Source organism: Pleurodeles waltl, chromosome 9 (assembly GCF_031143425.1).
Source record: "Pleurodeles waltl isolate 20211129_DDA chromosome 9, aPleWal1.hap1.20221129, whole genome shotgun sequence".
NCBI classification, from domain to species: Eukaryota; Metazoa; Chordata; class Amphibia; order Caudata; family Salamandridae; genus Pleurodeles; species Pleurodeles waltl.
In genome coordinates, this window is record NC_090448.1 from 1,178,876,646 (window position 1) to 1,179,020,824 (window position 144,179).

General features: G+C 51.2%; 1 long non-coding RNA gene across 3 annotated transcripts; it reads left to right on the forward strand.

Moving 5' to 3' along the window:
* The first annotated feature begins 45,830 nt into the window (after nucleotides 1–45,830).
* LOC138258798 (uncharacterized) lies at nucleotides 45,831–104,309 on the forward strand. 3 transcript variants are annotated; one of them, XR_011198582.1, is made up of 3 exons: nucleotides 45,831–45,899; nucleotides 61,751–61,923; nucleotides 104,216–104,309. It is a non-coding gene; the product is annotated as an uncharacterized lncRNA (long non-coding RNA). The 3 variants fall into 3 exon arrangements; XR_011198580.1 differs by having other exon boundaries at nucleotides 45,838–45,899; nucleotides 61,739–61,923; XR_011198581.1 differs by having other exon boundaries at nucleotides 45,838–45,899; nucleotides 61,745–61,923.
* Nucleotides 104,310–144,179: the final 39,870 nt, after the last annotated feature.

A 144,179-nucleotide genomic window follows, 5' to 3' on the forward strand; every position in this document is an offset into this window, starting at 1 on the left:
TGTCCCCTCACGCTCTCTGCCTCTCTGTGCCCTCACTCTCTCTGCCTCTCTGCCTGTGCCCTCACTGTCTGCCCCTCTGTCCCCTGCCTCTCTCTGCCTCTCTTCCCCCTTACTCTCTCTGCCCCTCACTCTCTCTTTCCCTCTGTGCCCCTCTGTGCCCTCACTCTCTCTGCCCCTCTGTCCCCTGACTCTCTCTGCCTCTCTTCCCCCTCACTCTCTCTGCCCTCACTCTCTCTTTCCCTCTGTGCCCTCACTCTCTCTGCCTCTCTGTGCCCTCACTCTCTCTGCCTCTCTGCCTGTGCCCTCACTGTCTGCCCCTCTGTCCCCTGACTCTCTCTGCCTCTCTTCCCCCTTATTCTCTCTGCCCCTCACTCTCTCTTTCCCTCTCTGCCCCCACTCTCTCTTTCCCTCTGTGCCCTCACTCTCTCTGCCTCTGTCCCCTCACTCTCTCTGCACCTCTGTCCCCTCACTCTCTCTGCCTCTCTGTCACCTCGCTCTCTCTGCCCTCACTCTCTCTTTCCCTCTGTGCCCTCACTCTCTCTGCCTCTCTGTCCCCTCACTCTCTCTGCCCCTCTGTCCCCTGACTCTCTCTGCCTCTCTTCCCCCTCACTCTCTCTGCCCCTCACTCTCTCTTTCCCTCTCTGCCCCCTCGCTCTCTCTGCCCCCACTCTCTCTTTCCCTCTGTGCCCCTCTGTGCCCTCACTCTCTCTGCCTCTCTGTCCCCTCACTTTCTCTGCACCTCTGTACCCTCACTCTCTCTGCCTCTCTGCCCCCTCACTCTCTCTGCCCCTTTGCCCCCTCACTCTCTCTGCCCCCTGTCCCCTCACTCTCTCTGCCCCTCTGTCCCCTCACTCTCTCTGCCCCTCTGTCCACTCACTCTCTCTGCCTCTCTGTGCCCTCACTCTCTCTGCCTCTCTGTGCCGTCACTCTCTCTGCCCCTCTGTCCCCTCACTCTCTCTGCCTCTCTGTCCCCTCACTCTATCTGTCCCCTCACTCTCTCTGCCTCTCTGTCCCCTCACTCTCTCTGCCTCTCTGTCCCCTCACTCTATCTGTCCCCTCACTCTCTCTGTCCCCTCACTCTCTCTGCCTCTCTGTGCCCTCACTCTCTGTGCCCTCACTCCCTGCCCCTCTGCCCCCTCACTCTCTCTGCCTCTCTGTGCCCTCACTCTCTGCCCCCTCACTCTCTCTTTCCCTCTCTGCCCTCGCGCCCTCACGCCCCCTCCCTCTGCCAGCACGCCCCTTCTCTTGCTATCACGCACATCGCGGCTCCTTTATTGAATTAATGGGACCCGGCGCCGCCACAGTAATTAACATTTCAATAAATGAAGTCTTGGGGACGACCCACAATAGACCCCGGGGGCAGAGGGGCACAAACACGGCGCGAGGCAACTAATTCCCCCCGGATCCTTCGCGTTTATCGTTTAATTATAATCTCGAATTGTCCTCACTTTTCTGTATCCAATTAATCTGCCCTAACTGTAGAACTTGAGTACAATCCGTCCTCAGTGGCGGCAAACAATTCATATTTAATGCTGGGCCCAAAGGACCGTCTGGAATCAATTCAAGCTAATTACATACTTCATAGAAAGCGGCCAGTGCGTGACCTTGGCGTCCCCTCCAGTGACGTCATCACTTAACCCTGGAGCAGTCTGCTGTGAGCCCCTGGCACAACCAGGGCGCCGTGCACTCTTGGCACAATGTCTGCTGTGCACCCCTGGCACAACCAGGGCGCCGTGCACTCTTGGCACAATGTCTGCTGTGAGCCCCTGGCACAATCACTGCTGGACACCCCTAGCACAATGTCTGCTGTGCACCCATGGCACAATCACTGCTGTGCATCCCTGGCACAATGTCTGCTGTGCACCCCTAGCACAACCAGGGCGCCGGGCACTCATGGCACAACGTCTGCTGTGCACCCCTGGCACAATCAGGGTGCCGTGTGCTCCTGGCACAATCACTGCTGTGCATCCCTGGCACAATGTCTGATGTGCACCCTTGGCACAATGTCTGCTGTGCACCCCTGGCACAATCAGGGTGCTGTGCACTCCTTGCACAATGTCTGCTGTGCACCCCTGGCACAACCAGGGCGCCGTGCACTCCTGGCACAATGTCTACTGTGCACCCCTGGCACAACCAGGGCGCCGTGCACTCTTGGCACAATGTCTGCTGTGAGCCCCTGGCACAATCACTGCTGGGCACCCCTAGCACAATGTCTGCTGTGCACCCATGGCACAATCACTGCTGTGCATCCCTGGCACAATGTCTGCTGTGCACCCCTGGCACAACCAGGGCGCCGGGCACTCATGGCACAACGTCTGCTGTGCACCCCTGGCACAATCAGGGTGCCGTGTGCTCCTGGCACAATCACTGCTGTGCATCCCTGGCACAATGTCTGCTGTGCACCCTTGGCACAATGTCTGCTGTGCACACCTGGCACAATCAGGGTGCTGTGCACTCCTTGCACAATGTCTGCTGATCACCCCTGGCACAACCAGGGCGCCGTGCACTCCTGGCACAATGTCTACTGTGCACCCCTGGCACAATCAGGGTGCCGTGTGCTCCTGGTACAATTAGGGTACCGCGTGCTCCTGGCACAATGTCTACTGTGCACCCCTGGCACAATCAGGGTGCCGTGTGCTCCTGGTACAATCAGGGTGCCGCGTGCTCCTGGCACAATGTCTGCTGTGCACCCTTGGCACAATGTCTGCTGTGAACCCCTGGCACAATCACTGCTGTGCACCCCAGGCACAATCAGGGTACCGTGTTCCCCTGGCACAATCACTGCTATGCACCCCTGGCACAATGTCTACTTTGCATCCTTGGCACAATGTCTGCTGTGCACCACTGGCACAATCAGGTCGCCGTGCACTTCTGGCATGACTGCTGTGCACCCCTGGCACCATCAGGGTGCCGTGCACTCCTGGCACGTGACTGCTGTGCACCCCTGGCACACAATCAGGGCTCCAGGCACTTCTGGCACAATGTCTGCTGTGCATCCCTGGCACAATCAGGGCACCGTGAACTCCCAGCAAACGACTGCTGTGCACCCCTATCACAGTCAGGGCGTCAGGCACTCCTAGCACAATGCACAAAGGGCACCACTAGCACAGTGACTGCTGTGCACCCCTGGCACAATGACTGCTCTGAACTCCTGGCGCAATCATGGCACCGGGCACGCCTGGCACAGTGTCTGCTGTGCACCCTGGCACAATCAGGGCACCAGGCACTCCTAGCACAATGCGCACCATGCACACCTGGCACACTGTGTGCTGTGCACCCCTGGCACAATGACTGCTCTGAACTCCTGGCACAATCATGGCAACAGGCACGCCTGGCACAGTGTCTGCCGTGCACCCCTGGCACAATCAGGGCACTAGGCACTCCTAGCACAATGCTCACCATGCACACCTGACACAATGTCTGCTGTGCACCCCTGGCATAATGTATGCTGTGTTACACTGGCACAATGACTGCTCTGAACTCCTGGCACAATCATGCCACCGGGCACGCCTGGCACAGTGTCTGCTGTGAACCCGTGGCACAATCAGGGCACCAGGCACTCCTAGCACAATGCGCACCATGCACACCTGAGACAATGTCTGCTGTGCACCCCTGGCACAATGTCTGCTGTGTTACACTGCCACAATGAGTGCTGTGCACCCCTGGCACAATCACTGTTGTGCACCCCTGGAACACCATCTGCTGTGTTACACTGACATAATGTGTTCCATGTGTCCCTGGCACAACCTCTGTCACATACTGATGACACAATATCTGCTATGCACCTCTAGCACAATCTATGCATTGTACCCCTGGTACAATGACAGCTGTGCACCCAAGCACACCATTTGCTGTGTTGCACTGTCATAAATTATGCTGTGCACCCCTGGCATAATGACTGTTGTGCAGCCGTGGCACACCATCTACTGTGTTACACTGGCCTAATATGCTCATATGTCCCTGGCACAACTTCTGTTGCATAGTGATGGCACAATATCTGCTGTATGCCCCGCGCCCAATATTAACTTTTTTTGACTGGAATAATGTTTACCTTGTCCTCTTGGCACAATGTGTGATCATATCCAAAATGTCTATTGTGTGCCCCAGGCATGATGTGTGCCATGCACCCATGGCGCAATGTCTGCTGTGTACCCCTGACATGATGTGTGACGATGTACCCATGGCACAATGTCTGACGTGTACCCATGGCACAGTCTGTGATCATGTACCCCTGGCACAATGTCTCCTGTGAATGCCTTGGCTGACTCTCTATATAGTGTACAAAAATGATATACACTGTGCAGAGTCCGACAACCCCACCTTGGTATGCAGAGGTGGACCACCTAATGCTCTATTTTTGTGGTAGTGTGGGTGAGCAGTTAGGCTTATCTTGGAGATGTGCTAATTTGTTGTACTCACAGTATCAATAAATGTGGACATACACTCAGAAGAATAACCCAAGACCAATTTACAAAAATTCTTCAGTTTTATAACATTTTTGAGACCAAGATCATCAAAATCGGGTAAGTACTTTTTCAGTTATGATTTTTCAAAGGTCGTTGAAATGTCCTGTGAGCCAGGCAGAGAAGTTTGGGTGGTTCCCGGTTCTGGCAGGAGCAGCGGCTGACAATCTTGGAGCTGGTGCACAACGGAGAATGGGACCACTTAGAAACACACTGCACAGATGGACTTAAAGGTAAGTCTGGTGGGTTCCCTTGGAGTGTAGAGGTTGCAAGTGGTTAGGGACCCCTAGAGCTGGTTTGTAGATGCAGGGGCTAGGGAGGCCGGATGTAGTGTGGATTTGTCAGCCAAGAGTTGTGCCCCTTAGGGTCCTTGGAGCCAGGAGCAGGTCACTTGGAGGGTGACTTGCAGGCCACTCTGGGGGGTGGTTCTTGGGAGTGCTGAAGTCCATTGACCTGTGCTTGCTTCTGGGCTTTTGAGATTCCAGAGTGGACTTTCCTTGTGGGTGTACGGGCCGGGTGTCCAGTGCCCTGGCTATCTGTACGTCTCTGGCCCAGAAGGTTGCAGTGCCACCAAACTTGGCACACTGGTAGGTTTTCTCCTTCGGTCCGTCGAGTGGATTTTTGTCAGGCTTCTGTATTCAGTTTGTTGGTCAGCAGCCAGTCAGTGAATTGGACTTCACTGGTTTCTTGCCTGTGAGGTACAGAGAGTGACGCCTTCACTCAGAGGGAGGTTCTTGGCAGTTTTCAGAAGGCTGGAAGTCCTCCAGGGTTTCTTAGAGTCCTTCAGTGTTCAGGTGACCCCTCAGCTGCAACTGTCGAGTCCTGGGTGCAGCGGGCAGGGTTTGGCGCATTTTTCTTCTTGCAGAAGGGCTTCTGTTCTCGAGACTGGGGTCTTCTTTGTCGGTGATCTTCTTGTGTCCGTCCAATCTGATCTGTAGGTCCAGGGATGCCGACTAAATAGTGCACTTAGGGGGCATTAGGGACAGTACCTGGTAGTGGCCAACGGGCCACCAATGGCCACCTACCTAAGGGTGGACACACCCACTAAGTGACTGCTTCCTGTGGGAAGGGTCACATCCCTAGCCCTAATTGGCTATTTTCCTGCTATCCAAGATGGAGGAAAATGAAACGGAGTGGTCATCTCGCCGGCCACACCTGAGAAGTGGTGCAGGCTGGGGATGGCCACTCCTTCTAGCCTTGCTAGTTTTCCTGCTGTTTTCCAACTAAAGTTGGGGAAACAACCATTGGGCAGCCGTCTGCTGCTAGCTGCAGAGGTGGAGGTGAGGTTTCAAAGGCGGTAAAACCTTTGAAGCTGATCGCTGGTGCGGAGTGTCTGCCTGGGGGAGGAGGTGTAACACCTCCAGCCAGGAAAAGGTGGTTCCTGAGAGCAATAGGCTCTCACCCCAGGAGTCCAGGCTTGTGTCTGGTGGTAGCAAGCTGGTTAGAACCAGTCAGCAACCATGCCAAGGCTGTTAGGTTTTTCAGAGGTCACCTCTAATGTGCCCTCTGGGTACATTTCAGTATGAATCTCACACTGGCATCAGTGTGGTTTTACCATTCTGAGTTGTTACCAAACAACCCAGGGTTCTTAGCGGCCATCGAGTAGCTGGGTACAGTGTCCAGCACATGCAGCTGCTATGGCTTCCCTGTACACTTACTATGCCTTAAGGGTTTGCAAAGACACAATGGGGGCATATGTGCACATGCACACATTTGCCCTCACATGCATTACCGTGCACCCTGCCTTGGGCCTACAAGGCCTTCCAGAGGGGTGGCTTACCTATACTGCGTGCAGTGTTAGTGGACAGGGCACTCTGGGTGAGTGCCATGTCGAGTTTGCAACTTTTAGATTCACCTTGTCACGCACTTGCAATGGTACTCTGCATGAGGATGGTGGGAGGCCCCTCAGAGTGGCACGATTGGTGCTGCAGCTATGAGACGCCCTCTTCAGTACCCATGCCCTAGTTACCAGGGTTACCATTTACTGGGGACTTACAAGGGTGGGTGAAGTGCCCAAACATAGTACAGTTTTGGCGAAAGAGATCTGGCCCTGAGAACCTGTTTAGAAGGGGCCCATGGCACTTACAGTTTGAAACAACATCATTTTCCAGGTAAAAATTGGGGGGCTACCATGTCAAAAGAGGTCCTTTCTCACACCACTGGCACAAAGTCTGCTGTGTACTCCAGGCATGTGTGACCCCGTACCCATGGCACAATGTCTACTGTGTACCCCTGGCACGATGTGTGATCATGTACCACTGGCACAAAGTCTGCTGTGTACTCCAGGCATGTTGTGTGATCACATACCCCTCGCACAATGTCTGCTGTGTACCCCTGGCACGATGTGTGATCCCGTACCCCTGGCACAATGTCTGCTGTGTACCCGTGACACGGTGTGTGATCATGTACCATTGGCACAATGTCTGCTGTGCACCCTTAGCACAATGTCTGCTGTGTATCCCTGGCACAATGTTTGACCATGTACCTATATCACAATGTCTGCGTGTATCCCTGGTACGATGTGTAATCATTACCAATGGCACAAAATCTGTAATGTACCCATGGCATGATGTGTGATTATGTACTCATGGCACAATGTATGTGTGTACCCCTGGCATGATGTGTGATCATCTACCCAGGCACAATGTCTGCCCTGTACCTCCAGCACGATATCTGATCATGTTCCCATAGCACAACGTCTGCCTTGTACTCCAAGCACGATATGTGATCATGTACCCATGACACATTGTCTACCGTGTACTCCTGGCATGATATGTGGACATGTCCTCCTGGCACAATGTCAGCCGTGTACCCCTGACACGGTGTGTGATCATGTACCCATGGCAGAATGTGTGCCGTGTACCCCTGGCATGATGTGTGATCATGTACCTAAGGCACAATGTCTGCCGTGTACCCCTGGCATGATGTGTGATCATGTACTCATGGCACAATGTCTGCCATGTTCTCCTGGCACAATGTGTGATCATGTACCCATGGCAGTTTCTGCAGTGTACCCTTGGCACAGTGTGTGATCATGTGCCCCTGGCACAATGTCTCCAGTGAACCGCTGGCACAATATTTTCTGTGTACCCATAGCACAATGGCCCTCACTACAACCCTGGCGGTCAGTGATAAAGCGGCGGTAACACCGCCAAAAGGCCGGTGGTAAAAAAAATGGAATCATGACCACGGCGGAAACTGCCAACACAGACAGCCACTTTAACACACCGACCGCCAAGGCGGTAGCAACAAACACCGCGGCGGTAACCGCCAACAGCCAGGCGGAAGAAAATGTACTGCCCACAGCATTACAACACGCCTATCTGCCTGCTTTTCTGGGGCGGTACCAATGCCATCAAAAGCAAGGCAGAAACAGAACACTGAAGAGAAACAACTCACCTCTCGACACTCAAGGAAGAACCACAACGCCATGGAGCCCGAACTGCACATATTTCCAATACTGATCTACCTCCTCCTACACCAGGAACACGAACGGCGGCGAAGACGACCACGGTGAGTACCACACCTAGCACACAAGTGAGGGGGAGAAAAAAGAGAGTGACACACACACACGCAACACCCCCACCACCATACACACAAACAGATGCAACAATATTACATATCCACCCCGTAACCCTCAGGAATAATGCAAGGACAAATGGAACTGATTAAAGTGAGTGTAATATTCAAAATTTAGATAAATACGTCCTTAAAGCACAAACCAGTATGTATAATATAAACAAATGGAGGGACAATGCCCACTCCAAAATGTTTGTGGCCCATAGGCCCATAACACATAGGCCAAGGCCACACTTGACTCCTGCCTCAATACGGAGAGAACACTGCGGGGGAATCAGTGCGAAAACACACAGGCACCTCAACCGGAAGATGGTACAAAGCCACTGCTCCTGGAGGAGGCTACATGCCCTGTGCGATGTCCTAGGGAGTGCAAAGCCACAGTCTCTCTAGTGAGTGGTTTGCCCACTGCTTGGCCCTGGGGAGTGCAAAGCCACTGTCTCTCTAGTGGGTGGTGGGTGTGAGATGCGTGGATGGTGTATGGGTGATGGTGTCTTGTGGCTCTAATTCAGTGGGTGCTCCTGGCTTGTCTGTCTCTCACTTGCCAAAATCTTTGGGTCGTAAAGGGTTGTGGGTAGTGTGTGTGTGTGTGTTTTATATTGGTGTGGGTGTGTGGGTGTGGTGTGTGCATGTGTGTCAGGTGTGTGTAGTTTGAATTGTCCAATGTGGTGTAGTTTTGTATGTGTGTATTTTGAGCGCAGCAGTGTGTACCGCCAATAGTTTACCGTGGTTGAATGACCGCCGCAGTGATTCGTGGGTCATGATGCTGTGGGCGTATTTCTGTTTGCATAACGGTGTGGGTTTTGGTACCGCCAGTTTATCACTGAACTTTGGTGTGGCGGACTTGTGTGTGTGTCTGTATAGTGGAGGATTTCTATGTGTGGGTCATAATACGGGTAGCGGTATACCGCTGCGGTCGCGGTATGTTGGCGGCAGTTAGCATGGCGGTAAGCGGCACTTCCGCCAATGATGTAATGAGGGCCAATGTCTGCTGTGTACCCCTGGCACGATGTGTGCTGATGTACCCACTACACAATGTCTGCTCTGTAACCCTGGCACACTGTGTGATCACATACCCCTGGCACATTGTCTACCTTGTACCTCTGGCATGATGTGTGATGATGTACCCATGGCACAATGTCTGCTGTGTACCCCGGGCACAATGTGTGATCATGTACCCATGGCGCAGTGTGTGATCATGTGGCCCTGGCACAATGTCTCCAGTGAACCGCTGACACAATATCTTCTGTATACCCCTGGCACAATGTCTGCTGTGTACCCCTGCCACGATGTGTGATCACATACCCCTGGAACAATGTCTACCGTGTACTCCTGGCACGATGTGTGGCCATGTACCCCTGGCACGATGTCTACCGTGTACTCCTGGCATGATGTGTGGCCATGTACCCATGGCACAATGACTGCTGTGTACCCCTGGCACGATGTGTGATCATATACCCAAGGCACAATGTCTGCCAGTTACCCCTGGCATGAAGTGTGATTGTGTACGCATGGCACAATGTCTGCCGGTTACCCCTGGCATGATGTGTGATCACATACCCATGGCACAATGACTGTTGTGTACCTCAGGCACGTTGTGTGATCACTTACCCATGGCACAATGTCTGCCATACACCTCTGGTACGATGTGTGGCAATCTAGCACTGGCACAATGTCTGCAATGTACTCCTGGCACAATATGTGATTATGTACCCATGGCACAATGTCTGCCAGTCACCCCTAGCATGGTGTCATCATGTACCCATGGCACAATGTCTGCTGTGTACTCCTGGCATGATGTGTGATTATATACTCATGGCACAATGTCTACCGTGTACCCCTGGCACAATATGTGGTCATGCACACTTGGCACAATGTCTGCTGTGTACCCCTGGCACGGTGTGTGATCATGTACCCATGTCACAATTTATGTTGTGTACCCATGGCACGATGTGTGATCATGTACCCAATGCACAATACCTGCTGTGTACCCCTGGCACAATGTGTGATCATGTACCCAATGCACAATGTCAGCCGTGTACCCCTGGCATGATGTGTGATCATGTACCCATGGCACAATGTACTACCAGAAGGTGGTGCACTGCAATAGTACAGAGAACCATATAACAAAAAGGCCAAGGCCAGTATAACGATGTAGAGAACAAAGATTATTACGAGTTTATTCAGTCATAAAACAATCCAAGAAAGTAAATCATTGATTGCCAAACAAATAGGCAAAGCAAATAAAAAAGAAAGAAAAAATTATATAATATACAATCAAGGAAGCCAAGAAAACAAAAAATCCTTATGTCCTTGTGGTCGTAGCGAGTTCATAGATAAGTAATGAGTTCATGATGAATGGCCAACGCGTTTCGCCCAGCATGGGGCTTCTTCAGGGCTGAAAACACAACCAAAAGAAACATGTGTATTCCATGATATGGTGCAACATGAATACGTATGATAAACCAATAAAAACTACCAGTGAAACTGTAATTGTATGAGGAGTGTATCAATAGATGATGGAGATTAGCCAACCCGTGCATGATAAGAAAGAAATACAAATAATAATTCTAATAATGTGTGTGTGACAAGTTAGTAATTCATGTCAAAAAGAAAGAAAAAAGTTATCACAAGAGTGAAACAGCCAGCAGTGAAAAGAACGAATATCAAGTAGCGCAACAAGAAATGAGGCGGTATCATACCCAAAACAGTGTCCAATCAGTAGTAATAACGCAATATGTATTGGTATATGAATCACCTGAGGGAAAGATTCCAATGGTAAAAAAGTGGTAAGTATAGTATGTAACAGATATGGAAGTAGAGACCCTCATGATAATGAGGGAGAAGGAAAAGAAGGGGAGAGGCTTACCGCAACAATGAATAACTGAGCGAACCACTTAGCAAAAAATAAAGGGACCAACAAGTAGCAAGTCCAAAATAATAAATAGATGTTTGGCTCACAAAATAATATCTGAAAAATAAAAAGACCAAAGGGTCTGAATTAGAAACTGAAGTAAGTAAAATACAATAAACGCAAGCAAAACATGGAATAAAAGTGAAAAAGGCGAAAAGCGAGCCATAAAAAATGCAGAGGACTTACCAGCGGTAGCAAAGTGAGTTGAAAACCGGCAGAAGTGCGCAGGAATATAAGTCAAAAATGCCGGCAGTAAAAGAAAGTGTATTCAGCGCAGCGCGCTGATCTGAAATGCCAGCAAGTGCAGTCGCGGTCAAAAACCGCGAAAAGGATCCAAATACCGAAGGTGTATTCAGCGCAGCGCGCTGATCTGAAATGCCAGCAGGTGCGGTCGCGGTCAAAGACCGCAAAAAGGATCCAAAACGAAGGTAAAGCCGGTCCCGAGGCACAGGATATGTGCCCGGGAACCGGAAGTAAAAACAGTGAATCCCCCTATGGGAGGGAAAGTAGAGATGAAGATACAAGACAGACAAAAGCGGCCGCCATATTGGGAGGAAGGTAGTCAAAACGGGGAACAGAGAGAAAATCTGTAAATAGAAAATACAACATATACCAATACAATTGTGAGCAATCAATAAAAAATAAAGAAATAATTAGTATATCACACAGGAAAAGTAAATATAAAAGGAAAGGAAAAATTAATAAATACGAAAAGAATGTATTAATGGAAATACTGAAATGAAAGAGAGTGAAGGAGAGAGAGAATTTATAACCATAGGAAAAACCCCAATAGAGAAAGATGTGTCATATAATAACTCAAGTACAAATAAATATTCATAGAAAAGGGGACCAATGAGACATATAATATAAAATATATAATATACACAGAGTAAGTGCGATTTAACCAAATGTCCACATTAATGTAATATAATATACAGAAAAAAAAAACACAAAGTAACAAGTAACAGAAAATAATGACCATATGTATAATAGTTAAAACATGACGGAAACAAGAAATATATGCCAATATATAGCCATAAAAATAATGATAATAAGATGCACAAGAATCACAGATTACAGAAAATAATGAAATTCATGATCAGTATTGTGACCTAGGTCTACCGCTTGTAAGCGGCAGATCCAGGCCGCCTCTTTCTGGCACAGAATCAATTCTCTGTCGCCTCCTCTCAGATTAGCAGGAACATGTTCAATACCGGGAAACCACATTGTAGAATCATTAGAATGAGCTAGTAACATGTGTGTAGCAAAAGGATATGTAGAATTATGATTTTTTATGGCTCGCAAGTGTTCCTGTATTCTTAGTTTCAAGGGGCGTATAGTGCTCCCCACATACACTTTATTACATGAACAACCCAAAATATAAACAACATATTTTGTATTACAATTAATAAATTGCTGAATAGTGAAATTTCTTGAGTTGTGGTAACAGAAAACCCTAATTTTATCACAGCCAAAAATACAAACATTGCAACCATGACAAATGTAAAACCCTTTTGGTTTTGGTGGAAGCCAGGTGGCAGAGTGAGTGGGAGCAATATAACTAGGGCACAGATGATCTCTAAGGGTTAACCCTCTGCGATAAGTAATCTTAGGTTTGCAAGATATTATACCCTTCAATCCCGGAACCTCAGTTAGGAAGTGCCAATGGCGTCTAAGGATTTTGAAAATACCCGGGCTGTGGGTCGTATATCGAGTCACAAATGCTAAAAAGTTTTTGCTAGTCTGTCTAGTGCTCTGCGTGTTGATAGCCAATGTGTTTTTCCTGGGAGTTTTTGTAATACGACGAATTGCCTGTGTTAAATTATGGGCATCATAGCCCCTAGTGATGAAACGATCATGCGTATGCTGAATATGTGTCAAAAAGGTGTCATTAGGGCTGCAATTTCATCTAACACGTACCATTTCCCCAAAAGGAATATTTTGAATCACCGAAATTGGGTGAGCACTGGTGGCACGAAGTAGACTATTACATGCCGTAGATTTTCTAAAAAGTGCACTCTGTATGCTGTTGTTTTGTATAAAGAAAGTAATGTCCAGAAAATCAATAGTATTCTTGTGATATTGTAAACTAAGTTGTACATTATAGGGATTGTTGTTGAGAAAGGCATGATATTCATTGAGCTGATCAATAGTCCCTTTCCAAATGATGATAATATCCTCAATGTATAGCCCCCAGAAGACGATCAAGTCAATCCATGGTGATGCTGTTTTACACCAGGCATGTGTTTTTTCGTACCATCCCAAAAATAAGCAGGCATACGATGGGGCAAATTTCGAACCCATCGCCGTTCCTTGGGTTTGTGAGTACCATTTATTGTCATGCATAAAATAATTCCTAGATAGAATAATGTCAATCATCTCAAGAAGCATGTGATTGTGTGCGAGACAGTCGGCAGTCCTAGTGTTGAGAAAAGTGGTGACTGCTTGAATCCCAAAGGGTTTACGTATACATGTGTAAAGACTGTTAACATCCATAGTAACGAACAAGAGGTCTTCGGACCAAGTAAAGTCATCAAATTTGTTCAAAATATCTTTACTGTCCTGTATATAGGAAGGCAGATTAATGACAAATTTCTGTAAAAATAAATCTACTTATGCCGCTATTTTTTCTGTGGGCGGGTCAATTCCAGAAATGATAGGTCTTCCGGGGGGAAAAGTACCACCCTTGTGTACCTTAGTGAGTATATAAATGCACGGAAATTTGGGGCTCGAGACACGTAGATATTTAAATTCATTATTAGAGAGTAGCCCTAGTTCATACCAACCCCAAAGTTTGTTGTTGATGAAATCAGTTACATCACCAATGGGATTATATGTGAGGTGTTTATAACACCAGGTGTCAGCCAGTTGTCTATCAATTTCATTCATATAGTCCCTGTGGTTCATGACCACCACGTTTCCTCCCTTATCAGCCTCCCGTATAACAATGGATTGGTCATTCTTAAGATTCCGAAGTGCTGCCCTTTCACTGGCTGATAAATTGTTCACCTGATGCCAGTTGTGGATACGAGTGTTTAAAGTATGGTGTAAGTCCAAATGTATATTGTGTATCCCTGGCATGATGTGTAATAACGTACCCATGGCACAATGTCTGCCGTGTACCCCTGGCATAATGTGTGATTGTGTACCCATGGCACAATGACTGCTATGTACCCCTAGCACGATATGTGATCACATACCCATGGCATAATGTCTGCTGTGTACCCCTGGCAGGATGTGTGATGATATACCCATTGCACAATGTCTGCTGTGTACCCCGGCACACTGTGTGATCATGTGTCTCTGTCACAATGTCTCCAGTGAACCGCTGACACAATATCTTCTATGTACCCCAGGCACAATGTTTACCGTGTACCCCTGGCATGATGTGTGATCACGTACCCATGGCACAATGTCTGCCGTGTTACCCCGGCATGATGTCTGACCATGAACCCATGGCACAATGTCTACAGTGTACCCCTGGCATGATGTGTGAGCACGTACCCATGGCACAATGACTGCTATGAACCCCTGGCATAATGTGTGATCATGTACTCATTGCACAATGTCTGCTGTGTACCCCTGGCACAGTGTATGATCATGTGTCCCTGGCACAATGTCTCCAGTGAACCGTTGACACAATATCTTCTGTGTACCCCAGGCACAATGTGTGATCAAGTACCCCTGCACAGTGTGTGATCATGTGTCCCTGGCACAATGTCTCCAGTGAACTGCTGACACAATATCCTCTGTGTACCCCTGGCACAATGTCTACTGTGCACCCCTGGCATGATGTGTGATCACGCACCCATGGCACAATGTCTGCTGTGTTCCCCCGGCATGATGTGTGACCATGTACCCATGGCACAATGTCGGCTGTGTACTCCTGGCACGATGTGTAATTATGTACCCATGGCACAATGTCTGCCGGTTACCCCTGGCATGATGTGTGATCATTTATCCATGGCACAATGTCTGCCATACACCCCTGACACAATGTGTGGTAATCTAGCACTGGCACAATGTCTGCAATGTACCCCTGGCACAATATGTGATTATGTACCCATGGCACAATGTCTGACAGTTACCCCTGGCATAGTGTCTGCATATACCCATGGCACAATGTCTTCTGTGTACCCCTGGCATGATGTGTGATTATATACGCATGGCACAACGACTGCTGTGTACCCCTGGCACGATGTGTGATCATGTACCCAATGCACAATGTCTGCCGTGTACAACCTACATGATGTATTGATGGCACAACGACTGCTGTGTACCCCAGGCACAATGTGTAATCATATACCAATGGCACAGTATCTGCTGTGTACTCTGGGCAGAATGTCTGCAGTGTCCCCCTGACATGTTGTGTGATCATCTACCTCTGGCACAATGCCTGCTGTGTACCCCTGGCATAGTGTGTGATTGCTGGAAGTGACCCTCTCTGCAGGGTTATCCCCAAACGTTTTGCCTTCCTCCTCCTATTTTTGAGACTCTCTTTGTGTTGGCTTTAGGACTCTGGGCACTTTACCATTGCTAATCAGTGCTAAAATGCCTGTGCTGTCTCCCCTAAAACGTGGTATAATTGGCTTACACCTATTTGGCTTATTTAAGTCACCTGTAAGACCAATGTAAAGTGGTATCCCACATACCCAGGGCCTGTAAATTAAATGCTACTAGTGGGCCTGCAGCGCAGATTGCACCACCCACAGAAGTAGCTTTCAAACTTGTCTCAGGCCTCCACTGCAGCGCTTGCGCACACAGTTCACTGCCACATTGGCTTGGCAAGTGAAACTACTTGCCAAGGCTTGAAATCCCTTTTACTACACCTAAGTCATCCCTAGGGTAGGCCCTAGAGAGCCATATGGGCAGGGTGCTGTGTTTGTAAAAGGCAGGACATATATTTTTGTAGGTGTTACATGTCCAAGTAATGAGAAACAGCATAGTTTGTTTTTCTCTACAGTGAGTGCTGCTCCTCTCATAGGTTTGCATTGGGAATTCCCTTATATATGCCCAAATGGTAATTTCTGATCTATAAGGAGTAGTGTTGGCATGTTTGGAATGGTAGTGAGAAATCATGCTTACTACTTTAGGTGGATTTTACATTAATATTTCAGAAATGTCAGTTTTAGAAAGTGGACATTTCTCTGGGCTTATAACTCTGGTGCTTTGCAGCCCGACTCCAATCCACATCTGGGGCAGAGTGACAGTTCCACTTTGTGCATACTCCCCAGACAGCCATCTTGGAGGGTTACGTGTGAGAGGGTTACATCTGCATACCGATGGTCTTCCTGGGCTGAGAGAGGGAAGCGGGCACACTTTACATTTGTGTAGGCTGTGTCCTGCGCTTACACAAGGGCTTGTTTTCCCCTACTGATGTCTGAAGTCAGGACAGGAGGAAAGGGGAATTCTTGGAATTGGTCAGATCTAGCTGGAACCTTCTCCCACCTTCTAGAAGCTGAGCATTTTGAGTATAAGTAGAGGGGCTCTCACCCCCTAATTTTAGAGCACTTCTGGAACTGGGACTGACTGCCTGCCAGAGGGACTGCTGGACTACACAAAGGATTCATCTGGACTGCTCTTCTTTTGTTGCCCTGCTGCCCGGTGTCTGCTGGGCGGCCCAAAGCGCTCATCTGGATTGTTTTCTGTATGTTGTCCTGCTACAGCCTGTCCCCTGAGTCTGGACTCCTAAGTCTCTGTGGGGCTGCGAGGAGGAACAGCCACTTGAACCTTTTGTTGTGTGCTGGCCTGCCTGCCCCTTTTTCTGCCCCCTTGAGTGTCTCTCCAGGAGCCTATCGCTGTTTTGCCTGCTCCTTGACATTGTCTGTAATTGGTGTGTGAAGAGCTTCATGTTTTACTTCTATAGCACGTGGTGAAAGCTAACTTCAGCCCCTGCCAGCCATGCCCAAAACAGCGTGTGGTGAGCGCTCATTACCCTGGAATAGGTGAGGGGTGCCTTGTTACTTGGGAGCGCTCTCCTTCCCTGTCAATGTGTGCAGGGACCTCACCGGTGCCAACAAGGAGAATCCCGCACAACACTAACTACCATGAGTTCTGCCCAGGACCTGCAAGCATCATCTTTCCACACTGCCCCAGGAGGAGGCTCATGTCGGGCACCCACCATGCAGAAAGGCACCTCACCAGGCCGTCAAGCATCCCTCTGGGTCGGACCCCCACCACCTGAAGGAATACCTGTACAGTAATCAGGATTGATGACACTCTTAGGTTAATGGCATATGATGTTGGTGTTGTTTTGGTCTAAGATACATGTACAGGATTCGCATAGCATGTGCCGTGCTGATGAACTATGTCATGATAGAATTTAGGCCCAGTATCTAAGATTTACAATATTCTTGATTCATGATCTATAACTACAAGATAAGACGTATATTTTTAAAATTGTGTGGAGTCTTCTTTGTAGTGTGTTTATTGTGTCACTTTGAGGGTCATTCTGACCCTGGCGGCCGGTGGTCTTGAACATCCTGCATCCTGACGGCCTCGCAGGAGTCGGCGGAGGAATGGATACTGGTAAGTTGAAGCTTCAATACTGCTTCCCCCCCACCTGCATGCCAAATCATACCCCAAACCTCACCCCCATCCTCGAACCCCACCCTCACCCCCATCCTCGAACCCCACCCTCACCCCCACCCCCACCACCATCCTCACCCCCACCACCATCCTCACCCCCACCCCCAGCACACCTATTCCCCGCCAATGTCTCACCATCACAACCCACACATCCCAAAACCTAGGCCTGCATGCGTCCACTAAGCATGGACACCCATCACCAAAGCATGCCCAATGCATATACACATCCCCCCCACAAGCCACCCTCACCAAAGCCCCCACACACGAATGCCAGCACTTGGGGACACGAGAACCCACAGATACACCCATATGCCACACATTGAAACTATAACCATACCTCTATACCCCTGCAGGACCCGACCGTCAACACACCGCGGCGGAGGGGCCAGAATTCTCCACACCCCCCACCCAAGAGGCCGTCAGCGATGACAGCAGCTCTGTCGACCTGGACACCGATGACCAGCCCGGACCATCGGGGACCTCTGGACAGTCGGTTCCCCTCACACAGTCCCAGGCCACTACAGACCCAAACCCCTCTGGGAACACCAGCACAGCTCCCACCCAGCGGGCCCATGCCTCTGTCTCCAGGGCGCGTCAATCTGCGGTGTGTCTACCACTACAGGGCACCCAGGATAATCCACCACCCCAACAACAACAGGGACCTGGGGGCAGTGGTAGTGGGCACACCGGCCAGGGGGCAGAGGCCCAGGGAAACAGGGGAACTCGGAGGGCAGCTGTGCGACAGGGGGGGGAGGAGAGGCCCAGGGAACCCACTCTCCACGAGGTCCTCACCACCATCATGGGAGCATACAACCGCTCCCAGGAGACGATGGCGACGGTACTGGCCCGGTTCCAGGAGATCCAGGTTCTGCAGGAGGAACACTATCGGGGGTACAGGGAGGACATCAGAGCCATCAACACCACCCTGGTTACCATGGTAGGGCTGCTGCAGGACCTCGTCAACAACAGGGCGGACACTCAACAACACCCAAGGGCCCCTGCCACTAGCCTGGACCAAGAACAGCCAACCACCTCCGCCGGCGCTAGTGGACAGGAGGCACCCGCACAGCAGCAGCCCACCAGACCCCCACCTCCTGCAGGAGAAGAACCACCCCGCAAGAGGGCCCTGAGATCTCGCAAGAAGACAGAGTAGGATGTCAAGACCCCCGCCAGCAATGGATACCACCTGATGTCATCCCACTGTCCCACATTGTCACCCTGTCCATCCTTGAACTGCCCATGCTCCATCTCTCCACAGGCCTCTGGACAATGCACCTGTGTGACTGTTACTCTGGACTCTGCCATGGACATTCCTTCACCATAGCCCCCACCCACTTGAAACCACCCATCCCATTTTGAGCACTTAAATAAACACCTATTTTGCACCAAAATATCTGGAGTCTGGCTGTGATTTCAATATATTGTAATTGACATGACAGTGCAAATATGTCCTTGTACATGGTGAAGTCAACAAACAGCTGCCACAAAGCTGTAGTCCATGGGGAAACGAAGCACAGGACTCGTAGTGGGGACCCCAGATCTGAAATAGGGAGGGAAAAGCCAAAACTCAGTCGTCATACACTGGGGCAAATAGACAGGCAGCAGAGATGCAGGAGAGTAGTTAACATTTACTAAATTATCTTTGAAATGTTACCTGTGTCCTATTGGAAGTACTGTTCAATGATTCTGTCCCTGTTGTCTGTTTCAGCCCCGTCGTCTTCCTCCTCGTCACTCTCCTCAGGTTCCACCGCTGCCACAACACCACCGTCTCGACCATCCTCCTGCAGGAAAGGCACCTGCGGCGCAAAGCCAGGTTGTGAAGCATGCAGCAGGTCACGATGATGTGACACACCTTCTTAGGTGAGTACATTAGGGATCCACCTGTCATATGCAGGCACCTAAACCTGGCCTTTAGGAGGCCAAAGGTGCGTTCGATCACCCTCCTAGTACGCCCATGGGCCTCATTGTACCGTTCCTCTGCCCTGGTCCGGGGATTCCTTACTGGGGTCAGTAGCCACGACAGGTTGGGGTACCCAGAGTCCCCCACTAGCCATACACGGTGTCTCTGTAGCTGTTCCATCACGTAAGGGATGCTGCTATTCCTGAGGATGTAGGCGTCATGCACTGACCCTGGGAATTTGGCATTTACATGCGAGATGTACTGGTCAGCCAAACACACCACCTGGATGTTCATTGAATGGTAATTTTTTCTGTTCCTGTACACCTGCTCCCTGTCTCTTGGGGGAACCAAAGCCACATGGGTCCCATCAATGGCACCAATTACGTTGGGAATATGTCCAAGGGCGTAGAAATCACCCTTCACTGTAGCCAATTCGCCCACCTCAGGGAAAATGATGTAGCTCCTCACGGATTTCATCAGGGCAGACAACACTCTGGATAACACCTTCGAAAACATGGGCTGAGACATCCCAGAAGCAATTCCCACGGTTGTCTGAAATGACCCACTTGCCAAGAAATGGAGTACTGACATGACCTGCACCAGAGGGGGAATCCCTGTGGGTTGGCGGATGGGGGACATCAGGTCGGGCTCCAGCTGGGCACACAGTTCATGGATAGTGGCACGGTTAAGACGGTAGGTCAGGATAATGTGGCGTTCTTCCATTGTCGACAGGTCCACCAGCGGTCGGTACACGGGAGGATTCATCCGTCTCCTCGCCCAACCCAGCGGACGGTGCCTAGGAAGGACAACATGGAGCACACAGTCAAGCAACCCACAGGTACGTACTCACAGCTAGCACAGTATACGATTCTCTATGCAGTGAATGGCGTGTCTGAGTGGCTATGCAAGGCCTAGGCCTGTGTGACGCAGTTGAAATTGAGCCATGTGGGCCCTGGAAATGGCGGCTGCCTGACCTGTGAAGTGTGACAATGGGATGTGAGGTCAATGCGCTGGCGTGGCACACCGCGGCGGGCGGCGGGCGAAGACCGCGGCGCAAAGCCGCATTGGTTAACATTGAAGCCTATGGGTTTCAGGAGCCAATGGCGAAGGGCGCCGGCGGTGGCGGGACGCACCGCCGCGGTACGCACCGCCGCGGACGTCACCGCCATTTTCTATCTACTTATCCACTTGCGACTTGAACTTTCACAGGAGAGGACCTATACTGCAAGTGTTGCTGTGACCTCGGTCTGGAAGGGACAATGGCTGCTGCGCCTGGGGAAAGGGCCCCTGCCTTCACTGGAGAGGAGTTGGAGAAACTTGTGGATGGGGTCCTCCCCCAGTATGCGCTACTCTACGGTCCTCCAGACCAACAAGTGAGTTTAATTCAATATGGATTTGGGGCCACTGGCTGGCTTGGGGGCCTGGCGGGGGGCCTGGCGGGGATGGGGGGCATGTTGGGCCTGGCAGGGGGCCTGGCGGGGATGGGGGGCATGTTGGGCCTGGCGGGGGGCCTGGCGGGGATGGGGGGCGTTGGGCCACTGGAAAGGAAAATGCTGAGAAACTTGAACGTGGTATTTCTCCCTCCCTGTACGTGTCACATAGGTCCGCGCCCATGAGAAGATCGGGATTTGGCGTGCCATCGCCAAAGAAGTCCGGACCCTGGGGGTCCACCATCGACGGGGCACCCACTGCCGCAAGAGGTGGGAGGACATCCGCCGCGGGACCAAGAAGACCGCCGAGTCTCTGCTGGGGATGGCCTCCCAACGTAGGCGGGGTGCCTGCCGTCAACTGAGCCCCCTGATGTTCCGGATCCTGGCGGTGGCCTACCCTGAATTGGATGGGCGCGTGAGGGCAGCACAGCAGACACAAGGGGGTGAGTACAAGCATTATCTACTCTGTTGTCGCGCAGTGGAGGTGTCTGGGTGGGGGAGGAGGGCTGGGGGTCCCCCTAGGCCAGGGCGATATCTGTAGGCTGGGCACCCCCGTAAGCCCCTGTGTCCCCAGCCACCACCCTCAGTAGTTTGTCAGTACAGCCATCCCTGGGCCGTGTCATCCATGGGTGCAGTTGTCAACTCTAGGCGTGTAGGGCATGTTCCACGGAATGCGTAGCGGACCCCAAGTGCGCAACTTAGTGCAGGGGGCATCTGTGTCTGTCATGTCCGCTAACTGTACCGGAGATCCATGTACTCAATATCCCTTTATTTCTCTCTCCCCCCCCCTTTTTGTTTGTCTTTCTGTGCTTGTGTGCATCAGCATCATCAGGCGGAGGAGAAGTGGCATCGGGGCAGGAGGGAGCTGCATCTCACATGGCCCAGGAGGGCCATGCCACAGAGTCAGACTGGACCAGTGAGACGGAGGGCGAGGGGAGCTCCACGACGGGGACGACTGGACCCTGCAGCGACACGGACACGTCCTCGGAAGGGGGCTCCCTTGCGGGGGTGGCACCATCCGTGCCCCCCGCCATTACAGGTACAGCCGCCACCCAGCGCACCATCTCCGCCCTCCCAGCAGCCCCTCAGCGTTCGCCCCGTGCCCGCTCTGCCAGGAAGCCGGGCATCTCCTTCGCCCCAGGCACCTCAGGCCCTGCCCCTGTTACCCCCGCTGCCCTCAGTGAGGAGGTCATTGACCTCCTCCGAACGCTCATTGTTGGGCAGACTACCCTTTTGAATGCCATCCAGGGGGTGGAGAGGGAGGTTCATCGCAGCAATGCGTACCTGGAGGGCATTCATTCGGGTCAGGCTGCCCATCAGCGATCGTTCCAGGCTCTGGCCTCAGCACTGACGGCAGCCATTGTCCCTGTCTCCTGCCTGCTTCTACTAACTCCCTCCTCCCAGTCTCCTGTTCCTCTGCCTGTCCCACCCACACCATCAGACCAGCCTGCACACACCTCAACACCCAAGAGAAGCTCATCCAAACATAAGCACCACAGATCACGCAGACATTCACACACGCAACATTCCGATGCAGACATGCCAACAGTCACTACCACCTCTGTGACCCCCACCTCCTCGTCTCCCTCCTCCCTCCCTGTGACGTCTACACTCACACCTCCATTCACCTCACCATCAGCCAGTGTTTCCATCAACAGTACACCCTCCACTCCAGTCCGCACACGTGCAGTCACCACCCCCACTGCCATTTACACGTCCCCTGTGTCCTCTCCCACTGTGTCTGTCACCCCCTCTTCCACACCACACAAACGCAGCCACCCACCCACCCAACAGCCATCCACCTCACGACAGCCTATCCCTCCTGCACCTGCACCCAAAGACAGCAAACGTGACTCACCTACAACCACATCCTCTCCCTCCACTCCCATTCCCACTGTACCTACCACTCTCCATTGTCCCAAGAAGCTCTTCCTCGCCACTACTAACTTCTTTCCTGACCCTGAGCCCCCCCCTCCTTCTCGTCGGGGTAAGAAGAGCACCTCAGCCACCACCAGCCCTGCAGCCCCCTTGACAAGGGTGCAGGGGTATTGGAGCCCGCCAGCCCGCATGTCTGGATCTTCGCCCAGCAGCAAGGGGACAGCCAGCCCACCCCCTGGGAAGAGGAGCAGAAGGCGGAAGGGTCGCCGCAGGAGCCCGCCTTCTACATCCCCCCCGGACACCACCCAGAGACAGTCACCAGCCACAGTTCCAAAGGGAGGAAAGGGCCACAGGCCCACGACTAAGGAGGGCAAGGGCAGCAAGTCGGAGAGGTCAGGCAGCAGGCCTGCTGCCCAGGAGGAGCCCACAACCCCCATAGCCGCTGCCCCGGGAGGAACCGGCACAGCTGCCCCGGGAGAGCCCACCACCCCCATAGCCGCTGCCCAGGGAGGACCCAGCCCAGCTGGCCAGGAGGGCCCCACCACCCACAGCCCAGGTGGGCAGTGAAGGAGCACCATCCCCGCTGCCCAGGAGGGCACCACCAGGCAATTAGCAGTTGGCCATAGACCGGCCGCCGTCTCAAGAACCGCTGAACTGGGCCCTTCAAGGCAAGGAGCGCTGAACTGGGCCCCGCCGTCTCAAGAACCGCTGAACTGGGCCCTTCAGGGCAAGGAGCGCTGAACTGGGCCCCGCCGTCTCAAGAACCGCTGAACTGGGCCCTTCAGGGCAAGGACCGCTGAACTGGGCCCCGCCGTCTCAAGAACCGCTGAACTGGGCCCTTCAGGGCAAGGACCGCTGAACTGGGCCCCGCCGTCTCAAGAACCGCTGAACTGGGCCCCGCCGTCTCAAGAACCGCTGAACTGGGCCCTTCAGGGCAAGGACCGCTGAACTGGGCCCCGCCGTCTCAAGAACCGCTGAACTGGGCCCCGCCGTCTCAAGAACCGCTGAACTGGGCCCTTCAGGGCAAGGACTGCTGAACTGGGCCCCGCAGTCTCAAGCACCGCTCCGCTGGGCCCCGCCGTCTCAAGAACCGCTCCGCTGGGCCCCGCCGTCTCACGCACCGCTCCGCTGGGCCACGCCATCTGAAGAACCGCTGAACTGGGCCCTGCCGTCTCAAGAACCGCTGAACTGGGCCCTTCAGGGCAAGGACCGCTGAACTGGGCCCCGCAGTCTCAAGCACCGCTCCGCTGGGCCCCGCCGTCTCAAGTACCGCTCCGCTGGGCCCCGCCGTCTCACGCACCGCTCCGCTGGGCCCCGCCGTCTCAAGAACCGCTGAACTGGGCCCTTCAGGGCAAGGACCGCTGAACTGGGCCCCGCAGTCTCAAGCACCGCTCCGCTGGGCCCCGCCGTCTCAAGAACCGCTCCGCTGGGCCCCGCCGTCTCACGCACCGCTCCGCTGGGCCCCGCCGTCTCAAGAACCGCTGAACTGGGCCCCGCCATCTCAGGAACCGCTGAACTGGGCCCTTCAAGGCAAGAACCGCTGGCCCTTTGGCAGACGTGGCAGGGCAGGATCTATCTCGGGCAGGGCTGCAGGATGTCCTCTGGCCAACTTGCCTCCTCCAGTGGCAGTGGGGTCTGTTATGGACTGTATGGACTGTGGCTTTGCTCTCCCCAGGATGGCCCAGTGGGCAGGCCACCCACTGTATGGACTGTATGGACTGTGGCTTTGCTCTCCCCAGGATGGCCCAGTGGGCAGGCCACCCACTGTATGGACTGTATGGACTGTGGCTTTGCTCTCCCCAGGATGGCCCAGTGGGCAGGCCACCCACTGTATGGACTGTATGGACTGTGGCTTTGCTCTCCCCAGGATGGCCCAGTGGGCAGGCCACCCACTGTATGGACTGTATGGACTGTGGCTTTGCTCTCCCCAGGATGGCCCAGTGGGCAGGCCACCCACTGTATGGACTGTTTGGACTGTGGCTTTGCTCTCCCCAGGATGGCCCAGTGGGCAGGCCACCCACTGTATGGACTGTTTGGACTGTGGCTTTGCTCTCCCCAGGATGGCCCAGTGGGCAGGCCACCCACTGTATGGACTGTTTGGACTGTGGCTTTGCTCTCCCCAGGATGGCCCAGTGGGCAGGCCACCCACTGTATGGACTGTATGGACTGTGGCTTTGCTCTCCCCAGGATGGGCCAGTGGTCATGGAGTCCCCTCGTGGATCTGGCGTCGTGTACTCAAGTGGCTGAGGTGCCCCCCCTTCCCTTCCCCCTGAGGTGCCTGTCCTATTTTCTTTCTGATGCCCCTGCAGTGTTCTCTCCGTGGAGTTCTTGTCGTGGGACTGGGCCTTGCCCCTTTGCACAGGACCCCTGTGATCCACGGACAGTGGTTGGACTACATTTAGTAGCTGTATATATTTTGGACATAGTTTATTTATTTATTGGGATTACTGGCGTACATATTTCAATATATCTGCCCGTTTATGATCTCTTCTTTTGGTCTTTGCATTATTTCGGAGGGGGGTGGTTTGTGGGTTGTGACAGTGATCTGTGGGAATGCATTGATGTGTGTGTTGTAGTGGGTGTGGGTGGGTGGGTGTGTGCCGGTAATCTTTTCCCTCCCCTGTGTCGTAGGTGCAGTACTCACCGATGTCTTCCGCGCCGCCGGGCGTGCTCCTGGTATATGAGCAGGAATAGGAGTGCGGGGATGACCTGCAACTCTGGTTCCATACTGCCGGAATCTCGCGTGGAGTGCGTAGAGGTGAGCGTTTTCCCGTTCGTAGTCTGTTTCCGCCGTGTTCTTATCGGCGGTGCTCCCGCCCCGGAAAAGGTGGCAGATTGGTGGGTCGTAATAGGGTTGGCGGTACATTGTCTGCCGCCTGGCTGTTGGCGGGAACCGCCGCGCTGTTTGTTTGTACCGCCGTGGCGGGCGGAGTGTTAAGTTGGCGGGCTGTGTTGGCGGTTCCCGCCAGGGTCAGAATTGCATATTTTAGACCGCCGGCCTGTTGGCGGCTTGGCCGCCGCTTTATCACCGACCGCCAGGGTCAGAATGAGGGCCTACATGTGTGTTGTGCAAACACTTTACACATGACCTCTGAGGATAAGCCTGACAAGCTACAGGGGATGAGCACGGGTTATCTTTAGTGTGAAACTTACTCGCTCTGACTAGAGTGGTGGTTTCTGGCTGGCTTAGGTGCATACTATAGCCAACCAGGAACCCCATTTCTAACAGTGATCATGTACCCATGGCAAAATGTCTGCCGTGCACCCCCGGCACAATGTGTGATCATATACCTATGGCACAATGTCTGCTGTGTACGAATGGCATAATGTCTGCCATGTATCCCTGGCACGATGTATGAGCATATACCCATGGCACTATGGGGGTCATTCTGACCCCGGTGGGCGGCGGGAGCCGACCGCCTGGCGGGAACCGCCGAATGACCGCACCGCGGTCAAAAGACCGCGGCGGCCATTCTGGCTTTCCCGCTGGGCCGGCGGGCGACCGCCAGAAGGCCGCCCGCCGGCCCAGCGGGAAACCCCCTGCAACAATGAAGCCGGCTCCGAATGGAGCCGGCGGAGTTGTAGGGGTGCGACGGGTGCAGTGGCACCCATCGCGATTTTCAGTGTCTACTAAGCAGACACTGAAAATCTTTATGGGGCCCTGTTAGGGGGCCCCTGCACTGCCCATGCCAGTGGCATGGGCAGTGCAGGGGCCCCCAGGGGCCCCACGACAGCCGTTCCCGCCATCCTGTTCCTGGCGGTAAAAAACGCCAGGAACAGGATGGCGGGAAGGGGGTCGGAATCGCCATGGAGGATTCCCTGGGCCAGGGGTAAACCGGCGGGAAACCGCCGGTTCCCCTTTTCTGACCGCGGCTTTACCGCCGCGGTCAGAATGGCCCAGGAAGCACCGCCAGCCTGTTGGCGGTGCTTCCGCGGTCCCCGGCCCGCCAGGGTCGGAATAACCCCCTATGTCTGCTGTACACCAACGGCACAACGTCTGCTGTGTACCCCTGGCACGATGAGTGATCATGTTCTCCTGGCACAATGTCTACTGTTTACCCCTGGCACAATTTCTGTCATGTACCCCTGGCACGATGTGCGATCATCTACACATGGCACAATGTTTGACATGTACCCTCAGCACAATGTGTATCATATACCCATGGCACAATGTCTGCTGTGTACTAATGGCACACTGTCTGATGTGTATCCCTGGCACGATGTCTGCTGTGTATCCCAGGCATGATGTGTGTTCATGTACCCATGGCACAATGTCTGCAGTGTACCCATGGCACAATGTCTGCTGTACACCAACGGCACAACTTCTGCTGTGAACCCATGGCACGATGAGTGATCATGTTCTCCTGGCACAATGTCTACAGTTTACTCCTGGCACAATTTCTGTCATGTACCCATGGCACGATGTACGTTCATCTACTCATGGCACAATGTTTGACATGTACCCTTGGCACAATGTGTAATCATATACCCTTGGCACAATGTCTGCTGTGTACCAATGGCACACTGTCTGATGTGTATCCCTGGCACGATGTCTGCTGTGTACCCCAGGCATGATGTGTGTTCATGTACCCATGGCACAATGTCTGCTGTGTACCCCAGGCATGATGTGTGTTCATGTACCTATGGCACAATGTCTACTGTGTACCCCTGGCATAATGTGTGATCAAGAACCCATGCACAATGACTGCTGTGTACCCCTGGCATAATGTGTGATCAAGAACCCATGCACAATGACTGCTGTGTACCCCTGGCATGATGTTTCATCGTGCACTCATGTCACAATGTCTGCAGTGTACCCCAGGCATGATGTTTGAACATGTACCCAAGGCACAATGTTTGCTGTGTGTCCATGGCATGCCTGTTGTGTACCCCTGGCATGATGTTTTATCTTGTACCCATGGCACAATGTCTGCCATGTACCCCATGCATGGTGTGTGATCATGCACCCATGGCACAATGTCTGCTGTGTACACCTGGCATGATGTGTGATCATGCACCCATGGCACAATGTCTGCTGTGTACACCTGTCATGATGTGTGATCATGTACCATGGCCCAATGTACGTAGTGCACCCATGGCACAGTTTCTGCAGCGTACCCCTAGCATGTTTTGTGATCATGTACCTATGGTAAAATGCAAGCTGTGTATCCCTGGCACAATGTGTGATCACTTACTCATGGTACAATGTGTAATCACAATGTCTGCCATGTACTCCTGGCATGATGTTTGATCATATACCCATGGTACAATATCTGCTGTGTACCCCAGGCACGATGTGTGATCATGTGTCCATTGCCCGATGTGTGGTCATTTACCCATGGCGCAATGTGTGCTCTGTACCGCTGGCAGAATGTGTGATCATGTACCTATTGCACAATGTCTGCTGTGAACCCCTGGAACAATGTGTGATCATGTACCCATGGCACAATGTCTACTGCGTACCCCTGGCACAATATGTGATCATGTCTCCATGGCACAATGCCAGTTGTGTACCACCGGTACAATGTGTGATCATGTACCTATGGCACAATGGCTGCCATGTACCCCTTGCATGATGTTTCATGATGTACCCCTGGAACAATGTCTGCTGTGTACCCATGGCACAACGTGTGATCATGTACCCATGGCACAATGTCTGTTCTGTACTCCTGGCATGGTGAGTGATCATGTACCCCTGGCACAATGTCTACCATGTTATCCTAACATGATGCATGATCATGTACCCATGGCACAATGTCTGCCGTGTAACCCAGGCCCGATGTGTGATCATGTACCCCTGGCATGATGTGTGCCTTCTACCCAAGGAACAATAGCCCTCATTATGACATTGGCGGTAAATGCTGCTTACCGCAATGGTGACGGCTGCCAACATACTGCCGCCGTGGTAGATAACCACCAAGCATATTATGACACATACATACCAATCCGTCACTATACAGCCACACACACAAGTCCGCCAGCCCAAAGGTGGGTGATCAACTGGCAGTATCAAAACCCACACCGTAACGTCAACAGAATTACGCCCAAAACATTATGACCCATGAATCCCCGCAGCGGACATTCAGTGGCACTAAACCATTGGCGGTACATACCGCCGTGCTCAAAATACACACACACATACAAAACAACACCACATTGGGCAATTAAAACTAACATACCTGATACACATACACACACCACACCCACACCATTATAAAACGCACACCCACATTACCCGCAACCCTTTATGACTACAAACAATTGCCACAAGAGAGACAGCAAGACCACAGGCAAGACCACAGCCACACACCACCATCACCAATACACCATCTACGCACCTTACATCACACACCCCAACACATCACCCCACACACTCTCACCCACACCACTCACACTACACCCATGGCACCACAACAATACCCCAGGTTCTCAGAGGAGGAGCTAAGGGTCATGGCGGAGGAAATCATCCGGGTAGAGCCACAGCTATTCGGATCACAGGTGCAGCAGACATCCATACCTAGGAAGATGGAGCTATGGCGGAGAATCGTGGACAGGGTCAATGCCGTGGGACAGCACCCCAGAACAAGGGATGACATCAGGAAGAGGTGGAACAACCTACGGGGGAAGGTGCGTTCCGTGGTATCAAGACACCAAATAGCTGTACAGAGGACTGGCGGTGGACTCCCACCTCCTCCCCCACAACTAACAACATGGGAGGAGCAAGTCTTGGCAATCATACATCCTGAGGGCCTGGCAGGAGTTGGAGGAGGACTGGACTCTGGTTAGTCAACTCTTTACTCCTTTCACCCCTCACTACCTGCATGCCATCACAAACCCCCACCCTCACTCCCATCACATCACCACCTCCCACATATCTTACAATCACAACCCTCCTATCCCAATACCAAGCACTGCATGCAACACCAATGCATGGACACCCCTCACAGACCTGCATGGACACCTATCACCACTACATGCACACTGGAGAGAATCACCTAGCCCACCAAATAGCAAATCACACAAAGGCGAATCTGCAAGGGCAACAACAACTATAGAGGGCAGCACACCCATGCACAATGTCACACGCAGAAACAATAACACTGCATTTACATCCCCACAGGTCCCGCAGCCAATGTCACTGGAGAAGAGGTGCCAGCAACAACCAGTCCCCTCCCAGAAAAGGCCCACAGTGATGACAGCAGCTCTGGACGCCTGGATCTAGATGACCAACCTGGCCCATCAGGGATCTCCAGACAGTCGGTTAACCAGGCACAGTCACAGACCACCACAGAGCCTCCCCCTCAGGAAACAGCAGCACAGCACCCACCCAGCGTACCCAAACCTCTGTTCACTGGACACGTCAATCAGCAGTGTGTCCACCACCGCAGGGACCCCAGGCCACCCCTCAAACACAGGATGATCAGGGACCTCGGGTCAGTGGCAGTGGCACACGGTTCAGGGGACAGAGGCACAGGACAACAGGGAAGCTGGGAGGACTGCTGTGCGACAGGGGGAGGGCAGGCCCAGGGAACCGACTCTCCAGGAGGTACTCACCCCGAACCTAGGAGCATACCAACATTCCCAGGAGACGATGGGCCAGATACTGGATAAGTTGCAGGAGAACATGCAGCTGCAGGAGGGGCAGTACCTGGGGATCAGGGAGGACTTGAAGGACATCAACACCACCCTGGTCGCCATTGCAGGGGTGCTGGCAGACATTGCCAACACTATGAGGGAGGCAGTGGCACACTTCCGGGCCCTACCACTAGCCAAACCAAAGAACAGCCCTCCACCTTTGTTGCCGCTAGTGGACAGGAGGCCCCGCCACAGGACCAACAGGCCAACGGCACCCCACCCCCTGCAGAAGGAGAAGCACCCTGCAAACGTTCCCTGCAATCCAGGCAGAAGCCAGAAACTATTTCCAAGACCCCCGCCAGGAAATAAGACTCTCCTGAATGTCACCCTTGTGTCCCACTCTGTCACTCTGTCCACCTTGAACTGCCATTGCTCCCCTTCCTATGACCCCTTGGACAATGCACTTGTGATACAAATAGAGTGGACTCTACCTTGGACTTTCCTCCATCATCACCCTAGCCCATTGCACATCTCCCTCCACTTCTTAGCACTTAAATAAACACCCATTGAAAAAATACAAGTATGGAGTATGTCAAATGATTTCAAAATGTATTCGTTCAACATGGTTTAAACATTGCAATGCAACTGTACAGTAATGTATTCATAGGAATTACCTGTAGTTGGCTGCAGTCAACACACCAGGAGTGATAGTGGGGCACAAATATCTGCAAATAGAGATGCCAAAGGGTACAGTGAGTGGCCATAGAAGTGGGAAAATGAGCCTGCCAGTGGCAATGTCAAACACAAAACTGTCAATTAAATGTTAAGTTACACTGTCTTACCTGTTTGTCACTGGAAGTATTGATGAATTATTGCTGTTCTGTTATTCTCATCCTCTGCCTCCTCATCTTTACTGTCCACAGGGTCCACTGCTGCCACACGCCCATCTCCAGCCTCCTCCTCCTGCAGAAAAGGTACCTGGCAACGCAAGGCAAGGTTATGCAACATACAGCATGCCACGAGGATCTGCAGACCTTCTTGGGTGAGTAGCACAGGGATCCACCTGTTAGATGGAGGCAACGAAACCTGGCCTTCAGGAGGCCGAATGTCCTCTCTATAATTCTTCTTGTTCGCCCATGTGCCTCATTGTAACGTTCCTCTGCCCTTGTTCTGGGATTCCTCACAGGGGCCAGTAGCCAGGAGAGGTTGGGGTAACCAGAGTCACCTGCAAATATCGAGGGACAACTGTTAGACACACACTAACCCGTAGGGCCCACACCATACCCGTACACCAACATATACTGGGTGGGAACCAGGCCTCACCTATTAGCCACATCCTGTGCCTCTGGAGTTGAGCCATCACATATGGGATGCTGCTATTCCTCAGGATAAAGGCATCACACACAGACCCAGGATACTTTGCATTGACATGGGAGATGTACTGGTCTGCCAGGCACACTATCTGCACATTCATCGAGTGAAAGCTCTTTTGATTTCTGAACACCTGTTCATTTTGCCGGGGGGGGAAGACGGGGGAATGCAATATGTGTACCATCAATTGCCTCAATAATGTTGGGGATATGTCCCATTGAATAGAAATCAGCTTTAACTGTGGCCAAATCCTCCACCTGGGGGAACACGATGTAGCTGCGCCTGTGTGTGATCAGGGCAGGCAACACTCTGGTCAGCACTATTGAGAACATTGGTTGAGACATTCCTGCTTCCAAGCCCACGGTCACTTGGGAGGAGCCAGTTACCAGCAAATGGAGCACTGATAGCACTTGCACAAGAGGGGGGATCCCGATGGGGTGACGGATAGCAGAGATTAAGTCAGGCTCCAATTGGGCACACAGCTGGTGATTGTGGCCCTGTTCAGTCTATAGGTGAGGATAATGTGCCTGTCCTCCATTGTTGCCAAGTCCACCAGGGGTCTGTACACGGGGGATGTCTCCATCTCCTATTCATCCGCAGCAGTTGCAATCTATGGGGCAAAATGGTGAGCAGCTGGTCAGTATCTCATATTTCCAAACACTACACATCATTGCATGTTGTGATTGTAACAGTATATTGTTGGAGAGGTCCAAATGGTGCATATGCGTACTGTGACGCAGTTAGGAGCCATGGCCTGCACCCCCCCCTGAAATGGTGTCCACCTGTCCTGTATGGAGGGACATGTGGAAATTAGGTCATTCCGTGACATTGTGCACCGTTGTGGGAGGCGGTGAAGAACCGCCGTGCAACCCCCCATTGGTTATCATTGGGCCCTATGGGGTACAGTGTTCAACGGTGATGTACGCCAGTGGTGACGGTACGCACCGCCGCAGACGTGAGTGCCATTTTCTATCTGTTTACTCACTTTCTACCTGACCTTCAACAGGAGAGGACCTACACTGCATATGCTGCTGTGACCTGTGTCTGGAACCAACCATGGCTTGTGTCAGTGGAAAAAGGGCCCCTGCCTTCACCTCGGCAGAGTTGGAGAGACTAGTGGATGGGGTCCTACCCCAGTACCGACTGCTGTATAGGCCTCCAGACCAACAGGTGAGTACACTGTGAGCACAATGCATGGGGCATGACTGCATGGAGTGGTGTGTGTGAATGCCTCGTGCAGGGGGGGTTGGATGGATGTCCCCTGGTCAGCGTGCATCATGTATGCTGGACCATGTCTGTGCTAATGGGGATGGGAAGGGGCATGGTGGGCCATGAGTGTAACAGGCTGGACGGTTGGACTAATACCTTTACCTGTGTCCAGCTCCCTGCAGGTCAGCACCCATCAGAAAAAGAGTATATGGCGTGCTATCGCCAAGGACGTGCACACCCTTGGGGTCTACGGCAGGCAGATCACCAACTGTCGGAAACAGTGGGAGGACCTGAGACGCTGGGCACGGAAGACGGTGGAGGCCCAGCTGGGGATAGCCTCCCAACGAGGAAGGGGTGCCTGTCGAACCCTGAACCCCCTGAGGGCCCGCATACTGGCAATGGCCTATCCAGAGCTGGATGGGCGCTTGGGGGCATCACAGCAGCCACAAAGGGGTGAGTACAGTGCCCCAATATACAACTTGCGCCTGGTGGGGTGGTATCCAGGTGGGGGATGTGGGCCTGTGGGTGCCCCTAGGCCAGGCCTGACATTGCAGGGTAGGTCCCATGTTGGGCAGGGTTCTGATGTAAAATTTCTCCAACCAAGGTAGTAGGCATGAACTACTTGGCAGGGGTCTGTGGGTCTCTGGTATGCTGCAATTGGGGTCAGGTGTCTCTGTCCATGGCCTTGTGACTAGCATTGTGACGGGTAGTGCATTGCCTAGAGCGTAGGACTGTTCCCTGTGTGTCTGTGTTGTGTATGCCAAAGGTGGTGTTGGTGCCGCCATTGACCAAGTGTATCCTTTGTTTCTTCCCCCCTTTTTGTTTTGTCACCCTGTCCTTCTGTGCATTGGCATCATCTGGCGGAGGAGCAGAGGCACCGGCGATGGAGGGAGCTGCATGCCACAGGACCCAGGATACCCAATCCACCGAGGGTGAGGGCACCAGTGGGACGGAGGGCGAGGGGAGCACCACGGCAGAGACTGGAGGGGACAGTTCTGACAGTGATACCTCCTCTGATGGAAGCTCCCTGGTGGTGGCGGACACCTCTGTGCCCACCCCAGCTACAGGTACAGCCGCCACCCCCAGACCAGCACCGCCCTCCCAGCAGCCCCTCAGCGAATTTCCCATGCCCACTCACCCAGGAGGGTGGGCATCTCCTTTACCCCAGGCATCTCAGGCCCTGCCCCAGTTAGTTCGGCTGCCCTGAGTGAGGAGGCTATTGACCTCCTGAGATCCATCTCTGTTGGGCAGTCAACCATTGTGAATGCCATCCAGGGTCTGGCAGCCCAAATGCAAGAGACAAGAGTATTCCTGGAGAGCATTCACACTGGCATGGGGGCCCAACAGAGATCAATCCAGGCTATGGCCTCCTCTATGATGGCAGCCATTGTCCCTGTTTCTAGCCTCCCCCCTCCAACTTCCTCTACCCAGTCCCATTCCCCTCAACCCCAACCCATCCAAGCCACACATACAGAGGAACATGCACCCAGGACAACACACAAGAGTGGCTCAGGCAAACACAAGCACCACACTTCATCTCACAGGCACTCACACAAGCACCATCCCCATGCAGACACACCAACATCCACTGCCTCCACTGTGTCCCCCTCCTCCTCCTCGTCCTCCACCTCCTTCTCAGTTGCGTCTACACTCACACCTGCATGCAGTACATCCTCATCCACTACCTCCATCACCAGCACACCTATCAGAACACACACATCCCTGGCAGACACCACACCAACAGCCATGCACACGTCCCCTGTGTCCTCTCCCACTGTGTCTTTCCCCCCTCCTAAGGTACACAAACGCAAGCACTCAGACACCCAACAGCCATCCACCTCACGACAGCATCCAGCCCGTGCACCTGCACCCAAACACAGCAGACAGACACCTCCCACAACCACTCCCTCTTCCTCGACTCCCAAACCTTCTCCCTTTTCCCGCTTCAATGTCCCTATGAAGCTTTTCCTCTCCACCCTTGACCTCTTCCCTACCACTCCCCCCCTGCCCGGTCCTTCACGTCAGACCAGGGTGGTCAGAACCCAGGCAAGCACCTCAGCCACCCAGTCCAGGGGCACAGTAGTGTCCACAGCTACTCCAGGTGGGAGAGGATACCAGGCAACAGGCAGCCACACTGAAAGGGTGCCTGCACCAGGTGCTGCAAGAAAGGGCAAGGAGGCACCACCAGCTGCTACACGGAAGGGCATGGGGCCTGCACTAGCAGGCAGGAAGGACAAGAGGCCTGGTGCTGGGTCTCATTCGGAGCCCCCACCACCACCCATGGTGGTTCAGCCATCCGAGGCTGCAGGGGAAGGACTGGAGCCTTCCCCCACCACTGCCAGCACCGCCACCAGCACCGCCACCAGTGCCACCACCAGCAGCAGCAGCCACAGTGGGCAGCCGTCTGAGGCTTCAGGGGATGGCAGTAGCCTCTCCCCACCACTGCCAGCACTGCCACCAGCAGAAAGCAGCCCCAGTGGGCAGCCGTCCGAGGCTGCAGGGGATGGGCATGAGCCTTCTCCCACCACTACCGCCAGCAGCAGCAGCACCACCACTGCCACCACTGAACAGCCGTCCGAGGCTGCAGGGGATGGGCTGGAGCCTCTCCCCACCACTACCAGCAGCAGCAGCACCACTACCACCACGTCTCCACCAGCGGACAGTGTGTAGACCTGCGTCCTTGGGCTATTGTGCGGCCTGGCCCCTTCAAATCGAGTGGGTATGACACCCAGCTGAGAGACTGTGACCTTGCACTCCCCAAGATCTGTATCACAGGGCACGATGCCCCCTCCAGAACCAGTGGAGATGACATCCACTCACCCCATTCTTCCCAGGATGAAGTTCACTGGGCACAATGCCCCCTCCAGAACTAGTGGATAAAGGCATCCACTCACCCTATCCTTGGCAGGATGATAAACGCTGGGCACAATGCCCCCTCCAGAACCAGTGGAAGTTGTCACCCACTTGAGAGACTGTGGCTTTGCACTCCCCAGGACCAAGCAGTGGGCAAACCACCCACTTGAGACTGTAGCTGTGCACTCCCCAGGACAGCGCACAGGGCATGTAGCCCCCTCCAGGACCAGTGGTGTTGTACCATCTTCCGGCTGAGGTGCCCCCCCCCATTCCCCGTCCCCCTGAGGTGCCTGGCTATTTTCGACCTGATGCCCTTGCAGTGTTCTCTCCATGTTGTTGCAGGAGTGAGGTGGGGCTTTGGCCTATGTGTTGTGGCCCTGTGGCCCACGGACATTGAGACTGGGCAGTGTCCCTACATTTGTAAATATGTATATTTGTTTGAATTTGGATGCACTTATTTAAACTATTTTATCTTATTACACTCACTTTCTTCAAATCACTTTGTCCTTGCATTATTCCTGAGAGGTACAGGGTAAATATGTTATGTTGCTGTATCTGTTTGTGTGTATGGTTTTGGGGGTGGGAGTGTTGCATGTGTGTGTCACTCTCTTTTTCTTCCCCCCCTCCCTTGTGTGCTAGACGGCAGTACTCACCGCGGTCGTCTTCGTTGGTGTTGGTGTTCGTAATGGAGAAGAAGGTAGACGAGCATGGGAAAGACACGTAGCTCGGGCTCCATGGCATTGTGGTTGTTCCCTGAATCTCCAGAGGTGAGTTGTTTCCCTTCTGTGCAGTGTTTCTGCCAGGCTTTTAATGTCATTGGTACCGCTCCAGAAATGGTGGTGGATTGGCTGGTCATAATACAGTGGGTGGAACATTGTCTTCCACCTGGCTGTTGGCGGTTACCACCGTGGTGCCTGTTGATTCCGCCCTGGAGGTCGGTGTGTTAAAGTGGCTGTCTGCGTGAGCGGTTTCCGCCGTGGTCATAATTCCATATTTGTTACCGCCGGCCTGTTGGCAGTATTACCGCTGCTTTACCACTGACCGCCAGGGTTGTAATGAGGGCGAATGTCTGCTGTGTAAGCCAGGCACAATGTGTGATCATGTACCCACGGTACAATGTGTGCCATGTACCAATGGCACAAGGTCTGCTGTGTGCCCCTGGCACGATGTGTGATCATGTACCCATGGCACAATGTCTGACGTGTACCCCTTGCATGATGGGTGATCATGTACCCCTGGCACGATGTGTGCCTTCTATCAAAGAGCAATGTCTACTATGTGCCACTGGCACAATGTGTGATCATGTACCCTTGGCACAATGTGTGCCATGTACCCCTGGCACAATGTGTGATCATGTACCCATGGCACAATGTGTGCCGTGTAACCCAGGCACAATATGTGCCATTTACCCATGGCACAAGGTCTGTTGTGTACAACTGGGACGATGTCCGCTGTGTTCCCCTGGCACAATGTGTAATCATGTACCCATAGCACAATGTCTGTTGTGTACTCCTGGCATGGTGAGTGATCATGTACCCCTAACATGATGCATGATCATGAACCCATGGCACAATGTCTGCCGTGTAACCCAGGCACGATGTGTGATCAAGTACCCCTGGCATGATATGTGCCTTCTACCCAAGGAACAATGCTGTGTAAGCCAGACACAATGTGTGATCATGTACCCATGGCACAATGTGTACCATGTACCAGTGGCACAAGGTCTGTTGTGTACCCCTGGCACGAAGTGTGATCATGTACCCATGGCGCAATGTGTGTCATGTACCAATGGCACAAGGTCTGCTGTGTACCTCTGGCACGATGTGTGATCATGTACCCATGGCACACTGTCTGCTGTATAACCCAGGCACAATGTGTGCCATGTACCTATGGCACAATGTCTGTCGTGTACCCCTGGGACGATGTCTGCTGTGTACCCCTGGGACGATGTCTGCTGTGTACCCATGGCACAATGTCTGATGTGTACTCCTGGCATGGTGAGAAATCATGTACCCCTAACATGATGCATTTTCATGTACCCCTGGCATGATGTGTGATCAGGTACCCCTGGCACGATGTGTGCCTTCTATCCAAGGAACAATGTCTGCTGTGTGCCCCCGGCACAATGTGTGATCATGTACCCCTAGCACAATGTGTGCCATGTACCAATGGCACAAGGTCTGCTGTGTACCCCTGGCACGATGTGTGATCATATATCTACGGCACAATGTCTGCAGCGTAACCCAGGCACAATGTGTGCCATGTACGAATGGCACAATGTCTGCTGTGTACGCCTGGCATGATGTTTAATCATGTACCCATGGCACAATGTCTGCCATGTGCCCCTGAGACGATGTGTGCTGTGTACCCCTGTGTTAGAAATGGGGTTTCTCGTTAGCTATGGTATGCACCTCAGCCAGGCAGAACCCACTACTATAGTCAGGGCAAGAAAGTGGCACACTACAGATAACCTGTGCTCACCCCCTGGTTGCTTGGCACGGAGCAGTCAGGCTTATCACCAGAGGTCAGGTGTAAAGTGTTTGAGCAAAACACTCACACCAGTGACACAATAAATACACCACAAAAAAGACTCCAGGTGGGATTAGATATAAAGATACGTCTCTATATTATACAGGCCAACAATACGTACCAATAATTACTCCACCACTAGGTAGTGGTTATTCACCACAAAGAGTGCAATAGAAAAAGGTTCATATGTTACACGTGTCATGAAAACATTGTTGCCACACATGTTATGTACCCATTTTATATTGGGATTATGGGCCTCATTATGACCCTGGCGGGCGGCGGAGCCCCCCCGCCAGGATCCCGCCCTCCAAATTACCGCGCCGCGGTCAAAAGACCGCGGCGGGTATTACGAGTTTTCCCCTGGGCTGGCGGGCGGTTCCAGTAAAACCGCCCGCCAGCCCAGGGGAAAACGACCTTCCCACGAGGATGCCGGCTCGTAATCGAGCCGGCGGAGTGGGAAGGTGCGACGGGTGCAGTGGCACCCGTCGCGTATTTCAGTGTCTGCAAGGCAGACACTGAAATACTTTGCGGGGCCCTCTTACGGGGGCCCCTGCCGTGCCCATGCCATTGGCATGGGCACGGCAGGGGCCCCCAGGGGCCCCGCGACCCCCCCCTACCGCCATCCTGTTCATGGCGGCTTTCCCGCCATGAACTGGATGGCGGTAGGGGGGGTCAGAATCCTCATGGCAGCGGAGCGCGCTCCGCAGCCATGGAGGATTCCAAAGAGCAGCGGAAAGTCAGCAGGAGACCGCCGACTTTACGCTTCTGACCGCGGCTGAACCGCCGCGGTCAGAATGCTCGTTGGAGCACCGCCAGCCTGTTGGCGGTGGTCCCGTGGTCGGTGGCCCTGGCGGCCACCGGCCGCCAGGGTCAGAATGACCCTCTATATGTTCAAGACCAGCTGACTTTATTCCTAAACACTGTGCATATTACCTTATCACTCCTAAAGTACTGGTTATCCCAGCAATGTAAAGCGAAGTGACACATACCAGTAAATGTGTTGGCCATAAGATGCAACAGGTTCTGGGCAGTACGATACCTAAATCAGCCCATTAGGGCCAGTGATGCAGCCTGGTTTGGGGCCCAGAATACATGAGGCCTCGTAGATCACCAACTATACCCTGCACTCCTATCTGGTAGTATACGGTAATTTATCCAAGCTCTGTGGACGCATAGGTCTTAGCAGAGGGCGCAGAGACCTCTGCTCGTACGGTAGGATGTACATGACCGAGCTCCTATTCCAGCCATTACAGCTTGCCAGTGGGGGGTGGCCGATTCTGAGTACTCGTTATGCCACCAACTATGGAGACCAGAACACCACCCCTCCCATGTATGTGTCTGAGCAGGGGGAGCCTTCCAGCTCCCAAGTACTGGCGGGGACCCTCTCTTGATCTCCCTGTGTGCAGCGGTGCCAGTGTGACTGCCCACGAGCGGTGCCAGTGTGACTGCCCACGAGCAGAGCAGGACCCTCCTGGCTCCCACGGGCAGAGATTCCCAGCAGGAGCAGCGCACAGTGCAGCCTACTGTAGAGGGGCACTGTTGGGACCCATCGCCCGGGGAAGGGATTGCCTCCGGTGACTCTGGGAATCAGGAGACAAGCACCCACACCATCCCAGCAGGGTGAACCAGGTGTCCAGCGCCCTCCCTTCAGGGTGGGGCTGGACATTTTGCTCCCCATGACCCAGCACTAGGATCGGAAGAGTGCAACCCCGCGCTACACTGAAAGGCATAGGAGACCAACACTCATGACCCGGGGGCCACACGCAGCGCTCACCACGAGCTACAGATGGGAACAGGGCAGCACTCCACACGCGCTCTGCAAAGCACTCTCAGGCCAACCAAACTTGCTCCCAAGGTGCAGGTCCCCAGAGAGTCAAAAGTAAAAGCATGAGGGGCTCACCAGGCGCTCAGGGACTATAGAACCCAGACAGTACTCACTTGTGATTTACTTGCAGGACCTGGGGGAACCACTAATGCCCAGCAAGAGCTAGACCCCTGGGAGGGCACTTGGGGGAACACAAATCATGCAGTAGTAGCTAGGCAGGCCAGCACAATAAGGCCCTCATTCTAACCCCGGCAGTCTTAGACCGCCGGGGCCAGGGTCGGCGGGAGCACCGCCGACAGACCGGCGGTGCCCCGCAGGGCATTCTGACCGCGGCGGTTTGGCCGCGGTCAGAAAGGGTAAACCGGCGGTCTTCCGGCGGTTTACCGCTGCCCTGGGAATCCCTGGGGGATTCTGACACCCCCTACCGCCATCCTGTTCCTGGCGGTTCGCCCGCCAGGAACAGGATGGCGGTAGGGGGTGCCGCGGGGCCCCTGGGGGCCCCTGCCGTGCCCATGCCAATGGCATGGGCACGGCAGGGGCCCCCGTAAGAGGGCCCCGCTTGTATTTCACTGTCTGCATAGCAGACAGTGAAATACGCGACGGGTGCAGTAGCACCCGTCGCACCTTCCCACTCCGCCGGCTCGATTACGAGCCGGCTTCATGGTGGGAAGGTCGTTTTCCCCTGGGCTGGCGGGCGGCCTTTTGGAGGCCGCCCGCCAGCCCTGGGGAAAACTCAAAATACCCGCTGCGGTCTTCCGACCACGGTACGGTATTTTGGCGGCTCCCGCCGGGCGCGCGGTGACCGCGCCCGGCGGGAGTCAGGATGACCCCCTAAGACTCTTAACCCCGTCGCTGCCAGGCCTTTTCCCCCCTCCTGTGCCAGGCCTTTTTTTGGCTATTTGGGGCAGTTCGCGCTTAGGCCCTCATAACTTTTTGTCCACATAAGCTAGCCAAGCCAAATTTGCGTCCTTTTTTTTCAACATCCTAGGGATTCTAGAGGTACCCAGACGTTGTGGGTTCCCCTGAAGGAGGCCAAGAAATTAGCCAAAATACAGTGAAAATTTCGTTTTTTTCAAAAAAATGGGAAAAAGGGGCTGCAGAAGAAGGCTTGTGGTTTTTCCCCTAAAAATGGCATCAACAAAGGGTTTGCGGTGCTAAGCTCAGCAGCTTCCCAGCTTTTAGGAACAGGCAGACTTGAATCAGAAAACCCAATTTTTCAACACAAATGTGGCATTTTACTGGGACATACCCCATTTTTACAATTTTTTGTGCTTTCAGCCTTCTTCCAGTCAGTGACCAAAATGGGTAAGAAACCAATGCTGGATCCCAGAAAGCTACACACTTCTGAAAAGTAGGCAAAATTCTGAATTCAGCAAGGGGTCATTTGTGTAGATCCTACAAGGGTTTCCTACAGAAAATAACAACTGAAAAAGAAAAATATTGAACTGGAGGTGAAAAAAACAGCAGTTTTTCTCTACGTTTTACTCTGTAACTTTTTCCTGCAATGTCAGATTTTTTAAAGCAATATACCGTTACGTCTGCTGGACTCCTCTGGTTGCGGGGATATATAGGGCTTGTAGGTTCATCAAGAATCCTAGGTACCCAGAGCCAATAAATGAGCTGCACCCTGCAGTGCGTTTTCATTCTATACCGGGTATGCAGCAATTCATTTGCTGAAATATAAAGAGTGAAAAATAGCTATCAAGAAAACCTTTGTATTTCCAAAATGGGCACAAGATAAGGTGTTGAGCAGCAGTGGTTATTTGCACATATCTGAATTCCGGGGTGACCATACTAGCATGTGAATTACAGGGCATTTCTCAAATAGACGTATTTTTTACACACTCTCTTATATTTGGAAGGAAAAAATGTAGGGAAAGACAAGGGGCAATAACACTTGATTTGCTATTGTATGTTCCCCCATGTCTCCCGATAAAAATGATACCTCACTTGTGTGGGTAGGCGTAGCGCCCGCAACAGGAAATGCCCCAAAACACAACATGGACACATCACATTTTCTTAAAGAAAACAGAGGTGTTTTTTGCAAAGTGCCTATCTGTAGATTTTGGCCTCTAGCTCAGCCGGCACCTAGGGAAACCTACCAAACCTGTGCATTTTTTAAAACTAGACACCTAGGGGAATCCAAGATGGGGTGACTTGTAGGGCTCTGACCAGGTTTTGTTACCCAGAATCCTTTGCAAACCTCAAAATTTGCCTAAAAAAACACGTTTTCCTCACATTTCGGTGACAGAAAGTTCTGGAATCTGAGAGGAGCCACGAATTTCCTTCCACCCAGCGTTCCCCCAAGTCTCCCGATAAAAATGATACCTCACTTGCGTGGGTAGGCCTAGCGCCCGCGACAGGAAATGCCCCTAAACACAATGTGGACACATCACAATTTTTGGCAGAAAACAGAGGTGTTTTTTGCAAAGTGCCTACCTGTAGATTTTGGCCTGTAGCTCAGCCGGCACCTAGGGAAACCTACCAAATCTGTGCATTTTTTGAAAACTAGAGACCTAGGGGAATCCAAGATGGGGTGACTTGTGGGGCTCTGACCAGGTTCTGTTACCCAAAATCATTTGCAAACCTCAAAATTTGGCCTAAAAAACAAGTTTTCCTCACATTTCGGTGACAGAAAGTTCTGGAATCTGAGAGAAGCCACAAATTTCCTTCCACCCAGCGTTCCCCCACGTCTCCCGATAAAAATGATACCTCACTTGTGTGGGTAGGCCTAGCGCCCGGGACAGGAAATGCCCCAAAACACAACGTGGACACATCACATTTTTTTAAAGAAAACAGAGGTGTTTTTTGCAAAGTGCCTACCTGTAGATTTTGGCCTCTAGCTCAGCCGGCACTTAGGGAAACCTACCAAACCTGTGCATTTCTGAAAACTAGAGACCTAGGGGAATCCAAGGAGGGGTGACTTGTGGGGCTCTGACCAGGTTATGTTACCCAGAATCCTTTGCAAACCTCAAAATGTGCCTAAAAAAACACGTTTTCCTCACATTTCGGTGACAGAAAGTTCTGGAATCTGAGAGGAGCCACAAATTTCCTTCCACCCAGCTTTCCCCCAAGTCTCCCGATAAAAATTATACCTCACTTGTGTGGGTAGGCCTAGCGCCCGTGACAGGAAATGCCCCAAAACACAATGTGGACACATCACATTTTTTCAAAGAAAACAGTGCCTACCTGTGGATTTTGGCCTCTAGCTCAGCCGGCACCTAAGGAAACCTAGAAAACCAGCGCATTTGTGAAAACTAGAAACCCAGGGGAATCCAAGATGGGGTGACTTGTAGGGCTCTGACCAGGTTCTGTTATCCAGAATCCTTTGCAAACATCAAAATGTGGCAAAAGAAAAACACTTTTTCCTCTCATTTCGGTGACAGAAAGTTCTGGAATCTGAGAGGAGCCACAAATTTCCTTCCACCCAGCGTTCAATAAGTCTCCCGATAAAAATGGTACCTCACTTGTGTGGGTAGGCCTAGCGCCCACAAAAGGAAATGGCCCAAAACACAACGTGGACACATCACATTTTTGCACCGAAAACAGAGGTGTTTTTTGCAAAGTGACTACCTGTGGATTTTGGCCTCTAGCTCAGCCGGCCCCAGGGGGGGCAGAAATGGCCTAAAATAAACTGGCATCTAGAGGTTTCTGCCCCCCCCTGCCTAATAATAGGCCGATCTGCCCCCAGGGGGGGGCAGAAATGGCCTAAAATAAATTTGCCCCTCGACCCCCCCTAACCCTCTCCCCCCTTGGGAGCGACCCTAGCCTACGGGGTCGCTCCCCCTGCGTGACATTGGCGCAAAAAAAAAATCCCTGGTGCCTAATGGTTTCTGTCCCCCTTGGGGGCAGATTGGCGTAGCAAAAATCGGCTGATCTGCCCCCAAGGGGGGCAGAAATGGTCTAAATACAATTTACCCCCCAGGGGAGCGACCCTTGCCTAATGGGTCGCTCCCCATCTCTAAAAAAACAAACAAACAAAAAAAAAACACAAAAAAAAATCCCCGGTGTCTAGTGGTTTCTGCCCCCTTGGGGGCAGATTGACCTAAAATCGGCCGATCTGCCCCAAATAAATTTGCTCCCCCACCCCCCCAATCCCCCCCCTGGGAGCGACCCTTGCCTACGGGGTCGCTCCCCCTGCGTGACATTGGTGCAAAAAAAAAATCCCCGGTGCCTAGTGGTTTCTGCCCCCCTTGGGGGCAGATTGGGGTAGCAAAAATTGGCCGATCTGTCCCCAAAGGGGGCAGAAATGGCCTAAATACAATTTTCCCCTTCAGGGGAGCGACCCTTGTCCAAGGTGTCGCTCCCCATCTGTAAAACAAAAAAAATAAAAAATCCCCGGTGCCTAGTGGTTTCTGCCCCCCAGGGGGGCAGAAATGGCCTAAAATAAATTATCCCCCCAGGGGAGCGAACCTTGCCTAAGGGGTTGCTCCCCTTGCGTGAAATTTACGTTAAAAAAAAAACTCCCTGGTGTCTAGTGGTTTCTGTAACCTTTGGGGACAGATTGGCCTCATCAAAATAGGCCAATCTGCCCCCAAGGGGGGCAGAAATGGCTTAAATATAATTTGCCCCCTAGGGGAGCGACCCTTGCCTAAGGGGTCGCTCCCCATCTAAAAAAAAAGAAAAAAATATATATATTCCTGGTGCTTAGAGGTTTCTGCCCTCCTTAGGGGCAGATCGGCCGAATCAAAATAGGCTGATCTGCCCCCCATGGGGGCAGAAATGGCCTAAAATAAATGTTCCCCCCAGGGGAGCGACCCTTGCCTAAGGGATCGCTCCCCTTCCATGAAATTCACGTAAAAAAAAAAAAAACTCCCTGGTGTCTAGTGGTTTCTGTCCCCCTTGGGGGCAGATTGGCCTCATCAAAATAGGCCAATCTGCCCCCAAGGGGGGCAGAAGTGGCCTAAATATAATTTAACCGGTAGGGGAGCGACCCTTGCCTAAGGAGTCGCTCCCCACCTAAAAAAAAAAAAAAAAAAATATCCCTGGTGCCTAGAGGTTATCGGCCTAATAATAGCAGCAGTGCAACAAGCAGAAAAACAATCCAGATGAGTGCCTTGTGCAGTCCAGCAGTCCTTCCGGCCGAGGTTTGGTCCCACTTCCAAAAGTGCTCTACCAATTATGGGGCGAGAGCCCGGGTAGTATATACTCCAGGTGCCCAGGTTCTAGAGTGTGGGAGAAGGTTCCAGCCAGATCTGACTAGTTCCACGAATTTGCCATCTCCTGTGCTCTAACTCCAGACATCAGTAAGGCCTAAACGAGCTGCCTCGGGCGCAAAACAAAAGCAGAGTAGAGGAACTCCACTGACGTCATGTGGTGGGCAGTGCAAGATCGCTTCTCGAACATGCACCCGCCTCCCTTCTTGGAGAATGGATCATCGCTCGCTCGTCGCCACCCACTCCCCCCCCTAAGTCAGCCGTGCCGCCTGGCACTTTAGGTTCAGCCCCGCCCAAGAGAAGCACTGTGCACGCCCAGTCCAGCAAGCTTTAGACCGGTGTTCTGCATTTAGCCGCACCCCGTCCGAATCGGGTCGGCTGTGTTATGTGCGCATGCGCACAACGGTGCGCATGCGCACCGGCGATTTTGACAATTTCGCCGTCTGGAACTGCTCCCCTCAACGGGCAGTTCTGTAGCGCATGCGCGCTTTGAATTTTTAACGAGGATGACGCGCATGTGCATGCGCGTTTTGCATTTTAACGCTCGGCATTGCCAGGGGCACAACGGTTTGCGGTCGGAGCAGCAGTACCGCGTTACAGACTCGTCGGAGCGGCGCTACCCCTTCTTTAAGGTCAGTACTCGTGCCGTTTATATATTCTATATATATAATCTCGGCTTTCCTCTTTCAGTGACTTTCTTTTGTGTCACTGCCCTTCTACTAGTTACCTGTTCCCGAGCTGCGTCACGGCACCTCATTGGGCCGTTAGCAGCAGCTCGGGACGCCGCACGCATTTTGTGAACACTAAATAAATGTCAGTTACCACGATTAGCATTATGAAATGCGAGCCTCTGTTTAGGTGGGGCCAGGCGCGCAGGCATGAATGTTACTGTGAGTAGGGTGACCACCTGTTGGTTATTTCCACGGACTGCCTGTAATTTGGCCTTGCCGCCCGTTGTCCGCAATGAAAGGGTTAAGGGGCGGTATTTGTCCATAATTTTAGCCTTTCACCAAAAGGACAACGGAGGCAGGGCCAAATTACAGGCAGATTAGTTTCCCCAACTGGACTGAAAGGCAGGGGGTCTCTTGTGCTCAGAGGCAGGGAGGGGCAGATAGATAAGACACTGCCTTCTTGCCAGGGGGTCTCCTTCCCTGAAGAAATACAAACGTGGGCAACTGGTAAATCTGCAAACATAAAGGGGCTTGAAAACCTGCATTGACTTTAACCAAAGGAGTCACTTGAAGTTTTCTAATAGCAAAGATATTTTCTTTCAGAGAGATACTGTAATGGTGTTCCAAGGTGAGCTGTGGAGTGGGTGGTTTTATTAGACTGTTATAAATAATGTTAGTATTAGGTATAAACTATATATTAATCAAATCTGTATTTGAAAAACACTTTTTTTAAAATTTAACTGGAATGTATTTGCACATTTTGTAGCAGCCTATATTATGATGTAATTGTATTTATATAACGTTTACTACCCCCGACGAGGCATCAGTTGCATGTTTAAAACAAGGACTTACACATTCACAGTTCTTTCAAGGACATCCGACCTCATAGTACTAACAGGCATTGGCAAAGCCAATAGGTCTTGTCTACGCAAGAGTTATTGGCTTTGCCAATGTGTTTTGACCAGAGTGGCTGCTGTTTAGCATGGCTATAAGTTAGTGGCATAGTGGCGTGAAGTTCATTTAGAGTACAGTGAAGTGGGGTACTGTGCAGTTGTTTATAGTGCATTTGCGTAGAGTGCAGTGGCATGGGACAAAGTAGAGTGGAGTAGAGTGGTATACAATAGAGTGGCAGAGTGCAGTAGTGTAGAGTGGTGCAGTGGCATAGAGTGCAGAGTAGACTTGTGTGGCAGAGAGTGCAGTGGCGTAGTGTTGAGTGGTGCAGTGCAGAGTTGATTATAGTGCTGTAGAGTGCAGTTGCGTAGAGTGGATTGATGTAGAGTGGCATAGAGTGCAGTAGCGTAGAATGCAGTAGTACAGAGTAAATTGCTGTACAGTGGCGGAGAGTGCAATGTTGCAGAGTAGAAGGTAGTGGTGTACAGTGTAGTTTAGAGTGCAGTGACATGTGGTAGAGTGGCATACAATAGAGTGGCAGAGAGTGCAGTAATGCAGAGTGGTGCAGTGTCATAGAGTGCAGAGTAGACTCGTTGCAGAGTGCAGTGGCGTAGAGTGGTGCAGAGTATAGTGCCTAGAGTGCAGTGGCATAGGGTGCAGTGATGCAGTGTAGTGGCATAGAGTGCAGTAGTAAAGAATAGTGTGGTGTAGACCTCTGACCTGCTTTAGGTCTAGAGCTCACCCCCCACGTCCGCAGCACCACCCTGCTGTCTCGTGCCCCTGACCCCCGCCCACGCTGCTGCTAGCGTGTTCGAGGCCCTCCTCCACCCGCAGGCATCCTCCTGCGCCTCATCCCTGGTGTCTAGTGGGCTCTGTTTAAGCTTCACTGGACCCGTGTGCCGCTTTTCGCCGTCCTGTAAGTGTTTTTTCCTTTTGTTTCAGCGCCTTGCCTCCTTGCGCTTCTGCCCCCGATGTGCCCCTTCTGATTGCTGTACCCTGATTGTAATTTGTGCCAGAATTGTATTTTGTGACTGTTTTTGAACTTTTCCTTACTGTTTGTGCTTTGCTTTTTTCCCTGTTTTTTTTGCCCCTTGGGTGCTCCCCCTTGCCGATCCACCCTTGCCGCTGCCTCCCTGCGGCCCCGCCCCCCTCGCGCCCCCATTCGCCGCTCCCTCCCGCCCCCCAGCTGCTCCTCCCTCCCGCCTCCCTTCTTAATGGCTGGCGCAGCACGTCGCGAGTGAGCGACCTCTGACCTGCTTTAGGTCTAGAGCTCGCCCCCCACGTCCGCAGCACCACCCTGCTGTCTCGTGCCCCTGACCCTCGCCCACGCTGCTGCTAGCGTGTTCGAGGCCCTCCTCCACCCGCAGGCATCCTCCTGCGCCTCATCCCTGGTGTCTAGTGGGCTCTGTTTAAGCTTCACTTGACCCGTGTGCCGCTTTTCGCCGTCCTGTAAGTGTTTTTTCCTTTTTTTCAGCGCCTTGCCTCCTTGTGCTTCTGCCCCGTTGTGCCCCTTCTGATTGCTGTACCCCGATTGTAATTTGTGCCAGAATTGTATTTTGTGACTGTTTGAACTTTTCCTTACTGTTTGTGCCTTGCTTTTTTCCCTGGTTTTTTCGCCCCTTGGGCGCTCCCCCTTGCCGAACTACCCTTGCCGCTGCCTCCCTGCGGCCCGCCCCCATTCGCCGCTTCCTCCTGCCTCCCAGCTGCTCCTCCCTCCCCCCTCCCTTCTTAATGGCTGGCGCTGCGCGTCGCGAGTGAGCGACCTCTGACCTGCTTTAGGTCTAGAGCTCGCCCCCCACGTCCGCAGCACCACCCTGCTGTCTCGTGCCCCAGACCCCCGCCCACGCTGCTGCTAGTGTGTTCGAGGCCCTCCTGCGTCTCATCCCTGGTGTCTAGTGGGCTCTGTTTAAGCTTCACTTGACCCGTGTGCCGCTTTTCGCCGTCCTGTAAGTGTTTTTTTCTTTTTTCAGCGCCTTGCCTCCTTGCGCTTCTGCCCCCGTTGTGCCCCTTCTGATTGCTGTACCCCGATTGTAATTTGTGCCAGAATTGTATTTTGTGACTGTTTTTGAACTTATCCTTACTGTTTGTGCCTTGCTTTTTTCCCTGTTTTTTTCGCCCCTTGGGCGCTCCCCCTTGCCGATCTACCCTTGCCGCTGCCTCCATGCCTCCCGCCCCCCAGATGCTCCTCCCTCCCTCCCCCCTCCCTTCCTAATGGCTGGCGCTGCGCGTCCGCGCCTGGATTGCGCCCAGCGCCCCCCCCCCCCTGGTCCTCACGCCCCCACATCCCCAGCCTTCGCTACTCGGCCAGCGAACTCCTCGCCCTCAACCCTGGCCCATCCACAGCCTGCTTCCAGGCCACCCCGAAGCACACCAAAGGACCCTTCTCCTGCCGCACCGGCAAGTTAACCTGCAACAGAACAACGAAGCCTACAACAACCAACACCAACCACCTGAACTGCATCCTCCTCAACACACGCTCCGCACGAAAGCACGCCATCCAGCTCTGGGACCTGCTCGACACCACCGCCCCAGACGTAGCCTTCCTAACCGAAACCTGGTGGAACGACTCCTCGGCCCCAGACATCGCCATCGCCATCCCTGACGGTTACAAGATCACCAGAAGAGACCGCACCAACGGAATCGGTAGAGGGATAGCCATCGCCCACAAATACACCCTCAAGATCCACACCCACACGGAAGACACCCTCAAGACAGCCAAACACCTTCATTTCCAGATCCACACGGACCCCAACACTACCCTGAGAGGAACCTTCATATACCGTCCTCCAGGACCAAGAGCCCACTTCAGCGACACCATCTCCGACCTCGTAAGCACCCACGCCCTCGCCTCTTCAGACTACATCCTCCTGGGAGACCTCAATTTCCACCTGGAGAACAACAATGACGCCAACACCGCATCTCTGACCACCAACCTCTCCAACCTCGGACTCAGACAACTGGTCAACACACCCACCCACATCGCCTGTCACACCCTTGACCCACTCTTCTCTGCAAGCAACCACATCTCTTTCAGCCACACCTCCGAACTCCACTGGACCGACCACCACTGCGTCCATTTCACCTTCAAGAAAAACACCAAACACCACCGCACCCCACTACCGCCTCACCACCGCTGGGGAAAAGTCACCATAGAAGAACAACTAACCAGCACCCTCGCCAAAAACCCACCACCCGACCCCACCGACCCGGACTCCGCCGCCATCAACCTCCAACAATGGATCCTCAACTGTGCCAACATCCTAGCACCACTCAAGAGACCCACCGTCAACCAAGAAAAGAAAAAAACAGCCTGGTTCACAGACGAACTGATCACCTCCAAACGCAACTGCCAGAAACTCAAGAAAAAATGGATCCTCGAGCGCACACCCGACAGCCTTGCAACCCTCAAGGAAGCCAACCGCGAACACCACCAACTGATCCGACTCGCCAAACGCTCCCACTTCACAGAACGCCTTAACAACAACGCACACGACTGCAAGGAACTTTTCTGCATCGTGAAGGAGCTCTCCAACCCCAACGTCAACTACGTCCCACCATCCCAGAAACTCTGCGACGATCTCTCCACCTTCTTCTATCAGAAAATCGCAGCCATCCACAACAGCTTCAACACCTCGCCTCCCCCTGACCCCCACCCCAAACAACTCCTCCCACGCCGACCGCCTCACCACCTGGACCCACGTAGACGTCGCCAAAACCCTAAAGACTATGAACTCCATCCACTCAGGATCTCCCTCTGACCCCTGCCCACATCACGTCTTCAACAAAGCCGACGTCACCATCGCCCCCCAACTCCGCAAGATCATCAACCTTTCCTTCAACACCGCTACCTTCCCGGACAGCTGGAAGCACGCAGAAATCCAACCCCTCCTCAAGAAACCTAAGGCTGACCTCAACGATCTCAAAAACTTCCGCCCGATCTCCCTCCTCCCCTTCCCAGCGAAGGTCATCGAGAAGATCGTCAACGCCCATCTCACCCACTACCTCGAAGACAACTCCATCCTAGACCCCTCCCAATCCGGCTTCAGACGCAACCACAGCACAGAGACTGCACTCCTCGCCGCCACAGATGACATCAGACAACAAATGGACAACGGCGAACTTCAGCCCTCATCCTCCTAGACCTCTCCGCTGCCTTCGACACGGTATGCCACCGCACCCTACTAAATCGTCTCCACGAAGCCGGTATCCAAGACAAAGCCCTCAACTGGATCTCCTCGTTTCTCTCCGGCAGAACACAGAGAGTCCGACTCTCACCCTTCCGCTCCGAAGCCACCAACCTCATCTGTGGCGTCCCCCAAGGCTCCTCGCTAAGCCCAACGCTGTTCAATGTCTACATGTCCCCCCTCGCACAACTGGCCTGTCAGCACAACCTCAGCATCCTCTCCTACGCCGACGACACCTAGCTCGTCCTCTCCCTGAACAAAGATCCTCACATCGCCAAAGCCAACCTCCACGAGGGACTGAAATCCATCGCCGAGTGGATGAGCAACAGCCGCCTGAAACTAAACTCCGACAAGACGGAAGTCCTCATCCTCGGTCGCTCTCCCTCGGCCTGGAACGACTCTTGGTGGCCCACCGCCCTGGGCCCCCCACCCACCCCAGCCAGCCACGCACGAAACCTCGGCTTCATCCTCGACTCCGCTCTCACCATGTCCAAACAGGTCAACGCAGTCTCCTCCTCCTGTTTCAACACCCTCCGCATGCTCCGCAGAATCTTCAAGTGTATTCCAACAGAAACAAGAAAGACGGTGACCCAAGCCCTCGTCAGTAGCAGACTCTACTACGGCAACGCACTCTACACAGGCATCCCAACTAAAGACATCCAACGACTCAAACGCATCCAGAACGCATTCGCCCGCCTGATCCTCGACATACCCCACCAATGTCACATCTCCCACCACCTGAAGGACCTCCACTGGCTCCCCGTGGACAAGAGGATCACCTTTAAACTCCTCACCCACGCACACAAGGCACTACACGACACTGGACCCACCTACCTGAACACGAGACTCAACTTCTACGTTCCCTCACGCCAACTCCGCTGTGTCAACCTTGCCCTCGCCATCGTCCCCCGAATCCAGCGCAAGACCTCTGGCGGCAGATCCTTCTCCTACCTCGCCGCCAAGACCTGGAACTCACTCCCGACCTCACTACGCCAGACCCAGGGCCTCCTCACCTTCAGGAGACTCCTCAAGACATGGCTCTTCGAACGATAGCAGTCTCCCCCCCCCCCCTCCCCCAGCGCCTCGAAACCCTAACGGGTACATAGCGCACTTTATAAATCGAATGATTGATTGATTGATTGATTGAGTGCAGTTTTGTAGTGTCAGTGGAGTGGCACAGAGAACAGTGGCATAGAGTACAGTGGTGCAGAGTAAAGGGCAGCGGCATACAGTGCAGTTGTTTAGAGTGCACTGGCGTAGAGTACAGTGGCATGGGACAGAGCAGTGTCATAGAATACAGTGGAATAGAGTGTATTGGTGCAGAATGTATTAGTACAGAGTAGAGTGGTGTAGAGTATGGTGGCGACCAGTGCAGTGTTTCTCAAAGATTCCAAAATTAAATGGCCATTTTTCAGAGGATCTATACAATCTTGTATTGTCTGACATCTGCCCCATTAATGTTTCTTTCATAGCAAGAAGAGTGACCTTCATTTGTATTACAGACATTTGAGATAAGTAGGTGAGGTACTGGTTAGTTGAGGTACATCATCATACTTAGTATAACTCACAAATAGTATAGCTTCCCTGTTAATATAGTTGATGTACAGTTAGCAGCTGAACTTAATTGTGTATGGGCAGTCAATTTATTCTTTCAGTTAATTGGTTAGTCCAGTCTACTGGTATTTTGTACGAGCATCTATCCTATCTGCTCAGTTTATATTTTTTTCTGCAGGACATATTGTTACAGTGGTTCAAAAATGAGAATCAAATACAATATCTGTATGTATTTTGCGTTTTGCTTATTGTCAAATGTCCTTCTCTTAAGGTTCACCCCCAAATGTTGGCCTTCCTACTCTTTCTCAGACTTTTTCTTGTTGTCGGGCCTCTGAGCACTTTACCACTACTAACCAGTGCTGAAGTGCATGCGCTCTTGCCTTAAAATATGGTGATGTATGCTTAACACAGTTGGCATATTTCATTTACTTATGAGTCCCTAATAAATTGTACTTACCTATGCCCTTGATTTGTAAATTAAAGGCTACTAGTGCGCCCACAGTAATGATTGCGCATCCCAAGTAGTAGGTCAACATAACTTGCTTGTCATTCCAGAGTCTGTGTGTGCAGTTCTAAACTTCCATTTTGACCTGTCAAGTTAAATCTTTCCAGGTTCAAACCTTTATTTTTAAAACATATGTAACCCCTTTAGTAGGCCTGGGACAGATCAAAGGGCATGGGCAAGTTGGACGTGTATTTTTAATTTTAACCTGTTGTGGTAATACAAAAACTATTACACTTGTCTTTCACCACCGCAAGGCCTAACTTTCACTTAAGCTAACATCAGGGTTACCTTGAAGCAGCCTGTCTAATTTCGAATTGAAAAAAACAAAATTTGGACTTTGGTGTCTATGGACTCGCAATTCAAAATCACAACTTATGGTCAAGTCTAACATTAATTTGTGTGGCTGAAAATGTCACATTAATAAATTTGCCGTTTTATTTTCTTAAATATTTACTGCCTACTGGCATGTCTACCTGTTTGGGTGGGTGACGCATCATCTCTTGTGCATTCCCTCCAGACAGGCACACGCCAAGGGAGCTCAGGTGTGACTGGATCATAAATATCCTGATGGCCCACCCTGGGCAGGATGAAATGGTGCAGCTGGCACATCTAAATGGGCTGGCTATTCTTTCCACACATGGATGCATAATCCCCCTTAGCGAGTCTGCAACTAGTCACTGCACTTCCTGTCCTATTTGCACTTTCTTCAAAGGCCTCTTTTTTAAGTCTCCCCCATTTCAGAGGCACCACTGGGCATAATAATTGGACCTTTTTTTTTCCCTTTCACTTGCTGCTTTTCTGTCCTTTTTTCGTTTTTTCCCTCTTGTGTTTACCCCGCAATGCTGGTGTCCCAGCATCCCCACCCGCCCCATGCAAAGCGCTTCTCCCACCTCCTTATCGCTGGACCACCGCCTCCATACCTCTCTTCCTTAACGACGGCCGCCACGCTAGTGCGCCACAGGGAAGCATGTTTGTGCATGGACGCCACCCAGCACCAGGGACCCTGGTTCTCACCCCTTCTGCTGGTTTAACGCAAGCACTCTACGTGCCCTCAACCCCATAAGATCATCAGCATGCCACCAAGCTGACCACATGTACAAACATGGATCATTTTCTTGCTGCGCCTGCTCCAGCATACTCCCAAGTACCACCTCATGATTCCTCTCTGCTTCTTAACACATGCTCCCTCGTCAAGCATGCACTACAAGTCTGAGACCTCGACTCAACAGCTCTGGACGTCACCATCTCGCTATGAGTTGGATCACCCCTGCAGCTACCACGGACATTGCCACGGCCATTACGCACAACTACAAAATCATACACAAGGACAGAGCCAACCTTCCTGGAGGTGTCATTGCCATAATCTACTAGAACAACCTCCGCCTTTCATCATCTAGTCACATTCTGTCAACGCATGAGCATCTACATTTCCACATCCTGACCAACCGAAACACCTTCCTACGTGGCACCCTCATCTACAGGCCACCTGCACCTCAACCCCAGTCTTTACAAGACATTGTCAACCTCATTGCCTCTCCAAGCACTCACTTCCTCCTGTTACATCCCACTCTGTGATCTCGATTTACAGCTTGATACCCTCAATGACCCCCAATACATCAAACATCCTGTACGACCCCACAATTCTCGGCGTCAAACAACTAGTCATCGTCCCTACCCACAAACCCCTTCACATCCTCTACGCCATTCTCTCAGCAGGGGACAACCTCACCTTCATCCACACCTCCAAACACTGTTGGCTTGACCAAGTGCATCTACTTAACCTACTCAAACACTCCACGCCACCACATTCCCTAACCCCCTGGCAAACATTGGGGTATAGTCACGGAAGCACAGATCACCAAACGCTGTCAACCACTCCAATGAATCCGCAGGCAAACTAAAGCGCTGACTCTGAATGTGCAGCCAATGTAGCCCCCCTAAGGAAATTGGCATGGAATCTACATAGCAAAACTCCCAAGTGGTTTACGCAAGACCTACATCAATCCAAGCTCGCCTGCAGACGATTGTAATGCAAATGGAGCCTCCGCAAATCCACCAAACCGCACCGCCTGCAAAAATACTGACACAACGTACCACCAGAACATACGAGCCACCCAAAAAGCTGCATTTCAAGCATGCCTCAACACCAGCACTCGCAATATCAAAGAGCTCTTCATCCTTGTCAAAGAGTTCACAAACCGCAGGGCAGAAACCTCATCCATCCCTCCCTCCCAAGACCTCCGCAACGATCTTCCCCACCTTCTTTCACTGTAAGATCTGGGACATCTACAAAGGCTTCAGCATACAGAGCCCGCCTTCACCGCTCAGCACCATGGACCTTGCTCCCCCACCAGATACGAACTGCTGAACCACAATTACTGTAGAGGACTCCCAAAGAATAATGAACTCCATCCACTTGGGAGCACCCTCAGATCCATGCCCTCATCACATCCTCAAGCTTGTCATTCCCATCATTTCACCAGAGCTTTGCTGAACCATCAACCTATCGTTTAAGACTGCCACATTCCCCTCAGACTGTAAACACGCAGAAATCCGCCCGCTACTCAAGAAACCCAAAGCCGACCCTAGGGAGCTGAAGAATTACTGACCCATGTCTCTGCTCACTTTCCCAGCCAAGGTAACGGAAAAAGCCATCAACTAGGAACTCGTAGAGGTCCTCGAGAGACACCGTATCCTAGAACTTTCCCATTTCAGATCTGGAAGCAATCACAGCACCGAAACTGTACTTTTGGCCACCACCAACAACATACGCATCATACTGCACAGCGTAGGCACTGCCGCACTCAACCTTCTAGACCTCTCTACTGCATTCTAGACAGTCTCCCACTTCAGCCTCTGTGACAGGCTGCTCGACGCTGGCATCTGAGACAAAGCCCTGAGCTGGATCTGGTCCTTCCTCACCAGAGGGTCAGACTACCACCATTCACATCAGAACTTATACACTTGCTGCAGAGTAGCCCAAGGATCCACACACTGCCTGAAGCTTTTTAACCTCTACATGGCTCGCTCGCTAAGATCATCAAACACGAGGTAAAGATAGTCTCCTACGACAATGACACCCAACTGATCGTCTCCATGTCGGACGACTCTGCTCAAGCCAAGATGCATTTTCCCAATGGGAGGAGAGCAGTCTGCCCTTGGATGGACGTCAGCTGCCTCAAGCTCAACTCAGACAAGAAATGCTTGTGATTGCCTACACCCCATTCTGCCTGGAACGACTCCTGGTGGCCCCCCCACTCATGTTAATGCCCCCGCCCACATTAACCAATTGCGTAACCTGGCCTGTACCCTTGGCTTCTCTATCAATAACACAACAAATTAACGCTGTCTCCTCAACAAGCTTACACACCCTCTGTAGGAAAATGCCTCCTTTTTGCAGTCCACAACCCCCACCTACCCCAAACACTTTTTTCCTGCTATTGATGCTGACTCTACTGAGTACTGAAGTATGTTGAGATCCTGCTAACCAGGCCCCACCACCAGTGTTCTTTCAGTTAAAATGTACCATTATTTCCCCAAATTGGGACACCCCTCGCACACAGATAAGTCCCTGGTACCGACCTCCAGGACCAAGAGCCCCCGTCAGTGACACCATTTCCGACCTCGCAAGCACCCACGCCCTCGCCTCAACGGACTACATCCTCCTGGGAGATCTCAGCTTCCACCTGGAGAACAACGACGACGCCTACACCGCATCACTGACCACCAACCTCAGACAACTGGTCAACACACCCACCCACATCACCAGTCACACCCTAGACCCACTCTTCACTGCAAGCAACCACATCTCATTCAGCCACACCTCCGAACTCCACTGGACCGACCACCACTGCGTCCACTTCACATTCAAGAAAAACACCGAACACCACCGCACCCCACTACCGGCACACCGCCGCTGGTGAAAAGTCACCGAAGACCAACTAACCAGCACCCTCGCCAAGAACCCACTGTCCGACCCCACCGACCCGGACTCCGCCGCCATCAACCTCCAACAGTGGATCCTCAACCGTGCCAACTCCCTCGCACCACTCAAGAGGCCCACCGTCAACCAAGAAAAGAAAAAAGCAGCCTGGTTCACAGACTAACTGATCATCTCCAAACGCACCTGCCAGAAACTCAAGAAAAAATGGCTTCTTGGGCGCACACCCGACAGCCTCGCAACCCACAAGGAAGCCACCCGCAAGCACCACCAACTTATCCGACTCGCCAAACGCTCCCACTTCACAGAACGCCGAAACAACAACGCACACGACAGCAAGGAACTCTTCTGCATCGTGAAGGAGCTCTCCAAACCCAACGCCAACGACGTCCCACCATCCCAGAAACTCTGCGACGCACTCTCCACCTTTTTCTACCAGAAAATCGCCGCCATCCACGACAGCCTCAACACCACACCTCTGCCAGACCCCACCCCCAACAACTCCTCCCACGCCGACCGCCTCACCACCTGGACCCACGTAGATGACGCCGAAACCCGAAAGACCATGAACTCCATCCACTCAGGATCCCCCTCAGACCCCTGCCCACACCACGTCTACAACAAAGCCGACTCCACCATCGCCCCCCAACTTCATAAGATCATCAACCTATCCTTCAACACCGCAACCTTTCCGGACAGCTGGAAGCACGCCGATATCCAAGCCTTCCTCAAGAAACCCAAGGCCGACCTCAACGACGTCAAAAACTTCCGCCCGATCTCCCTTCTCCCCTTCCCAGCGAAGGTCATCGAGAAGATCGTCAACGCACAGCTCACCCACTACCTCGAAGGCAACTCCACCCTAGACCCCTCTAAATCCGGATTTAGACGCAATCACAGCATCGAGACTGCACTCCTTGCCGCCACAGACGACATCAGACAGCAAATGGACAACGGCGAAACTTCAGCCCTCATCCTCCTAGACCTATCCGCCGCCTTCGATACGGTCTGCCACCGCACCCTACTAACTCGTCTCCACGAAGCCGGAATTCAAGACAAAGCCCTCAACTGGATCTCCTCTTTTCTCTCCGGCAGAACCCAGAGAGTCCGACTCTCACCCTTCCGCTCCGAAGCCACCAACCTCATCTGCGGCGTCCCCCAAGGCTCCTCGCTAAGCCCAACGCTGTTCAACGTATACATGGCACCCCTCGCACAGCTGGCCCGTCAGCATAACCTCACCATCCTCTCCTACGCCGACGACACCCAGCTCATCCTTTCCCTTACTAAAGATCCACACACCGCCAAAGCCAACCTCCACGAGGGACTGAAATCCATTGCCGAATGGATGAGAAACAGCCGCCTGAAATTAAACTCCGATAAGACGGAAGTCCTCATCCTCGGACGCTCACCCTCGGCCTGGGACGACTCCTGGTGGCCCACCGTACTGGGTCCCCCACCTACTCCTGCCAACCACGCACGCAACCTCGGCTTCATCCTCTACTCCGCTCTCACCATGTCCAAACAGGTCAACGCAGTCTCCTCCTCCTGCTTCAACACCCTCTGCATGCTCTGCAGAATCTACAAGTGGATCCCGACGGAAACCAGAAAAACGGTGACTCAGGCCCTTGTCAGTAGCAGACTTGACTACGGCAACACACTCTACACAGGCATCCCAGCAAAAGACATCAAACGACTCCAACGCATCCGCCCGCTTGATCCTCGACATACCCCGCCGATGCCACATCTCCCACCACCTGAAGGACCTCCACTGGCTCCCCGTGGACAAGAGGATCACCTTTAGACTCCTCACCCACGCGCACAAAGCACTACACAACGCCGGACCCGCCTACCTGAACAACAGACTCAACTTCTACGTCCCCCTCCTGCCAACTCTGCTCTGCCAACCTCTCCCTCACTCCCCGAATTCAACGCAAGACCTCCGGCGGCAGATCCTTCTCCTACCTCGCCGCCAAGACCTGGAACTCACTGCCGACCTCCCTGCGCCAGACCCAGGACCTCCTCACCTTCAGGAAACTCCTCAAGACATGGCTCTTCGACCGATAGCACTCAGGGCATCTTAGAAATGCCCCCTGTATTTTACCCAATCCTTCAATGCAAGACTGACTGGTCTGTGCCAGCCTGCCACAGAGGGACTAGTTTCTGACCTCCTGGCGTGAGAGCGTTTGTGCTCTCTGAGGCCAGAAACCAAGCCTGCATTGGGTGGAGGTGCTTCACACCTCCCCCTGCAGGAACAGTAACACCTAGCAGTGAGCCACAAAGGCTCAGGCTTCGTGTTACACTGCCACAGGGCACTCTGGCTAGTGGAGATGCCCGCCCCCTGGACACAGCCCCAACTTTGGGCGGAAAGTCCGGCGGAGATAATGAGAAAAACAAGGATGTGTCACCGCCTCAGCCAGTTCCACCCCTAAGTTGACCAGAGCTGTAGTGACCCCCTCCCCCTCCTTGGAAAATCCTCCATCTTGTTTTGGAGGATTTACCCAATAAGGATAGGGATGTGCCCCCCTCCCCAAAGAGAGGCACAAGGAGGGTGTAGCCATCCTCAAGGTCAGTAGCCATTGGCTACTGCCCTCCAGCCCTAACACCCTCCTACACTCAGTATTTATAGGCGACCTTGAACCCAGGATTTCAGATTTCCTGAAAACCTAAAGGACTGCTGACCTCAAAACACCAGTGGAGAAGATGGAGACAACAACTGACTTGGCCCCAGCCCTACCTGCCTGTCTCCAGACTCAAAGAACCTGCAACAGCGACTCATCCTGCGGGACCAGCGGCCTCTGCCAACTCGGGGTACTGCCCTTCAACCCAAAGGACCAAAAAACTCTAGTGGATATGGGCTCTGTCAAACAACAAGGAAGAAACCATCTTTAAAGTGACACCCACCTCACTCCTGAAGCGTGAGTCCCCACCACTCTGCACCAACGCCCCCAGCTTGTGTCCAGAGAAACCAACACTGCAGCGTGGACCCCCAGGTGACTCCAACGACGTGGCCACCCTGAGACAATCTCCCTGCATCCCCACGGTGAAGCCTGCAGAGAGAATCCAGAGGCTCCCCCTCACCGCAACTTCCTGGTAACAGAGATCCCAACGCCTGGAAGAAGCACTGCCCCTGCAGCCCCCAGGCCCAAGAAGAACCAACTACCGGTCCAGAAGTGACCAGCAGGCGTCCCTCATCCTAGCCCAGTCGGTGGCTGGCCCAAGAAGAACCCCATGCCCTGCCTGCATCACCAGAGTGGCCCCTGGGTCCCTCCATTGATTTCTATTCAAAACCTGACACCTACTTTGCACACTGCACCTGGCTGGCCCTGTGCGCCTGTTTGGGACACCGCCCAACCCAGTGCTATACAAAACTCCCCGGGTCTGCTCCCAGAGGACGCAGGTAGTTACCTGCTAGCAGAGTGGAACCAGAGCACACCTTTTCTCCATAAGCGCCTATGCTACTTTGACCTCTGCACTTGACCACCCCTGTGTTGCTGGTACTGGGTGTTTGTGGTTGACTTGAACCCCCAACAGTCGGCTGTCTATGCCCTGGAGACTGAATTTGTAAGTGCTTTACTTACCTGCTAAATTAACTTCTACTTACCTCCTACAGGAACTGTTGAATTTTGCAGTGTCCTCTTTTAAAATAGGTTATTTGCATATTTGCCAGAACTGTGTACCTTACTGTTTTCATTCCAAGTTCTATATTTGCTTATGCCAAGTACCTTACAATTTATGTACTTACTTGAATTCAGAATCTTGTGGTTCTAAAGTAAATTAAGAGAAGAATATTTTTCTATATAAAAAACCTATTGGTCTGGGGTTAAGTCATTGAGTGTGTGTTCATATTTACTGCCAGTGTGTGTACAACAAATGTTCCATTTAATACTTGTCTTTTAATTAAACATCACACGCAAGATAGAACATAGTGTGGCAAAATAATAGTCTTTCTTAGAACTGTGGTCTACAACTGTTTGTGTGGGCTCTTTGGGGGTGATTCTGATTCTGGCGGGCGGCGGAGGCCGCCCGCCAGAATTCCGCCCCCATTATACCGCTCCGCGGTCAGAAGACCGCGGAGGGTATTATGAGTTTTTCCCTGGGCTGGCGGGCAGTCTCCAAAAGACCGCCCGCCAGCCTAGGGAAAAACTCCCTTCCCACGAGGATGTCGGCTCGTAATCGAGCCGGCGGAGTGGGAAGGTGCGACGGGTGCAGTGGCACCCGTCGCGTATTTCAGTGTCTGCAAGGCAGACACTGAAATACTTTGCGGGGCCCTCTTACGGGGGCCCCTGCCGTGCCCATGCCATTGGCATGGGCACGGCAGGGGCCCCCAGGGGCCCCGCGACCCCCCCTACCGCCATCCTGTTCATGGCGGCTTTCCCGCCATGAACAGGATGGCGGTAGGGGGGGTCAGAATCCTCATGGCTGCGGAGCGCGCTCCGCAGCCATGGAGGATTCAAACGAGCAGAGGAAAGTCAGCGGGAGACCGCTGACTTTCCGCTTCTGACCGCGGCTGAACCGCCGCGGTCAGAATGCTCGTTGGAGCACCGCCAGCCTGTTGGCGGTGCTCCCGTGGTCGGTGGCCGCCAGGGTCAGAATGACCCCCTTTGTCTCTTACCCACTATTATTCCTCAGTCTAGTGTGGTGACATACAGCCTGCTAGTCAATATGAGTCTTTAAAGTCACAACATAATCTGGCTGAGGTCTATGCGTTTTTGTGCCCTCTGTTATAAAGTTTCAGTTTTAGACACCCACAGGCTCTGCACCAGAAAGTTCAAGCTTGTACACACCATGGAAGATCCACAGGCAGCTATCAAAATGTTCTGCGCTTGTGTGACTAACGCCTCAACATTTGGTGCTGGCAAGGAAGATCAGGCTATGTGGGATCGGCTCTGGATGTGGATCTTCGCAGACTTGACGGTAAAGTGCCTTTGGCTTGGTATTTTTTATTTTTTCAGTGCCAAGGTTTGTGCTGACTAACAGAAATGGGAGGGAGTCATTGGGAGGAATGGAGATGGCAAAAGCAACAGCAGTGGTCATCTATGTTAAGAAACCTGCGAAGCTCATGACCTGTTGCTATGTTCATTCAGTGTCTATTGGAGAGCTAATCTTACTTGCTCCAGCGGGTGTTTCCATCTCTCTTCTGCACAAGCGCAGAGTAGGTTGTCCTACCTCCAGAGATAGGTTGTGGTTCTTTTTCTTTTTCATTTCTTTGTGCACAAAAAAAACTAAAAGGTCCTTTTGGGTGGTCAGTCAACAGCTACCTCCACAAAGACAATTTCTAAATGCACACCCTGGCTGAGGTGTTGTCAGTGCTCAAACAGGATACTTTATAGTAGTGCTGGACCTTCACAATGCTTATTCACACACCCGCATCCTGAAATTTTCACACATGTTAACTGTGTTTCAAAGTGAGCAAGTAGCTTTTTAAGTTTACTGTGATCCTCTTTCGTGTCTTCACAAAACTGATGATGGTGGTGTCAGCTCATTGGCGTGGGACTATCGTCATCTTTGAGCACAAACAAAGGTTATCTTTCAGTGTTTCCAGCCTGTTTGCGGGTGCCTGACCGATCTTCCATGTTAGTCACCAGCTGTCGATAGTATTTCAAGCAGCTTGTTTCACTAGCAGCCTAAAAATGATTTTTTAGAGCACACTGAAATCTTACATTTGTTTTTTGAGATTTTCTCGTGAACGCCATTTGAGCATAATCACTATGGCCCTCATTACAACATTGGCGGTAACACCAAAGGTCAGTGATAAACTTGCGATAACACACCGCCACGCTCAAAATACACTCTCTTACAAAACACAACCACATTGGACAATTCCAAATACACGCACCTTATACACATACACACACCACTCCCACATCACCCACAAACCCTTACTACCTGATATATTGACGAAGGCCAGAGAGACAGCACAGCAAAGATGACACCATACAGAGGCACAAAACACCATCACACACACACATCCACGCACAAAACACCACACACCCCTAAACATCACCTCAGACATCACCCACACCACCCCATGTTCACCGCAAAGACACCCCAGGTTTTCTGAGGAGGAGCTCAGGCTCATGGTGGATGAAATCATCCGGGTAGAGCCACAGCTATTCGGATCACAAGTGCAGCACACCACCATAGCTAGGAAGATGGAGCTATGGCGCAGAATCGTGGACAGGGTCAGCGCAGTGGGACAGCACCCAAGAACACGGGATAACATCAGTAAGAGGTGTAACGGCCCATGGGGGAAGGTGTGTTCCGTGGTCTCAAGACACCACATCGCGGTTCAGAGGACTGGCGGCGGACCCCCACCTCCTCCCCCACAACTAACATGGGAGGAGCAGGTCTTGGCTATACTGCATCCTGAGGGCCTCACAGGAGTAGCTGGAGGAATTGGTAAGTCAAAGCTTTCACTACTTCATCCCCCACCCTACTTGCATGCAATCACATACCCTCACCCTCACCCCCCCATCACTCCAACTCCTCACAGATGTCCCACCATCTCAAACCACACATCCCAACACCAGGCCCTTCATGCAACAACAAAGCATGGATACCCATCATAAATGCATGTCCACTGCACATACCCACACAGACCCCTAAACATCAAGCGCACAAGCTCCTACACAGGAATGCAACCACTGGGGTACAGGGTCACCCACCCATTGCACACCATGGAACACACAAATAAACTATGCCTTTAAACCCCCTGCAGGACCCCTAACCAACGTCACCGGACAGGATGTTCCAGACATGTCCACTCCACCCACAGAAGAGGCCCACATTGATGATAGCAGCTCCGTCCAACTGGATCTAGATGACCAGCCCGGCCCATCTGGGACCTCAGGACAGTCGGTTCCCCTCACACTGGCAGAAGCCACAACAGAGCCTCCCCCCTCTGGAAACACCAGCACCCACCGGGCCCATACCTCTGTCCCCATGACACGTCAAGCAGCAGTGTGTCCACCACTTCAGGGAACTCAGGCTAACCCACCACCCCAAGAACAGCAGGGACTTGGGGGCATTGGCAGTGGGCACACGGTTCATGGGACAGAGGCCCAGGAACACAGGGGAACTGGGAGGGCTGCTGGGCAACAGGGGAGGAGAGGCCTAGGGAACCCACTCTCCATGAGGCCCTCCAACGTCATGGGAACCTACCACTATTCCCAGGAGACGATGGCAACAGTACTGTCCAAGTTTCAGGAGATCCAGCGGCTGCAGGAGGAACAGTATTTGGGGTTCAGGGAGGAACTCGGATCCATCAATACCACCCTGGGCACCATTGTAGGGGGTTCTGAAGGAACTCGTGAACACCAGGAGGGACACTGTGGCACAACAAGGGGCCCCTGACACTAGCCTGGACGATGAACTGCCCACCGCCGGCGCTAGTAGACAGGAGGCACCGCCACAGGACCTCGACACCAGCACCCCACCCCCTGCAGATGGAGAACCACCCCGCAAGCGGTCCCTGAGATCTAGGACAAAGACAGAGCACGATGCCAAGACCCCCGTCAAGAAATAAGACCACCCTGATTGTCATCCTTCTGTCCCACTTTGTCACCCTGTTCAACCACCAACTGCCCCAGCTCCACTTCCTGTGTCCCTTTGGACAATGCACCTGTGAAACAAATAGACTGGACTCTGCCATGGACATTCCTCCATCATCACCCCTGACCATTTTACAACCCCTCCACTATTTAGCACTTAAATAAACACACTTAAATCACAAAACAATCTGGAGTCAGTCTGTGCTTTCACAAATGTGTATTTGCAATAACTGAGGAAAATAGCAATATCCATTGTATTGTCAGCATACCTATGTCACACCGCTCTAGTCCATGAGGAAACATAGCAGAGGTCACACAGTGGGACCCACATCTGTGAAATCGAAAGGGAAAGTGACAAATCAGGGTCCATACACTGGGTGAAAGTGACAGACAGATGAGAGGTAGAACAAGTGTATCAGATGTAGCAGGCAGTGATGTTGTCTTACCTGTGTCTCACTGGAAGTATTGATGAATCACCTTGTTTCTGTTGTCGATTTCCTGTTCTGCTTCCTCGTCTTCACTATCCACAGGCTCCACAGCTGCCACAAGACCTCCTTCAGGACCATCCTCCTGCAGAAAAGGCAGCTGTCGTCGCAAAGCCAAGTTGTGCAGCATACAGCAGGCCACGATGATCTGGCACACCTTCTTTGGTGCGTAGAATAGGGAAACACCCGTCATGTAGGCACCTAAACCTGGCCTTCAGGAGGCCGAAGGTCTTTCTCTATAACCCTCCTAGTTCGCCCATGTGCCTCATTGTAGCGTTCCTCTGCCCTTGTCCTAGGATTCCTCACTGGGGTCAGTAGCCATGACAGGTTGGGGTAGCCAGAATCATCTGCAAATGTTGTTACAACTGTTAGACACACACTTACCCTTAGGGGCAACCCCATTCCCAGACACCTAGTCACACTATATAGGGTCCATGTCCTCACCTAATAGCCACACACAGTGCCTCTGGAGTTGCCCCATCACATAAGGGATGCTGCTATTCCTCAGAATGTAAGCGTCATGCACTGATCCAGGAAACTTGGCATTCACATGGGAGATGTACTGGTCGGCCAAACATACCATCTGCACATTCATTGAATGGTAGTTCTTCCGGTTTCCGTACACCTGTTCACTCCTGCGGGGGGGGGCAAGGCCACATGTGTCCCATCAATGGCACCTATGATGTTGGGGATATGTCCCAGGGCATAGAAGTCACCTTTAACTGTAGGCAAATCCTCCATCTGAGGGAGCACGATGTAGCTGTGCATGTGTTTCAGCAGGGCAGACAACACTCTGGACAACACGTTGGAGAACATAGGCTGGGACATCCCAGAGGCTATGGCCACTGTCGTCTGAAAAGACCCACTTGCCAGGAAATGGAGTACTAACAGCACCTGCACTATAGGGGGGGGATACCTGTGGGATGGCGGATAGCTGACATCAGGTCTGGCTCCAACTGGGCACACAGTTCATGGATTGTGGCACGGTCCAGTCTGTAGGTGACAATTACATGTCGCTCTTCCATTGTCAACAGGTCCACCAGCGGTCTGTACACCGGAGGATGCCGCCATCTCCTCACCTGCCCCAGCGGACGTACTCTGTGGAGGAGAACAGCGAGCAGAGGGTCAGCCAACACTGATTTACGAAAACACAACTTTATTGCACATATTTTTCAGTCCGATATGTGCCTGTCTTAGTGTGTATGCAAGGCCTAGGTATGTGTGACGCATTTAAACATAATGCCATGTGGCCCCCTGAAATGGCGGCTGCCTGTCCTGTAAGGTGGGACAATGGGATATGAGGTAACTGCGCTGGCGTTGTACACCGTCGCAGTAGGCGGTCGAAGACCGCGGCGCAATCCTGCATTGGTTAACATTGGGCCTTATGGGTCCCAGGAGCCAATGACGATGTACGCTGGCGGTGACGGTACGCACCGCAGCGGACATGACCGCCATTTTCTATCTGTTCACTCACTTGATACCTGATCTTCGACAGGAGAGGACCTACACTGCAAGTGCTGCTGTGACCTCAGTCTGGAAGAGACAATAGCTCATGTGTCTGGGGAAAGGGCCCCTGCCTTCACCACGGAGGAGTTTGAGAAACTAGTGGACGGGGTCCTCCCCCAGTACACGCTGCTCTACGTTCCTCCAGACAAACAGGTAAGTACACTGTGAGCATGCTGTATGGGCAATGCCTGTGTGGATGGAAGATGGAAGGGGAGAATTAGGCGTGAATGAAACGACGGTGAGTGCATGTGTGTCATGGTAAGGGTAGGAATGCGGGCCAATGACTGTGACGGTGCGGACGGTTATATCTTCTCCTTTTCCCCTGTACTATTCCATGACACCCCTGATGAGCCATCTACACCTAGTCAGGCTCCTGTGACTCATGTGTGCAGCAGTCGGGCATAGGCCTTGTACCCCATGTCCCTGTGTTTAATTAGGGAACTCTAAGTGCATGGCGTAGTGCAGGGAGCTTCTGTGTCTGTAGTGTCCGCCAACTGTAGCAGTATTGCATGCACTGAACATGTCTTTCTTCTGTCTTCCCCACCTTTTTGTGGTCTACCTGTTCTTGTGTGCATTAGCATCATCAGGCAGAGGAGCAGTGGCACCGGAGCAGGAGGGAGCTGCATCCCACATGGCCCTGGAGGGCGAAACAGCGGACGGCGGGCGAGGGGAGTTCCACAGTGGGGACAGGAGCTGAGACCAGCGACACGGACTCCTCAGCACTGATGGCAGCCATTGTCCCGGTGTCCAGCCTCCCCCCTCCAACTTCCTCCACCCAGACCTAATTCCCTGTACCTCAGCCTATCCCAAGCACACCATCAGACCAGCATGCACACACCTCAACACACAAGGGTAGCTCTGGCAAACATAAGCACCACACATCCCACAGGCACTCACACAAGCATCATACCCATGCAGACATACCAACATCCACTGTGTCCCCCTCCTCCTCGTCTCCCTCATCCCTCCCTGTCACGTCTCCACTCACACCTGCATGCACTACATCTTCAGCCACTACGTCCATCACCACACACCGCTCATGTGCACTCACCACACCACTACCAGTTACACATCCCCAGTTTCCTCTCCCAGTGTGTCTGTGATCCCGCCTCCCAAAGTACACAAACGCAGGCACCCACCCACCCAACACCCATCCACCTCAACAGCCTCCAGCCCATGCACCTTCACCCAAATTCAGCAGATGTACACCTCCTACAACCACTACCTCTTCCTCCACTCCCAAACCCCCTCCATCTACCCTTCCCAGTGTGTCTAAAACTTTTCCTGTCAAACCTTGACCTCTTCCCCCTCACCTCCCCCACCCCTACCGTCCCCTATGGCACGGCTTTCCAGGTCACAACCCAGCACCTCAGCCACCACATCAACGGGAAAAGTGGTGCCAGCAGTAACCGGCTTCTGGAGTGCACCAAGCAGCAGGGCAGCCAGTGTGCCAAGGAGCCAGACCACAGACAGTCCCCCACCTCAGAAACATAAGAAGTTGGCCACAGCCCGGAGGGAGAAGGGCAAAACACCTGCCACCAAGGGCTCTCCCAGGACTACAGTTGGGAGTGTGAAGACAGCTGCGCCACCATCCAAGGTGGGGAAGGGGCACAGAAAGAAAGGGAAGTCGCCGCCAACCTGCACGGCGGACAAGACCGCTTCCCAGGACACCGCCGCCACCAGCACTGCTTCCCAGGACACCGCCAGCACCGCTTCCCAGAACACCGGCGCTACCATCACCGCGTCCCAGGACACCGCCGCCACCAGCACGCTCACTGAGCCACCCACCAGCACTGCAGGCCAATGAGCGCCGCAAGCACCGCCGCTACTGAGGCTGCCACAATCACTGAACGTGGACACGCCACATATGCCAGTGGCACCACCGCAGATATGGCTGCCATCCTCCGTGGTCAGTCGTACGGAGCTGGTGGTCATTTTCAGGGGCCTGGACAGCTTCCATGGCCCACCGTGAGTGGAGATTCACATCCACTACCTCTGTCTTTGGCAGGATGAAGCACTCTGGGCACCAAGCCCCCTCCAGAACCAGTGGAGATTCACATCCACTACCTCAGTCCTTGGCAGGATGAAGCACGCTGGGCACAAAGCACCCTCCAGAACCAGTGGAGAAAAGCATCCACTACCTCAGTCCTTGGCAGGATGAAGCACTCTGAGCACAAACCCCCCTCCAGAACCAGTGGAGACTGTTATTCACTTGTGAGACTGTGGCTTTGCACTCCCCAGGATGCAGCAGTGGGCAAACCACCCACTGAAAAGACTTGAGACTGTGGCGTTGCACTCCCCAGGATACATCAATGGGCATGGAGCCCCCTCATAGATCTGGCGTTGTGCACTCATCCGGCTGAGGTGCCCCCCCTTCCCTTCCCCCTGAGGTGCCTGTTGTATTTCGATCTGATGACCCTGCAGTGTTCGCTCCGTTTTGATTGGATATCTTGTGTGGGCCTCGCCCATGCATTTTGGGCCTAGTGGTCCACGGACTATCTATGTGCAGCACATGGACTTTAATTCTTGGTGTATATATTTGTTAATGGTGTGTATATATATTTATGAGTACTGGATTTTTATTGATCAGAATCGTTACAATCATTTCCATTGTCCTTGCATTCTTCCGGGGGCCTTGGGGGGGTGTAACTGTAATGTATCAACATGTATTTGTGTGTGTGTGTATGTGTGCTGTAGTGGGTGGGGGTGTTGCGTGTGTGTGTCACTCTTTTCCCTCCCCCCTCCCCTGTGTCGTAGGTGCAATACTCACTGTGGTCTTCGCTGCTGGCGTTCGTGCTCCTGGTAGAGGAGCAGGAAGACAATGGCTGGTAGAATATGGAGTTCCGGCTCCATGGCATCCTGGTTCCTCGTATGGTGTGTAGAGGTGAGCATTTTTCCTTCCAAGTTCTTTTTCCGCCGTGTTTTTGTTCGCGTTGAATCCGCCCCTGAAAAAGTGGCGGATTGGCCTCTCATGATTCTGTGGGCGATACATTGTCTTCCGCCTGTCTGTTGGTGGTGACCACCATGCTGTTTGTTTGTACCACTGTGGCAGTCAGTGTTAAAGTGGCTGTCTATGTTGGCGGTTTCCGCCACGGTTGTGATTACATTTTTTTTACCGCCGGCCTGTTGGCTGTTTTACCGCCGCTTTAACACCGACCGCCAGGGTTGTAATGAGGACCTATAGGTTTGTTGACGATACAATATTCTTTTTTTCCCGTAATTACTTCTTACATAAGGGTTAACGAGCATCTAACCCTCTCTGTAGCCACACATTTAACTACCATCTATTGAGGCAAGCTGGTTCTCTTTTTCCAAAAGTGTTCACTCTTTCACGTTGGTCTAAATATTGTCCTGACGACTTTTTCTCTACCTCCTCATTCTTACATATATTTGACCCACAGCAGTCATTCATTGTACTAAACAATGCTAAATGGATGATCAGCTTTTTATTTGCTTAATTGCTGTGAAAATTAGGCAAGCTGATGAGAGAAGAGGACCATCTCCAACTATCTTTTTCTTCCTATTAAAAGGTGCAATGCCTTGGGGAAGAAGCAGACTTCTGATGGCTTATGTGCTCCTCCCACCAGAGCGGAGGCAGCTACTGTGGAGAGATATTCTTATGGTATCCATTTTCAAAAAACGAATGTGTGGGTGCAAATTGTCAATCAGAGGAACACATTATTTACCTTTGTTAACGTATATTCATCCATGTGATTTTATTTTTTTACTATTACGATGTTTAGATTTTCTTCAGTTTATATTTATTTTGTTATTGTAAAGAACAATGGATGCTACAAAGTACAACCAGATTCTGAATTTTATATACGCAGTAATGTGTACCCTGATGATTTCAGTAAAATAATGAAGCACGGATTACGGAGACTTTCCAAAAAAATCACCATTGATGGTAAGTTATTTTTCAAATTACTTTGGAATTAGAAAATTGTTATACATTCATACAATTTACTGTACTTGTTTGAATGAAGCTTCATGAATTGGTGATCCTTTCAATTATATTTATCTACCTACTTATGTGTTAACAAATATTGTTTAGTCTGATTCATTTCATTATATTTTATTTTTTTAAATGATTGTTAGCGTGTGTGTGTGTGTGTGTGTGTGTGTGTATATATATATATATATATATATATATATATATATATATATTACGTGCTTTTAATGTATCTCTTGTGCAACATCTGCAGTAAATAGAAATCGCCCTTTAAACGTTCTCATGTTTTTTTGGCTAATTAGGTGAAAAGGTGTTCTTTGTAGGAAAGGGGAAGAAGGCACAAGTTATCGTTGGTGAAGAATTGGCAAAACACATTTTTAATAATTTACATTCTTCACTAATTGGAGGTCACTCTGGAACTAACAAAACTAAAAAGAGTATTGGCAGCCATTTCTAGTGGCCAAACATGACTGATATTGAACAGTGGGTGAGTTATGTGTTGCTAATCTTTCAAAATAAATTCTAGGTAAAACATTTCTTTTCTTTTATGTTTTTATTGAGACATACTTGTAAAGCTATTGTTAGGCAAGTTTTTCATTCCTAATAAAGGTATTTTTGCACACATCAGTCATTTGAGCAATCAGACGCTTTTAAAGGGCGGCTTATCACCCATGGAGGCTCAAATAGCTGTTGCGGACGTGCTGCACATTCTGCGATCCATGTCTTTAGATCCTTTGTGAGCTGGTTCAGTGAGTCTGCATGTCTGAGTTTGAGTGGAAGCGTGTTTGACTGGGCTACAAGGTAAGAAAAGCATCTGCCTTCAGATGTGCTCTTCCTGATTCTGTGGATGGCAGCAAGGGTTGGTTTGGAGGATAAGATCTGCCTGGTGTTCTTTCCCTAACCGGTACCCACAATTGGCACGGCCCTGGCACACAGTTATGTCCATTGTAAATGGTACACCTGGTACCAAGGGCCTGTTGCCAAGGAAGGTCTCTAAGGGCTGCAGCATGCCGTATGACACCCTGGATACCCCTCACTCAGCACAGACACACTGCTTGCCAGCTTGTGTGTGCTGGTTGGGAGAAAATGACTAAGTCGACATGGCACTCCCCTCAGGGTGCCATGCCAACCTCACACTGCCTATGACATAGATAAGTCACCCCTCTAGCAGGCCTTACAGCCCTAAGGCAGTGTATACTATGCCACAGGTGAGGGAATAGCTGCATGAGCACTATGCCCCTACGGTGTCTTAGCAAAACCTTGGACATTGTAATTGCAGGTTAGCCATAAGAGTATAAGGTCTGGGGGTTTAACAAGCACGAACTCCACAGTTCCATAATGGCTAAACTGAAATATGAGAAGTTTGGTATCCAACTTCTCAGCACAATAAATGCACACTGATGCCAGTGTGGTATTTGTTTTAAAATACACCCAGAGGGCATCTTAGAGAGGGACCCGGAATACCAGTCCGACTACTAGTGCTAGGCTGACCAGTTTCTGACAGTCTGACACAACCAGACGAGTTTCTGGCAACATGGGGAGAGTACCTTTGTCAAGTGGCCAGGAACAAAGACTGTACTGGGTGGATATGCTTCTCACCTCCCCCTGCAGGAACTGTAACACCTGGCGGAGAGCCTCAAAGGCTCATGCCTTTTGTTACAACACCCCAGGGCATCCCAGCTAGTGGAGATGGACCCCCTCCCCCCCCCCACTTTAGGCAGCAAGGCTGGAGGAGATGATGAGGGAAACAAGGAGGAGCCACCCACCAGTCAGGACAGCCCCTATGGTGCCCTGAGGTGACTCTTAACTTTTATAATTCCTCCATCTTGAGATTGGAAGATGCCCCCATCACCTCAGGGTGGAGGCACCAAGAGGGTGTAGCCACCCGCAAGGGCAGTAGCCATTTGCTACTGCCCCAAGACCTAAACACACCCCTAAATTGAGTATTTAGGGGCGACCCTGAACCCAGGAAATCAGATTCCTGCAACCTGCACAAATAAGTTCTGCTGACCTGAAAGCCCCGCAGAGATGACGGAAACACCAACTGACTTGGCTCCAGCCCTACCGGCCTGTCCCCAGACTCAAACTGCACAGCGACGTATCTGTCGGGGAACAGCGACCTCTGAGGACACTGCAACATTTTTGCAAGTTTTGAAAGAACTCTCCCTTCCCGCCGGAAGCGTGAGACTTCTCACTCTGCATCCAATGCCCCCACCTCGAGCTCCAGAAAACAAATACCGCAGAGGGGACTCCCAGGCGACTGCGATAACGTGAGTAACCTGAGTTGAATCTTGTGGTTCTAAAATAAATTAAAATATATTTCTGATGGATACAACTACCTGTGGATTCCTCACCTTGTAAAGCCTGCTTGAGTGTTGACTTACGTATACCATCGGCAGTGGTTTGTGGTGTGGCACACTGAGAGGTGCAATGTCAAATTTGCCTTTTTCTCAGCACCAGCGCACACAATCTGCAATGGCAATGTGCATGTGCTAGGTGAGTGGTCCCCAGGGTGGCATAAGTCATGTTGCAGCACTTGGGGACTTTCCAGTTAACAGGGCCCTTGGTACCGTGGGTACTTTTTACAAGGGACTTAACTGTGTACCAAGGGTGTGCTGTTGTGTGGACACAATGCTACAGTTTTGGGAAAGCACACTAGTGCTGGGGCCTGGTTAGCAGGATCCCATCACGCTCTGTCAAGTTATCACCAATATCAGACAAAAAGTGGGGGGCAACCATGCCAACAAGGGCACTTTCCTACACAGATTCTCTGACTTTCTTCCATGACACAAAAGGAGTGTGCAACAAGACTGCAAAACCATAGACCTAAGAAGCACGACTGACGTGGTGCCAAGCCTGCTGCGCCTGGCCCTTGAGGAGCATCTGACCTGTCCTTCCACTGCAGGTTCCAAAAATCAGGGAGCGCTGTCCGTGCTTCACAAATCACCAAGAAGAACTCTTTTGGATTACATGAGCTGCTGCCCTGCATCTGCAGGCACCCAAGGAAGAACCATGAGGACCTTGACTGCCAAAAACCCAACACTGGGCAACATCACTGCAGCTGAGCTGCCTAGCCCGAGTTGAAGTGGGCCAGTGGTGTCACCATGGTCCCCAGGCGTTTCAGACACAGCCTACCCAGGGCTTGCCCTATGTGGACTTCCTGACAGCGTTTGCAGCCTGATTCTGCAGACCCCTAGCAACAGTGAGTGACAAAGACCCCATGTCTCAGGACACCTCTGCACCCGTCTGCCCTGGGCCTAGGAGAAGAGGACCAAGGCTGTCCCCACATCTCTCTGCCTCGTGAGACCTGAGGCCACTTGTTGGCTTGTTCGGACTAAACCCCAAGTCGATGCCTATAGACTGTTTCTGCGGGGCTCCTTACAACCACAAGGAACTCCAGCACCAGACCTGATGCGATAAAACACCACTGCACCTGCACCCCACAGCCTGAGGTGAAGTGGATCGGTGGTGTCCCTACGTGCCTAAGGGTCTCAAGGTTCGAAACCCACGTGGGTTCCTCTGATGTGGACTCCCAATCCATCCCTCAAGCAACTTTGTGACCAAACCGGTCCCCATAGACTTACATGGGGCACTTGACGCTGAGCTGTACCCATGCACCCTGCTGCCTGAGGTGAATGGTCCGTGTGGCCGAAGTCCAGGAGATTGATCACGTAAGTCGCTTTACTATACCTGTATGCAGTGCTAGTTCTTCCTTCATAGGATAACTTTACCACATCTGAAAAATGCACTGTATCAAGTTTTGCAAGCTGTAAAAATTAATAAATCAAAATATCAGACTTTATATAAAAGTACATGTTATTACTATAAATTGGTGTGATTTCTTTCAGTGTGTGTCTCACTTACCGTAGGAGTCGCTTGACCACACTACCGAAAAAAGGAGCATTTGGGATGTAATTTGTTCCTCTGATTGCTTTGACTTTTTGCGCAGTGTACCTCGTTTTGGGTCACTATATATGCTGCTTCCTACAATACTCACATACTTATGCACCCAGTAATACACCCACAGAGGCACTTGTGAACTCACACAGACCTGCTCAGATAATCCCCAAGCACTCACACTCACTGAGGTACTCATGCGCACACTCACAGAGCCACTCAGACTCAGCGACTCGTGCACCAACTGAGTCTCTCAGACCCAAACAGAGACCGGTAACTCCGCTCTGCACAAGTTGCCCTTGCTGCCACCCCTAGAATTGGTAACAATGCAGCCAGAGGGAGATCCTTTTCCTACATCGCAGCACAGACCTGGAACATGCTACCTCGCCAACTCAGTCAGTCCCCCTCACTCTTTATATACTATATCAAAATGACATGCACAGACTGCAGGTGTTCCACAGAGGCTAAAGTAGATACTACAAATGCATTTGTTCTACACACAGACACAATAGAAGAAGCACACACTTAATGACTAAACTACAGACCAGTAGGTTTTTATATAGAAAAATAAATTTTGTTTATTTCTAGATTCACGTAATTACATCAATAGATATTATTTCACATATATATCAAAATAATACTTTGAATGTAATTCATATAGCATACAGTTTTTGAATAAATGCCAATAAAGCTATTTTAAATGTTGACACTGCAATTTTCAGGACACATCCTTGGGGAAGAAACTAAAGCACAGTTTTAGAGGTAAGTACTTGACTTACAGTTTCAGTCTCTGGGGCTTAGGAAGTCCACAGCTGGGGGTTCAAGTGAACCCCAAGCTCCCAGCAACACTGGGCCGGTCGGGTGCAGAGGTCAAATTTGAGCCATTTTAAAGTGGGCTCCCACGGAGACAGGGTGCACTCTGAATCAGATATGCCAGAAGATAAGTACCTGTTCTTTGGTGGGCAGACCTGGGGGTAGGAGGGGGAGGGTTAGAGGGGCACTGTTGGGGCCACAAGGAGGCATCAAACGCACACCCTCCGTGGCACTATGGCAGCTGGGTGCAGGATGCAAACAAGGCATTGGGTTTCCAATAGATCTCTGTGAGGAGACCCCGGTGGTCACTCAGATGCTGCATGTGAGGACCAGGGGGTCCCCTGGAGCAAACCCTAAGCTAGACAGGGAGGAATGTACCTGTGCCGGAGGTCGGGTTCTCTGGGGGCTGCGGGTGCAGTGGTCTTTTAGGCATCTGTAGGAGGCTGGCCTTCTATGCAGTGTGCAAAACTAGGCACACTATGCAGTGGGTCCAGGCGACCACACTTTGGTTTCCATGAGCAAACATTAGACCACCTAATGCTACAATTGTTAAGGTAGCTGGTCGAGCAGTGCGGCTAATCCAGGAGATGTACTAAGCATTTGTTGTGCTCACAAAACCAATCATGCAGCACATGCACTCAATGAATAACTCGAGACCAGAGTTTATACAAATACTCCAGTTTTATTACATTTTTAAGACCAAGATCTTTCAAATACTTTTTTAGATATTAGTTTTAAAAGTTGTAATAAAGTTAGTCTTTCTGCGCATAATTATGCATCATTGGAATCAATGTACAGTTACCATTCAAAATCGTACAATTAAGTTACCAGTCTCTTTTGTGTTTTTTTTTTGTTTTTTTTTTGCAGGGTGGTCGCAGCAGTCAGTAGGCACCTTGCACCAGCCGGAGAGCCTCTTGCGGCTCCCGTTTCTGGCGGGAGCAGCGTAGGAAACGCTTTAGGCACATGGCCACCTGTAGGGGCCACTTGGAAAAGATGGTTTCTGGGGGTCCCCTTGGGCTGTCGAGGTCGCAAGGGTTTGGGGATCAGTGGAGCACAGCTGGTTCCTTGTTGCGGGCGCAGAGCGGCCGGATGCGGGGTGAGATCCAGAGCTGTGCGCAACTGAGTCCTTTTGGAGGTGAGTCTCTCTGGCTGCTTACAGGACACTGTGAGCATTCTGGTGGTAGGTCCCAGGGTGTTATTAAAGTCCCTCTACAGGAGCTTCCTCCTGATCCTTTCAGCTCCTGGGGAGCTGGTTTGAGGTTGTCCCAGGGAATTGGCGTAACTCGGCCACTGGAGGGCACAGTGCCACCGATCTTGGCACACTTGTAGGTCACATCCGGGATGGTAGTTAGTGTGTCGTGCGGTCCGGCTGCAAATTCTGGTTGTGGACATATCGGCCAGCCAGTGAAGCGACCTTCACTGGCTTATTGGATCTTGCTTGGTTTTTGAGTGGTGCCTCCACTCAAAAGGGATATCTGGGGTGATTCTTTAAGCCTGGATATTACCTGGGTTTCTTGGGCTCGGTCCAGTGTCCAGCTCCTCCACAGCAGCAATTTGCAGGTCCTGGGTGCAGCAGGCAGGGTTTGGCGCCTTTTCTTGTGCAACAGGTCTGTAGTTCTTTTGCTTTGGATCTTCTTTGGTGCAGGTCTTCTTTGTATTTTGAAATCTGATTTCTTGTTCTAGGGATGTCCAATAAATACAGAATTTAGTGGGCGTTCTAGGGGAAACCTAGTAATGTCCAATGGGACACTTACCTATGGGTGGCTCCACCCACTTTAGTGTCCACTTCCTTTGGGAAGGGTGACTTCCCTAAACTTGATTGGCTAGTTTCCTTCATTTCAAGATGGAGGAAACTGAATTTGAGGGTCCACTTCGCAGACAACACCTTAGAGGTGGTGCATGCTAGGCCGCCACTCCTAATCTTTGTGTGGTTTCCCACCTTTGCTCACTCAAAAAGTGGGTGTTTTGCAAAGTGGCAACCCCTCAGATGCTAGCAGCAGGCCCGGAGGCTCGAGTTTCAGGGGCTGTAGCCCTTTGAAGCTCACTACCGGGGTTTTGCACGTTCCTGGGGGAGTGGGTGGTTAGCTCCTCCACCAAGGGAGGGCATTGATTTACGAACCAGGGAGACTGGGCTCTCCACCAAGGTTTGTATATGGACTGTGTGGGTGTGGCAGGCTGGATGAAACCAGTCAGAAAATATGCCAGGATAGTTGGCTTTTGCAGGGGACACCTCTAAGGTGATCCCTGGGTACATTTTATTATAAATCCAGTACTGGTACCAGTTTGAATTTATCATTCGGAGTGGTTTGATACCAAACAACCCAGGCTTCAGAGTAGCCATTATTTTGCTGGGAATCTCGTGTTGGCCAGTGTCCAGCACATACATTAAAATGGCAGCTCTATTCACTCACTATATCCCAGGTTTGCCAGGGACACGGTGGGAACATACTGCTCATTCAGCTGTGCCCTCACATATAGTATGGAGTATCCTGCCTCAGGTCTGTAAGGCCTGCTATAGGGGTGTATTACCCATAGTTAATGCAGTGTACGGTGGACCGGGCACACAGGTAGTGTGCCAAGTAGAGTTTGTATTTTAGGTTTGCAGCAGGAGACTGTCTGCTATGGCAGTGCTGTGCACATCTTGATGCATGTCCCTTGAGGTTGTCACAATCAGTGCCACTGCCACCAGGGGCTTATCCAAAGTACTGCATGCCCTGGGTACCTAAGTACCTTTTTACTAGGGACTTGTAGTGATAGCTAAACATGTATCCAATCACTTTTAAAATGTTTTATGTAAAGAACACTGGTACCGGGAACCTAGTTAGCAGGATCCAAGTTGCATTCGGAAACCAGGCAAAAATGTGGAGGTGTACTGCAATAAGGTGCCAGTCTCTCACAGTGCGGGTATATTCATCCAGTGCTTTCGCGTTCAGGGGTCGGGGTCCTCTGTCTTCCCTCTGCAGGCATCTTTGTGGGGGGGTCGAAAGGTCAACCCAGGGTGGGCACTTGATCACAATCACCTGATGATTCTTTAGCTGGTTGGGCCACGTGGTCACCGGCCGTAGGGTGTCTGGTGCAGGGTGGTCAGGACTCGCGTGTCTGGAGGTGTGCCAGAGTCCCTGGATGTTTCCTTCTTGGACAGGGCCACTGTCCACTGCAGTTCTTGGTCCTTTTGGGTGCAGGACAGACTTCTATAACTTGGTCGAGGTGGCTGGCCCCGCTGGATGCCTCACTGTTTTTGTGCAGGTTTTTTGAGGCAGTCAGTTGTCGTTGTCTTCTCTGCTGGGGGTTCAGCTCAGCAGTCCTTCTTCTTTCTTGTCAGGTCAGCCTGAATCTCATGAGCTGGGTTCAGGTAAGCCCTTAAATCCTGGATTTAGGGGGGTTACAGGGGTCATAGGGCAGTAGCCAATGGCTACTGTCCCAGAGGGTGGCTACACCCCCTTCTTGTGTCCACTCCCTTTGGGGAGGGGGACGCAAACCTAACCCTATTGGTTTCTGTTCTCCAAACTAAGATGGATGATTCTGCAGGAAGGGGGGGGGCAACCTCCGCTCTGGACACCCTAGGGATGGCCATAGCTTTAGATGGCAGGGGGAGGGGTGAGTTTTGGGGGGGTCACTCCTCCCTGCTTTCCATAATTTTCCTGATCACCTTGCTGCCAAAAGTGGGGCTTTGTCCGTGTGCGGACAACTCCACTAGCTGGAGTGCCCCATGGCACTGTAACAAGAGGCTTCAGCCTTTGAGGCTCACCATCAGCTCCTGCAGGTGTGATATTGGAAATGGCCCTTTTTGCAGGGTTATCCCCAAACGTTTTGCTGCCTTCCTACAATATTTTTCTGGTCCGTTTTTGATGGTTTATTGTCTGTGCACTTCACCACTTCTAATCAGTGCGCAAGTGCTCCCTATAGAGCTTGTACCGTTTGGTTTATCCATGAGTGTCATATTTACTGGTAAGTCCCTAGTAAAGTGCACTAGAGTTGCCCAGGGACTGTAAATCAAATGATACTAGTGGGCCTGCAGCACATTAGTAGCCCTGTAACCATGGCTCGGACCTGCCACTACAGTGTTAGTGTGTGCAGTTTTAAACTGCCAATTCGACTTGGCAAGCTTACCCACTTGCCAGGCCTAAACCTTCCCTTTTTACTACTTGTCAGGCACCCCGAAGGTAGGCCCTTGGTAGCCTCATGGGCAGGTTGCAGTGTATGTTTAAGGGAGTACATATATGTAGGACCTTGACTCTGTATATACTATTTCAAATTGAGAAGTAGTGTGCACAGAGTGCAAGGGTTCCCCTTAGAGGTAAGATAGTGGCAAAAAGAGATAATTCTAATGCTCTATTTTGTAGTAGTGTGGTTGAGCAGTAGGCTTATCAGAGGGTAGTGTTAAGCATTTGTTGTACACACACAGGCAATAAATGAGGAACACACACTCAGACTTACTCCAGGCCAATAGGTTTTTATATTGAAAAATAGCTTTTCTTAGTTTATTTTAAGAACCACAGGTTCAAGATTTACATCAAACACTTTAAATGCAAGGTACTTCACATAGATACTTTAGGAACTTTGAATAAACACAATATCATGTACAGTCTTTGTAGAAATGGCAATAAGCTATTTTAAGTGGACACAGTGCAAAAATCAACAGTTCCTGGGGGAGGTAAGTAAAGGTTAGTTTTGGAGATAAGACAGACACTTACAAGTCTCAAGTTTGGGGCATAGGCAGCCCACCATTGGGGTTTCAAGGCAACCCCAAAGTTACCACACCAGCAGCTCAGGGCTGGTCACGTGCACAGGAAATAGGTATCCAAAACACATAGGCGTCTATGGGGAACAGGGGTGCTCCGGTTCCAGTCTGCCAGCAGGTAAGTACCTGCGTCCTCTGGGGGGGCAGACCACGGGGGTTTTGTAGAGCACCGGGGGGGGGAACACGAGAAGGCACACAAGGTATACCCTCAGCGGCACAGGGGCGGCCGGGTGCAGTGAGTAAAGCAGGCATCGGGTTTTAGGTTGAAAACAATGGAGGAACCGGGGGGTGGGGGTTCACTCTAGCGTTGCAGGCAGGCACAGCGGGGGCTTCTCGGGACAGCCACCACCTGGGTGGGCTCGGCAGAGGGTCACCTGGGAGGCGCTCCTGCATTGAGGTTCGATTCCTTCAGGTCCTGGGGGCTGCGCGTGCAGTGTTGGTTCCAGGCGTCTGGTCCCTTGTTACTTGCAGTCGCGGTCAGAGGGAGCCTCTGTATTCTCTCTGCCGGGGTCACTGTGGGGGCCCAGGGGGGTTGTCTCTGGCTACTCACAGGCTTGCAGTCGCCGGGGGAGTCCTCTCTGTGGTCTCTGCATCTCGAGCCGGGAACGTCTGGTGCAGAGTGTAGTGTCTCACGCTTCCGGCAGGAAATGTGCAATCTTTGGAAGTTGTTTCTTTGTTGCAAATAAGTAGCTGGTTTTGAACAGGGGTCCTGTTCACAGGAGGTTCTTGGTCCTTAGGTTCAGGGCAGTCCTCTGAGGCTTCAGAGGTCGCTGGTCCCTGTCGGATGCGTCGCTGTTGCAGTTTTCTTTGAGTCAGGCGACAGGCCGGTAGGGCTGGGTCGAACGCAGTTGTTGTCTCCGTCTTGTCTGCAGGGCTTCAGGTCAGCAGTCCTTCTTGGTTTAGGTTGCCGGATTCTAGTTTCCTAGGTTCTGGGGAGCCCCTAAATACTGAATTTAGGGGTGTGTTTAGGTCTGGGAGGGCAGTAGCCAATGGCTACTGTCCTGGAGGGTGGCTACACCCTCTTTGTGCCTCCTTGCAGTGGGGAGGAGGGCACATCCCTAATCCTATTGGGGAATCCTCCAAACTCAAGATGGAGGATTTCTAAAGGCAGGGGTCACCTCAGCTCAGGACACCTTAGGGGCTGTCCTGACTGGTGGGTGGCTCCTCCTTGTTTTACTCATTATCTCCTCCAGCCTTGCCGCCAAAAGTAGGGGCAGTGGCCGGAGGGGAGGGCATCTCCACTAGTTGGGATGCCCTGTGGTGCTGTAACAAAAGGGGTGAGCCTTTGAGGCTCACCTCCAGGTGTTGACAGTTCCTGCAGGGGGAGGTGAGAAGCACTTCCACCCAGTACAGGCTTTGTTCCTGGCCAGCACCATGTCTGGTCTGTGGCAGGCTGGCAAAAACTAGTCTGCCTACACTAGAATTCTGGTTGGCATTCAGGGGGCATCTCTAAGATGCCCTCTGGGTGTATGTTACAATAAATTGCACACTGGCATCAGTGTGCATTTATTGTGCTGATAAGTTTGATACCAAACTTCCCAGATTTCAGTGTAACCATTATGGAACTGTGGAGTTCATGTTTGACCAACTCCCAGACCATATACTCTTATGGCTACCCTGCACTTACAATGTCTAAGGTTTTGCTTGGCCACTGTATGGGCATAGTACTTATGCCCTCACCTGTGGTAGAGTGCACCCTGCCTTAGGGCTGTAAGGCCTGCTAGAGGGGGGACTTACCTATGCCACAGGCAGTGGGAGGTAGGCATGGCACTCTGAGGGGAGTGCCATGTCGACTTAGTCATTTTCTCCCCACCAGCACACAAGCTGTGAAGCAATGGGCATTAGGGGCAATAGGATTAGGGATGTGCCCTCCTCCCCACAGGGAGGAGGCACAAAGAGGGTGTAGCCACCCTCCAGGACAGTAGCCATCGGCTACTGCCCTCCCAGACCTAAACACACCCCTAAATTCAGTATTTAGGGGCACTCCAGATCCCAGGAATCAGATTCCTGCAACCTGAAGAAACGAGGAGGACTGCTGACCTACAGGCCTGCAGAGAAGACTGGCGACCACAACTGCTTTATCCCCAGCCCTACCGGCCTGTCTCCAACTTCGAAAACCTACAACCAGCGGCGCATCCATCAGGGACCAGCGACCTCTGAAGCCTCAAAGGACTGCCCTGGACTAAAGGACCAAGAAACTCCCTTGAACAACGGCCCTGTTCAAAACCAGCTACTTCTTTGCAACAAAGAAGCAACTTTCAAAGACTTCACGTTTCCCGCCGGAAGTGTGAGACTTCACACTCTGCCCCCGACACCCCCGGCTCAAGATCCAGAGAACAAACACTACAGGGAGGACTACCCGGTGTCTGCGAGCCAGTGAGTGACAAGAGACGACCCCTCCCTGAGCCCCCACAGCGATGCCTGCAGAGAATCCAGAAGGGCCCCCTGACCGCGACCTCCAACAAGGGTCCGGCGCCTGGAACCAACACTGCACCCTCAGCCCCCAGGACCTGAAGGAACCAAACTTCAGCGCAGGAGTGACCCCCAGGTGACCCTCTGCCTTGTCCAGGTGGTGGCTGTCCCAAGAACCACCCCCTGTGCCTGCCTGCACCACTAGAGTGACCCCCAGGTCCCTCCATTGAAACCAGATGCCTGCTTTGCACACTGCACCCGGCTGGCCCTGTGCTGCAGAGGGTGTATTTTGTATGCCTACTTGTGCGCCCAATCCTCCCTCCCTGCCCCCCTCCATTCCCCCCCCAGTCTGCCCCTAAGGACGCAGGTACTAAATTGCTGGCAGACTGGAACCGGAGCACCCCTGTTCTCCATAGGCACCTATGTGTTTTGGGCACCACTTTGACCTCTGCACCTGACTGGCCCTGAGCTGCTGGTGTGGTAACTTTGGGGTTGCCTTGAACCCCCAACGGTGGGCTGCCTATGCCCCAGAACTGAGACTTGAAAGTGTTTTACTTACCTCCTAATCTAACCTTTACTTACCTCCCCCAGGAACTGTTGATTTTTGCACTGTCCATTTTGAAAATAGCTTATTGCCATTTTTACAAACACTGTATATGATAGTGCTTTTATTCAAAGTTCCTAAAGTATCTAAGTGAAGTACCTTACATTTAAAGTGTTAACTGTAAATCTTGAACCTGTGGTTCTTAAAATAAAATAAGAAAATATTTTTCAATATAAAAACCTATTGTACTGGAGTAAGTCTTTGTTCCTCATTTAATGCCCGTGTGTGTACAACAAATGCTTAACACTACTCTCTGATAAGCCTACTGCTCCACCACCCTACCACAAATAGTGCATTAGTATTATCAGATTTTGCCACCATCTTACCTGTAAGGGGAAACCTTGGAATGTGTGCAGACTATTTCATACTTTGAAATAGTATACACAGAGCCAACTTCCTACACATGGCCCCAGAGGTTCACACTCCTACTAAAGTCTTCTGCCCACCTCAAGGACCGATAGGTTTTGTGAATCCTAAGGACTTGCGGTTCTTACTCCCTATCAGTTGGTGGATACTGCTCAGAACTCCGAGGCTACAGCTCACTGTTAGGTGCCTTTGGATTCCAGCTCATCTTCTGATCACCTGATTTCATTGGGCTGACTGGATAAGAACCAGTTTTTTCATCCATACAATGTGAGTCATAAAACTTCTTGGTACTAGAAATTGTTTATCCTCCAAATCCAGAGGGTAAAGTACATTGCGTATTTTGTTCCTCATCAGACAACCACATGAAGTCTTGTGTTTTTCCTTCACTTTCTTCTGCCTGTCATTGAAAGTCTTACTGTTACAGAAGCGGCAGCCTCCACTTCATATGTTCTGGAGAACGTAGCAAGGGTGAAAAGGACACTGTGATTTCATACCTGAAATGCCCAAAAAAGGCTCAACCATGTTGGCATTCTAAAGTCTGACCTAAGCAGGGGAAAAGGCTGTAGAGTGTTGTTTGCTGCCCCCAGTTCCCATCTCAACCAGACCTGTATTTTCCTACTTGTATCTTGTTGTATCATACAAAAGTTAAGTACTTCGAAATTGACTGAGGTTTACCTTCCATTAGAGAAACCTTTCAAAAGTCTGTGTATGGATACCTACCTTCCATAAGCCACTACTTTGCCATGCAATCATCCACAACATTTTAGTTCCACTACTTGAGGAAATCGGCGTAGTGACGTCCGTTCTTTTCTGTGCCACACGCTGATGTGGAGAAGAGATACCCTGTTAATTTTTTAAGTGTATTGGACCCTTTTGTCTGTTTTTTGTGTTGACCCTTGGCGCATCATGATGTCCCCGAAGAACGGGTTCAAGCCTTGCGAGGCCTGTCACCATATGATGTTGGGGTCAGATCGGCATCCGGTCCGTTTGTGTTTGTAGTGCAACCCGAAGTTGTGCTTTGAGTGCCAGGCCATGCACCCGAAGGCTTTGAGGGAGCGGTCCCTAAAGCTCATGAAGGCCCGACGCTCGACTCTGCATCGTTCATGGTGTCACTCATGAGGAGTGTCTCGAGACTGTTCGAAGTCACCACCACTCATCATAATATTCGTGTCATTCAGGTCAGAGAAAGAAGTCGTCAAAGAAGGCCAGGCGTTTTCCAACTTCACCGCATCGCTCAGCCGATGCGACGTGGGAGGAGTGTCATTGCTGTGCTCCGCACCTCCCCAATTTTCCGTGAGCCAGGGCGACCCTTGCCAAACTCAAGGAGTTTTGAGGCCATGCGCCTCATATTTGGTCATTCTGACCCTTCTGTGGCACCTTCGAGGCCTAGGGGGTCATATGAGGGCCCTTTTGGTTCCACGCCAGCGTCTTTGGCCTCTGCCCCCAGTGGTCCCTCCGGATCCTTGCTGACCCTGGTTGTGCCATCGCGACCTTCCCCGACACCAGCTAGGTCATCAGTGCTCCTGACATTGGTGGTGCACACGATCGACGTTGACCCAATTCTTACCCACGATGACCCGGAGAAAGAACGGTGCCTGCCGACGCTGCTTCTGACTTCGATGTGGTTCTCACCCCAGATTGGGTTTGGACCCTTATTACTATGGGTACAAATACAAGGAAGGATAGGAGGGGACGCTGGACCCTTTAGAGTACCAGCTAGATAAACCTGATTAGGACTGGGCACAGGAATAGGGTGAAGCTAATGGTCTAGATACTTCTCCAGATGCTGGCATGCATTCTCCTCCTACCGTGGCTACGGCGGAGGGAACCTCTTATTCTGTTGTGGTCAGTAGGGTGGCTGAGGTCATTGACATGGAGCTGTCCACTGTAGCGGTCAGGACGAATCTCCTGACGGAGGTGCTTCAAGCTGGGGCTTCTACCGCCGAGCCTCCCCTTCAATGAAGCCCTCATTGATGTCCTTCCGGGTACTTGAGGTTCACTATAAACATGCCAAAGTCTCACCTGACTTCCTATCAGATGCTCCGTTTAATCGGGGCTGTTCTGGACACAGTGCAGTTTCTGACCTATCCTCCCGAAAAGCGAATCAAGAATATTCATGCTATGATTCTGATGTTTCAGCCTCTATCCTGGCTTTCGGTGAAAACAACTCAGAGGCTGCAGGGCCTCATGGCGTCCTGCATCCTACTAGTGACACATGCCAGATGGCATATGTGGGCTCTTCAATGGGACTTAAGTTCCAGTGGGCACAGCATCAGTGTAATCTCTCCGACATGGTCTAGATCTCGGAGGGTACTGTGAAAGATCTGCTGTGGTGGCTTTGGAATCTGGATCTCTTGCTTCCCCCAACCAGATATCTCAGTAGTGACAGATGCCTCACTACTGGGATGGGGCGGCCACATAGGAGAGGCGTAGATCATAGGCCTCTGGTCTCATGCCGATTCTGGGCCCAACATCAACCTTCTGGAGCTCCAGGGAATCACGCTTGCATTGAAATCCTTCCCTCTCTCAAAGGGAAAGTAGTGCAAGTGTTCACAGACGGCACTACTGGCATGTGGTACTGCAACAAACAGGGTGGAGTAGGGTCCTGGACCCTTTATAAAGAGGCTCTGTGATTCTGGACATGGCTGGCACATCAGGGCATATCACTGGTGGTTCAACATCTGGTGTGATCCCCAAGCGTCAGAGCAGGCAAATGCAGTCATTGAGTCAGTCGATCTAGAATGGCGTCTACATCTAGAAAAGGTGCAAGGTCTCTTTCACAAATGGGGAGAGCCTTGGTTATCTGTTCGGCTCTGTAGAGAGCACTCAATGTCAGCTGTTTTGCATGTTGAAGTTTTCATGACTGCACTCGCTCTGCAACGCTTTTAGTCTTGAGTGGATCTCGGGCTTCCTTTACGCCTTCCTGCCAATACCACTTCTGGCCCAAGTAATCTTTGTGGCTCCAGACTGGGCACGGAGAGTACGGTATCCAGAGCTATTGAGCATGGCCACCGATCTTCCAGTCAGACTGCAAATTAGGGAGGCACTTCTGGTGCAGCAGCAGGGGATGGTTCTCCATCTGAAGCTGTCCAATCTTCGCTTTCCATGTGGCGATAAAGCGGCGGCAGTTGACGGCTTTTGACCTTCCACACGAAGTCTGTGAGTTTATCTTGGCAACCAGGAGTCCCTCCACCAAAATGGAATACGCTTGACGGCATCAATTTGTGTCATGGTGTAGAAACAAGTCTCTTGATTTCCTCCACCGACCCCCTCCCCCCACCCCCGCTTCTTTCTCTGCAGTTCTTTGGTTCATCATATCTTTCACCCAGTAGGGCTCTGCATTGGCACTGTTTAAAGGTTACTTGGCGGCTCTCAGCCTCCCTAATGTTGGCGGACAAACATTCTCTTTAAGTCTCCTCTTGTGGGTAGATTACTTAATGGTCTTACCCATTTGTAAACCCCCCCCACTTTATCACGCCTCAGTAAGACCTTAATGTTGTTCTTACTTAGCTGATATGTGCTTCCTTTGAGCCATTACACAGCTGTTCTGTGCGGCTCCTTTTTCTTAAAACTGCATTTCTGATGGATACAACTACCTGTGGATTCCTCACCTAATGAATTCTCCCCATGCGCAGCATTCAACGGAAACTTCTCTCTAGCTCTGCACGTCGGCGAGGACATCACAATTGCCCGGCTCCGCGTGATGTCATCGTGGCAATAAGAGGTCCTCGCCGCTGTGCTGACGTCAGTTCACTTTTTTCTGTGCCTCCGATAACGGTTACTTTTCTGTTACCTGTATCATTAGCTCTTCGGAAGGTATACTTTGTGTATTTCCAGGATGTCGGCTCCGAAAAAGTCGGGGTTCAAGCCTTGCAGGTTGCATGTCTGTGACTGATCCGCACAACGATTGTCTTTGGTGCCTCAGTTGCGATCACGACTTCCAAGAATGCGGATCCTGCCAAAAGATGAATACGAAGGCATTGAAGGAACGCGAGGCAGCTTTTCTTTGCAAGGTCCAAGAAGGAGAGGAAGCGGCACCATCGGTCCTCTTCTGTAAAGTCATCCCATAAGAAGTGACGTCATCGTGACTCCCGACGTCAGTCCAGAAGTCGGTCGAGGTCTCCATCGTCCTGGCACCAAAGGTCTTGGGAAGTGAGTCCGACTGTGTCCCCCTCAACCTGCGATGCCGCAAACGTCCCCGGCCCCGTCAGTCTTTGAAGTTGTGGATCCTCAGTCATCTGGCTTCGCCGGTGCATCCTGAACCTGAAGAGTCCAGCCCGGCACCGGGTACACAGGCTTATCCTTCGTTCCCGGCTCCGGGTACGGATCTTGAGGCATTCCTTAATGCCATGTCCAGATTTTTCAAAATATGGCTCCGGGAGGTGGTGCGCCGGCTGGCCCCACTGGTCCCCTGGCTTTCAATCTCGTTCCAGCTCCATATAAACCGACGCCGTTTATACCATTTTGTTTGGCTGGAGATTCAAGTCAGGCCCCTCTGCCGACAGTGTAGCCCTCGACGTCGAGGGAGAGACCTTTGATGCTGGTGTTGGAGGTGATGGGGTCGGATGTCGGCATCGGATGCGGGTGCCTTCTCCATGGCGCTGATGGATCCATCTGCGGCGTCGGTGGATCCGGAGAACCTGTCATGACGCCTTCCCGGCGCCATTCACCGACGTTGCTCTGCTCCATGACTTAGACTTTTAGAGGAGAGGGAATATCAGCAGCAATTCCTCGAAGAAGGGGAGATCACTGACCCCCAGGGTGATTTCCCTGGGTTGGACACAGCAAGTGGTCTTGATACCTCTCAAATATGATCTGGCCTCCCCTGATGAATATACAGAGGAGGCAGCCTCTTACCAATCTTATTAGGAAGGCCGCAGCATTTCTGGATCTTCCTTTACCGACGGCGCAGGTGAAGACCAACCTTTCGACTGAGGATTTGCATTCTGCTACAGCCGTGGTGGATCCTCTTTTACCATTTAATGAAGCCCTGATGGATCCGATCGAAGAGGTTTCGAAGAAGCCTGTTTTTTTCTTTGGCTGATAGTAGGTCGGTGGCAGGCATTATAGATCTGCACCTGGGGAACCGGAGTTTTTATCCAAACACCCTTCACCAGAGTGCTTGGTGGTGCAAGCATCCTGCTCTTTGAGTGCGGCCCCTGGTTCGTTTCCGGGAGTACCCTCGGACCGGGAATCCAAATGGATGGACCAATCGGCCAGGAAGGTGTTTTCTTTTTGCAGCATGGCTCTAAAATTGCCAATGCAACATGTATTCTGGGCAGGTATATCCATGCCATAATGGATGCGACGAAGACTGTACTTCCGGACATGTGCCAGGACTTGTGTAGTCTTCTTTCGGACGCTCGGGTGGCGGCTACACAGGTTATTCAGACAGGGCTGGATACCACGGACTCTATTGCAAGAGCCATGGGGACTTCCGTTGCCTCCAGACGGCATGTGTGGTTACGCACTTCCGGATTTTCGACAGACGTCCAGTCTATGTTGCTGGATCTGGCCTTTGATGGGGCAAAACTGTTTGGTTCAAAAGCGGACTCTTCGCTAGAGCGCTTTAAAGAATGTAGGGCCACAGCTATATCTTTGGGTCTGCAGGCTGCTGCTACCCCATTTCGATCTCTTAGACGGCTGCATGTGTTTGGAAGAGGTTCTTCCTTTCGTGGGAGATCGCAGCAGTCCTCCAGCCTCCCTTATCGCTCATACAGGGGGCGGGGTAGAGTCGGCACAAGAGGTGCCACCCAGCAGCAGCACCCTTCCTCTTCCGCTGGAGGGTTACCTCAAGGAAAGAAGCCCTAGTCCTCTCACCATTGTTTCTTATACCTCTCCGGTAGGGGGGAGGCTTTCACTCTTTCTTCCCATATGGGAGTCCATAACAACAGACTTCATCAGTTTGGTGAGGAGAGGTTACGCCCTTCCCTTTCGGGAGATTCCGCCTCACTTCCCTCCCCGTCTTTCCTTTTTGTTCAGAAGATCATCTCTTGCTGTTACAACAGGAGGTTCTCTCCCTATTATTGAAAGGTGCAGTGGAGTTGGTTCCAGAGTAAGAAAGGGGTCAGGGGTGTTATTCCAGGTACTTCCTGATCCCCAAGAAGGATGGTCATCTGAGGCCTATTTTGGACCTGAGGATTTTGAATTGGTTCCTCAAACAGGAGAAATTAAAAATGCTGACTCTATCACAGGTGCTTTTGGTGTTGGACAAGGAGGATTGGATGGTGTTGGTCGGCTTGCAGGATGCTTATTTTCACATTCTCAAGTCGCACAGGAAGTATCTCCGGTTTGTGGTAGGATCGCAGCACTACCAGTTTGCGGTCCTTCCTTTTGGTCTTACTTCCGCACCACGGGTCTTCGCGCACCTCAGGAGGAAGGGAGTAGCAGTATTCCCTTACCTGGACGATTGGTTGATCAAAGCTGAGTCTCCGGGGCTTGTGCTGCGTCATCTGCAGCTGACAACCCAGTTGTTGTTCAGTCTGGGTTTTTCAATAAATGTGCCCAAGTCTCACCTAGAGCCCTCTCAACGTCTCCTGTTCATAGGGGCAGTACTGGACACAACATTGAATCGAGCCTTTCCTCCGCCACAGCGGATACGGGACATTCAGGCGCTGGTTCCAATGTTTCAAGAAGGAGCAGTAGTTCCGGGCCTCAAGGTCCTTTGTTTGCTCGGTCTGTTCGCTTCTTGCATTCTGTTGGTCACGCATGCACACTGGCATATGAGGGCTCTTCAGTGGTGCCTCCGCAAGCAGTGGCTTCAGCACAGAGGAGATCTCGGGGAATCGATAAGGGTCTCCAGAGACACTGCAGCGGATCTCCGATGGTGGGCTGTGGAAGGCAACCTTTCTCAAGAGAAGCCGTTCTCGCAGCCAACTCTGGTGGCCACGGTGATAACGGATGCCTCCACCATAGGGTGGGGAGCTCATCTGGAGGATCTGCAGATCAAGGGTCGTTGGTCTCCAGTAGAGCCGAGGTTTCATATTAATCTGCTGGAACTGCGGGCGATTTGTTTGGCCCTCAAGGCCTTCCTCCCTTCCCTTTGCGGTCAGTCAGTTCAGATTCTGATGGACAACACAACTGCGATTTGGTATATCAACAAACAGGGGGGTGTAGGGTCGTACCTTCTTTGCAGAGAGGCTCTGTGACTCTGGTCCCGGGTGCGGGACCATCAGCTTTGTGTAGTGGCAAACCATTTGGCCGGGGTCTAAAACGTACATGCGGACAAGCTCCGTCGCTTCTTCTCGGACAACCACGAGTGGTGTCTGCATCCGGATCTAGTTCTTTACATCTTTCTGATGGTGATTTTTCCCTGAATAGACCTCTTTGCCACTCGAGAATGCGCACTGTTGGTCGTTATGCAGCCTCCAGTATCCGACGCAAGGAGCGTTGGGGGGGCACGTTTCAGATGTCCTGGTGCGACCAGTTGCTTTACGCGTTTCCTCCCATACCCTTGATTCCTCGGGTTTTGAGGAAGATTCGGCAAGACCGGGCCCAAGTCATTCTGAAAGCTCTGGATTGGCCATGAAGGGTGTGGTATGCAGACCTTCTCCGACTCACTGTACCCGCCGCTCCGTCTCCCTCTCAGGGCAGACCTCCTTTCGCAGGGGCAGGTTCGACACACCACCTCGAAAGCCTGCAGCTTCATGCCTGGCGCTCGAACGGGGCAACCGGAGTTCCTTTTCTCTCCCACCGAAGGTATGGACGTTCTTTTATCAGCCAGACGACACTCCACCAAGTTGGTCTATGCAAGTAGGTGGGCTAATTTTGTTCGTTGGTGTGGGGAGAAGAAAATGTATCCCTTAAGTGCCCATCTTTCTGATGTTTTGTTGTTCGCGTTGTCATTGGCTCAGCGTGGTTGTGCTTTGCCCACGGTTAAGGGCTATCTTTCGGCCCTTTCGACTTTTTTTATATCTTCCAGATCAGCCCTCCCTATTCAGATCTCCTTTGGTTGTTCGATTTTTGAGGGGGCTTACTAATAAATTTCCTCCCAGGCCTTTTATTATGCCGCAGTGGGACTTGAATTTGGTGTTGACTTCCTTGCTGCCCATTAGGATATTTGTTTTTCAAAACGGTGGCCATCACTTCGGCTAGACGTGTTAGCAAACTGCAGGCTCTTTCTGCTCACCCGCCTTTCACCACTTTTTATAAGGATTAGGTGGTTTTGAGGACCAGGGTGGCTTTCCTCCCCAAGGTGGTGTCTCCATTTCACTTGGGACAATCAATAACTCTCTTGACGTTCTACCCTCCTCCGCATCCATCTAAGGAGGAGGAAAGACTCCGTCGTCTGGACCCTAAGAGGGCTCTCAGTTTTTATGTCGACAGGACGCGAGAGTTCCGGTTGGATGAACAACTCTTTATTGGATACGTGAGGAAGGGGAAGGCCGTCCACAAGAGAGCGATCTCCAGGTGGGCCGTTCTTTGTATTAAAATATGTTACTCATTGGCAAAGAAGGATCCTCCTGAGGGGATCAGGGCTCATTCCACCAGGGCCAAGTCAACCTCATCGGCTTTGGCCAGAGGTGTTCCGATGGTGGACATCTGCAAGACTGTGACTTGGTCTTCCCTCTACACCTTTGTGAAGCATTATTGTTTGGATGCCGAGGTGCAAATGGATGGCAATTTTGCGCGGTCGGTGCTGCAGGATTTCCTAGTTTGACCAGACGGACACCCTCCGAAGTGGTACTGCTTTGGGACTCTATTCATTAGGTGAGGAATCCAAAGGTAGTTGTATCCATCAGAAGAGCAAGTTACTTACCTTCGGTAACGCTTTTTCTGGTGGATATATTAGCTACCTGTGGATTTCTCACGGTCCCTCCCGCCTCCCCGTTGTCTGTCTGGTCATACCAGGATCGGCTTGGGTGTGCACTTCAGTTTCAATGTTTCTACATATGTATATATGTTTATAGTTCACATTCAAGTTATTTTCAAGTTTGCAAACCATTCATGTTGGTATGTGCCCTTATTTAAAGAACTGTGCAAAAGTTTTTAGATGAAGATTCTCTATAAAGTTTATTCTTGTTAATCTTAAAGGGTGTAGATTGTCGATGTTCTTTATGTTTCAAAGGCACCTAAAAAATTGCATGAACTGACGTCAGCACGACGGCGAGGACCTTTTATTGCCACGATAACGTCACGCGGAGCCGCGTGGAGTCGGGCAATTGTGATGTCCTCGCCTGACGTGCAGAGCTAGAGAGAGAAGTTTCCGTCTAATGCTGCACATGGGGAGAATTCATTAGGTGGGGAATCCACAGGCAGCAAATGTATCCACCAGAAAAAGCATTACCAAAGGTAAGTAACTTGCTCTTCTGGTTGCCGTGATCTGTGCTCGCTGGGTGAGTGAGCTTCAGGCTCTTTCTTCTAAACCCCCGTTGTTGTCTGTTTTCCCTGACAAAGTGGGGCTCCATACAAGGGCCTCATTCCTTCACAAAGTGGTCACGCCCATTCATGAAGCCCAATCCATCACTTTCCCTTTTTATTCTCTCCCACATTCTTCTCACGAAGAGGAGAGACTCCACCGTCTGGATGCAAAAAGAGCCTAGGCATACTACCTCAATCTTACCAAAGATTTCGGGTTGGATGATGAACTCTTTTTTTTGGGGGGGGGGTAGGAAGAAAGGGAAGGCTGTGCAGAAGTGTAACATCTCACGATGGGTGCTTCTTTGCATCAAAAAGTGCTACGCTTTGGCTAAGAAGTTTTAAAAAAAAGAATACGTATTTATTTTTATTTATATTTTTGTCAACTTTATAGGGATTCAAGAGGTACCCATAGTTTGTGGGTTCCCCTGGAGGAGAACAAGAATTTATCCCAGACGACTCGGAGAGGCATCGGTCGACTGCACCATCGGCTTCAGTGGGGCCTATTCACCCAAGGTCTGATTCGGAACCTTTTTCCTATGGGGAGGAATTGGATGGATCCCTGGACCATTATGAATACCAGGATGACCATGCTGTGGACTGGGAACAGGATTTGGGCGAAGCCAGTGGTCTGGATACTTCTCCTGACGCTGGCATGCTGTCTCCTCCTACTGTGGCTACGGCGGAGGAAGCAACTTACAGTATGGTGGTCAGTAGGGCAGCTGAGGTCCTCAGCCTTGAGCTACCTACTGTGGAAGTCAGGTCTAATCTCCTGACTGAGGTGCTTCAGCCTGGGGCTTCTACTTCAGAACCCCTTCTCTCATTCAATGAGGCCCTCACAGATGTCCTTTTGGGTACATGGTCCAAACCCAACACAGGGGCTCCTGTGAACAGGACTATTGCTAGCCGCCATTGGCCTGCACCGACCGACCCAAAATTCCTGTCCCAACACCCCACTCCTGAGAGTCGTGTTATCCAGGCGCATTCCCTTCCGTACCCCAGGATAGTGAATCCAAAAAGCTAGAACAATTTGCCAAGAAGTTGTTTTCTTCCTGCAGCCTCGCACTGCGGTCTGTGAACACTGCATGTTTTTTGTGACGTTATACCCACTCCCTGTGGGTTACAGTTGCGCAAGTCCTGCGCAGATACCGGAGGAGGCCCGTGCTATCGTCTCCCAAGCAGTGAAAGATGGGAGAGATGCAGAAAAGTTCACTATCCGTTGTGGGCGGGATACGAGAGACTTTCTGGGCAGATCGGTTGCAACAACAGTGGTCTTACGGTGCCATGCCTGGTTACGCACTTGTGGCTTCTTGGGGGATGTCAAACAGTCACTCATGGACATGCCCTTTGATGGCACCCGTCTCTTTGGAGACAAAGCGGACTCTGCCTTGGAGAGATTCAATGATTCCCAGTCTACGGCTCGGACCCTTGATCTTTCCTCCGCCACTCGTCCACCGCATTCAGCTTTTCATCCATTTCGTGGAACACGGAAGGGGCACCCTGTCATGTCCTCAACCCAGCCATTGTGCCACGCACGCTGGGCAGCCTATGCATGGCCGAGGTCGCGGAATTCCACGTGGATGTGAGACAGGGAACCATAGGTCTGTCCATTCCACCTCTGCCCCCCCCCTGCAGTCTCCAAACCCTCCTAGTACGTCCCGTCACTCCTACCCAGTTAGGGGCAGGATCCGCCATCACCTGCCCCACTGGGAACTTATCACCACTGATGGGTGGGTTTTGCAGATCATTCGGAAGGGCTACTCCTCCCCACCCTCCTTTGGAATCTGCAGCACCACACATGCCACCATCCTTCCATCATCTTCCGGAGGATCATTTTGTGCTTCTCCACCAGGAAGTCATGGCTCTCTTGGCCAAGAAAGCTATAGAAAGAGTCCCTGTGCCAGAAGTGGGTTGTGGTTGTTATTCCTGCTACTTTCTTATACCAACGAAGGACAAGGGCTTACATCCAATCCTAGACTTTCGGGTCCTGAACTACTTCCTCAAGAAGGAGAAATTAAAAATGGTCACCCTGGCTCATGTTCTTTCTGCCTTAGACCCATGAGACTGGATGGTAGCGTTGGACTTGCAGGACGCTTATTTTCACATCCCCATCCTGCCTGCCCACAGACGTTACCTACGATTCATGGTAGGTCACGAGCACTTTCAGTTTACCATGCTCCTTTTCGGCCTTACCAGCGCCCCTCTGGTGTTCACAAAAATGATGGCGGTGGTTGCAGCTCATCTGTGCAGGTTAGGGGTCTCAGTTTTCCCCTACCTCAATGACTGGCTGTTGAAGGCGCCTTCTCCCCAGACAGTCATCTCTCACCTTCAGACTATGGCGAACCTCCTGCACAAGCTGGGGTTCACTATAAACGTGCCGAAGTCACACCTGACTTCCTCTCAGACGCTCACTTTCATTGGAGCTGTTCTGGATACAGTGCAATTTCTCGCTTATTCTCCAGACAAGCGAGTCCAAGACCTTCAGGCTATGATTCAGATCTTTCTTTCAGCCTCGGTCTTGGGTTTCGGTGAGTGTGAGCCTGCTGGGCCTCATGGCCTCCTGTCTCCTGCTAGTACACATGCCAGATGGCATATGCGCACTCTGCAGTGGGACCTAAAGTTCCAGTGGGCGCAGCATCAGGGAAATCGCTCAGACATGGTCCAGATCTCGGAGGGGACTGCGAAAGACCTGCAGTGGTGGCTTTAGAATCCAAATTGTGTCAACCGCAGATCCCTCTTCATTCCCCAACCAGATCTCTCTATAGTGACAGATGTGTCACTTGTGGGTTGGTGTGGACACATGGGAGAAGCAGAGATCAGAGGCCTCTGGTTTCCGGCGGAGTCGGGCTCCACATAAAAATGCTGGAGCTCCGGGCTCCGGGCAATCAGGCTTAGGTCAAAAACATTCCTTCCCTCTCTCAAAGGGAAAGTGGTGCAGGTGTTCACAGACAACACTACCGCCATGTGGTACTCCAACAGACAACGCGGGGTAGGGTCCTGGACCCTTTGTCAGGAAGCACTACGCCTCTGGACATGGCTGGAATATCAGGGCATTACGCTGATGGTTGACCATCTGGCAGGCTCTCAACGCCAGAGCAGACAAACTCAGCCGCTGACGCACAGTCGATCACAAATGGCGTCTCTATCTGGAGGTGACGCAAGGTCTCAAGTGGGGAGAGCCTTGGTTAGATCTGTTTGCCTCCGCAGAGAACATGCAATGTCAGCTGTTTTGCACGTTGGAATTTTCGAAGACGGCACTCGCTCGGAGACGCTTTTCATCTCGAGTGGAGCTCCAGCCTCCTGTACGCCTTCCCGTCTAGCCCTCTTCTACCCAGAGTTCTCAAGAAAATCAAGTACGACCGGGCCCAAGTTATCTTGGTGGCTCCAGACTGGGCTTGAAGAGTGTGGTATCCAGAGCTATTGAGCATGTCCATCCATCCTCCACTCAGACTGCCTCTTTGGGCAAATCTTCTGTCACAGCAGCAGGGGACGGTTCTCCATCGGCACCTGTCCAACCTCCACCTTCATGCGTGGAGATTGAGCTGCAACAGTTGAATGCATTTGCCCTTCCACCCAAAGTCTGCAATGTTTCTTGGCAGCCAGGCATCCATCGACTAAAACTGTATATGCCTGTCGTTGGAATAAATCTTGTGGCATGGTGTACCAACAAATCTGTTGATCACATTTGTGCCCCTCTGTCAGAGGTTCTTCTGTTCATTATTTAGCCCAGCAGGGCTCTGCTTTGGGCACCCTTAAAGGTTACCTGATCAGCCCTCACTCTTTAAATCTCCTATTGTCAGTAGGTTCTTAAAAGGGCTCACCCACTAATTATCTCCCACTCCATTTATTATGCCTCAGTGGGATCTTAATCTTGTACTTACTTATTTAATGTGTACCCCCTTTGAGCCAATGCATAATTGTCCCTTGCGGATCCTCGCATTCAAACTGTCTTTCTTTGTCGCTATCACCTCTGCTTTCAGGGTGAGTGAGCTCCAGGTGCTTTCTTCAATGCCTCCAAACTTGTCTGTACACCCTGACAAAGTGGTGTTACGCATTAGAGCTTCATTCCTTCCTAAGGTACTTACACCATTTTATGTAGGCCAGTCCATCACTTTGCCTACCTTCTACACACTCCCACACCCTTCCCATGAGAAGGGGAGAGACTTCACTGTCTGGACCCAAAAAGAGTGTTGGTGTTCTACCTCCATTGTACTAAAGATTTCCAGGTGGACAATCAACTCTTTGGCTATGTGGGTGCTAAGAAAGGGAAGGCAGTGCAAAAGCATATAATCTCTCGATGGGTGCTTCTTTGCATCAAAATGTGCTACACTTTGGCTAAAAAGCAACCTCCTGAAGGCTTGCGTGCTCATTCCACCAGAGAAATTGCGTCTTCCACTGCGTTAGCACGCGGAGTTCCTGTCCTGGATATCTGTCGGGCAGCTACATGGGCATCCCTGCACACGTTTGATAAGCATTACTGCCTGGATAGTCAGGTCCGTCGAGGCGGCTACTTTGGTCGTTCAGTCCTGCAAGACTTTCTAGTATGATCTTTGTTCGCAGCCCACCACATAGGATGGCATTGCTTGGGTATCAATTCTAAGGTAAGGAATCTGCAACTAGAAGTCTCTATCAGATGTACAGGTTAGTTACCTTCGGTATTTGAAATATCTGGTGGGAGACACATTCTAGTTGCAGCTTCCTTACCGCCCACCCATCCTCCCCGCTTTGCGAAATTATTTCTGGGGACAGGTGTTCCACCCTTTCAGGTCCTTAGCTCTGTCGCACCAATCTCAGTGTTCTTAGCGGCTCTGCGCTCTGGCGTGGAAAGTCGTTAAAAGAAACTGACATCACTGCGCGAGGGCGGCGTCAATGTACTACTCCAGACGTCACCAAGGCATCAGTCGATGCCTGCGGAGTCTAACGCCACCTACAGATGCCCAAGGGTATTGCTCGAAGAAAAATCTCCAGATACAGTCTAACGCCTGGGGGGAAATTCTAAGGTAAGGAATCTGCAACTAGAATATGTCTCTACCAGATATTTCATTACCGAAGGTAAGTAATTTGTACTTTAGGCCATTTGGGAGCTTGCATAAGGGGTCGCACCCCTTATCAGTATAAAGGTTTAAAAAAAAAAAACAAAAAAAAAAACATGGTTTCTAGTGGCTTCTGCACCCCACCCCCTGCCAAAAGGGGCAGATCGGCCTAATTAATAAAGGCTAATCTGCCCCCTGGGGGGGGGCAGAAATGATCTTTTAAAAAAATTGCTTGAGGGGGGGGAACAACCCTTGCCTAAGGGGTCACTCCTGTTCTCAATATAAATAAAAGCATCCCTGGTGCCTAATGGCTTCTGCCCTCCCTGGGGGCAGATCAGCCTATTTCTGATGGATACAACTACCTGTGGATTCCTCACCTAATTAATACTCCCATTGCGCCAGCGTTCGACGGAAATCTTCCTAGCTTCTGCACGTCGACGAGGACGTCACAGTTGCCCACGCGACGCCGTCTGACGTCATACAGGCAATAAGAGGTCCTCGCCGAAGTCAGTTCACTTTTTTCCGTGCCATTCGAAACGGTTATCTTCGAGGGAGCTACTGTTGCTGTTCAACAGTTACAGTGTGTTTTTTAGATCTATTTTTTTCTTTGAGATTACAATGTCGCAAAGAAAGTCAGGATTCAAGCCTTGCCGTGAGTGTGGGGGCAAAATGTCGGTAACTAACTAAGACTGTTTGTGGTGTCTTAGTTCCGATCATGATGTTGACAAGTGCGATTCTTGTCAACATATGAATCCTAAGGCCCTGAAAGAGCACGAGGCTAAGCTTTTTCTGGCGAAGTCGAAAAGGAAGGAAAAGAGACCTCATCGAAAATCCTCGTCACCGAAGTCTCATCGGCGTCATCGGGACTCCTGGAGTCATCGAGATTCTCGGCGCCGGTCGAGTAAAGAGATGTCGAGGTCACTATCAACTCGACATCGGAAGACTTGGGAGGTCAGTCCGACGATCACTCCCCATCCGTCGACGCCGTTGCCTTCTCCAGCCTCACCGACTTCGCCCGGGTCATCGGGCCAACCACTTTCAGTGTTTGAGGTTCCGCAGCCTCAAATATTTTCTCCGTTGTTGCAGACGTCGAGGTCGGTGTCGCCTTCGAACCAGGCACCCCAGTACCCGGCTTTCTCGGCCCCTGGAGCTGATAGTACCGCATTTTTAAATGCAATGTTTTCCATCTTCCAGCAGATGGCTCCAGGTGGTGGACCGGCTGGTCCTTCGGGCCCTTTGGCCTTCAACATGGGTGCTCCGGCTCCGCTTCGACCGGCACCCTTTATGCCCTTTCTCCCCCTGGGGAACGTGGGCTCGGCGCCGGTATCGGCTCCGGTGGCTCCTGAGACTTCGGCTCAGGCAGCTTCGATGTTTCAACCAGTGGCACCGTCTAGACCTCCTGCAACTCCGAAGCAGTCTTCTCTCCATGCGACTCCTCGATCGGCGTCGTTCTTCATCATCCGCTGACGCCATGTTGACGCCGAGGATAGAGGAGAGGCTGCACTCGAGGAGGCTTGCTCTCCGCCTCCTTGAAGAGCAGGAGTACCAGAGACAAAACATGGAGGAAGGAGAGATTGAGGACTCTCGTGAGGGTCTCCATGGGCTGGACACTGCTAGTGGCCTAGATACTTCCCCCAAGTGGGACTTGTCATCGCCTGGGGAGTATACAGAAGAGGCGGCCACTTTCCATTCTGTTATCAGGAAGGCAGCTAGCTTCTTGGATCTTCCTTTGCCGGTAACTGAAGCCAAGCAGAATTTGTTGACAGAGGTGTTGCACCCAGCCTCTACATCGGCAGAACCACTTTTGCCGTTCAATGAGGCTTTGCTGGACCCTGTTTTGGAAGTCTGGAAGAAGCCGGGGTCTTTTTCAGCTGTCAATAGATCTGTGGCTAGGAGGTATCAGGCTGCACCGGCTGACCCTGGTTTTCTTACCAGACATCCAACACCTGAAAGCTTGGTGGTCCAGGCTTCCTGCTGGCAGGGTCTGCTCCTGGCTCTTTTCCATCTGTGCCCTCAGATAGAGACTCCAAGAAGATGGACATGGCATCCAAAAAGGTGTTCTCTTCGTGTAGCATGGCATTGAAGTCCACCAATGCTACATGTATTTTAGGAAGGTACATTTATGCCCTGATGGACGAGATTGCATCAACGCATACGGAGGTCCCTCAGGGGCTGTTAAATCTAGTATTGGACGCTCAGGCAGCTGCAACTCTGGTTATCCAATCTGGGTTGGATACAACTGACTCCATTACTAGGGCAATGGGCACTGCTGTAGTTACGAGGAGGCAGGCTTGGCTTCGTAACTCATGATTTTCCTCTGATGTGCAGTCGACCCTACTGGACCTTCCTTTTGATGGGGACAAGCTCTTTGGTGCCAAGGCGGATTCGGCCTTAGAGAGGTTCAAGGAGAGCAAGGCCACGGCCAAGTCGCTGGGCTTGCAAGCCACTTCTTCTGCCTCCTCCAGATTTTTTAGGAGGTTTCGAGGATTTGGTCGTGGCTCCTCCTTTCGAGGGAAATTCCAGCAGCCTACCTCTGCTCTCTCCTATAGATCTTTTAGAGGGAGGGGTAGGGTCCGTACCAGGGGAGCCTCTCAGCAGCACTCTGCCTTTTCCTCTTCCTCTGGAGGGGTGCAGCAGGTGAAGCAGCCTTAGGCTTTCACCAATTCCCACTCACTCCACTCTTGTAGGGGGGAGGTTACTGAATTTTTTCCACAAGTGAGAGGTCATAACTTCAGACTCCTGGGTTACCAGCATTGTGAGAAAAGGCTACACCCTTCCCTTTTGGGAGTTTCCGCCCCCCATCCCGCCCCGCCCATCTTATTGTTCAGAAGAACACCTCCTGTTGTTGGAACAGGAGGTTCAAGTCCTCCTTTCAAAGGGCTCGGTGGAGTTGGTCCCAGAGCAGGAAAGGGGTCAAGGTTGTTATTCAAGGTACTTCCTGATTCCCAAGGAGGATGGTCGGTTGAGACCAATCCTGGACCTAAGGATCTAGAATTGGTTCCTCAAACAGGAAAAGTTCAAGATGCTGACCCTAGCTCAGGTGCTTTTGGCGCTGAACAATGGAGATTGGATGGTGTCTGTCGACTTGCAGGATGCTTACTTTCATATCCCGATACTCAGGTTGCACAGGAAGTATCTCCGTTTTGTGGTGGGGTCGCAGCACTATCAGTTTGCGGTCCTCCCGTTTGGTCTTACTTCAGCACCTCGAGTCTTCACGAAGGTGATGTCGGTGGTTGCGGCAGAGCTCAGAAGGAATGGGATAGCAGTATTTCCTTATCTAGACGACTGGTTGATCAAAGCCAGGTCTCCGGAGCTCGTGTTGCATCACCTGCAGTCGACAACCCAGTTGTTCGACCTGGGCTTTTGGGTGAACATGCCCAAATCTCACCTAGAGCCCTCTCAGCGCCTCCTGTTCATAGGGGCAGTACTGGATACAACATTGAACCGAGCCTTTCCTCCGCCTCAGCGGATTCAGGACATTCAGGCGTTGATTCCAATGTTTAAAAGTGGAGCAGTCATTCCAGTCCTCAAGGTCCTACGTCTGCTCGGTCTGTTTGCTTCTTGCATACTGTTGGTCATGCATGCTCGCTGGCACATGAGGGCTCTTCAGTGGTGCCTCCGAAGGCAGTGGTCTCAACACAAAGGGGATCTCGAAGGCTCGGTGAGAATCTCCAGAGATGCTGCCATGGATTTGAAATGGTGGATTGCGGACGGCAATCTTTCCAGAGGAAGGCCGTTGTCGCAAGCTACGCCTGTGGCCACAGTAATAACGGATGCTTCCACTCTAGGGTGGGCAGCTCATCTGTGGGATGTGGAGATCAAGGGACTTTGGTCTCTAGTAGAACAGGTGTTTCATATAAATCTGTTGGAGTTACGGGCTGTACGTCTGGCTCTCAAGGCCTTCCTCCCATCCCTTCGTGGTCAGTCGGTTCAGGTCCTGATGGACAACACTACTGCGATGTGGTATATAAACAAACAGGGAGGGGTAGGGTCGTACCTTCTCTGCAGAGAAGCTCTACGGCTATGGTCCTGGGCAAAGGACCATCAGATTTGCTTGGTAGCAAATCATCTGGTCGGAGTCTTGAACGTACGTGCGGACAATCTCAGTCGCCATTTCTCGGCCGATCACGAGTGGCGTCTCCATCCAGATCAAGTCCGGTTAATCTTCCAGATGTGGGGGTTTCCTCAGATAGATCTGTTTGCCACCCGGGAGAACTCACACTGCCCGTTATTCTGCAGCCTCCAGTATCCGGTACAAGGAGCTTTGGGGGATGCGTTTCAGATGACCTGGTGCGGCCAGTTGCTTTACGCGTTTCCCCCCCATACCCTTGATTCCTTGTGTGTTGGGTAAAATTCGCCAAGACCGGGCTCAAGTCATCTTAATTGCTCCGGATTGGCCAAGCAGGGTGTGGTACTCGGACCTTCTCCAACTCCTTACTGTGCCCTCCGCTCCGTCTCCCTCTCAGGGCAGACCTCCTCTCGCAGTCGCAGGGGCAGGTTTTACACCCCCACGTCCAGAACCTGCACCTTCATGCCTGGAGATTGAACGGGGCAACCTGAGTTCTTTCTCTCTCCTGCCTGATGTAGTGGATGTTATCTCATCGGCCAGGCGACACTCCACTAAATCTATCTACGCTAATAGGTGGTCTAAATTTGTGGTTTGGTGTGGAGAGAGGCAGATTGATCCCTTACGTGCTCATTTGTCAGATGTTTTATCTTTTGCTTTGTCTTTAGCACAGAGGGGTTGTGCAAGGGTTACTTGTCTGCCTTCTCAGCCTTTCTTTGTCTTCCAGACCAGCCTTCTTTATTTAAATCCCCAATAGTACTTAGATTCTTGAAGGGCCTTATGAATAAAATCCCTCCAACTCCTTTTGTTATGCCTCAATGGGATTTGACCTTGGTTCTAACTTTCCTTATGGGGGTCCCCTTTTGAGCCTATGCATTCTTGCCCCATAAGATTATTGGTTCTTAAAACGGTTTTCCTGGTTGCAATTACCTCTGCAAGGAGAGTGAGTGAGTTGCAGGCTCTATCGGTAAAACCCCCTTATACATCTTTTTATGGGGATAAGGTGTTGTTGAGGACGAAGGCTGCTTTTCTTCCGAAGGTTGTTTCACCCTTTCATTTGGCCCAGACAATTACTCTATCCACGTTTTATCCTCCGCCTCATCCGTCAAAGGAAGAAGAGAGACTACACCGCTTGGACCCAAAGAGGGCGCTAAGCTTTTATATAGACAGGACAAAGGATTTCAGGCTGGAGGATCAGCTTTTCATCGAATACGTGGGAAAGAGGAGAGGAAAGGCAGTCCACAAGAGAACACTCTCCAGGTGGGTTGCTCTTTGCATTAAAATGTGTTGCTCTTTAGCAAAGAAGGATCCTCCTGATGGTATAAGAGCTCATTCCACCAGAGCTAAGTCGGCCTCTTCGGCCTTGGCTAGGGGTGTTCCTGTGGTCGACATCTGCAAGGCCGCAACTTGGTCATCCCTTCATACTTTTGCGAAGCATTACTGCTTGGACTCTGAGGTCAGAAGGGATGGCCATTTTGCACGGTCAGTGCTGCAGGATTTCTTGGTTTGACCATTCAGGCACCCACCACAGAGTGCGGTACTGCTTTGGTACTCTATTCATTAGGTGAGGAATCCACAGGTAGTTGTATCCATCAGAAGAACGAGTTACTTACCTTCGGTAGCGACTTTTCTGGTGGATACATTAGCTACCTGTGGATTCCTCACGGTCCCACCCGCCTCCCCGTTGCCTGTTGGGTCTAAACAAGTAATTCTTGAGTGTGCTCCTCTTGGTTTTAAGGATTTGTATATATTATGTATATATGTTTATATATATATATATATATATATATATATATATATATATATATAGTTCATATATTTATTTACTTGTTTAAAAAAAACAAATGGTAGGTTGAATTCTCAGAATGATGTGTTTGGAATATCATTAAATATTACTATTGTTCTTTCATCTCAATGGCCTAATATTCTCAGGCACGTAAAAAATGTTGGTACTGATGTCGGCGAGGACCTCTTATTGCCTGTATGACGTCAGACGGCATCGCATGGGCAACTGTGACGTCCTCGTCGACGTGCAGAACCTAGGAAGAAGATTTCCGTCGAATCCTGGCGCAATGGGAGTATTCATTAGGTGAGGAATACACAGGAAGCTAATGTATCCACCAGAAAAGTCTCTACCGAAGGTAAGTAACTCGTTCTTTAATAGCATTATGTCCATGGCAGTGAAGGGGTTAAGGACATGAAGACAACACCCGCTTTAGCAAGAGGTTTCTGTTGATCCAGTGACAAAGTTGATGCATGATACATTTGGGACTTTCCTATGGTAGTAGTATGACTATTTTGCCATTATCATGCTTTTGAATACTGTATTTGAGATTTAAGGTGACATTGCTATTTGCGTGCCCTCCACTTGAACGTCATATTGGTTCTGCATGGAATAGTTACAAGGTGTATTTTCTCTTCTAGGGAATGACGGCTCCAAACGGGAATGAACAAGAAGGAACTGACCATTTTTATCTCACGAAGAAAGAGGGGACATAAACATGGACTATGTTATGAATTTAGAGTTTGATAGGTTATGTGGAATACCCCTTCCCTAAGATTTCTGTGAAATAAAGTTTTTTTTTCTCATTGTAAAGGCTGCTGATTAATAAAATGGACAAAGGAAATGCATAATCCATGGCTCCGGTCTTGAGATTGAATCATAGTTCATAATTTCAATAATTATCAAAAGTAAATGTGCTTTGCTAATGTGTCCCTCATTAGTGCTGACCTACCATTAGTATTTTTTAGTGAAAGCTAACTACCCAACTGCATCTCCAATAACTTGTTTTTAACCAGTTTTAAATTGCATTTTCAATATCACAATCTTGAATAAATTACATCTATGAAAGTTACATTATCATTAGTAAAATCCGCAATCCAGCTACATCGTCATTAATAAAATAGTTTCACATCAGTATCAGCAGGAGCCCTTGGTTCAGTCCTTAACCAGCAACATTGGTAAAAACAAGTCATGTGTCGATGTTAACTCACATTCTGCCATTACCATAAGTGCTATTCAATCTTGCTATCTCAAGCAGGTACTGCAAACATTGAAAATCAACAGTGACATCCATGAAGCTATAATGGCCACTAGGAAGCTATTCGGGGACATCAAAGGGTGTAACAGAAGGGTGTTGTCACTCACCCATGGACAGGCTGGAAGGGGTTATGATGGAGGTGTGGGAATGTGGATAAAAGGGGATGGGGGGGGGGTTATGTCACCGCCAGGGTAGGTTTAAGTACGGGCCACCAACTCTTGAATGTGTGCAAGTCAAGTAATAGTGCTTCCCATTCCACATTTCTGTGGTATTTGCGTAGTCCTCATATTTCTCCTCTCCCTGTCCCCACTTCAGTATTGCCGCACACCAGTGGGCTATATCTAACAATACCTGGGCTTTCCAGTGCATGGCAATTAGTCTGCATGCTATCAGCAATGTTTGGTTTATAAACCGGTTCGCAGCTTTATCTGTTTTTGAGCACCTGAACAATCCCAACAGTGCAACTTCCATTGTGAACACATCCAGTCACCTCTCAGCAAGTTGGACACTGACACCCATAAGGTTACAGACTGAGCAACTCCAGAATACGTGCATCGTGTCAGCACCTGCATGTTGGCATCTCGGGCAAACAGAGGAGGACACAAACATTTAGGACAGAGTTGCAGGAGTGAGGTAAGCTATATGAAATATATTATGCAGGATCTACTGAACTTGGTATTCTGCATCATCCTGGGGTATGTAAGTACTGTTTCCAGTATTTCCTTGTCGACTCGCCACCTAAGCCCCACTCCCTAAGGACTACATTTAACAGGTTGTGTGCGGTGTATGCTAGTGCACAAACAAACCAGGTGACAAGTCTACAGCCTCAACCCATTATATACAGTGTGTGTATGAGAGGGTGCTTATGGGGTTGCCATGGAGCCAAAGATGGCAGCCGTGGAGTAACTTTGCTCCAGGACCTGAATGCTGCAATCAACATTAATCCTGTCATTACACACACACACACACACACATACACGACATAGACACAGTGCTGCATCAGACTGTCGACTGGCCAGAACCAACCTTGCATACCATACCGGGGCATGCCCGGCAGAGGGGGAGGGGGAGGGGGAGGGTGTAGGGAGCTGGCTACTACAAAGACCCCAGCTGACACTAGCAGACTTTTACCCCACGGAACATGATTTTAGTCATCCTGCATACAGTGATCCAGCAACGTATTGGCGCGGTAGACTTGGAACACGCCATGGGTAAACTGAAATCACCAAAACCTCACCCCCGTCCACCCTATCCCACACTCCATCATGGGGAGGAGCCTTGACACAGGGCAAAGACCTCCAGCTCTCCACAGGACTTGGGTGAAAAACAGGCCACCATCCTACTTACCAATAAATCCTCTTGCTCATCAGTAGAAGCGCACATAAAGGAGATGTGTGGAATTTGGTCTCCTTCAGAAGGACCTACGAAAACTGGCTTCCCGGTTTACCAACACAGAACGTAATATCACAGAGATGGTACCACAGCTGGAGACCCAAAAACAGACCACCCAAGACCTTATGGACAAAGTGCACTTGTTAGGTACATGCTGAGTCATGCCAGGCTAACGCCAAGTGAAGCATGCCAATGAAACTCATGACCAGGTTGTGACCCTTCCATTAGCAGACTACCTGTAAAAACCAAAAACCACGGGCCAGCCCATCTACTTCTTTCTTCAACACTGTAGGCGGCTTTTTAATCAGTCTGCTCCCCACTATTAACGAGGGCTTCCTGAGGCACCGTACTGCAGTATCTCTCAGATTGCCAGCCTAACTCTAGCAAATACACAGCTCGAATCCACTCATAAGGGGACAAACCTTGATAACTGCTGGTGTGGTGGTCCCCTACAAGAACAGAAATCACCCTGCCTACAGGCTGGATATTACAATTGCAATCTGCCATTCTTCAGTATGTATCACTCGGACCTACACAGCTAACTGGCCACCCCTATAATATCTGTCGCCTATTCAGTGTAATAGACCAGGCATCCTCACTATATACTAGATCAGCCTAATAGTCTGTATTGATTGAGTCTTATGGAGCACCTGTTTGCGACCCTATCATCCTTCGTTCTAGGTCCATGCCTCCTAGCTTACAACAAACTACTAAACATAAACCTCCCTTCAAGGGTCCAAGTGGGCTGCCTAATATTGCCCCCCTTTCCTGTTGGTCGTGGTTAAACAGGGTTGTCCCATCTCCCCAATCCTGTTCTCCAGATCCATGTAGCCAATGGCGCACTGCCTCAGTTGGAAGAGCCCTGTTTGTGTGTGGGGGTGGGGGGAGGAGGAGGATACAGCTGCACGGAGGAACTTAGTGTTCCTTTATGCAAATTATGTTCTACTTTACATCTGAGACATGAAAATCGACACCTCCTGTTTGACATCTGCCTTTCAGGACTTCGAAGCGGTGACTGGGCTCCAAGTTAACTAGGGAAAATTCTATACTTTCTTGTTCCGAGGTGAAACCTCACACCGCCAGCATTGCCCCTACACCCTTAGCTTGGAAGTCCACAGCCTTCCGTTACCTGGGGTTCCACTTCACCACTTGCAGGAAGACAAATTTGAGGGCAACTCTGTCAGCAGCTCCCCAGAGCCCTCACCGGCAAGATTGCATTCTCAAAGATGATAATCCTTCCCCAATTGCAGTATTTTGTCAACGTACCAGCCTTTCCACCATACTACTTCTGTGATCTAGATCATTTGATGGGGGATACAATCTGGAATGTTGGGTTGACAGTGGTTCAGGGAGGTTTGAGGGGACCCATGTTTCGAGTCTTACTACCTGGTGGCACAGCTTGATTGGGTGGCTCGATGGCTGGTGGGCAAAAACACATTCAAGATCACCACTGATGATGCCCTGCTCCTTTCCTGGATGGTTGCCGTGGAAATGTCTAACCAGAAACTTTCGCCTAACAAACAAACCAGATTGCTCCATATGCCCCTAACATTGCAATACAGGGCCTCACCAGCGTGTAGGGCTCATTGACAAGAGAGCAGCTACCAGACTGGCAGGCACACTCATTTGACACAGTGGAAGACCTCTTCCAGGACGGCCAGCTTTTGACCAGGACTATGCCATCTCCCAGGACAATTCATCCCATACTTATGCCTGCTGCCTCAATGGACTACCTATGGTAAATCCTTACAGAAAAAACTAGACACAAAGTTGTTTGTACAATATATCAAATGGTACACGGGTGACATCTTATCATTTGGCTTTGTAAAGCCATTGGAACACTTCGACATACCCCTGATGCAACTTAGGCAGTTCTGTATGGAGAACCACAGGAGGCATTTTCATGATCATCAATGTGCCAGGGCCCTGGAATCACATAAGATGGTAAGACATAAAGCATGCTACAAGAATAACCAATAAGTGCTCCTACATAAGGGCTACCTCAACCCCTCCCCCCCCTTAACAGAATATTCCTAGTGGCACACCTCACCTGCCTGAGATGCTCTTTCCCAGTGGTGCACCTTCAACACATGCTCTAGTCCTGCTCCACATTGGCACACTTTTGGGACAATCTGCATAGCACTTTGGCCACAGTCCCATAACTTAATGCACTGGAAAAATGGGACGCCACCGCACTAGGATTATTCCCATTGATGGAACCAACACAAAGTACAAGCCAAATTTGCTAAGCTGGCCCTCTTATTGGCCAAATGCCTCCTCTCTTTGTATTGAAAGGCCCCGCAACCGCGTCGCAGGCCCATGGCAATTGGCAGTGTCCTGCTAGGATGAGGCAGATAGGCTTGCACTACACTGTTTGTAGGCCGGCTGTATCAGACAGTGCCCCATCGCAGCAGCATGGGATGTGATGTTGCTACAATATAAGGCCCTTACAGCAGGTGCTTCCCCTTGAAAAACCCATAACTCACTAAACCACAGCCTTACCCAATGACAAAGTGGAACCTTACCCATGCCAACGGGAGGCCCCATATTGATGAAGGCATCACGATTTCATCAGTTTACCCACACAACACCTCTCAATTCCCCAGTCAGATGAGAACTTCTCTTGCAATCCCCCTATGCAGGTGTACACATCACAAAGGAGAACCGCCACCTTTCTCCTCAATCCACCCATCCCCTCCTGTTAAAGCAACCTCTCATGTAACTACCCTTTATGTGCTCACTGTCACCAGGAACTTCATACAATTAAGAAGCAACCGACACATGGCCAAAGTTTGCCTTTCTGCTCCCAATTAGAGAGTTCAGCTCTTTTCCAAATAATTATTTCTGTTTTATTTCCCAACACAGCACTTATTACATACAGCGTAACTCTGAGTGCTCCTGAATTCCTTGACCAGCAGCCTTCCACCATAGTTAGCCGCCCTCAAATTGCAAATAGTACCAGGCAATTTCCACTGCCCCAACCAGACAGCCCTCACAATGCAGTGCACATGATACCCCAAGCTGGAGTACGGCCACCCTCGAGTGACGTTCCCATGCACACGAGATTGCAAGGTACCTACATAGCTGATAGCTATGTATTGCATGATGTAATTCACTGCCAAATTTCCTTTTCCACTGTATAAACTATGTGTAATGTGTTGTTTGTCGCTGTACTGGCATATTGTCTGTGATGGCCCAGAGTATTTCTACGGTGGCCCAGCAAGCGCCCGTATGCCAAGAAATGACCTGCTGGAAGGGCATGTTCCTCCTGTAAGCATTTATAAGAAAATAATGTACCCCCCTGATACAAAGCAACTAGTGTACTTATGCCTGCCTCTACCCAGGCCCTCGTGCCCACGCTACCAAACATTTTGCTGAATGAGGTTATGTAGCTCAATGGTATCTCAAGCAAAGAATCTGCGTGATGTATCGCAAGCTCTGATTAAAACTCTCATGTGATCAGCAATAATCCATTAGCATCCTGTGAAACCTTGTCCTGGGGGAGGAAGATCCGCTAGACCACAAAGAGGGTCATTCTGACCCTGGCGGCCGGTGGCCGCCAGGGCCACCGACCACGGGAGCACCGCCGACAGGCTGGCGGTGCTCCAATGAGCATTCTGACCGCGGCGGTTCAGCCGCGGTCAGAAGCGGAAAGTCAGCGGTCTCCCGCTGACTTTCCGCTGCTCATTGGAATCCTCCATGGCTGCGGAGCGCGCTCCGCAGCCATGAGGATTCTGACCCCCCCTACCGCCATCCAGTTCATGGCGGGAAAGCCGCCATGAACAGGATGGCGGTAGGGGGGGTCGCGGGGCCCCTGGGGGCCCCTGCCGTGCCCATGCCAATGGTATGGGCACGGCAGGGGCCCCCGTAAGAGGGCCCCAAAATGTATTTCACTGTCTGCCTTGCAGACAGTGAAATACGCGACGGGTGCAGTAGCACCCGTCGCACCTTCCCACTCCGCCGGCTCGATTACGAGCCGGCATCCTTGTGGGAAGGTCGTTTTCCCCTGGGCTGGCGGGCGGTTTAACTGGAACTGCCCGCCAGCCCAGGGGAAAACTCGTAATACCCGCCGCGGTCTTTTGACCGCGGCGCGGTAATTTGGAGGGCGGGATCCTGGCGGGCGGCCTCCGCCGCCCGCCAGGGTCATAATGAGGCCCAAAGTATGCTCGGGCTGCTGTGGGAGATTCAAGTTCTTCTGTGTGATGGCCTGACAACCAACTTGCCGACCAATGCACCTGGGCCGCCAACTAGTAATGTTCAAAATCTGGAGCCCCAAATACCCCTTAGTCTAGGGACAACTGTAGTTTACGGAGTGCAATGTGGCAGCTCCCCTTGTTTTGAATGAAACTCCTTATGGCCAAGTGTAATGGATGGGATGTGCCTCTGGGTGACACAGACCAGGAGGTTATAGGAAAAGTAAAGTAGCAGAGGGAGCATTACCATCTTAGATAGGGACACTCTACCTTGCAAAGTGCTCCAAAAAGCCATGTGGGGATGTGGGTTGCTATGCTTCTTATAAGGTTGTCATCTATTAGATACTTTGTCTTGTGATAGATGTTTATGCCAAGGTATCAAAACGTGCGGGGCTCCTAACACAAAGGATTGGAATCCACAATGAAATGCTGCTGGGGACAGTTCAGGTGCAGCATAAACAGGCATGATTTGGTACAGGTCACCCCCAGGCCAGAAGCAACATGAAACTCCAGGGGTATGTCTTGGATATCAGCTATGCCCTACTGTATGTTTCAGATGTAGAATAATGCATCATCTGCATATAACAAGACTACATGGATCTCCCCAGACAATGGGATACTCCAGGAACGCCCCTGCTGTTGGAGCCTCAGGGATAAGGGCTCCGTTGCGAGGCCAAAGAGCAGAGGGGACAGCGGACAGACTTGCCACATTCCTCTGCTCACTCATAAACAGGGCAAGATACACTGGCCAATATTCACCCGCACTGTGCGTTCAATGTATATGAGTAAAATTAACGCATCTAGTCATCCCTTGATGCCAAAAGTAATCACGGTCAAAAACGGGCAATTTCAATCCACTATATCAAATGCTTCATGCAAGTCCAGCACCAAGCATGCAGCAAATGGCCACTGGACCAGAGGAAGCTTCATTACCCTGTGCAGAAGGTGTATATTTAAAGTGGTGGTGGACCTACCTGTGTGCACCAGACGTGGCATGTGTTCACACAGCCTGCCCGCTATAACCTTGTTCAGGATTTTATAATCAGACCTCAACATAGAATGCGGATATTAAGAGGCAAGCTCCATGGGGTCTTTCATAGGCTTGGAAAAGGATACTAAGATTTGCGGAGGGTGGGCAGAAGTCAACCGTCCGTTTGGAACTCTTGTTAAGGTTTGAGGAGTTTCAGGGCTAAAAGGTGCTTGTAGGCTTTGTAGAATTAGATTTGGAATCCATACCCAGTGTTTTATGAGTTGCTGTGCCCCGCCTGACACCGTCTCTTTCTCTCATGAAAGGGGTGCGTTAAGATCTTCCCTATCTAGTGGACGACGGACTACTAAGTTGACAGACGCAAGAAAGTGACATATTGCAACCTGACTGTCCATAATAGAGGGTCATATGCGGTCTGATAATGCATAGTAAATGCCTTGTGAATCTGACTGATTTGTGACAATTGCTGGTGAATCCCTGATTATCGTGATCTGTGTGGGCAGGTTCATGCTGCGCAGGAGCCAGGACAATAAACATCTGCATACTGCTTCGCTTGGTACGCACGGATGTCGAGGTGTTGTAGTTGCTCACTCATTTGAGCATGTCTATGCAGTGCCTTAATCATTGCACCCAGCATTGTACAGTCAGCTTGGGCCGTAGTTTGCAGTGCACCCAGGGATGTCTAAATACAGGACATGTCACTGTGTGGGCCTGCCTTCACCCCTACAACCGCATGGATGCAGTGACCTCTGAGGATAACTTTCATCGCTTCCCAGTCAATTACCTTGGACACAGATGTTCCCCAGTTGTCGAGTAGGCTATGGGAGAGTGTCTCTGCTGTTGTGTCACAGAATACCTTATCTCCAAGCATGGTGGGCTGTAAATGCCTAGTGGGAACCTGTGACTATGACACACCCCACTAAAACTCTACCTGGAGGGGATTAAGGTTGGAATAGGTCTTCCCCCAGATATTCTGCCCTTGATGCCAATAGCCTAGTAGCTGTGACACAGAGTATCCAATCGAATCGGATACGCAAAGCATGTGGGGGGGGGGGAGCGGGAGAATTAAAGGAACATTCCCTAGAGTCTGAGTTCAGCAATCTCCTTCAGTCCAACAAAGTCCAGTGTTGAAGCCTACACCGGGGAGTATGGGAGTTGTAGGTGGGATCAATCACGCTGTGGGTCAACTACACACCTAAAGTCAATGATACAGGGGATGTGGGCCCATTTAGTGAATATGGAGAACAAACGTGAGAAGTAGGCCTGCTATGTTGAATGGAGGGCCCTAAATGCTTCCTAACAAGACCGTCCTCCCATCTAGTTGCCCCTCGACCAGCATGGGACCGCCCTTCAGGTCAATTTTGATTACTGTGAGCCTGAAGAGAACACCTGGTCTAAGCAAGATTATGGCTCTGCAAGCAAAGCCAGACTATGTGGTATAAAACATTTCCTTCTACAGCATTTTTTAAAACGGGAACCCTCCTCTCCCATGATATGAGTCTCTTATAGCAGTGCAATTTGAACACCCCATCACCTAAGATACTGCTGAACCGCATGTCTGTTACGTGTGGAGCCCATACCATGGACATTCTACCTGATTATGCTAAGTTTAGACATGTCAGTATCCTAAGTGGGGAGAGTGTGGGCTCTGTAGCTGATCATAAGCCACATCATCACAGTTATACAAAACTGTAAAAAAAAAAAATCCTACCGTGGACATCCCTCAAACATTATGATCACCTAAACAGTAAAAAAAAAAAAAAAAAAAAGGCCCATGGATGAAAAGGTCCTGCATGTTACCAGCATGCATCATGTTTGCTAGGCAAGGGGGGTAGCCAGGCTGTCAGTTTCCACAGTGTGTAAGCAGTCTGCAGTTCTACTCTCTCTGGGTCAGTTGGGACGACCTGTTACTACAATCTGATGAATACAGATTACTTCACCTGAGGTTCTTGTTGTGATATAAGCTCCTCTGATGTTTCCCTTGTCAGCTCCTGCAGGGTTGCTGAGACCATGCTTTGACATCGGCTATGCCATCGTCTGAACAGTAAACAACGGGTGAATGCAGTCTGCCCACAATGTAACCTCCTACCTAAAGTCTGGGTTTGTCCCTCCTTTGCCTGTTCTGGGGTAGATGCCCCTTTGAATCCAGCACCACCATGTTTGCGTGCCCAGTGCTTCTGGCGATGCGATGTTTGTGCCTCATGTTGTCGGCATGGCAGTGAAGGGAAAGCGGATGTCTCAACCCAGTCCCAGGCATCCATGGGCTTGGTAAAGCAGTAACTTTTAATTCAAACCATGGCCTTCAGTTTAACTTGAAAAAGGAGGGAATAGTGGAGGTCAGCCTGCCTCAATCTGCACGTCACCCCCAAAAAGGGAGCCCTGCGGCACTGCACTGATATAATCCGGGAAGAGGAATACTGGCATTTTTGTAACGGAATGGCTTTGCTGTTCTAGCTGAGAGCCTGTGCACACCACTTGACCAGCAGCAATGTCAGCCCCTGCTGCACTCTACACCCAGTAATATATGTTGTAAGACCCGAATTACCCCATGTAGCAGAGGGGGACAGGCAGTCCCAGTGCTGCACTGGCAAATACTCAAGTGTGGTCACTGTAGGCCCTGGGAAAAAATGGGTGGTAGCCCACACCCACTTTCAGTCTGCACTCCTTCGTGAAGCCCACAGTGGGGTTGTTGGTCGAAGTTCAGGCCCACTGGGTCGCCGGGATTCTCAGTAACTGGTATCAACCAAAGTCTGTTCACTGATGTGTGGTGCAAGCTCCTATGCTACGGCAGTTCTATGTAAGATGCTATCTAAGGTCGCCTAAGCCCTGAACTCCCCCGGTATCAGGCCTTGCTGTGGCCAAGAGTTTTGTGGTGGCGGGTGGGTCGCAAAAGGGAAGCGGCCTGCTTGGTCAGTTAGCATGACACCAGCACACTCTGTTCCCCAAACATTCCATTTCCTGCTTGGGGGTCAACAGCGGATTTGTCAATAATCTTCCACAACTAGTCTGCTTTACCAGCAGAAAAAAAGATGTTGAGGGGTATATGGTGGAGAGGTAAGCCAGTGTATAATACCATTGAAAAATTATCATATAAGCTATTTTACAGTGGGATAAGCTTTCTTAAGTTTTAGGTGTGTCTCGCCAAAGGGGTTCCAATTGCTTAGACAAAATGCCATCTGCAGTGGTAGTCTGCCTGAAAGTTTGAAATGTGTGGGTTTGAAGAGGTGTAGAGTGTTGAATGGTCCGGTATGTATTGGAGATTAGTCCTTTAGACCCGTCATATGCGCTCACTAATTTTTCAAGTCAGTATAGGATATGGTAGCCCCAGAATAATTGGAGGGGTGCAATGCCCAATGATGCATCTGGCAGTACTGTAGCCTTGTTGTTTCAGGGAGAGAGTAATAAGCCTTACACTGTTCAAATGACTTAATGGAGGCTCCCGCAAAGAGGTCTGTTAATTTCCTACACTCCTCTGCCTCCAAGCTAGTAAATAATGGAGGCAGTAGCACAAGAGTGAAATCCGGGTTGCGTGCAATTGGAGTGTTGGAGGAGGGGAAGGTAGTAAGCCCTCACCTGATTCCCAACCTGTCTCATATGTCAAGTACCGTCCTAATGGGGGGTAGCTATGTAGGTGCTGAACAATGAAACATGCTTGGGTAGCCAGGCTAGAACCCAGAGGGGCTAGCAGTCCACTGACAGATCCATGTGAAACCAGTGTTGCGGCCAATTGGCCTGCGTCCAAGGTGGCAGTGTGGGAGTTAGGTTAATACCCCAATATCTTATTGTGTTAAGAGCCCATTGGATCTACTAGGGCTTGCATATCAGGGAGGTCCTTCTTGGGTATAGTTAAATTGAGCAGTATTCCATGTAGGGGCGTGTGCATGGATCCAGCCCCCCTCCATATATGCAAGACTCCATGTTCTCATAATTTACTCAATGATGGGTTGGCCACTAATTAAACCGGGACCTTAGTTGAGTGAAACAAGTCCAGTGCAGAGCTTCTTAGCAACATAAAAAACTCCAGTTGTCTGCACATAGGATTCATTCTGCAATCTCATTTTGCAATTATCAGATACAATCTGTGACAAATGATTAGCTCTATAATAAAAACACATTTTAGGAGACGCAGGCCTTCAGCCTCTGTGTGAGCCTACAGTTTAGTCCTCCGGGTCCTAGGTTTAGTTGACCCCCAATACGAATTGTTTTATCATTCTTTCAACACTCGGCAATAAAGATTTAGCAATTGTAAGCCACAGCATACCATGGACATAACTAAACCTTGATGAAAAGGTAATTTTTATAATCCTTCCATGAGTTATTCTTTCCGGGGGGAGGGAGGGCGGTCTTGATTTCTCTTTGCCATGTTCTAGCAACAGGGCATCAAAAACTCTACCTAGACCTTTTCTGCCAGAGCATCCATGTAATGTTAGGTAATAGGACGTTTGAGTATTGCAGATTTAGAATTTCAGAGGGCTCACACAATAAGGCTCTGTAATGTACCCTGGCAGTCAGACTCACCGAAGAACAAAATAGCCATCTGACATGACATCATCATGTCGGAAATATTTTACAGATTGCCCAAAAAAGTGAGGCCTATTAATATAGGATGGACATAATATGTATATCTCCACGGACTTTCAAATTGGTTAGCTTCTACTGTAATCTGGAAATATCTGTACCCCAATCAGGCGGTTGACCAAAGACATGATATATTTCATCTTTACTTTTATTAGTGTTATCTACATGTTGATGAATAAAAATCAGTTCTAATATGAAATATTTTACATTGGGTGCCATGTCTAGTAGAGTAGTGTTAAAGGTTGAGATCTTCATATATAATTAACTTCCTAAAGAATCGTGGCAAGTGTGTCTGTTTCTGCCCTTGAAAACACTAGACCACCTTCAGCCATATTTCCAACACCTGAATTGACGTATGAAAGTTTACGGTTAGCCTCTAATCTGACATGTATATTTTGCTCCACAACAAGTTAAACTCTGATTTAACTTAAAAAGAGAACAAATAAAAACATTTAAAATGATATGACGCAAACACATGTTCACCAATAAATGAAAATTAACACACAGTCTCAGCATCAGTTGCTGCGAATACAGTTATCAATGATATTGGAGGATTACCCACAGTCCAACCGTCATGATCTCTGGAGGTGGGGGCGTGAGGGGTGGTTAAAAACCCATTGCACTCAAAGATGTATCTAAAAATATGAAAGTAAAATATGTTTGGATACCGCCCCCCTCAGACCAGAATTCCAGCCCCTTGGACTCTAATGGTCCTTCTCACTCACCCGTGGGAAAGACTGGAAGATCTGCCCTCATTATACCTCCAGAGAACACCAAGATTATGGGACGCCAAAGGTGTTGCAAAACAAGCATTGGCAAAATCAATAGATCTCACATATGCAGGGGTGGAACCTCCGTTAGGTCGGAGGAGCATCGCCCCCGCCAGCAGCAGCAGCTGCCAAACCTCTACAATACAGCAATAATGAACTATGTTTATTATTGTTGTATTGTAGAAGGGGTGGGGCCACGGACCCTGACGAGCACAGAGGGGGAATACTCAGTACTCCCCCTCAGTACGCATGTATGTTTAGCCGGCCGTCTCAGGCTGGGCAAACATACATGCGCACTAAGCTCTGGCCAATCCAGCAATGCAGTGCTGGGTTGGAGAGAACAGGCAGACTCTCACAGTCTGCCTAGGAGCACCCTGGCTTGGCACTCCCCCAAATCTGAACACTTGTGTCATGATGGTAACATTTAGATTGGCCGCAGGGCAGGCTGGGAGCCTGTGCCTGTTGCCAAGGAAAGAGGTGATGCTTGGTGGTGGTGATGGCGGCAGCGCATTCAGGTAAGTTTTTTTTCTTCAATTATTAATTTTTCTTCACCCCGCACCAGCCGCCCCCGCCACGCACTGCTCCTGCACATATGTAAACTATATTGATTTAGAAGGAGTGGAGTGGCATTGCGTTGCATGGCACTGTGTGGAGTGGAGTGTAGAGGAGTGACATTTTATTAAGTGGACTTATGTTATGTTGCAAGACGTATAGTGCACTGACTGAAGTGGAGTGCCTTGGCTTGGGGGAAGTGTCATTTTGTGGCCTGGAGTGTAGTGTATTGTCATTTAGTGGACTGGCATGGTTTGAAGTAGCATTGTGCAACATGTAAAAGAGTAGCATTGTGTGGATTAGAGTAGTGTGGTACATTAAGGGATGGAGTGGCACTGTGTGGCTTGGAGTGTACTGGAGTGGCATTAAGTGGTGTGGAGTTGCACTTAGAGGAGTGGAGTACGGTGCCATTGTGTAGAACAGGGGGCCTTTAAACTGGGAGGTGGGTTCCCCTGGGGGAGCCTCAAATGATCCCAGGGAGGTGAGGCACCAGGCTATGGCCAAGAGAAGCATTATACTGAGAACCGTGCTGTGTCTTAAGCTGAAGAAAATGAGCAGTACATGCCTGACCAGAATAGTATGGTTGGCATCATGTATTTGATTGCATTTTTTATAACAGTAACACAAGTTATCTGCAATATTTAAAAAAGTTTAAACATTGCACATTTAATAGAATAATTGTGAAAGATTTGGTGTGGGTGTGTGTGTCTGTGTGGGTGTATGTATCTGTGTGGGCCTGGGGTTAAAAAGTTTGAAGCTCAGTGGTGTAGGGTGGAGTGGCTTAGTGCTGGTGGAGTGGAGTTGGTATTGTGTGGTGTGGTATTAAGAGCGGTGTAATTGTGTGGTGTAGGGTGGCATTGTGTGGCTTGGAGTATAGTGGCATGGAGTGTAGTCATTATGTGGTGTGAGGTGTGAAGTGGTGAGGCACTGAGTATAGTGAAGTGGCACTGTGTGGCTTGCAGTTGCATTGAGTGGAGTGGAGCCATACTGGAACCCACAGATATACATGGACTTATGAGAAAAAGAGGAATAGCAATATTCCGGCCATAGACACAGAGGAGTACACCAAGTACAAAAGAGGACTACATGTTGGAATTTGAATAAGACACTATTAAGTCAATGCAGTAGCAGTAGGACAACAATAAAAGGGCAAAATAAAATGCAAAGAGTGCAAAAGAAACACACAGACCCACCAGCCAAGACATAACCGACAACAAGCATCGAGTGACAGTGCCTAGGGGCTGAGCTGAGCAATGAAAAGGGCAACTGCATACCAAAAACGGTGCTAGGAGATGGTGGGGCAGAGAAGGAGCCCTGCTAAACAACAAATAACAAGGCATCCACTGGACTAGCAAGAACAGCTAAGGTCAGACAACCAAGGGCAAAAAGAGGCCTACCGCTCTATGTGAAGAAAGTTACATAAACACAAACCAGGCTTGGCTACTATTGAGTCTCCAACAAGGTAAGTGCAAGAAATGCATCCCTGCAAGAGTGAGCTACACACTAATGAAATATACTATCATGAGGTGTGAATAAACTGTCATACAGCATGAGCATTGATACATTAAGACAACAGCTCAGCTATATAAGTAAAGATAGATGCAAATGAAGCACCTTGCAGCTGATGCACGTCTCAAAGGAGTAAGTCTGTGTTGATTGCGGTAGATAGGATTGAGGTATATCCGGGCAGGCTGCAGTAGAGTGGACTGAGATACACTGGAATGGGGTAAATTGGGGAATAGTGGATTGGGGTATACTGGAGTAGATTGGAGTGGAGTAGTTTGAAGTGGGTTAGATTATAGTGGAATAGTGTAGGTTGGAGTGGAGAAGAATGGGGTATAGTGGAGTAGATTGAGGTGAAGTAGATTGTAGTGGAGTATACTGCACTAGACTGTAATGCCGTAGATTGGGGTGGAGTGGGTTAGATTGCAGTGGTGTGTGGTACATTTTTAGTGGGATTGATTGGAGTGAAGTGGGGTAGATTGGGGTTAAATACAGAGTGGTAAAGGGGATTAGAGTGGAGTGGGCTAAACTGTAGTGGAGTACAGTGGGGTGGATTGGACTGAAGTAGAGTGGGGGTAGGTTAACATGGAGTGTGATACACTGGAGCAGAGTAGATTGGGTAATTTAGAGTATGGTAGATTGAAATGGAAGGTTTGAGTGGAGTGGCATAGATTGTAGTGCAGTGGAGTGGGGTAGATTGGGTTGTATTGAATTGGAGTGGAGTCGGGTAGAATGGAGTGTAGCGGTATGGAGTGGAGTGGCGAGCCGTGTCATAGAAAGTCTTACAGTGGAGTGTCTTGGAGTGGAGTAGCACGGTATGAAGTGAGGCTTGCATGGAGTAGAAGGGCATAGAGTGGAGCAGAGTGTTGCAGAGTGAAGTGATGTAGAGTGTTGTAGGGAGGAGTAGTGTAAAGTGGAGTGGTGTGGTGTTGCCCTACGTAGGAAGCTTATGCCCAGATGTTTATCCTGTGGTCACTGTGCCACTGAATTCAAGCTAGCCTGGCCCATAGGTGGTGATACCCTAAAAACGGTCCCAGAATGCTTGTTTATGGTCCAGGGAGGATCTGGCCTGGCATTTCAGGCTGGACTGTTCCTTGAGCAGTAGGGTAAAAACTGCTTTGCATATGGCAGGTTCCAAACTGGGGTGATATGGTGGCATGGTGGGCAAAAGAAAAGTTGTAATGGGATGCTGCCCGAGCAATTTCCATGGGCCGGGATTAATTCAAGCATTCCATCCATCACCTTGTAGTTTTTGCGTCCGGTCCAACAGCAAGCAATGAATAGGATACAAACCCCAAAAGGTAAGCTGTATATATTGCAGAGGCAGTAAATGCACTGTGGGTAGTGCAGACCTAAGAATGGAGAGGAGGTGACCCCTAAGACATCAGACGTACGTACACTCCTAAATCCCATACATTCTTCCAGGCACCTGTGGAATTCAGCTTCCCAGAGGCCCAATAAAAACATAAAAAGAAAATGTAACGGGATATGTATAGTCTAACACATTAGCTTTGGTCCAGGGGTCCCCCTGGGACCCCACCAGGGCTTAAAGGTATTTTGTTTTTAAATATCTGCAAAATCTGCGGCTGGATCCGTAGATTTTGCAGAGGTTTAAAAAACTGGTCTCCCAAGTTTCACAGTTATTTTGCCCCAGGGTTAGCCAGGTCCTTAGGGCATTATGGCTTAAAAATAGGATGGGGGCACACAGGATCCCCCCTACTAGTGCTTTTAGAAGCCCCAGAGACCACCACCTCCCAAGGGCTAAGCTTAGTAACTATGCAAGGGCTGCGCCTAGCCCCCACACCCTGGAGACCACCACTTCCGCAGGGCTAAAAGTAAAATAATATGATAGAGGTTAAATATAACTTGTGCACTCGCCGTGCGCTGATAATTAACCCATATATTACAGCACTCATTACATCTGTTATAACAAAATTGATGTGTGGTCATAACATTTGTAGGAAAATGTTCGATGACATAACTGCATGACGGGGCGGAGGTTCTAGTTACTGTAGCACGGCTGGGTGCGTTGCGCTGACTGTGGACTGTACGGCCTAATGGGGGAACAAAACCTTGTTGCAGCAAGCTGTACAGTTAACTAGTGCGCCAATACCGCGCAGGCCGGGCACCTCTTTATTTTATAACCTCCGCCCCGGACAACGTATGGTGTCACAGAGCAGGCAACAATGTAGGGGAGAGCCCGGGTGATTGTCTACTTCACCCACATGTTTTAGTGAACTACTACAAAAACATTCACCCTCGAACAAGGCATATGAATAACAATAACAACCAGAGATACAAAAGAAAAGAGAGAGAAAGGAAAAGAAGATAACAGCAGGAGTTATTGGCTGTACATGCACACCAGTCACTTTTCTTTTAAACACATGAAGTCTCTTAAGACTTTGGCTGGGTTCAGGGTTGGGCAGCAGGTGGTACCTTTCACTTCTCCCCCTCTGCTTCAACCCTCGTGCGGGTCCCCGATATGGGGAACAGGACCCTTCGAGATCTTTGCTGGGACCTCCGTCACTTCCTGGTCAGCATTCATCTGGAGAACTTGGCTGTGAAACGTAGCCTCCTTCAAGCTCTTCGCCACTCTCCTCCAGCGGGTCAGCTCCTGAATCGCCATCCCGAGGCTCCACCCTCCAGAACCACGACACATTCCGGGTCACCTGACGCACCACTTTTGTGGCAGCCGCGATGGTCCCAGCGTTCTTCTCGACTATCTAGATGTCAGGTTCAAAAGGGGTACGGAACTTCCAACCTGGGTGGCGATCCTTCAGAATGACGGATTCCCCCACTTTTAGGTCAGAATGTTTCGCCCTTCTCCTCTTGCTGGCCTAGACATTGGTCTGTTTTCGCTTCTCCTGCGTCTTGAGTATATCCAATTCAGTAGGTTGCCACTGCTCATCAGCGTATCTGCAGTCCTGTGGTGGCGAAAGAAACATCAACGCTGCCGGGGCACACCCCGTCGTGCTATGGGGTGTCTGCCGGTATGCCCTCAGGAACGCATGCAGGCATATCTTGGCGTTCTCTTGTTGACTTACTCCAGTTCGTAAAGCGGGGTTCAAGGTCCACATGAAGTGCTCAACATCCCCGTTTGCCTGGGGATATTGAGGGGTAATTCACCAGTGTGATATGGCAAACAAAACCTGAAACTCCTGGCCGTGAAATGGAGGACCATTGTCCATTGTTATGTCCTCCAGCAGACCCAGGAGAGCGAAAACCTTCTCCAAGACAGGATGAACATGCTCAAATGCCGTGGACGTCACCAGTTCCACCATCGGTAACCGGGCGCACAAGTCAGTCATGACAGCCGTCAGCCATCCATCAGGAAAACTATCAAAATCCAGGCTTACCCGGGGCCATGGTCGAGTGCTGGGAGGTTTGGTCATCACTGGAGCAAGGACGGGATCTCGAGCGGTGACCGCACAGGGATCACCTGTTGGTATCAGGTCATCTACCATGGCGTTCATCCTGGGGAACCACACCTTCTCACGCAAACAGTCTTCGCTGTCCCCTGATGACCCTGGTAAGCTAATTCTACAACTCTAAGGTGTAGACTGCTGGGTATTACTAAGCGCTGGCCCTGGAGAGGAAGACCTTCTGGACTCACAGAGAGCTACAGCCCTCACATTCCAAATCCACTGCATCGTCTTGCGCTCCTCAGAGTCAAAATCGTACTTCTTGTCAAGGAAACATTTCCATGACCGATTGGCTCAGCCGATGACTGCATCTCGGATTGAGGCATCAGTGATCTCCGTCACCATCAGCGCTGTGGGACATGCTAGGTTCACAATCATGTTTATGAAACTCTCTGTCCGTCCATCCTCCACCTCTTCTTCTACCTGCGAGTGTGGCTGCAACGGATGGCGTGATAAGTAATCTGCAGGATTGTTGACTACAGGCCAGTAGACAATGTAAAACCGGTAGGGCTGGAGGAGCACCGCCCACCTTTCAATTCTTGGCGGGGCAATTCGGGCCGTGCCCGCAAAGAGGGATACCAGTGGTTTGTGGTTGGTAACCATCATAAATTTGTGCCCTCAAAAATACAAGTTGAAATGCTGACAGGCCCGTCGTATGGCCAGCGCTTCCAGATCAATTTGTGCATACCGGGCATCCGTTGCCGAGAGGGCCATGTTGGCATAGGCCACTGGCGTCCACTGCTGGTGGCTCTGTCCTGCAGCAATACGGCTCCGAGCCCAATGGGGCTGTAGTCCACCATGACTTCCGTTTTCTTGTGCGGGTGGAAGTATGCAATGACCACAGAGTCCAACAGTGAACTTTTGACTGCTAGGAACGCCTTGTCCACTTCTATGCCCCACTCCCACGGGGTGTTGGCCTTCGTGAGCTGTTGAAGAGGTTCGGGAAGTGTGGCCAGATTGGGGATGAACCTCCCATAGTACGTTGCCATACCGAGGAAGCTCCTGACTTCAGTGGCGTTGCGAGGTAAGGCTGCTCCTTGGATGGCCTCTACTTTCTTGGGGTCAACCTTCAGAAGTTCCCTTGAAAAGATGTAACCAAAAAAAGTCAATGGAGTTGTGGTACAAGGCGCATTTCTTCCGGTGCAACGTTAGTCCTGCTTCTGCTAACCTCTGGAGAGTGGCTCTCAGCTGTTTTTGATGTTCCTCTAACGTGTTGGAGAAAATTAAGATGTCGATTAATGACGCCGGTCAAACCGGACAGTGTCTCCCGTATGGCATTGTGGAAGATATGCACAGCCGAAGAGCCCCTAAAGCTAAGGCACTTGTAACGTCGCAGCACCACTTGGTTTGAGAATGTGGTGACGTTACGGCTTTCTGGGGTTAGCTCCCGCTGATGGTATCCCGAGTATAGGTCCAACTTAGAGAACCACTGGGCCCTGTTAAGATCCACAACAATATCATCCATGGTGGGTGTGATGTGGCGTTCTCAATTTATGGCAATGTTGGGAAGGCGCATATCCACACACAGGCGAATGGTGTCAGGCTGCTTAGGCTTTGGGGCGATGACGAGTGGCGACACCCAGGGCGTCGGGCCGGTCACCTTCTCTATGACCCCCACTGCTCAATTGTCTGTAGTTCACTCTCCACCTGGGGTCGTAAGTGGAAAGTCACCCGCCGGTGCCTTAGGGCAATGGGTCGTACTGCAGGATCAACATGTAACTGGAACTACTTTCCTTTCAGTTTTCCTAGCCCCTGAAACAACTCCGGGAAATGGGCCAGCACCGCCTCAGCCAGGGAGTCGTGGACTTGCCGGGCGAAAAACACTAGCTCCAGGTCTTCCACCGTGTGGCATCGGAGAAGGGTTCCTTTCTTGCCTTCCAACACATGGCATTGGGCATGTGTCGAACGGCGCTCACTACCAACAGTAACCTCTATCGCCCCTCGCCGGAGCAACGGGTCCACGCCCCTATGGGCATATATCTTGGTCCAGCATGGTGTGAGCTCTGCTGGGGGAGATATCTTGCTGTATTGTTCCACATCAATAACGTTTACTGACGCCCCAGTGTCTATGAGCACTGTCGGGCCATTTAACGTTATGGTACACATGGGTGGTGGTCTCCACCTCTGGTCCAACCTGTCAGCAAATGAAACAACAAATATCTCCTTATCTTCATCATCCTCGTAGGGTTTGTTGCCTGGGTATGCGTCAACCGCCACCATCCCAGTGCCATCATCTGGCGTAACTTGCTTTATTGCCGCCTTCCGGGCCAACATGGTCACGGATCTGGGCCACCTCCCTCGAAAAACGTTGGCAAAATCGTTGGGCTTATCACATTTGGAGAAGTTCTTTCCCTTGGCAGGGCATATTCCTGGTATCCTGTGCTCTAGACCACAGCTACCGTACCTCTTTTCCTCCACTCTCGGTGGTCGAGCCACATGCGGCTGATTGTAGCATCCTTGGACGGCGTCAACCCGTTCTTCCTTTACTGTGCCCAATTTGGCCTGGCCTGGTGCCGGAGCAGATCGCGCTAGGGCAGCATCCATGTCCTCTGCGACTATTGGACAGATTGTGTGACCTTGCAAGGATAAGTATTTCATCCAGCGATATGCCTGTATAACATCACGTTTGGGGAGGCACCGACAGACGTACAAGCTCAAACATACAGGCAGCAGCGGTATTCCTGAGCACCCTCTGACATCAGGGGGAGCGAAGACAGACGGGGATGCGCAGACAGACGGGAATGCGCAGACAGCTAGAACACCGGAAGAGAAATAGCATTTCTGCTGTTCGATCGCAATGCGATTGGGCAGCCGAAATGACCACTAGACACCAGGGAATTTTGTTTTAGGTACTGTCAATAAGGGGAGCAGCCCCTTGGGCAAGGATCGCTCCCTAGGGGTCCATATTATTTTTAGGCCATTTCTGCCGCCCCTGGTGGCAGACAGATCTAATATAATTAGGCCGATCTGCCCCCGGGGGCAGAAAGCCCCTAGACACCAGGGATACATTTTTTTTTTTTTTTTTTTTTTTTATGTGTGGGGAGCAACCCCTTAGGCAAGGGTCACTCCCCGGGAGCCAAATTATTTTTAGGCCAATTCTGCCCCACCTGGGGGCAGAAACCACTAGACACCAGGGAATTTTATTTTTTTAGCATGCTGACACATAAGGGGAGCGGCCCCTTGGGCAAGGGTCGCTCCCTAGGGGCCCATAATATTTTTAGGCCATTTCTGCCCAGTCCCACCAACCCCATGGGGGCAGATCGGCCTAATATAAGCCCCAAGACACCAGGGATATATATATATATTTTTTTTTCTTTATCTTTGATATGTGGGGAGTGACTCCTTAGGCAAGGGTCACCCCCTGGGGGGGGGAATTATTTTTAGGCCATTACTGCCCACAGGGAGGCAGAAACCACTAGACACCAGGGAATTTTTATTGTTTTTATAGTTACTCAGAAGGGGAGTGGCCCCTTGGGCAAGAGCCGCTCCCAAGGAGGGGCAAAACATTTGTAGGCCATTTCTGCCCCCACGGTGGCAGATCGGCCTAATATAATTAGGACGATCTGCCCACAGGGTGGGCAGAAAACCCCTAGAGACCATGGATAACTTATTTTTTTGTTTATTTTTTATTTTTTATATGTGGGGAGCCACCCCTTAGTCAAGGGTCACTCCCGGTGGGGCCTAATTACTTTTAGGCCATTCCTGCCTCCCCCCCCCCCAATTATTTTGGGTCTTGGTTTTACGTTTGGGCCATGAGAGCTTGGTAACTCTCAAAAGTGTGCCACTTGAAATGTTGAGGGCTGCGCTTTTTGGACTTTGGGACGCTGCCATTTAGAAACATCCACAACACCTAGACACATCTGAAAACTAAACATCTAGTTGATTCCAGGATAGTGTGCTTCACATACACCCCACACCATTTTCTTTCCCACAATGCCTTGCAAACCTCCAACTTTGCTGGGAATCACACATTTCTACTACATTTTTGTGATGGAACCTTCCGGAATCTGCAGGAATACACAAACCTCCTACCTCTCAACATTGTCTCATCTATACCGATAAAAATTATGCTGCATTTGTCAGACAACATTTTTTTTAATTGAAACTGCCTTTTTGGACCCGCTTTGGTTCCCCCTCGATTTCCACATGTTTTTGGCTCTTCCCTATCACAGGCACTTGGCCCACCTACACAAGTGAGGTATCATTTTTAACGAGAGACTGAGGGGAACATTGGGTGGTAGGAAATTTGTCCCGGTGGGGTGATCCCAAACAGAAATGTTGGAAAATTTAGATTTTTTAGCAAAATGTGAGGTTTGCTGAGGATTCTGGATAAGAAAACATTGGAGGATCCACGCAAGTCAAACCTCCCTGCACTCCCTCTAGTGTCTATTTTTCAGAAATGTCTGGGTTTGGTAGGTTTTCCTAGATGGCTGCTGAATCCAGGAACAAAAACGCAGGTGCCCCCCTCCCCACCAAAACAGGTAGTTTTGTATTTAATAATTTTGATGTGTCCAGATAGTGTTTGGGGGCATTTTCTGTCGCAAGACCTAGGAGTACCCACACAAGTGTGGTACCATTTTTATTGGGAGACTTGGGGGAAATGCACAGGTTTGGTAGGTTTCCCTAGGTGCCGGCTGAGCTTGAAGACAAAATCCACAGCTAGGCACTTTGCTAAAAACAGCTCTGTTTGCTTTAGGAAAATGTGAAGTGTCCACGTTGTGTTTTGGGGCATTTCCTGTTGCAGGTGCTAGGCCTACTCACACAAGTGAAGTACCATTTTTATCAGGACACTTGGGGGAACGCTGGGTGGAAGGAAATTTGTGTCTCCTCTCAGATTACAGAACTTTCTGTCACTGAAAAGAGAGGAACATTTTTTTTTTGGGACAAATTGTGAGGTTTGCAAAGGATTCTGGGTAAAGGAACTTGGTGAGTGCCCCACAAGCCAACCCATTCTGTAATCCCATAGGTGTCTAGTTTTCAGAAATGTCCTGGTTTGCTAGGTTTTCTTAGGTGCTGAATGAGCTAGGGCCCCAAATCCACAAGTAGGCACTGTGCAAAAAACACGTCAAATTTCAATGTAAAAATGTGATGTGTCCATGTTACGTTTCCTGTCGCAGGCACTTGGCCTACCCACGCAAGTGAGGTACCATTTTTATCAGGAGACTTGTGGGAAAACAGAATAGAAGAACAAGTGTTATTGGCCTTTGTCTTATTCAACATTTTTTCTTTCCAAATGTAAGACAGTGTGTAAAAAAGACATCTATTTGAGAAATGACCTGTAATTCACATGCTTGTATGGGACCCCGGAATTCAGAGATGTGCAAATAACCACTGCTTCTCAACACCTTATCTTGTGGCCATTTTGGAAATACAAAGGTTTTCTTGAATCCTATCTTTCAATCTTTATATTTCAGCAAATTAATTGATGTACGCCCGGAATAGAATGAAACCCCATTGCAAGGTGCAGCTGATTTATTGGCTCGGTGTACCTAGGGTTATTGATGAACCGACAAGCCCAATATATCCCCGCAACCAGAAGAGTCCAGCAGACGTAACAGTATATTGCTTTAAAAAATCTAACTTTGCAGAAAAAAGTTACAGAGTAAAACGTGGAGAAAAACAATTGTTTTTTTTTTACGTCAATTTTATTATTTTTTATTTATGTTGTTATTTCAGTAGGAAAACACTGTAGGATCTACACAAATGACCCCTTGGTGAATTATAAATTTTGTCTACATTAAAATGGGGTATGTCCCAGTAAAATGCCAAAATTGGGTTGAAAAACTGCGTTTTCTGATTCAAGTCTGCCCGTTCTTGAAAGCTGGGAAGATGGTTATTTTAGCACCGCAAACCCTTTGTTGATGCCATTTTCAAGGAAAAAACACGAGCCCTCATCTTCAGCCCTTTTTTCCCTTGTTTGAAAAAACGAAATTTTTGCTGCATTTTGGCAAATTTCTTTGTCTCCTTCAGGGGAACCGACAAAGTCTGGGTACCTGTAGAATCCCTGGGATGTGGGGAAAAAAGGACTAAAATTTGGCTTGCGTAGCTTATATAGACAAAAAGTTATGAGGGCCTAAAAGCGAAGATCCCCAAATAGACAAAAAAATCCCTGGCGCCTGAGAAGGAAAAGTCCTGGCAGCGACGGGGTTAAACATTGGCAGCGACGGGGTTAAACACCTCGTTTGAATCTGTGTTGCTGCGAAGGGGTTAAACATTGGCAGCGACGGGGTTAAACATTGGCAGGAAAGGGGTTAAACATTGGCAGCGAAGGGGTTAAACATTGGCAGCGACGGGGTTAAACATTGGCAGCGAAGGGGTTAAACATTGGCAGCGAAGGGGTTAAACATTGGCAGCGACGGGGTTAAACATTGGCAGCGAAGGGGTTAAACATTGGCAGCGAAGGGGTTAAACATTGGCAGCGACGGGGTTAAACATTGGCAGCGAAGGGGTTAAACATTGGCAGCGACGGGGTTAAACATTGGCAGCGAAGGGGTTAAACATTGGCAGCGACGGGGTTAAACATTGGCAGCGACGGGGTTAAACATTGGCAGCGAAGGGGTTAAACATTGGCAGCGACGGGGTGAAACATTGGCAGCGACGGGGTGAAACATTGGCAGCGAAGGGGTTAAACATTGGCAGCGACGGGGTTAAACATTGGCAGCGACGGGGTGAAACATTGGCAGCGACGGGGTTAAACATTGGCAGCGACGGGGTTAAACATTGGCAGCGAAGGGGTTAAACATTGGCAGCGACGGGGTTAAACATTGGCAGCGAAGGGGTTAAACATTGGCAGCGAAGGGGTTAAACATTGGCAGCGACGGGGTGAAACATTGGCAGCGAAGGGGTTAAACATTGACAGCGACGGGGTGAAACATTGGCAGCGAAGGGGTTAAACATTGGCAGCGACGGGGTTAAACATTGGCAGCGACGGGGTTAAACATTGGCAGCGACGGGGTGAAACATTGGCAGCGACGGGGTGAAACATTGGCAGCGAAGGGGTTAAACATTGGCAGCGACGGGGTGAAACATTGGCAGCGAAGGGGTTAAACATTGGCAGCGACGGGGTTAAACATTGGCAGCGACGGGGTGAAACATTGGCAGCGACGGGGTTAAACATTGGCAGCGACGGGGTTAAACATTGGCAGCGACGGGGTGAAACATTGGCAGCGAAGGGGTGAAACATTGGCAGCGACGGGGTGAAACATTGGCAGCGAAGGGGTTAAACATTGGCAGCGACGGGGTGAAACATTGGCAGCGACGGGGTTAAACATTGGCAGCGACGGGGTGAAACATTGGCAGCGAAGGGGTTAAACATTGGCAGCGAAGGGGTTAAACATTGGCAGCGACGGGGTTAAACATTGGCAGCGAAGGGGTTAAACATTGGCAGCGACGGGGTTAAACATTGGCAGCGACGGGGTTAAACATTGGCAGCGAAGGGGTTAAACATTGGCAGCGACGGGGTTAAACAGTGGCAGCGACGGGGTTAAACACTGGCAGCGACGGGGTTAAACACTGGCAGCGACGGGGTTAAACATTGGCAGCGAAGGGGTTAAACATTGGCAGCGACGGGGTTAAACACTGGCAGCGACGGGGTTAAACACTGGCAGCGACGGGGTTAAACATTGGCAGCGACGGGGTTAAACATTGGCAGCGACGGGGTTAAACATTGGCAGCGAAGGGGTTAAACATTGGCAGCGACGGGGTTAAACACTGGCAGCGACGGGGTTAAACATTGGCAGCGACGGGGTTAAACATTGGCAGCGACGGGGTTAAACATTGGCAGCGACGGGGTGAAACATTGGCAGCGACGGGGTTAAACATTGGCAGCGACGAGGTGAAACATTGGCAGCGACGGGGTTAAACATTGGCAGCGACGGGGTTAAACACTGGCAGCGACGGGGTTAAACACTGGCAGCGAAGGGGTTAAACATTGGCAGCGACGGGGTTAAACATTGGCAGCGACGGGGTTAAACATTGGCAGCGACGGGGTTAAACATTGGCAGCGAAGGGGTGAAACATTGGCAGCGACGGGGTTAAACATTGGCAGCGACGGGGTTAAACATTGGCAGCGACGGGGTGAAACATTGGCAGCGACGGGGTTAAACACTGGCAGCGACGGGGTTAAACATTGGCAGCGAAGGGGTTAAACATTGGCAGCGAAGGGGTTAAACACTGGCAGCGACGGGGTGAAACATTGGCAGCGACGGGGTTAAACACTGGCAGCGACGGGGTTAAACACTGGCAGCGACGGGGTTAAACATTGGCAGCGAAGGGGTTAAACATTGGCAGCGACGGGGTTAAACATTGGCAGCGACGGGGTTAAACACTGGCAGCGACGGGGTTAAACATTGGCAGCGACGGGGTTAAACATTGGCAGCGACGGGGTTAAACATTGGCAGCGAAGGGGTTAAACATTGGCAGCGACGGGGTTAAACACTGGCAGCGACGGGGTGAAACATTGGCAGCGAAGGGGTTAAACATTGGCAGCGACGGGGTTAAACATTGGCAGCGACGGGGTTAAACATTGGCAGCGACGGGGTTAAACATTGGCAGCGACGAGGTGAAACATTGGCAGCGACGGGGTTAAACATTGGCAGCGACGGGGTTAAACACTGGCAGCGAAGGGGTTAAACACTGGCAGCGAAGGGGTTAAACACTGGCAGCGACGGGGTTAAACACTGGCAGCGAAGGGGTTAAACATTGGCAGCGAAGGGGTTAAACATTGGCAGCGACGGGGTTAAACATTGGCAGCGAAGGGGTGAAACATTGGCAGCGACGGGGTTAAACATTGGCAGCGAAGGGGTTAAACATTGGCAGCGACGGGGTTAAACATTGGCAGCGACGGGGTTAAACATTGGCAGCGACGGGGTTAAACACTGGCAGCGACGGGGTTAAACATTGGCAGCGAAGGGGTTAAACATTGGCAGCGAAGGGGTTAAACACTGGCAGCGACGGGGTGAAACATTGGCAGCAACGGGGTGAAACATTGGCAGCGACGGGGTTAAACATTGGCAGCGACGGGGTTAAACATTGGCAGCGAAGGGGTTAAACACTGGCAGCGACGGGGTTAAACATTGGCAGCGACGGGGTTAAACATTGGCAGCGACGGGGTTAAACACTGGCTGCGACGGGGTGAAACATTGGCAGCGACGGGGTTAAACATTGGCAGCGAAGGGGTTAAACACTGGCAGCGACGGGGTTAAACACTGGCAGCGAAGGGGTTAAACACTGGCAGCGACGGGGTTAAACACTGGCAGCGAAGGGGTTAAACATTGGCAGCGAAGGGGTGAAACATTGGCAGCGAAGGGGTTAAACATTGGCAGCGACGGGGTTAAACATTGGCAGCGACGGGGTTAAACATTGGCAGCGACGGGGTTAAACATTGGCAGCGACGGGGTTAAACACTGGCAGCGACGGGGTGAAACACTGGCAGCGAAGGGGTGAAACATTGGCAGCAACGGGGTGAAACATTGGCAGCGACGGGGTTAAACACTGGCAGCGAAGGGGTTAAACATTGGCAGCGAAGGGGTTAAACATTGGCAGCGAAGGGGTTAAACATTGGCAGCGACGGGGTTAAACACTGGCAGCGACGGGGTTAAACACTGGCAGCGACGGGGTTAAACACTGGCAGCGAAGGGGTTAAACACTGGCAGCGAAGGGGTTAAACACTGGCAGCGACGGGGTTAAACACTGGCAGCGAAGGGGTTAAACATTGGCAGCGACGGGGTTAAACATTGGCAGCGACGGGGTTAAACATTGGCAGCGACGGGGTTAAACACTGGCAGCGAAGGGGTTAAACACTGGCAGCGAAGGGGTTAAACATTGGCAGCGACGGGGTTAAACATTGGCAGCGACGGGGTTAAACACTGGCAGCGACGGGGTTAAACACTGGCAGCGACGGGGTGAAACATTGGCAGCGAAGGGGTTAAACACTGGCAGCGAAGGGGTTAAACATTGGCAGCGACGGGGTTAAACATTGGCAGCGAAGGGGTTAACATTGGCAGCGACGGGGTGAAACACTGGCAGCGACAGGGTGAAACATTGGCAGCGACGGGGTGAAACATTGGCAGCGAAGGGGTTAAACACTGGCAGCGACGGGGTTAAACACTGGCAGCGAAGGGGTTAAACATTGGCAGCGAAGGGGTTAAACACTGGCAGCGAAGGGGTTAAACACTGGCAGCGAAGGGGTTAAACACTGGCAGCGAAGGGGTTAAACACTGGCAGCGAAGGGGTTAAACACTGGCAGCGACGGGGTTAAACATTGGCAGCGAAGGGGTTAAACACTGGCAGCGACGGGGTGAAACATTGGCAGCGAAGGGGTTAAACATTGGCAGCGAAGGGGTGAAACATTGGCAGCGAAGGGGTTAAACATTGGCAGCGAAGGGGTTAAACATTGGCAGCGAAGGGGTTAAACACTGGCAGCGACGGGGTTAAACACTGGCAGCGACGGGGTTAAACACTGGCAGCGACGGGGTTAAACATTGGCAGCGACGGGGTTAAACATTGGCAGCGAAGGGGTTAAACATTGGCAGCGAAGGGGTTAAACATTGGCAGCAAAGGGGTGAAACATTGGCAGCGAAGGGGTTAAACACTGGCAGCGAAGGGGTTAAACACTGGCAGCGAAGGGGTTAAACACTGGCAGCGAAGGGGTTAAACACTGGCAGCGAAGGGGTTAAACACTGGCAGCGAAGGGGTTAAACACTGGCAGCGAAGGGGTTAAACATTGGCAGCGACGGGGTTAAACATTGGCAGCGACGGGGTTAAACATTGGCAGCGACGGGGTTAAACACTGGCAGCGACGGGGTTAAACACTGGCAGCGAAGGGGTTAAACATTGGCAGCGAGGGGGTTAAACACTGGCAGCGACGGGGTTAAACACTGGCAGCGAAGGGGTGAAACATTGGCAGCGAAGGGGTTAAACACCTCGTTTGAATCTGTGCTGCTGTGAGCGCTCGCGCATGCGCAACACCGCGCTCGGGGAGCGGAGACGGGCGCACGAGCTGAAACATGCAGCAAGCAGCTGAATGAACAAGCCCCCTCTGACGTAGGGGGGGCAGATTCGGACGGGGGAGCGTCAAGCGTCAGTACACCGGAAGAAGCGAACACTGGCTGGTGGTGTCTCCCTGGGGCTCCAGGCCGCCTCAACCCAGGAGATAGCAGGTATTGTGTGTCTCCTGTAGCTACCATGTAGCTACGCAGGCAGCTCATGCGGTTGGCTGAGCATGTGGGGAAGGCCCAGTGAGGTCCTTATTGGTGATCAGCGGAGGGGCATTTCTTCCCACGCAGCCCTGCTGCAGGGTAGCAGCACAGCTTCCAGGGTGAGGCCTCGACAGACCCTATTTCACTAAGTTGGGAACTCGCCTGGAATTGGAAGGTCCTGATCGCTGCCAACACATTTGCTGCTGTCGGGTAAGCCCTGTGGTTGGTGTGTGCGGAAACCTACAGTAATACCCCTAGTAGGCGTGCAGGAGCTCATATCACCTACGAGGCCTGACTAATAACCAGATAATGTCTAATAGTACCACTGGTGAGTCGTGCCCTATGGTCTGTGAAGAGACAAGTGTTGTTACTGAATCATGTCACTGCACTTCTAGCATTTAGGTGTTCATGCCCACCACTGTTGCATTCTCACGTTGTGCTGGTTTGTTCTTTGTAGTACTGTAACCCTGAGTTCCTCTGCAATCATGTTTACACCTGCACCATCCCTGTGAGCCATGACCTCACTAGGATATATACTCATAGTATCATATGATGTTGTGCCTAGCTGTTCCCTACAATTTTATGTGATTTGCCCTAAAGACAGTGCATCACTGGACAGTATTTATGATTCATTTATCCTGGGTCTAGTTGGGCTGACACCTAATGATCTGTGAGTTTACTGCTGCAGCTCATGCTCTGACCTGATTGCGCCCATTGTCTTTGGATGTTCACAGTGTCAAGACAACAAGTAACATTTCGGTAATGGCATAATATGCACAATGTTTATTATGCAAAGACATCTTTGGACCATGATATAGATTTACAAAATAAAGAAGTATATCTTTATATATTCCCGTGTCGGGTCTCTTTTGTAGTGTACGTGTTGTGTCACTGATGCGTGTGGTTTGCGCAAACACTTTACACATTGCCTCTGAGAATAACCCTGACTGCCTCTGAGGATCAATCTGACGGCTCTGTGCCAAGCTACCGGGGGGGGGTGAGCACAGGTAACCTTCAGCGTAGAACTTACTCGCCCTGACTAGAGTGGTGGGTTCTGACTGGCGGAGGTGCATACCCCAGACAACTAGGAACTCATTTCTAACACTGATGAGCGTGTGTTCAGTGCAGCTGGCTCAGTTGCCACAGTCATGAGAATCAGTCTCTCACCTCAAAACATGGAGAGACTGACCGTGAATAAAATGAAACACTTCGTACCCAAGATAAAACTGTTCCTGAAACAGCGCAGGAGAAAGTTAATGGCGAATGGTCAAACTCGAGTGCATAAGCTCAGTAACATCTAGACAAACCCCCTAAGTTTGAGGACAAACTCTACTTCCCTGAGTAAGCCACAAAGAACCTTCACATTAGTGTAGAACTGCTTTACCAAAAACAAAAAATGGATCGAGCTAGAGGAACATTATATAGTTGCCGCTTGACTTATGCAGCCCCAACAGCTACTCACATGTAATGGCCGGACTGGAGTTGGACCACTGGGCATAGAACAAGCATCCCCATTCACTTAATGGGCATGAGGACAATACCTGCCTCCCTCACATCCATAGCTTTCCCTTTTTCATTCCCTAGCTGGGCTGCCCCTCTAAAGAACATTAATTTACAGGAATGCCATCATGTTGCTTCCATGGGAACGAGGACACACAACAATAGACAATTGTGTTTCACAGACTGGTGATGATTATGGTGGCAAACAGTGAGGGTGCAGTTCAACTAGTAATATTTGTAAACTTAATTTTGATGATTTGCAATGATTGGGGGCTGGTGGGTGATTCTGCATGAAGGTGATTGCTGGCCCTTTCTTTCAAACTTAGCTAGATTTGCCTGCACAGTTCACTCTTTGCTGCACTTTAATTTTTTTCAGGTTGTTCAGAGACCAGTCAGTTTAGTTAACAGATATACAATCTATACAAAAAATGCTCAAATTATTTTTCTCTTCTTGTTCATCTACAGCAGTGCACTGCAGGTCTATCCCTCTCAATCTCATTTGGGTCAGGAGGACTAGGACTCAGGAGTCGGACGGAGTCGGGACCCGGAGTCAGACAGAGTTAAGGCATGACTACCTCAACAGCCAGATGAAGGAAGTCATCTACTTCAAGTTCAAAGGAAAACCAACATGACTCAAGGTCTACTGAGCCCTGTGGACTTCCCCGGAGAGAGGTGCGTTGATTTGGGAAATGCTGAGTAGTGTGCCGGCTCAATAGTCAAACTCCTCTAAAGAAGTGGTTGTGGAGGGGGGCTGTGAATGGTGACAGACATGTCTTCATGTCACATGATGGATGTGCTTGGCTAAATGTTATGACAGTTTGGTTATAAAATTGTTCTCACTTCTTAATTGCATATGAGTCCTCATGATGGCAGCAGCCTAGGCTCTTCCTCTGCCTCTTGGTCCATCATGAAGCTGACCTTCTGTCCTTCTCCTTGGCTCTACAATATCGTTACTGTTTTACAATCCACAGGCCTTCTCTTCTTCTGCACAAAAGGCGAAAGCTCTATAACACTCTTGCTTACCTTTCCAGACTGGTTCAGCCCGGCACCAAAGATGGACATTGTGAGAGGGATGCAGATGCACTGCCCACAATATGACATTAACATATAGGCCCTCATTACAGCATTGGCGGTAAAAGCCACTTACAGCCGTGCAGAAGACTGCCAACACACCGCCGCAGCTATTATGACCCACATTTCGGAATCCGCCAAAGTACAGACACCCACAAGTCCGCCACACCAAAGGTCAGTGATAAACTGGCGAAAACAAAACCAACACCGTCACGCCAACAGGAATACGCCCACACTATCACAACAAACGGATCCACGCGGCGGTCTTTCAACCGCGGTATTCCATTAGCAGTTCACACCGCCGCGCTCAAAATACACACACCTTTACAAAACACAGCCACATTGGACAATTACAAATACACACTCCTGATACACATACACACACCACTCCCACACACCGATTACAATATAAAACACACACCCACATCACCCACAAACTCCTATGACAAAAAATCTTGAAAGAAGGCCAGAGAGAGACACCACCAGCAAGAACAACAGCATCCACAGGCACACAATACCATCACCCACAGAACTTCCTCGCACCTCACACAGCACACCACTACATATCAGCACACTTATCACCACACAATCCACCCCACACATCACCTACACCACCCCATGGCACGGCAAAGACACCCCAGGTTCTCGGAGGAGGAGCTCAGGGTCATGGTGGAGGAAATCATCCGGGTAGAGCCACAGCTATTCGGATCACAGGTGCAGCACACCTCCATTGCAAGGAAGATGGAGCTATGGCGAAGAATAGTGGACAGGGTCAACGCAGTGGGACAGCACCCAAGAAATCGGGAGGACATCAAGAAGAGGTGGAACGACCTACAGGGGAAGGTGCATTCCGTGGTCTCAAGACACCACCAGGCGGTTCAGCAGACTGGCGGAGGACCCCCACCTCCTCACCCACAACTAACAACATGGGAGGAGCAGGTCTTGGCGATTCTGCATCCTGAGGGCCTCGCAGGAGTAGGCGGAGGAATGGACTCTGGTAAGTCAAATCTTAACTATTACATCCCCCACCCTACCTGCATGCTATCACATACCCCCACCCTCACCCCCAGCACCCCAACTCCTCACATATGTCCCAACATCACAAACCACCCATCCAAACACCAAACCCTGCATGCAACAACAGAGCATGGACACCAATCACTAAAGCATGCACACTGCACATACCCAAACAGACCCCTAAACAATTAGCACACAAAGGGGGTCATTCTGACCTCGGCGGTAAAAGGCGTATACCGCCGGTCAGAAGACCGCCACAACACCGCCGCGGTCGTGGTAAACTGCCACGGTCATTCTGACCCGCAACTGGCAAACCGCCAAAAACCCGACATCCACACAAGTCCGCCACACCAAAGGTCAGCGAAAAAATGGCGATGACCAAACCTCCACCGCCACGCCAACAGAAATACGCCCATGCCATTCCGACCCACGAATCCACGCGGCGGTCTTTCAACCGCGGTATACTATTGGCGGTACACACCGCCGCGCTCAAAATACACACACCCTTACAAAACACAACCACATTGGACAATTTGAAATACACACACCTGATACAGATACACACACCACTCCCACACACCCATTACATTATAAAACACACACCCACATCACCCACAAACCCTTACTACCACAATTGCGAATCAAGGACAGAGAGAGACTGCACAGCTTAGAGTAGACCATCACACAGAGGCAAATCACAACATCACCCACACAATTACAACGCACAAAACACCATACACCACCACACACATCACACTCCACAACACATACAACATCCCTCACCTCATCCACACCACCCCATGGCACCCCAAAGACACCCCAGGTTCTCTGACGCAGAACTCAGGGTCATGGTGGAGGAAATAGTACGTGTAGAGCCCCAGCTATTCGGGGCACAGGTGCAGCACACAACAATTGCTAGGAAGATGGAGCTAGGGCAGAGGATAGTCGACAGGGTCAATGCGGTGGGACAGCATCCACGCAACCGGGACGACATCAGGAAGAGATGGAACGACCAACGGGGGAAGGTGCGTTCCATGGTATCAAGGCACAACATTGCGGTGCAGAAGACTGGCGGCGGACCCCCACCTACTCCCCCAGAATTTACAGCATGGGAGGAGGAAGTCTTGCACATCCTGCATCCTGACGGCCTCGCAGGAGTAGCTGGAGGAATGGACTCTGGTAAGTCAAATCTTAACTACTACTTCCCACCCCCACCCCACCTGCATGCCACCACATACCCCCACCCCCACCCCCATCACACCAACTCCTTCAAATGTCCCACCATCACAACCCACCCATCCCAACACCTAGACCTGCATGCCACCACAAAGCATGGACACCCATCACCAAAGCATGCCCACTGCACACACACTTCACCCCCACAAGCCACCCTCACAAAAGCCCCCACAAGGGAATGCCTGCACCTGGGTACACGGACACCCACCCATCAAACGAAATGCCACACACAGAAGCAATAACCATACCCTTATACCCCTGCAGGACCCGAACGCCACCACACCGCCACGGAGGGTACAGAGATGTCCATCCCACCCCCAGAAGAGGCCCCCAGTGATGACAGCAGCTCTGTTGACCTGGACCCAGATGACCAGCCCGGCCCATCGGGGACCTCTGGACAGTCGGTTCCCCACACACAGCCACAGGCTACACCAGACCTAACCCCCTCTGGGAACACCAGCACAGCTCCCACCCAGCGGGCCCATGCCTCTGTCTCCAGGACACGTCAATCAGCGGTGTGTCCGCCACTACAGGGCACCCAGGTTGACCCACCACCCCAACAACAACAGGGACCTGGGGGCAGTGGTAGTGGGCACACCGTCCAGGGGACAGAGGCCCAGGGAAACAGGGGAACTGGGAGGGCTGCTGTGCGACAGGGGGGGGACAGGCCCAGGGAACCCACTCTCCAAGAGGCCCTCACCACCAAAATGGGAGCATACCACCACTCCCAGGAGACGATGGCGACAGTACTGGCCAGGTTCCAGGAGATCCAGGCACAGCAGGAGGAACGGTACATGGGGTTCAGAGACGAACTCAGGAACATCGGTTCCGCAATGGGGACCATAGTCCTGGCCCTTAACCAGATAGTCACCACATTGCGGGACCATGTGGCACCCCAAAGGGCCCCTGTCACTAGCCTGGACCACGAACAGCCTACCACCTCCGCCGGCGCTAGTGGACAGGAGGCCCCCACACAACGACAGGCCACCAGAACCCTACCTCCTGCTGAAGAACAACCACCCCGCAAGCGGAACCTGAGATCTCACAAGAAGACAGAGTAGGATGCCAAGACCCCCGCCAGCATAAGATACCCCCTGATGTCATCCCACTGTCCCACATAGTCACCCTGTTCAACCTTTAACTGCCCCTGCTCCATCCTTCCACAGGCATATGGACAATGCACCTGTGAGACTGAGAACTGGACTCTGCCATGGACATTACTCCACCCCCACCCATCACCGTTTTACTAACATGTACCTATATGTAGCACTTGAAATAAATCACTTTTTGCACGTACAATAACAGGAGTCTGCTTATATTTTACTATTATGTATCACACATAACGGTGCTATTATGTTCTGTGACATTGTGATGACAACATACCAATGACAACAAGGTGTAGTCCATGGCCAAACAAAGCAGAAGTCACGCAGTTGGTCAAACAGCTCTGAAAAGTGAATGGAAAGTCACAATTCAGTTAAAAGTAAATGGGGGGGGGACACAGAAAGTAGAGATGCAGGAGGCCTGAAGTAATTGTAAAATGGCGTGGGTGATTCTTACCTGTGTGCTACTGAAAATACTGTTGTATAACTGTGTCCCTGTTGTCCGTGTCGACCCCGTCGTCTTCCTCCTCTTCACTCTCCACAGGCTCCACAGCTGCTACAACACCACCATCTGGACCATCCTCCTGCAGGAAAGGCACCTGGCGTCGCAAAGCAAGATTGTGAAGCATACAGCAGGCCACGATGATATGGCACACCTTCTTTGGTGAGTACATTAGGGATCCACCTGTCATATGCAGGCACCTAAACCTGGCCTTCAGGACCCCGAAGGTCCTTTCTATTATCCTCCTCGTTTGCCCATGGGCCTCATTGTACCGTTCCTCTGCCCTGGTCCGGGGATTCCTCACTGGGGTCAATAGCCAGGACAGGTTGGGGTAACCAGAGTCACCTAATAACCACACATGGTGTCTCTGTAGCTGTTCCATTACATAAGGGATGCTGCTATTTCACATAACATACGCGTCATGCACTGACCCAGGGAACTTGGCATTTACATGGGAGATGTACTGGTCAGCCAAACAGACCACCTGGACATTCATCGAATGATAACTTTTTCTGTTTCTGTACACCTGCTCACTGTCTTTGGGGGGAACCAAAGCCACATGGGTCCCATCAATGGCACCAATGATGTTGGGGATATGTCCAAGGGCATAGAAATCACCCTTCACTGTAGCCAAATCAGCCTCCTCAGGGAAAACAATGTAGCTCCGCATGTATTTCATCAGGGCAGACAACACTCTGGACAAAACCTTAGAAAACATAGGCTGAGACATCCCTGATGACATGGCCACTGTTGTCTGAAAAGACCCACTTGCTACAAAATGGAGTACTGACAGAACCTGCACCAGAGGGGGAATCCCTGTGGGTTGGCGGATGGGGGACATCAGGTCTGGCTCCAGCAGGGCACACAGTTCATGTATAGTGGCACGGTCAAGTCTGTATCGAAGTATAATATGTCGTTCTTCCATTGTCGACAGGTCCACCAGCGGTCGGTACACGGGAGGATTCATCCTTCTCCTCGCAAGTCCCAGCGGACGGTGCCTAGGAAGGACAACATGGAGCACAGAGTCAAGCAACCCACAGGTTCGTTCACACAGCTTGCACAGTAATTGAATCGAAATGCAGTGAAAGGCTTGTATGAGTGGCAATGCAAGGCCTAGGCCTGTGTGACGCTGTAGAAATTAAGCCATTTGGGCCCTTGAAATGGCGGCTGCCTGACCTGAGAAGTGTGACAGTGGGATGTGAGGTCAATGCGCTGGCGTGGCACACCGTGGCGGTAGGCGGTCGGCGGTCGAAGACCGCGGTGTGAAGCCGCATTGGTTAACATTGAACCCTATGGGTTTCAGGAGCCAATGACGATGTGCGCCGGTGGTCGCGGGACGCACCGCCGCGGGCGTGACCGCCATTTTCTAGCTGATTAATCACTCGAGACCTGATCATCCACAGGAGAGGACCTATACTGCAAGTGCTGCTGTGACCTCGGTCTGGAAGATACAATGGCTGCTGCGACTGGGTAAAGGGCCCCTGCCTTCACTTCTGAAGAGTTGGAGAAACTTGTGGATGGGGTCCTCCCCCAGTATGCGCTACTCTACGGTCCTCCAGACCAACAGGTAAGTACACTGGGTGCACGTTGAATGGGCTATGCCTGTGTTGAGAAGGGTGGATGTAAGATGGTGGGGAGGGGAGCGAATGAGGAGTGCAACGCACGACAGATGAGAGCATGTGCCACATGGCAAGGTTGGGGAGGGGGGGCCAATCACATCTAACATGCAGAAAACTGATGATATTTCCTTTCCCACCCTGTACATGTCAAATAGGTCAGCGCCCATCAGAAAGTCGACATTTGGCGTGCCATCGCCAAGGACGTCCGGGCCCTGGGGGTCCACAACAGACGGGGCACCCACTGCCGAAAGAGGTGGGAGGACATCCGCCACGGGACCAGGAAGACCGCAGAGTCACTGCTGGGGATGGCCTCCCAACGTAGGAGGGGTGCCAGCCGCCAATTGACCCCCCTGATGTCCCGGATCCTGGCGGTGGCCTACCCCGATTTGGATGGGCGCGTGAGGACATCACGGCAGACACAAGGGGGTGAGTATCAGCACATTCTGCTATATTTGCACGCAGTGGAGGTGTCTGGGTTGGGGAGGAGGGCTGTGGGTGACTTTAGGCCAGGGTGCTTTCTGTAGTCTAGTCCCCTCCTTTAGGCATGGCCCTGTGCCCCCGCCCCCCACCTCTGTAGGGTGCCAAGTACAGCTATCCATGGTCCAGCATCATCCATGTGTGCATTTGTTGTCCATAGACCTGTAGGCCTAGTCACAAGTACTGAGTAGTGTACCCCAATTGCGCGGCGTAGTGCAGGAGGCTCCTGTGTCTGTCCTCTCCGCCAACGGTGTTGACAATGCATGCACTCAACCTGTCTTTATTTCTCCCCCCACCCTTGTTCTTTATCTTCATGTGCATGTGTGCATTAGCATCATCAGGCGGAGGAGAATTGGCATCGGAGCACGAGGGAGCTGCAACTCACATGGCCCCAGTGGGCCATGCTACAGACACCGAGGTCACCAGTGATACGGAGGGCGAGGGGAGCTCCACAACGGGGACCCGTGGAGACGTCAGTGACACTGACACGTCCTCGGAAGGGAGCTCCCTTGCGGTGGCGGCAACATCCGTGCCCCCCGCCACAACAGGTACAGCCGCCACCCAGCGCACCAGCCCCGCCCTCCCAGCAGCCCCTCAGCCTTCGCTCCGTGCCTGCTCGCCCAAGAGGGTGGGCATCTCCTTCGCCCCAGGCACCTCAGGCCCTGCCCCAGTTACCCCTGCTGCCCTCAGTGAGGAGGTCATTGACCTCCTCAGGACCATCATTGTTGGGCAGTCTACCCTTTTGAATGCCATCCAGGGGGTAGAAAGGGAGGTGCATCGGAGCAATGCATACCTGGAGGGCATTCATTCGGGTCAGGCTGCCCATCAACGATCGTTCAATGCTCTGGCCTCAGCACTGACGGCAGCCATTGTCCCTGTTTCCGGCCTCCCTCTTCTAACTGCCTCCACCCTGTCCCTGTCTCCTGTTCCTCAGCCTATCCCATCCGCACCATCTGACCAGCCTGCACACACCTCAACACCCAAGGGCAGCTCATAAGCACCACAGATCCCACAAGCATTCACCCAAGCAACATCCAGATGCAGACATGGCAACAGTCACTACCACCTCTGTGTCCCCCTCCTCCTCGTCTCCCTCCTCCCTCCCTGTGACGTCTCCATTCACACCTGCATGCACACCACCATCAGCCAGTACTTCCATCACCAGCACACCCTCCAGTACAGTCCGCACACGTGCAGTCACCACCCCCACTGCCATTTACACGTCCCCTGTGTCCTCTCCCACTGTGTCTGTCACCCCCTCTTCCAAAACACACAAACGCAGGCAGCCACCCACCCAACAGCCATCCACCTCACGACAGCCTACGTCACAAGCACCTGCACCCAAAGACACCACACCTGACTCTCCTACAACCACATCCTCTTCCTCCACTCCCATTACCACTACACCTACCCGTCCGTGTCTTTCCAAAATGATTTTCCTTTCCAACCTTGACCTCTTTCCTACCACTAACCCACCCCCTCCATCTGGTAGGAGTCCTAAGAGCACCTCAGCCACCACCAGCCTGCATCGAGGGTGAACATTGTGCACGGGTATTGGAGTCCACCTTTTCCCAGTGCAGATACATCGGCCAGCAGCATGGGGACAGCCAGCCCACCCCCTGGGAAGAGAACACGAAAAACAAAGGGCCGGCGCGAGAAGGCTGACACGGCTGCCACCAAGGAGCAGAGTCGTGGCCCGTCACCTGCCAGAACATCAAGGGGAGGCAAGGGCCAGAGTGCCTCATCGAAGGAGGGCAAGGGCAGCAGGGCGGAGAAGTCAGCCAGCAGGGGCACGGACCAGGAGGGCCCCACCAGCCCCATACCGGGTGTGACGGCGGACACCCACGGGCCCAGGACTCCATCACAGGAGGGGCCAGCAACCGCACGGTCAGAGGGCGAATAAGCATGGAGTCCTGGCCAGGTCTGGCTCCCTTGAAAGACAGGACAGGCACCGCTGAACAGGACCCTGCCGTGAAGAAAGGCACCGCTGAACAGGGCCCCGCCGTGAAGAAAGGCACCGCTGAACAGGGCCCCGCCGTGAAGGAAGGCACCGCTGAACAGGGCCCCGCCGTGAAGAAAGGCACCGCTGAACAGGGCCCCGCCGTGAAGAAAGGCACTGCTGAACAGGGCCCCGCCGTGAAGACAGGCACCGCTGAACAGGGCCCCGCCGTGAAGAAAGGCACCGCTGAACAGGGCCCCGCCGTGAAGAAAGGCACCGCTGAACAG